A 144,179-nucleotide genomic window follows, 5' to 3' on the forward strand; every position below is an offset into this window, starting at 1 on the left:
CACCAGCTTAGAATTTATTCACATTTACCTTCATGGTAAACAAGAGAGACAAGAAAACAGTGCTGCTTCCCTACCTTCGAAGTGCTCCTAAAGTCCGAATATGTGTCCAATCCTCAGTTAGTTATATTCCCTTAGTCTGTGCGGGTCCACCGATAACAGAATCAAAGATTTATCTTATTAAAAATTAATCCGAGTTGTGAATATTGTCTTAAGAAGTCCATTGCTAACTGTGTATGCTAATCTCCTTTCTTCTTCCGCCATATTGTCTCCGGAGTCTTCCTGCGCCGGTTGTTGGGTACGCTTGTTTTGGTTACCTGGTTGTCTACACGATAAAACAGTACCGCAGCTATTCAGTGTAGACTTTACTCCGGGACAGCCCCTGCAGTACAGCAAGCGCCCATAGTTTACAACTGCAAATACCCCTGTGTTTTGTACCTTACTGGCCACCGTACTGCAGACAGAACATGGACGGGTAACTGTCATGCAATGTGATGTAATTTAGTTTATAGTTGAACTACAATAAAATAAAACAAAATAATATAAAATAAAATAAAAAATGAAGTGAAGTAAATTAAAATAAAATAAAATAAGTAAAATAAAAACTAAAGTAAAATGACATAAAATAATATAAAATAACAATTCAAGTGAAGTAAAATACAATAAAATAAAATAAAAATAAAAAGTAGGTAAAGTAAAATGAAATAAAATTAGATAAAATTAAATAAAGTAAAATAAAATAAAAATAAATAAAATATATGCAGAAGAGGGATTGCAGTTAATAAGGGGCATTCTGGTTATTTTGCTAAAATGTAGAATAACATCCCCCGTTAAATGGCCTACTGCTTCCAGCACCGAGTTCTTCTCTGAATGAACTTGTTCTGAAAGTAAATAAATTACATAGTGCGACTCTAAACGCGCTATAATATTAATCACTGCATAGGCAGCAACTACTAAACTACTCCTTTTTTTAATAAAGATGGGCAGCCTTTTCTATTGTTACAATTTCTTGTTTAAAATTGTCTGAGTAAAGCTCTTTGATATGGCATTTTTCAAAACAAAAGTTAAAGCATGTTTCGCAATGAAAGTATTTCGCTTGAAATAGATAGACACAGGAGCAAAAAAAGAAGACAAAACAGAAGTGAAATAAAACTTAAGAGCAAAAACATCTGTTTAGAAAAGAACGAGCATATGGAAGATATAACAGTGAAAGGTTAACTGTTCCAAAGCTTAGCGGTGAAGACAGTAAATGCACTGTCTCCCTTCATTTGAAATCAAGCTCTGGAAACATCCAGTGACACTGGTTAACCAACGTGGCAAACTTTAAATTCCTATATGGGCAGAACAATTCAGAAATTTGCCTTAGTAATGACTAAAATTTGATTTAATTTAAAATCTAACTTGCAGGCAATGAAAACACAGCTGGAGTAATGTGCTCCCTGCAGTTTGTCGTGTTCGAAGATGGCCTCCTGCATTTGAATCCAAAGATGAACTGCAGCTCCAGAGTATAATGAATTACAGAAATCTTGGGATGCAGGCACAAAACATGGATTCATTTCTCAGCATTTACAAGTGAATAAACATAAATAAAATTTCTTAATTAGACAAAAAGGCCAATCACAGGCTTCCCAAGGTTGTGGAATTCGTGTAAAAGTTAGGACATTAGAAAAACTGGGAATGGGCTGGGAATGGTTTAAAACAGCATATTTTGGAAGTTTTGAATATACCGAATGTACCTATATTTTATTAGGTACACCTTGCTAGTGCCCGGTGGGACCCCTTTGCCTTCAGAACTACCTTAATGCTTGGTGTCATAGATTCAACAAGGTGCTGGAAACATTCCTCAGAGATGTTGGTCCATATTGACATGATAGCATCACACAGTTGCTGCAGATTTGTCAGCTGCACATCCATGATGTGAATCTCCACCACATCCCAAAGGTGCTCTATTGGACTGAGATCTGGTGACTGTGGAGGCCATTGGAGTACAGTGAACTCATTGTCATGTTCAAGAAACCAGTTTGAGATGATCTGAGCTTTGTGACATGGTGCGTTATCCTGCTGGAAGTAGCCATCAGAAGATGGGTACACTGTGGTCATAAAGGGATGGACACGGTCAGCAACAATACTCAGGTAGGCTGTGGTGTTTAAACCATGCTCAGTTGGTACTAAGGGGCCCAAAGTGTGCCAAGAAAATATCCCCCACACCATTACACCACCACCACCAGCCTGAACCATTAATAGTGCAAATTGCTTTGCCTGTTGTTGAAAATATGTTCATTAAAATCCTAAAACATGTCAGACATTACATGAAATATGTTGGATTATTAAATTTAAACTGGTGCTGTGCTGCATGACTGTTGAAACATCACAATTATCACAGGATACACACTGGTGTATAAAGCTAGTTGGCGGGAGTATCTAAAGTGCAAGTGAAGTTAGCAAACGCTAGCAGTTTGCTTACCCACAAACGCCCAAGAAGTGCGTGTTTCATAATGTGTGTCTTTCAAAGGACAAATATAATTCATGGCACAAGAGAGAGGCGGACACTCGCCACGCTGGATGGAGGCTCTGCACCAAAACGCCAGCGGCCAAATTTTATTGCAGAGAAACAAAGTGTGTGTACTGCTCCACATTAGGAAATGCACCCTACCTTAAATCACTGGTTGTCACAGAGGTTACCAGGCAGTCTATTTTAAAATTCCTAGTCATGGGAATGGGGTAAAATACTGTGGTAAAGTTATGGAAAGTTTTGAAAATTCACTGGTAAAAATCTGTGGGAGCCCTGCAATTAAAAATGTTTAAAGACTCAAACAAGCTTTGAAAACTAGAACTGAAAACACTTACAAGTTTTGTTGCATGAACGTTTTTATTTCCATTAGTGCCGAGAACAAGCTCAGAGGCATTCTGCAGCAATAGACAATTCTTCTTGTTCCAAAATCTAAACACTGCTTCGTATTATCATGAAGGCACCTGCAGTTTACAGATTACAGTTTAGTCTCTGACAAAGCACATGATGAGAGTATGACCTGATGTATGGGGGGTGACAGAAATAATAAATAATGAAAAATGAGGAATGGTGATGATGAAACTCTGCGATGACCTCGGGAAGCAGAAAACATAAGAGTGATGGGCACCTGCACAAACACACCCACCCACCCACACACACACACACACACACACACACAGACAGACAGACAGACAGGCAGGCAGACAGATACACACAAACAAAGAGATACACACAGAGACACATTCAGGCATACCTTGAAGATGAGCCTAATTAAATGTAGTTACATGTACATATCGATGCAAAACATGATATATATATACTTCGAGTTGCTAATCAAGCCCAAAAATCATACTCAGAAACCAAATATTTACACATAACACTAGGAAGATATGGATGTGATATCCTGAAGGAAAAACCAGTACTTTTATTTCAGCTATCTGTAAGAGACGTCACTGGAAATACACAGTCTCCTGAAACACATCACTTCCTGAGCTCTGTGCTGTCTGTAAAATCTCTATTTCCTGCTCTCGAAACACTACAAAAATATAAGCTCAATAAACGCTGAATACTGCAAAGAAATTATCGTATATTCAGAATATGACTAACAAAGGATAAGGCGTCATACAGCGTGAGAAAAGAAATGTACAGCAAATAGTTCTCAGAAGAAATAGTTCAGTCTTTCTTTTCTTTAGTGGATCAAAAACAGTTATCTGATTTCCTCGCTGTGCTTCACGTTAAGTACTTCATTTAACATTCAACACACAGATAACCATCACAGGTCAGAGTGACAATAAAGACGTCTAAAGAGGAACAAAAGGAGTCTGATTTACAGTAACGCTCTTCTTAGTTTCAACATACAAAACAAGATTGAAGAGAAAAAACAAAAGTTTCATTATATGACAGTCTGTATATTTAGCTTAGATATGGAATGCTTAAAATCAAAAACTAGCTGTGAAGACGTAAACACAAACTGTCTTCATTTTCTTCATCAATGTACCCTAACCAGTGGAGCGTTTGATTCATTATCCCCGTCCCCAGCACCAACCGGTATTTTATGAATTCTTAATTGCAGACTTGGAAACTGGAAACATCCCAGTTTGAGATGACCTCACCCCTGCATGTCAGCCAGTACGGATGTGTTAAAGACCAGTACTACTGAAATAACCTCCTGCCTGTGGTCTGCTAACTGTGTACTGCGTAGTTCTGCGGTCAGTGCTGTGCCAGTCCAGTGAATATTTACAAGCACTTTGGAAGCATGCAGAAATAATATCATGTGAAAGATGATGACATAACTCCGAGCTAAATTCAATCAAACCTGCGAAAGTTGTCGCACAAACTTTTTAATTCTAAACAGTCGTAAACTGTCTCCTTTTTCCACACAAAAGTAAAACTACTGAAATGCTATCATGTGATGACATTAAAGTAATAGTTAGATATTTTGAGACAAAGGTTATTCACTCTCTTACAGAGAATTAGATGACAAGATAGATACCACTCGCATACTCTCTAAATATGAAGCCACAGCTAGAGGGCTGTTGGCTTAGCTTAGCATAAAGACTGGAGACAGGGGAAACAGCCCATTGTTTCAACAGCACAAATTTCCTAAGCCCCAGTAGTCCAAAAAATGTCCCACTAAGCCCATTTCTCAGATGGCCCGTTATCCCAAAAACAAACACCCACTGCTTCAAAGTCTGGTTTCTCTAAAAACACACACTTCTTGCAGTAGACAACCCGATTGCCAGAGGAAATGTTTGCATTGTGCGTTTCTGTAAACCATTTTAGATTTGTCAACGAAGCTGTGATAAAGGTGTGGTGAGGTTTAGGCACAAAAATACACTTGTTAATGGTTAAGAAAAGACATCCATGTTTGGTGGCACAAAAGCAAAGGGTCAGTAAAAACACCACGAAGGATTGGTAAAAACACCTGGGATAAGTTGCTCAAACGGCACTGAGAAAATGCTGCGAAGGGTTGGTAAAAATATCCGGGATCAGTGGCTCATATGCAGGTAGGAAACACTAAGCAGGGTTGGCAAAAACACCAGGGACTGGTGGCTCAAATGTCACTGGGAAACGCCACAAAGGGTCATAAAAGAAACACAGAGGATCAGTGGCCCGAATGCTGCTGGGTGAGCTGTAAGGGACGGGAAAAAACACCCGGGATCGGTGGCTCAAACACCACTGGGAAACGCCGTGAAGGGTTGGTAAAAACACCAGGGATTGGTGGCTCAAATGTCGCTGAAAAAGCTGTGAAGGATGAGTAAAAACATCTGAGGCAAGTTGCTCAAATGCAGATGAGAAAATGCTTCAAAGGGTCAGTAAAAACACCTGGGATCTGTTGCTCAGAAATACCATGAAGGATTGGTAAAACACCTCGGACCGATGGCTTAAGAGCAGCTAGGAAACGCCACAAAAGGTTGTCAAAAACACCCAGGATCTGTGGCTCAAAAACCACTGGGAAATGTTGCGAAGGGTCGTTAAAAATACCTGGGATTGATGGCTCAGACGCTACTGAGAAACACTTTGAAGGGCTGGTAAAAACACCCATCGTAAGTGGCTCAAATGCAGCTGGGAAACTGAAACTACCTGCAGGGAGCGTACATTTTTGGAGACACGAGACTTGAAAGAAATAGGCCTTTGTTTTTGGGACACCTGTCTGTCCATTGCGATAATTTGGGGACTAATGGGGCTTCATAATGGGGCTAGCTTGTTTCAGCAAACCAGGTTCAAGAACTCGCTGTGTCCAGCCAAGAAATAATCCCCCGCAATGACACACCAACTTCTTGTTTTTACTTTGTCGTTTTTGATATAATGTTGATAAGTGGGCTTCACGGGTGACCTCCCTAGTTGTTTCCCCCTTTTCGTTGGGTTTAGCTAAGTCACATGACGCATCTCCTTGCTGTAGTTTGCTGTATAACAGATTACAGTGGCATCAATCTTCTCATTTAACTCTGAGGAAAACAAGTGAATAAGTATATTTTCCAAAATCTTGTACTACTCCTTTAAACTGAATTTAGCCCTGAGAAACACAATGGTACCTTAAAAACATTAAAAAATAAAAGAGAAAACACAAAGCGGCACTTTTCCATCTTCTTGATAATACAGCATATATTTACCTCATCATCTATGTACAATCCTTATCAACTTTCCTGATGAACCAAAAACTAAAATCAAACCATCACAAAGACTTTAAATCACCTACCCACTCCAACGAATAATATTGGCCTATGATATCATATGGAATACAATGACAGAGCACACCCAAGATAACTTTTTGCAAACACATGGCATGTTTATGTCTTCATTTGTGCCCTTCGACATAGAGGAATGATAAAACTAAAATAAATATACATGACCTGAGCCTCCTTAGATAACAAACTGCCTCTTTCTTTGCCAATAAGTATTCAGTGTTTCGTTGCCTGAGAATTTATCCACAGTTACGTTGAGATAAGTAAATAACCAATGGTGTTAGAAAATAATTTTCTTTTAAACTGGTGCGGCAAGAGGTCTTTAATACTGAGAGGAATGATTTGAGGAGACTTCCAAACACTTGAGGATCCACCTCCCTCTGTGTCTTATCTCAAAGTGTCTCAGACCCAGTACTGGTTCTTTTTCAAGGCCGGGTTCGTTGTCCGACAACTCTGCAACAACTCTGGATCTGCGTCTTTGGAGTCCATGTTGGACATGGGGATGTTATTGGCTGGGTCAGTTTTGCGAAAGGTTTCTGCACTGGCCACCTCTCCGTTTTTGGGCTTGGATGCTGCCGTCTGGACGTCGTGCTTGCCCGTCTTGTTTTTACGGATCAGGTAGTAGGCCAAGATGGCCGCCAGCAGCAAGAGGAGAAGGATCACCAGGATCGGGATGAGAATAGACCAGAAGTTGCTGCGCCGGGTGACATGTGGTTTCCCATGGGCGCTAGAGCCAGAGGATGCTGTGGTGGGGGCATCTCCGTGAGGCCAGTCCATGTTGCCCCTCCAGCGAGGGCTAGCTGGAGTGGGACGAGGGGCCGCAGCTACACCAGGGAGGTCATTACTGTCCTTCGATGGGGCATCTGAGGGAACCCTCAACAGTGTAGCAGGGTAGACCCCGGAGGCATTGTAGGGGCCCGTCTGGAAGGAAAGCACACACTCTGCAGGAGGAACCCCGTGGGCTTTGAGCAGGAAGCGCGCCTCATCCTGACTGACACTACCTTTGGATCCAGAGTTGCCATTTAGGATTTCCATAGCTACCCGTCCCTCATCCAGCTCCTTCTGGCTGAATGTGTCCACTGGCTGACCCGCACCAGGACCTCCAGCCCTCACAAAACGAGCCCCCTGTGGCTGCTGGATGACGGTGAATGTGGGGGAGGTTCTGGTCTTGTTTGCCAGGGGAGTTGCATCCAGAAGCTTCTTGTCCAGTTGAACAAGAGCACCTTGGGGTAAGAGAGGATCCTGAGCGATGTTGGCCAGAGGCTGGACTGTGATGTTGAGGACAGAGGAGACATTAGCAGCCCTGCTACGGGCCACAAATGCAACGCTGTCTCGAGGGGAAGTGGATTTAACAAAGCGGACACTGACTCGACCTTCTTTGATCTGCTTCTGGGTGAATGCTGATGTAGGTTGCCGGTCTACCATGACAGCTGCATACTTGGGAACACTTGTGATCTTGTAAAGGATGTCCTCCTCAACAGGGCCGCCGGTTGTGGCCTTCAGTATCTCCTCGGTCACCAGGGTCTCGTCATCGCCTTGCTTCACCTTGATCTCAGGGGCTTTGTCAAGAATCAGGGTGCGAGCTAGGATGCCGATGTGGAGAGTGTGTGGCTCTGTTTGGTGTTCTCCATCTGACACAATGAACTCCAAAAAGTCATCGGTGAGGCTGCCGTAGCTGACGAAGCCCACCTGCCCACGATTGACCATCTCTTGGGTGAACTCAGAGATGGGGTCCGTGGTGAATGAATCAACCAGGCGACCATTGCTGGGGGCTTTGGTCACTTTGAAGTGCACCTCGTCTGGTGGACTGTCCTCGTCTTGAGTGTTAAGATGCTTCTGGGTCAAAATGGTCATGGAGCCTTGAAGAACCTCCAAGAGCATGTCTGTGGTGACAAGCTCGGGGGCGTCAGAGCCCCGCCGTTTGATTGAGATGTTAAATACTTCCTCCAGGACCACGGATTCTGCAGGTGAGGGCAAACCCTGACCCTCGGACTTGAGTCGGGCTCTGAAAGCGAAGCTGTCAAAGGAAGCCCCTGAGTCATCATGGAGAAACTCCAGCTTTCCTTGAGTTACATCTTCCTGTGTGAAGGTTGGGGCGTTACGGGACAGGTCCTGACCACCCAGGGTGATACGACCGTGGTCAGGGAAACGCTTCATCTCAAAAACCACATCTGCATCGTCTCGCTGAGCCTCAGGTAGGCTAGCCAGCAGGTTGGAGGCGTCAAGAATGGAATCATCAATGACTTTCCTCTGGCCTTGAACAACATCCAAACCTGAGACGAGACAATAAAAACAAATGTCAAAATTAGTTTTCAAAGACACTTTTTATCCAGTCTTGGCTGTATTCTATGGACATTTAATTATGCAGCACAGTACACTGATGCTGATATCTCATTAGTAAACACAGATGGAGCAGGGGGATTGTGTTTTTTGGCAGTAAAAGCAGCAGTAGTGATGCATCCCTTTATGACTTTGGACTATCCAGGCAATAAAGAATTATAGAACATAATATAGAAGTTATTCTAAAACTCTATGAAAACTGAGTTGAAGAACAAGCTGGAATTTCCCTGCATAATGGCAGATTAATCAGAAATGTACATCAATGTAAATTTGACGTTTGATGTTTCACCACAAAATTATTTGCAGATATTTGATATGATTGAATAGTGACTGCACTGTGACTGTTGGGTGAATTCAGGTGTTTGTTTTTGTGAACAAAGTTTATTTTTGTGTGTATTGCTGTTGTGTTTTGTTTTTTTTTTTGGTCCTTTTTTTCTGTGTGCAAATAGTTTGCTAGTTGTGTGCTTTTACTAAAGTGGCTCTCGTAGTCTTAATGTTTTCTTTCTATGTATAATGACCTTGTGAAGCACTTTGTGACCTTAGTCTGGGAAAAGCGCTATAAAAATAAATGTTAGTTTCTTACTTTACTCATTATAAATAGAGTTGTTAATCAATGTTTGAATGCTGAATGATTTTTCTTCTGTGTGAGTAAAAAGTAATCACCGTTAACATGTTTAAACACCCACTTTTTAAGCATTTTGAGACTAAAAAGGAAAGAGGAAACACAAGGTTTAAGCAACTTTACTGTTCCTAGCAAGGTAATTTCTCTCCCCTTACTGTTTGTTACTGTCTGTCCGTATTATTATTTAGTTATTTCAAAAACTGTTACGCATGCAGAGAGGCTAGCAGGCCTTGACTGTCCACCACTGAATGTTTCCCACTTAAACTGAGGTCCCTCAATCTAGAGTTCCACTTACAGCGTTGCAAATGAATGTATCCTCTGAGATACAAAAGAGTTTTGGGATTAAAATACTTCTACATAAAACTATTCAGAATCAAAGTGATACTCCACCCATACTATGTTGTATCTCCTAAGTATGAAACACTTAAAATAAGCTGTGCAGGATGATAACCATTATTCAATGACCTGTAAAGACCACAGAGGGAGTGTTTTTATTACATTACTCAATATTAAAATTCTTTAGCTCCAGCTTTAAGGCAACCTACGAACACTATTGTTTGATTTCTGTTTTATTAATGACTGTCTCATTTATTTGTTTCTGTTGTTTTATTTAACTGTTAACAGGCTGTTGCTGTAAGAGAGCATGTATGCTCACCAGGTCCGCCCTGTATGAGTAAAGCTTGAATAAATACACATCTGACGTGTCTGTTTAAATAAAACAAAGCTGCAGCTGGTGAAAACAATACGTCCACATTGTGACTCTGGTGCCCTTATGTTAGGCGGCGCCCTCTAATGGGGCTTTACCACACATCTCTTCATCTCAACATCTGCAGGAATCTTTACACAAAAACCACAATTCAGTTTTTGGTAGTGACGGATTGGTGATTTATTTAAATTTTGATGTCAAATATTAGATGTACCTTTGTTCTTCCACAGCTGGGAGGAGATGTTGCTGTGAGCAGCGTAGTAAGAGACGGTGATGGGCAGGATGTGACGAACATCAGGGGCTGGTTGGGATGCCAGAGTGAGCTCTACGGAGTCCCTCACCACCCAGAAAGGCTCCTCAGGTATCTGGTGCTCATAGTAGACCCGTCCTGACTCCAGCTGTGTGACAAGGGAAACAAAATCAGAACATGATGAGCTGTTAAACACTTTCAAAATCAATACTGGAGTGGGTAAACAGTTGAAGTATAAAAACAGCCAAGTTAACGTTATTAAATCGTGACACAAGGGTCTACTGGAGAAAAATATAATATCAGTAATTATGTTAAAATACCTCGTAGGACACAGTACTTGAGTACGCTGTTGAAGCATCTACTACTTTATCATCTGTAGGATTTTATCTTTCAATATAACCAAAGACTGAACAAGTGTAGCAGTGCTGTGAGGTGTAAGTGACGGGCAAAGACGATTAATATTTCGTAGATGAAAGTATGCAGACTGAGTAACATTATTGATGTGGACCTTAAAGGACAAGGTACTGTCCAGGATGACATGCAGACTCTTAACCTGAGGGGACAGACTGACTTTGGAGTTGTCAATGGTCAGAGAGAAACTGTGGTTTAGCCACAGTAGATTTATACCTACACGGAGAACCTACTTTTAGTTTGCTAAAATATATTTCACTGCTCTCTTTCCCTCTGACGTTTGTGAGCAAGGCAGTAAAATGGGAGCTCAAAGGGCTGCAGCAGTGGTTTGGCTCAGCTGAACTGGGATCCGGGTTTAAGAACTGGAATGTGACGGCCTGCGTTCGCTCCCTGAGGTCACCGTGACCTCAACTCAACTATTCTGTCTCTGCCTCTCTCCTCCTCACTCTCACACACACACACACACACACACACACACACACACACACACACACACACACACAGAGAGGAGTGTATTCATGCATGTACACACACACACACACACACACACAGCTGAACAACTCAAATAATCAAATCGTGTTTTCAGCTCGACATCGTGTTAGATTTTCTGTCACACTCTAAACACAGCAGTTTGCTGGGAAAGAATTTGTTCTCATGCTCATCCAAGCACGGTCAGATGTCAGGAATGGAAATCAGACAAGAGTGAAAGCACGCTGGCACCCTGGCAGACAAACACTGGGCCTACAGTGCATGTGACGTGCTGCTACATGATCAAGTTGTTTGCCCTATAATCCTAAACTAAATCCAGTAAATGCGACAAATGCTATGAGGATATTTGGTTATGTAATCTGAGTAAACTGAAAATAGAAGTGCCTCTTTGCCTCGCAGACAGTAAGTAAGAAATAAAAAAATCACACTCAGTGAACAAAGAGGCTCTTTGTAATCAGGGGCCACACCCTGATGAAGAGTTTGGTTTAAAACACGTAGGTGTGCGCCCTTAAAAACCTGATTATATTTTATTCAAAACTCTTGAAATTTATGTTTCTTTTTTGTATGTAATCTGAATATTTCTTCTGGCACTGAGGCTACTTTGCCAATTGTACAGTAAAGATAAAACAGCTGTAATAAACTGCTTTAACTCTCCTTATTTATTAGGTATAACTCTTTACCTGTGTCTATGTAAATCCTCTCCAACCCTGTCCACGACACACAGCAGCTGTGACAGAGACTGCAAGACTGCATTCATCTAGTCTTAACATACATATTAAATGATCAGAGGTAAAATCTGATAATGTTAAAAGCTTATTAGCATGGATGCTCATGTTTATGGGGACCCAAAATATCAGAATGGCACAAAGTCATATCAATGACGCCCCCTGCTGGTGAAGAACAGGAACATGTTGATGCCTCATATTGCACACATAGATGGTCTGTTGATATTTAAACTTAAATTAGGAGCACACTGTTTTAGTTTATGTGAAGCAGAAGGTAAAACTGTAGAGAGAGTAGCATTTAATGGTCTCTTAAAAGGGAAAATACTTTGTCTGGTACGGGATTTAAATGAGCTTTAAGGCCTCATGGGATGAATAGATGTTTGTTGCATTGTACATAAGAAATTGATTTTTAGTTTTTGTCTTGAACAGAATATTCCCCTCTGTGTCGGCTACATGTGGCCAGTGTAAATCAGTGTTCTGTAGATATAAATGGTTTATTCTACGGCAACAAAAACACAAGGATTCTAATTTTCAAGTGATTGCAAACTAATGAAAACATCTGGATGTTATATACTACTTCTGCCAATATTTTTCTCTAAATCCTGCATACCAGACTTTTAATTACGTCATCTTCAAAATCAGATTTTTTTCCATGAAATATTTTCTCAGAATTCTGAAATAATGATCTTGATAATTCAGAAAAACAGAGCAGAGCTAAGACGCAGCTTTCACTTCGTCCAGCCCACTTTGCACTGGTGTGCAGGTTTCTCCTCTGCCATCCTTTGTTGCTCGTCTATTGTACCGATGCACCCAAGACAAACTTTTTTACAGCAGCCTTGAGACGTTGCAGCTTTCACTTCACAGCTGGGGTCCCCACCAGAACATTTTGAACATCAGACTGTGCACCAGTTTGTCAGTTTTTGGCAAAATGTCTTTACTTTGACACAGTAAAAGTCTTCTGGCACTTTTTTGTTTTTATTCAGGGAGAGGGGGGACAAATGCTCATGTTCTAAATATTGAGGGGGACATGCCCGCTGTGCCCCCACCCAAAATCAATGTCTATGCGCTTTCGCCACTGCGATGATTTATTTGATGTCTTAAGTCCATACTGGTTGATATAAATAAATCATATGTATATATATATATATATATATATATATATATTTGCCTGTGTCACAAACGTGTCCTCCTCAATCCACCTTAAAGTTAGAACAAGTCCCTGTTCCCACGACATATTCTTCATAACAGTGTCTTTTAATCTGCTACTTACACAGTTAAGGTTTGTTTCAAACAACTTTGACGATGCAGACTGATGAACATCATAAGAGACGAGCTATTAGGATAACATAACATACAGTAGGTAAGTTTCATGTGTTTTAACAAACTTCCAATGCTGCCGTCTTTCTAGTGAGGACATTCTTTACAGTCATTCATTTTCTGTCATGTAAACTAACACTGAGTTACGGCTGTATTAGTCTAGATTGAGTGAGCTTCACAATCGTGGCTATTGCATTGACTTTTCCTATAGAAATAAAAGTCAATGCTGAAAAACATGATTAAAAGCTATCAGACGAGCACAAAGCTGCAACCGCAAGCCTTTAAATTATTCAAATTTCCACCTCTTGCAGAGCTGCAGCACCAGTTTGTCTTGAGAGGAGGATTAGTTGTGTTTTTAAGTATTAAAGCAGCATTATGTCTCCTCATACGTCTGTCTGATGGTCTGTGCAGCCGACAGCTGCAGTGCCTTTAACAGCCATGATTGCTGTTGTAACACAAACCTGCTATTAATAGGAACGTGCGACCTGAAAGTAGAGCGGATTTATTTGAAAAGACGACAAAGAATAAACGTTGAACTCACAGTGCCCCCTTAATGCGACTGATAAAGAAAATGCCATCAAAAGATGCTTTTGATTTTGGCTTTCCTCACACTTTTTTTAATCCACAAGCGTTTTCATTATTTTTCTTCCTTTGATGTATTTTACTGTTTAAGATATTTACTTTTTACTGTTACAAATAATTCATTACTGTCATTTAATGTTAATGCAGGGTATTAATTTTAAGAAGGGAACAAGGGAAATAAGTTAAATGTCCCCCAAAAGAAACACTTTCCAGCAACACACACATTTAGCATCTCACACACACACACACACACACACACACACACAGAAGGTAATTACCTGTGTTTGTGAGAAGCTGGTAATTTCCTCATACTGGTTCCTGTCATTGGCCAGGATGAGTCTTCCCAAACGAGGTGGGCGGACGAGAGAGTAGCTTATCTCATTCCCATCCTCATTGGTTACAGCCCCCAGATTGGCACTCGTGATAGACTGCCTTGTTCCTGTGAGAAAACACACACACACACACACACACACACACACACACACACACACACACACACACACACACACTTGAGTGCTGTGATGACTCTGTGGAAAACTGCCTCTTGTGTGAAGTGTAGTTGAGCTTGTAAAACTAAACAGAGTCTAGAATTGCCTACAACTTCAGTGGTTACAGTAACTCATGCACGTAACTGTGCACAAGAGTTTCCTGATGGAGAGTTTCATTCCAAAAGTTTATCCAAGCTTTAAAAAAATGTGACAACCCATTTCCTGCATCATGAGTGAAAGTAAAGTTCATTATGAGCTGAGGTTTTTGACCGTGCTCACACCTGTGCTCATGATATGGAGAAGTTGTGATGTGTTAAAAACACTAAAAATAAAGTGATATTGTATTTAAACATATTTCAAACAAAACTAACTCAAGGCAGGACTGTCAAAGTAAGAGTAACATGAGTTCATGTAACTTGAAAAGCTGAATTCATGTGATAAAATGCACCCTTGTTAAATTCTTTTCACTACTGGGGTTTTGTAGCCACAAGCGTCCTCGGTTTGGTGTGACCAGTAGCTCGTAGTGGCTAATGTTAGCATAGATACGGTGTAACTAAGGTAGCAGCGGTACACCGTAAAACCATATAACAGATGTAGAATTGCACCTAAGTGCATCTCCTTCCATCCTCAACTGTCTGTCAGACCTTTTACACATACGTCCGTTAAAAAAAATCATCATACTGTGAAAATCATCATACCGTTGCAACCCTTCTTATGATTTTTCTATACTTGTGCTCCTGTTTCACAATATTTTATCGGATAGTTTCAGTTTCAGATCAACAGAATAAATGTCTTAAAAACAACTGACTCAAGAGAACCTTGAGAAAAGAGAGCAAAGTCATTGAACCATTGCCTTGTAATTACAACGTCTGGCCTCAGACGCCGCTGTTCAGCAACATTTATCAGGGTGTCTACAGGTATTAGACAGTTAAAAAATTAATGCATTTAAGACCTATTCAAGACACGTTTTAACCCAAATTTAGGACAGATTTTTGGACAAATCATGTTCTACTTATTTAAATAGTATTTATGTGGTCTTGTGCAAAAGTAGGTGTTACGTAAGAATATGGTTATTAGAGTAATTTAAGTCAATCTTCATTTTGCAGACAGATGCAAGTCTGTAGTAAGAAGACAGTGTTATAGTTTTTTAAAGATGTGTTACATTAAAAATGTGGACTTTTGGGGCATCAGTAGCTTAGTGGCGGTGCCCCATGTATAGAGGTGATGCCTCGCTGCAGTGGTCGCGAGTTCAACTCCGGCTGGCATCCCTTTGCTGCATGTCATCCCCCCACTCTCTCTCTCTGTCTCCCCATTTCACATTGTCCTGTCCGTTAAAGGCAAAAGTACGGAAGCGTATTGCATTCACTTGACAAATAATTTTTCTGAGTAATTTTTCTGTTTTTGGGAGCAATTTATTTATTTTTTATTTATTGTTTTTTGGTGTAATTTTTTCTGTTTTTCTGAGTAATTTTTTCCCTGTTTTTCGTGGTAATATTTTCTGTTTTTCTGGGTAATTTTTTTCAGTTTTTTGGGGTTTTTTTTCTCCTGTTTTTTGTGGTAATTTTTTTTTTCCTGAACGAGGAGACAGGTTGTATCATGCCCATACACGTTTGTCAGCTAACATTGTTACAACCCGTTTCATTGAGTGATAGGCCTACACAAGAAGGATGCAGTCGAAAACATAGCTAGATTATCATATCTTGTGTATAACTAATTACGTGCCTTACCCTTACTGATCCAAAAAAATTTACCACGAAAAACAGAAAAAATTACTCAGAAAAATAGGGCTTTTTTTATTTGTCAAGTGAATGCCATATGCTTCCGTACAAAAGCCCAAAAACATAATCTTAAAAAAAAAAAAAAAAAGTGGACTTTTACATAGAAAGACATCACTTATTTTGACAAAAAGAAAATGAAAAAATTCACAAATGAAATTAGATAAAATGTTTGTAGTCATTCAGACCTTAATGACTTTTAAGGCCTTATTGTTGTAACACTGAATTTAAGACACTGTAAGGCTTTCTAAGGACCTGCAGACACCCTGGTTATATAAATATATACATTTCTACATCTTCAATCTTACAAGTAAGTACACATTTAGTCTGTCACAAAAGTAACACTACATCTGTCTACAGACTTTTCTGATATAACAGTGAAACATGAAAATACGGACCAAAGAAGTATTTTTTTAACAATATGTATTATTTGAACACTGACAATATAAGTGGCTGATGATAATGTAGGCCCATTACTCCATGTACGTTTATAATAAGCTCAAAACAAACATCCCAGACCAGCTCTGCGTTAAATGTAAGAAAGTTAGAGGGACACTATATCACTGCTCAGGTATTTGGGAGACAGTTTTGTGTTTCTTGTGTTGAATATGATCTTCTTGTATGTCCTCAACAGGCTACATTTACTGACTATATTTCCAAAAGTCTGTAACTCAAGGAGTGACAAGTTATCTGCATGCTAGAAATACATTTTATTTTATTTATTTATCACGCAGAAAGGTGTCGGAGAATACTCTTTGTGTCCTCTGGACTTCCTTATGCCTTTTGTTCGAAATGCCTGCATGGAAACTGAGAGGAGGGCTTTTGTGCACTTTTAAATACAGAAATAAAGAATTAGAGACAGATTCCTTATGATGTCAATGTTTAAAATGTAGCTGGTAACAAAACTAACTCTTTCGAATTTATTTTTTGAGTTGTGAGCTCCTTAAGTTTGATTTTTACTCCCTTCATAGACTCTTTCTGTGTTTTCTGTCTGTAACTACTTTATTTGTGCTGCTGCTTGTGTTGGCCAGGTCTCTATTGAAATGAGACTCTGGTTAAAATAAGGTTAAATAAAAATAAATAATAATAAAAAACAGCAGCTATGTTTTGGAAAAAATCCAGTAAACACATTGGACAAACTGTACCTCACTCTCAGTTTCTGTTTTAACGTTATTCTGTGTATTTGACACAGATACAGAACACAGCAGTACAAAGGTTAATAAAAAGACCCGTCGTCATATTGCTGCAGTGACCGGGTCAAGCGAGTGACCACACACCCGTCGCCGTGGTAATCCTTCCATCACTGCCGACTACACGCTTTAAAGTCTGAAGGATTTTGGCATCTTACCTGGAAATACCATGAGCTCCTCCTGCGTTACCATGGTGATGGTGAGAGGCCTCGCTGTGACAACAAATTGGTAGAGGGGAGATGTGTGCTCGCCGTCTGTCACTGTGAAACTGAAACCGCCGGATTCCTCACCTGCAGGAAGAGAAGAGTTCAGATGTGACTCGCTGGTCAAACTGGTCTGTGCTATTATATTTCAACTCATATTATAATAACATTTATTTATATCTGCGACTTATATTACTGATTATACATGAAGGACGTAATTTAGCACTTGTGATTCCTTCCTAGTCTGCACTCAAATAACGTATTTGGTCTATAATTCTAACATAGTACTATTTATGTTATTAAATCAAATAAATATGAGATTAATAGACAGTGAGAATCAATGTAACTATATCTCACAGAATTTGTAATAACTTCCATGTATTTCAAATATGTTAATGAACATTAAATTAGGCTAATTATGTAAATTGTACGAGCTATTGTTACATCAATTTGCATTGTCTATTCATCTCAGATTTATTTTAATAATTACATACAAACGTTCCTTTTTTACACTCCCTATTCCACCCTGTAATGAATAAAATAAGTTACTTTTTAAACTCAATTTTAAAACACTTTAAATAATCTTTCTATCTTTGCACCTCTTGTCTGCACTCTGCTAATTTTAATGGTGATTTTTTTTTAACTGTAAATCGTTTAGTCACTAATTTTACCATTTATATCTTTTTTTTCTCTTTAGTCTTTTATTATAAACCTGTATCCTTTATTATAGTTTTGTATTTTATTGCTTTGTAAAAGAAGAATGCAATATAAATAAAGCTGCCTTGCCTACATTGCACTGTTGTGGTTTATATAAGAATATTTAATTTATACTTATTTAATTTTAATTTCTATTTCAATCTGATTTCAATTTGATTTCTAATTTCTTTTTATGCACCTATTTTAACGTATTTTATTTTATGTCTATTTCAATATCACTGTGTTGTTGTTGATGAGGGGAAATGTGGTTGTTTTTTATAAGCTGCTGGACAGTTGAATTTCCCTTTGGGGGTGAATAAAGTTCTTTCTATTTCTTTTCTATTCTATTCTACTTAACTCACTTGGAAATTTTATATGTAATTAAAATATGTAAAACTTAAAAATAACCCAAAATACTTTCTTTAAGTGTGGATGAAAATCACACTTTTATTTGGCACAACTGATGGGCAAATAAATACTCTCAAATACTATTTTTTCTGTCTCATCACACAAAAGGTCTCTGGGACTTTGACGATCAATACCAGTGACTGATTACATTCCCAGGAAGTCAGCTTTCCCTTTATGCATGAAAATAGATACGTCCGTTTTAAACATTGTAAATGTGACTGCCCTCATACTTCCATGTGTCCTTCATGTTGGCATATTTAACAGTCTGAAGATGGTGCTAGAGGGTGGAGTCAAAAGTTCCACACAACAACAAACATGGCAACAGTGGAGGAGGTCGTAATAATGTACCTTTAAGGGAGGCAGTGTTTCAGATGGCCGTCTGTGAGGCCATTAAATACACTGGTATGTGAGGACGGAGAATTATTTTCACTATATTACCAATTTGTTTCGTTCTACCATCATTTAATTATTTCCTTTTCTTCTAAAATCCTATCTTTCTCGAGCTACGCCACACAGACTGTACAGGACTCTTTAACCACTCACATCACTCCAGTTTCATCCTCTTCACACTGACTCTCAGTATGTTTTAGAATAGATTTTAAGATTTTACTGATGACTTCACTTTCAAGGCTCTTTAAGGTCGTCAGGCAGAGGTCTTTTGTTTGTTCCAGAGGTCTGGCTGAAAGCTAAAGGGGACAGAGCGTTTGCTTTCAGGGCCCCGAGGCTCTGGAACAGTCTGCCCGAGGAAATCAGGTCGGCCGAGTCAGCGATCTCTTTTAAGTCCCTTCTTAAAACGTACTTGTATTAGAGAGTCCTTTCTGATTTTACACCAGTTTTAAGTTCATTGAGACTGTCTTTTATTTCCTCAGTTTTTATACACATTTATGCACTTTACTTTCAGTAAACGCACAAATACGGATGAATTGAACGTAGAGTACAGACAGAAGGCTCCGTATCCAACGCTGAGCAAAAATGAGCGCTTAGACACTTGTGTAGGTCTTGATAAGTTTTAACAGTGCTGTTGTAACACCAGCAGTCTAAGACAGAGGGCGACAGAGGTCATAGATTGATATACTAATGCAAGGAAAATCATTTCAGTGGTCTCACCCTCATGAATGAAGATGACCTCCCCTTTGTTTATGTGAGCCTGTGTGAAATTAAAGATGCCCTCCTCGGGCGCCTCTTTCAACGCCACCATCCCATTGGACGGCACATCAACGTGGTAAACCAGTTCCTCTGCGGGGGTATCGGCGTCCTCTGTGTTCAGCATGCTGGAGGTGATATCGGCTTCCTCTCCAGCAAGAACCTGTGAAATACCAAAGGCAGTGGGAGAGAAGGGGGATGAAAAGACATCACAGATTAGCCAGTCTGTTTGGAGGAAGGGAACTCAAGGTAATTCATGGGGTCAGGAGTTCATTTAGAATAGACAATATGATGCTGTACATTAATAAAGTATAAGGAAACAAACAGAAAGACACTGACCCAAAGGAGGAAAGACGATAAACAAATGAGGAAAATAAAAGAAAATAAGTACAAAAGCCGTCCTACAAACAGCCACCTCCACAGAAACAATTTAAAAGGTTAATTATTTCTCCGTGGCAGTCTAGACGCTCCTGTTATCAGAAGATGGAGCACAGCGGTGTGGGCTGAATGACTCTCCCAGGGTGGAGGGGCTTTAATGGACTTCTAATGGTCGGCTGGCTGAAAGGAGCATTAATTGAAAGAAATGGGCCAGATCCCCAGAAAGACATTCTTAAATGGCTGGAATCAGCTGGGAGAGTGAGCTGAGGGTGCCCTGCAGTAAGAGGCACGTATTGATCTCCAAAGCCATTCGACTTCTGATACCTCTCTCGCTGCCTCTGTCTCCAGACTCGGGATGAGGAGCGAGAAGACCTCTGGCAGGAAGAAGCCTCAGTTGTGGATATTAAAGCTTCAGGTGCCAATCACTGACAGTCGGTTATATTTAGAAGTTAATTTACACTATACGGCACCTATAAGCTCACATCATCCATGTATAACACATATGTTAGGAGCTGCAGGCCTAGAGGTGCGGTGGGAGAATTTACTTTTTTTTGGCGGTCCAGTTCCTCTCAGCCAGCTTTATCTGCCTCCACGCATGTTACTAATTCCCTCAGCTAAATTAAATGACTTTCAGTGACCTCAGAGAGTGGGCATTCACCTGTGGGCTGTATGTGTAAGTAAACAGTGAACAGAGAGAGAAATAACACAGACAGAGAACAAGAGCCAAGAGGTTTTCCCAGCTGTGAAACTGCAATCAAAACTTACAGTTCAACCTGTCCAATAGTTGTGATGCATTCTGGTCTACTGAGGGTATTAAAAAGACATATCTCTACCTCTCCTATGGAGCATTTCTTTACAGATTAATGCCACAGCAAGAGCTGAGCTGCTTTTGAAAATCCCGATGTTGACGGGACAGAATCAAAAGCACATATTTTTCCTCTTAACTGTAGTGCTATAAATCAGTCTAGATCATTTTGATGTGAGTTGCCAGTTCGAGGTATGGGCGATAGAGATGTCTGCCTTCTCTCAGACACAATGGAAATAGATTTGATTTATTTATCTTATTTATTTAATGGGGACAGTGCACGGCTATTTAGCTGCACCAGAGTTAGCTTTAAGCTAATTTTCATCTGTAGTCCCTTTCTCAACAACAACAACATAAAGATATAACAAGGTTAAATGGCACTTGGCTTGTGGTGCTCAAAGGGCAAAAAAAAGGGAAGAAAGAAAAACATTTGAAAAACTCAATAGCAATGTCTCTTTCCAGAAATCATGACCCAGTTACTCAAGATAATCCACAGACCTTGTTGTGAGCAGTTTCATGTAGGAACTATTTTCTCTCTACCAAACAACACCTGCCAACTGTATCACTGTGCAGAAGGAGGCATGGACGAGAGGCTCGTGCTCCTGACAGTATGAGATATAAAAACATTAATGTTGTCCTCCTCGGCTGAGCTGTAACGTTAGTTAGCTGTGCGGTGATAAGGGTGTGTGGTAGAAAGAAAATAGTTTACTATGTGAAACTGCTCACAACAAAGTCTGTGGATTATCTTGAGTAACCGGGTCATGATTTCTGGAAAGAGACATTGCTGTTGAGTTTTTAAAATGTATATTTTGGCACTTTGAAAATAATGGAACTAGAGTGCCATCTAGTTCCATTATATTGGAGAGAAGGCAGACATCTCTACAGCTGATATCTCTAACACTCAGCAACTCACACCAAAACAATCTAGATTAATAAACAGCACTACAGGTAAGACGACAAATATATATTTTTTTGATTTTGGGGTGGACTGTCCCTTTAAATTACAGAAAATGTTACTGCTATATCTGCTGTTATCATAGCTGTGCTACACAAACATATGCATGGTATCACATTGTCTACACAGGCACATTTTCCATGGGAATTTACACCACGGAATAATGAGCCAGAGAGGCACATGGTACATTAACTACAGCTGTTTTCAAAAGTAATTAAGTGCTCCAAGGTTAGCTTTCTTTTTAATTCTCTGCAGCACCTTCCAAAAAACTTTAAGTTCACGTGAAGGCAATGTAATCCAAACACAGATCTAGAAACAATTAAGTGAAAAACAATATAATACCAAGGCAGCACGTGCCTCGTCACTCAGATTTAATCAGAACAAGATGAAGAGCTCACAGCTATGCTAGCAGCTCTGAGAAGCTGGAGGCAACATTTGCACAGCATTGCTTCAAGCTAAATGCTAATGTCAGCATGCTAACATGCGCACAATGACAATGCTAACATGATGATTTTTAGCATGTTTTAGCAGGTATACTGTTTACACCTTAGTTTACTGTGTTAGCATGCTGTGCTAGCAATCATTTTCTGAAACTGCTTATCCTGTTGGGAGTCGCGGGGGGCTGGAGCCTATCCCAGCAGACATCGGGCGAGAGGCAGGGTACATGCTGAACAGGTCACCAGACTATCACAGGGCTGACACATAGAGACAGACAACCATTCACACTCATATTCACACCTAAGGACAATTTAGAGTCACCAATTAACCTGTATGTCTTTGGACTGTGGGAGGAAGCTGGAGCACCTGGAGAAAACCCACGCTGACACGGGGAGGACATGTAAACAGCTCCCCCACCCCAGGGTTCAAGCAGGAAACCCTCTTGCTGTGACGCAACAACTGCTAACCACTGCACCACCATGCTGCCATGTTAGCATTCATCTGACAGGGACATGCATGAGATGTGTGTACCAAATTTATTGGCAACCCAGCAAATATTTGTTGAGTTATCTACTTAAAAAATGTTGATCTCATGTGCTAATGGAAAAGTCAGGGGATAGCTGTTGAGGTACCAACATCCCTACAGCGTCACTTCTAATGTGGCTACATATGCTTCATTTCTTTTTTTTTTTTTCAGACTTTCAAAGTGAGTAAAATTATCTGACAGTTTATTCTGTATGTCAGGGAATTGCTGTAAAAACAAACAAAACAGTTGTCTCTTTCACTCTGCTGTGATTTTTTTTTTTCCTAGAGTAATCTATCCAGATGCATTTCAATATAACAGATGTGTTGTGACGTGTGTAATTTGGTTGCCTTGCAGTCCCCTTCTCACAACATCCCATTCAGTCTGACACCCTATCACAGATCTATCACCATGAGACAGCATCAACGGTTCAAAGCCAAAAAATCCACCATAACACACTTTGTGCTTTTTTTTCCCCTGCGTCTTTGTTCCTCTGAAATGATAACTTTTACAATGGGTGATGACAAGTAGGATTTGAATAGAGGTTGATGTCCATTGCACAATTTCTGCTTCTGCAGATTTTATTCAAACAGTCCTGTAAAGCGACTGCAGAGGTAACTGAAAGTAGACTCTGGTGTCCAGCCTGAAAGTCTTTATTCTGGATTTTATGTGCATGTGCTGTGCTAAGCTAAGGAGCTACAGAAACACATGACATGAACAACATGCAAACCAATTAAAATATTCAGAAAACATTTAGCATGACAAGTAGTATTATATCATTAAAAATAACTGACACGCTTGTTGAAGAAGACTTCATTCTACACTTTGTGGCCTCTGGTTGGATGTGATTTTAAATCTGCTGGTTTGCTTTACACCAAAAACAGGATAAGGATCTTCTAATGGGACTAATGTGCACAAACCTTTTAATGCAGGATGGGCACTGATTCACAGGTCAAAATATGTCTAGACATCCAAGCTAACTCGTCTAAATCTGGTTAAAAAATTAAACAACTTTTGGCGCCTCAGTTACATACAACAGTTGTTTCATCAGCACTGAAATAACTTTGATCAACTGTGTATTTAGCCTGTGTCACACTGAATACAGTGATTTAAATGCTTACTGAGCCGCCTCAGCTGCCAGGGTGGAGAGCAGAGGTGCTGATGTTTGGAAGTAAGCAGGTGGCTAAATTTGGGATAATCCCTGGCCCATCAGTTTGGGAGGGGATTGAAGCCTGCTGCTTGCATGTGCAGACAGCGGGGACCCCAGCGACAACCTCTAAAGTGCATCTAAACAGTTCAGCTGGAATTTGCTCAGAAGTCAGCAGCCCACCCTGTGGTTTCACCAGGAGTGCTGCGCATAAGATACCTCCAGACACTGTTCACCCCTGGGGATAATAACTTTTCATGTGTCAGACACTTCCGTGACAGAATGGGGGTAGCCTGCCTGCATGAGCTCGGTAGGTGGCGTGCCACCTTCAGAGGAAGAAAGTCACATCATCCTACAGGAAATGTTGGTTTTGCATCACTGCAAGCCAGATAGAACCAAGGGCATCTGAATTAAACCTACAGGCTTTCATTCTAATGGCCAGCAGGGGGCGACTCCACTGGCTGCAAAAGGTAGTCGGACTGTATACATCTTTAACAAAATGACCCTACTTCTGACTTGATTTAATACCTCAGTAAATATTTTCCTACTGAATTTATGGTCTCAATTGGTCCTCCCCCCAGAAACTGCATTCTGGTGACTTAATAAAATAATAAGTGCACTGCATCAGCATTTTTATGTTAGGTGCATTAAATTTGAATTAGTTTTTGGTTCATGGCCCGACACTTCAGTAGAGTACCAGGAGGAGGGAAGGAGGCCAGGCTGTAGGCTTGGCCCGTGCCAGGGATCCACAGCCTGCTGTTCTCTTTGGCCCACACGCTCCTGGGTCCTGGATGCTTAAGCAGGCGGAACAGGAGGCTCATGTTCTCTTTAAGACAGCTGGGAGCCTCGCCACAGCAGAGGAGGGCAAGCCAGGTCCCCTCAACCCCCAAGGCACCCCTGCAAACCCCCCAGCTAGAACATCCCGTCGGACCTATGCACATGTAACGCGGTAACCACTGAGGCGTGGTGTCCACCGGCCAGAGAATCGGAGGAGGAGGGTGAGAAGGGGAAGTGTGAAGGAAGCCGCTGTAGGGTGAAAACACCTTGTACAGTGCCAGAAACAGGTTGTGATAATGAAAAGGAAAATAAAGGTGTAAAGAGAATTGTGACCCCAGTGGGAAACCAGCAGAGGGCGATGGAAAACAGGAGAGTTGGAAAGTATGGTTCTAGGTCAGATCCATTCCTTGATTCTCCTCAGCTTCTGTGGCTCCACAAACAAAGATGGCAACAGCCAAAATGCCAAACTTATGGCTTTAAAATGGCAGTCCACAAACCAATGGGTGAAATCACAGTCCGTACACCAACTTCTTTTTCACAGACTGTGGGTAGAGCTGAGAGCAGCATCACACCAGCCTACATCAACAAACAGGGTAGCATTTTATCCACTCTGCTGTTGAAGCCTGCAGAGAACCTGTGATATGAGGCCTTGAAGAGTCTCTGCTTCCTCTGGGCAGTTTACATCTCAAGGCTGCAGAAAGCAGAGCGTGTCCAGGAGCACACTGTTGGAAGAGTAAGGACTGAACCCAAACATTTCTGAGCCAAATCTGGACTCTGTTAGGGAGGGAGGAAGTGGATCTGTTTGCCTTAAGGCAGGACACCCACCACTGCACCATAAACAAGACAGATGCTCTCTGCTATCCCTCTGTTTTATCCCTCTGCTTATCGAGAGAGACATGAGAGGCTGATATGATATGCAGAGATGACTTAGCTGATAATAGCGCCACCCACCTGGCCAATTTCTCAGCATTAAGGAGTATTATTGCAGACAAATACTAGTGTTACGATACCTCACCATCATTCTTCCACCACCACTAACAGAGCTGATGCTGTCGAAGAGTTATTTCAGAGGAGGGTGGGAACGATCTCCTTACGAGAACAAACAAAAAATATGGCCTTAATTTTGAGAAACATTTGCTCTGACAATACTACAGCCTTGAGACAAAAGCATCTCATCATCTCAGTCATGGTTTCATTTGTCAACCCAATTTCCAGAATAAATGTCAGCATTGTATGCTTCTACAAACCACAGGTGTTTAACATTTGTACATTATTATGTGGTAGATATGTTGTAATTTTACACTGTGTTTCAACAATGCCATGGTTAATGTGTAGTTGTGTTTCAGAGATTGTGTTTTGGTTGAAAATAACCGGTTTTGTTGCGATAAACAAATTCAATCGAAATGACACTGATGTCTCACTGAAAAACACCCTGTTTATCTTTGGTCTTGAACAATGGTCCGCAGCTCGGCAGCCATCTCGCCTAAGTGTCGTGCCATCCACCATCCCCTCCACATCCTGATGATAACACCAGCTCAGAACTATGTCACTTTAGAACCGTTGATTTAAAACGTACAAATTTAATGGTCTGTGGTTTGCTAAAATGTGTAATGCCAACATCTTTTTCTGGCCACTGCGCAGATTGTTTACAGTAACTTTATTAAAAGGTATCACCGTTTACTCCCAACTGGAACATTTTTAAATTAGGTTCTCTTTAGGTTCTCTCAGAGCTTTAAAGAATAACTTTAAACAGGGCCGAAAAGCAATCTGTCGCCTGTTTCACCTTTGGCCACATGCTGCATCCCTGATGGGAGTGATTGGGTGTGGTCAAATGTGTGCACCTATAATCACTTCCAAAAGTGACACCATGTGGTCCTGTTGAACACTTGTATGTCACTGGAAGGTGAGGGTGGGAAGTTAAACCACTGGAGGTCAGCAAAAACAAGATTTACTGGGGTCTTGAGGGTATACTGCAATTTGTTCCAGATAAATGGAGCACAAAGTCAAAAAGCAGCATTTTGCAGGTCAGCGCCAATCTGCACCAACAACTTCTGAGCATGTACAAACAGTACATGAACAACTCAAACTCTTTATGTGGTTAGAAATGTGAGATTAAAATAAAAGAAGTTTTGAAGGAGCTCTTAAATTAATACTTCAACTCCCCAAATCACCATTTGTATATCAGTTATTCTTCTTGTGTTAAGATGAATTCATGATGTTTTCTTTCGTGAACAAAGAATCCAATTATCTCTTCAAAGCTAAACTCCACTGACAAAAACTGTAACTTTACTGCTGGTCTACAACTGCCACGATCAAGTAGTTAGTTTGTGTTACTGTGTTGACTGTGGTGTTTTAAAAAGTAAACTCCTATTTCTTCATTTGTGGATTCGCCATTCACAGTGAAAGTTGAAAGTTTTCTTCACAATTCAGTGTAACACAGGGTGAGTAACTGATATAAAAATGGTCATTTGGGTGTGAAGTATTTCCTGCATGAAAAAAAAATATGAATCAGCACTATTTTGCAGGACCTGCAGTCTTTCTTTCTTCAGAAAATCTTTGTCTTAGTCAGCTATGTAATGGGATGAGGTTAAATCACATTGTTCTTGTAGCTCTTGTACTCTTTATGAATCTTGCTTTGTTTTTTGATCGATGTACTTTTGTGTAAATTTGGGTGAATTGTGACTTATCTTTTGAAAAAGTGTTTTTGAAGAATGTGAAAGAAAAACTACTGAAAAAGAAAAGATAATTACCCATGTGACCCATGTATATTTAGCACACCTGTGAGTGCTCATGTGATTCTGTTGAGCGAACCTGAAGAAGCACATTGTTCACTCTCTTAAAAAAATCACAGTAATTCAGTTCAGTGTGTGGTGGTTCTATCTTGATATGAAGGAACACACATTTTAATATAAATTATAGATTTATATAAACGATCAATTAATGATAATCTGCCCATGACTGCATGATATCTTAAATCAGACAGACATAATTTAGAGCCTTCTGTTTGGAGCATGTGGTAAATGACATTGTTTTCCATTTTGAATACAAATAGTTTGTTAAGAATAATTTACATACAAGCTACAGGCAAAGAAGTCTATAAAACAACACTAATTACTGTAACTCCCACTTAGGTCAACAGGAGGTTTGATTCCCTGTGGAATAGACACGATAAAACGCCTGCAGAGTTACAGTAAAATGCCTGTGGCTGGTTTTCTAGCCTGCTGCTGAAATAAATAACTTTGAATTTGTGTATTTTACAGTAGAAAATGTGATGAATATCTCAGAGCAGCTGATGTGAGACCGTGCTGTCTTGTAGTTCAGTTTGACACTATGATTATACTGATTTGTGGTGATGATTGTCATGATAATCACCTGTTTGCAACACTGATTACCTGTTGTGCTGAAATGCAACTTTGATTGGAGTAAAATGTTTCCAAAATTTACATTGCAGAACAGTTGTCTTGATTGTTAAAAATAGGTGTCAATATTTAAAATGAGGTCACATCAGTGGTTTCAGGGTTTTGTCAATACTAGTTATGATTTTTTATAAAATGCAAAACCCAACCCTCACCACTAGATGGCCCCATCAGTCCACCCTCCACCCCAGAGACTGCACCAGGCAATCTAGGGCAGGTAATCTGGAAATGGCCCTGCAAATTGATGGTTTATATAACAATCAATGCATTTAGCACCTAAGAGGATGGGCTGCAAATTCAATTTGATCGGACACAATGGCTTATATTTCATTTGAAGGCAGTAATGAAGGAGCTGCCATAGGCAAATGACTTAGTTTGCTGATGACTCAACAGGATATCACCATCTTCTTAAATGTTTAAGACTCTGAGGGGCGCCAGATGTCTGAGGCTGGATCCCCAGACTGCCCGGGCATCTGAAGTATTGGGATGATTTAAGGGACACCAGTGTGTTTCTAACTCTAAACTGGGGAGTGGAGAAGTAAAGGCAACAACAAGACAGATGATAGTTTATTGTCAGTGCCTAAACTGCGGCCGTGAAGAAAAAGAAGGCAGTTTCCATTTTGATTTCAGCTCCCCATCTGCAGCTGTGTTATTTCTCTTGGAGGCACGGATGAACTACCCAAATACCTGGTGTAACGTCTCCCCTGCTCTGTGTTTTGATGAGGGATAAAACAAAAATACTGCACTTCATCTATCACTCACTGCTCATGTGCACAAATAGCAAGGCGGGGATTAGGCTGGCATGCAAAGCAGAAGTGTTTGGATAGTTACTGTATATAATGCTGCAAAAACAAGAACAACTCAGACGCCTCCGAAGGAAATAGCAGCTAGACAGTCAGACTGATAGATAACTGGACAGATGAATGGATAAACAGAAAAATAATATGCTAGACTGTCAAAAATTGAGACTGACCCAGAGGGAAAACTATTCTGAGTTATAGCAAAGTCAAGTAGAACCAGACAGACGAGTGTAAACCCTAATCGAGACCAGCTGTGTCCTATACACTGGGCCAACTGGGATCAATGGTGAGCCTGAACAGAGCCTGATCACTGCCGTGTTCGTCATCATGTCTGATCATCTGCTGCAGAGGTCACTCCACTCTCACACACATTCACACACACACACACACACACACACACACACACACACACACACTTCCTGCTTTAAATCAATCCAAGTGCCGCTGCCGGGCCAGCCCTGGCTCAGTGCGGGGAGACGTCCACATATCATTATGTTACATTCTGCAGCCGCAGCAGAGGAGGCACAGGGACTGGATGCCGCCCTCACTCTGCCAGAAAGCCGTGGTCTCGTCGACCATCTTGGTTTTCCAAAAATACGGGTTGCCAGGGAGACGCGGAGCCGCAGGCAGAGCAGGGAGGGCTGAATGACACAGTTGGTTTCCAGTTCTGTGAGCTGATTACTGCTGGCTTTTTCCAACTGCCTGCCTGCTCTTACAGTACACTCTACTTCACTGATCCCCCAAAACTTTTCTTTCATGGCTGATGTAAATCAGCGTGTCGCAAACACTCTCTGAACCTACTGCAGATTCAATTAAATAAATATACTGTTGAATAAACACGTCTCTTCTTTACACCAAACAGTAATTACTGTGATGAAGTTATTTGGTGATAGAGTGAGGTTTATCCACAATATAGTAACAGTGCAGTGGGACTCACCAGAAAGACACTACACATTAGGGAGAGTGCAGCTATGTTTACATCACGTCTGTGCAAGTCTGTTGTAAAATGAAGGTTATGACTGTAAACTTCTGTAAATTCTGGGTGTATCTTCTTGTTAATGGCATTTTTGTGTCTACGTGACTAATAGGAACAACCATTTTGGAAACTGGTCCAATATTGAGTGTTCACACTGTCAATTCACATCTAAGTGCATGTTTTTACCACCAACAGGCTCAGGCCCCATAGACATGCCGCAGTTTTTGCACCCTTGAATTCATTGTTTTTAATGTAGATGCAAGGCACACACACTCAAACACCAGAGTGATGTCGCTGCGGATTCCCGAGTGCCTATTTTTCAACGGCTGCGCCCTGTGATAAACTGAGTTCAAGTCTTGAAACACAGCACCGCGCACCGCATATCATGTCACGGCAACCAACCAATCACAGCTGACAGGTATCTTTCCGTTCTTCCGTAAATATCAGTCTGTGATAAATATGGAGAGGAAGTTGATCATGTTAGTGCAGAGCTGCCAGAGCTTTTGAGGTTGCTTAGCGACCTCAGACGCAACCTGCCACGATTTTGAAATCTGGCACAGAAAAGGCACAAGAGTAGCACCCAGTGCACAAACTTGCATTTTGCAGGCAGTTAAAAACACGGCATGTGTACGGCCCCTCAGATTGTTATGTGTCTGGCAAAATTATGGAAAGGAGAACAGAGTAACATCCTTTTTCTTTAACCAGAAACAGCCTTGAAATTGCCATCGCCAAACCCACCACACTCCATTAAAATAAACAGCAATTTTAGCATGTATAGAGGCAGCATATTTTCACACCTAACTGGGTGAATTAAGGGTTTATTTAACCAAACCAGAGTTGGTGATTGTTGGAACACTGGAAAGACAAACAAAGTGAGTTTTATTTTGTTTCTGTTGACTCTGAATGAAGCATGTTTTACTGTGATAAAATTAATGTTTATTTAAATGGAGTCTGGTGAGTTTGGCAAAAGCGATTTCTGGGCTGTTTCTGGTTAAACTAAAAGGATCTTACTCTTTACCAAAAAGGTCTGTTTCTGTAGGGACATAAACTGCACAAACGGGTGTTTACATTGCAGCCTTTATCGCTGCTACTGTCTACAGCGCTTGCGCTCAAAACTAGACCATACTGAAAGATGGTGGTTCCCATTGGTCACCAAGCCACATAACATGGGGAAATAGGGTCCAAGTTGATTTTCCTTGGCACCTGATCACAGCCTAACCTTCATTAGTCTGATGGTACAGAATGTAAACAGTTAAAAGCTGTTTAAATGAATAAATGTGTTTTACATGATTATATAATAGCCAGAGATGGGCAACAGTTGGGGTGACCTCAAGCTCACCAGGTAGAGTGTGCGCCCCATATGGGCTGAGGCCTTTACAGCTGCACAGCATATCTTAAGCTGTACTATCAATAAAAAAAGGGAAAATGGCCAAAAAATAATCTTTAAATCTCTTTTATAATCTTTAATAATCTCAACTTTGAATGATGAATTGTTCTATTGTATATGAATCAGAAAATATGAACTAAAGTCAATTAGAGACCAAATTAAATGTATTTTGTGTTTTAAACCATCATCATTTTATAAAAGTCAACTATTTAATGTGGAATTTTGCATATGCTGCGGTGGATATCTTTAAGAAACAGGGATTATTATAGACACTGAGATAATAATAGCATGTTCCCATGTTCCCATGTTCCCTCTGTGGAAACTGAAATATCAGCAAATTTGCAAGTGCATTAAAATGCATACAGATACTGTACATACAATAACTGGTATTCTGCTTGACACTGCGTTGAGTGCACACAGTAAGTGAATCACCGCCCTCTTATACTCATTCAGCTTACATGATTCATTTGCAACATTTTTGGAGAAGTCAAGCTGAGAATATGCTAATTCACTTCCATTTTATGGCTCTTTATGAAAACAAATATGCTGCGGAGGCCACTGCTGTACTGTTGCAGCGTGCGTCATCGCCTGTAAGGTCAGTATCCTTCAGTGGCTCAGTAAAAATTCACTGCATTTATTGTACTTGCAGCATGAAGTGAATTTAATTCTCACTTCATACAGGATTCATGACGGAGGACCGTATCTGCAGCCAAAGCTATACAGTATAGATGTGAGAAAGTTCATTCAGAGTTCAGAGTTTATTAATTCTTAAAACTGAGATTTTATATCAGCTTGAACCGCTAATGGAAAATCTTTCTTACAACACAAGGCCTTTTGAGTATGTCTCGGGACTGCTAAATTAGCAGTTAAACACTAAATTCACACACTATTCTGTCTGAGAATCAATCAAACCCAAGATGAAGCGTAACGCAGTAAAGCTTAAAGCACTACGAGGTAGTTTTTATGAAAAATGAACCCTTTTCAACATGTCAGAATCTCATTAACCATTATAAAGCCATTTATCTGACGCTCTTTCATATTTGGTGTGGCTCCAGCATCAGACCAATCATGCAAAGTCTGGTGCAGGTGGGAATACCAACAGCCTGTCAATCACACACAAGTTGGACTGGTTGTTATTCCAGCACGCTGCAGGAAAGCAAATATATCCACAAAAGTAACATGAAATCAAATGAACCTTGAAACTGACATAAACCTGGAGGGGAGTGAGTTATTTTCTCCACAGTTGCGTCTTTTTTAGCATAAAATACTCCCTTGTTTTTAAAGGTTGCAATAAAAAATGTGTTCTTTCCTCTTTCACACACAGTGACGCTTGTGGTCAGCCTGAATTCTCATCAGCTGAAATGTGCTAAAGGAAAAAAGTATCCAACAAAACCGAAAGTTTACTTTATATAGATATAAAAAGATTTTCCTACAGCAACAGCAGTTCACCGTCGAGTGTGTCGGAGGGAAAGCTCAAAGTAACAGCAAAAACACTTTCAAAGAGCAAAACATTACCTCCAGTCCTGTGTTACGTGTCAGTTTTGGCGGCTCATCGTTGACTGGTATGACAGTCACTGAGATAGTGACAGGGAGGCTCCGGCGCTCAATCTCATAAGCCGAGGCAGAGAGTGTAAAACTGTCCTCTGTGCTCTCGGTGCTGTCATGCATGTAGTAGATGTGTCCAAGTTTCATCTGGGGAAGACAAAAAGGATCCAGTTGTCACTCAATTCTGAATCAAACGTGAATGGTAGGAAACATCATAAAATAGTCAGAGCCTGGGTGGGTCTGAAAGGTGGAATAAAATTTTACAATGTGACTGTGTCTCTGAACGGCCATATCCAAAGAACACTGCTTTTAACACAACACAAAGACATCATATCCTGGTTAACCTGGACAAACTCCACTGAGAACTGACACTGTTTCCATCTCACATTCTTTAAGTCCCTCTTCAGGCATGTTTTCAATTATATAAAGATACTTGTATTATTACAGATATTGTGTTTAACATGTTTTGTCCACCATTATAGTAAAAAAAACACTCTGAAAATGGGTTGGAAGCAGATCTAATCTTACACCCTCAATGAGAAATTTGCTTGCATAAGTTTCACCTTCTGCCTTCTCCAGCACTTCTTGCACTAGGGTGACCGGTCGAAGAGCAGTGCGTATCAAGATGACTAATGTTAACATTAGAGGAAACATCAGAGAGCATCAGTCATACATGTTTGAGCCTCGGTCAGACCCAGAACCAGTTGAGGAATCTGCTGTGTGTGTGCACCAAATTTAACGAGTAGCAGACGTATCAGAATGCTAAATGTAGTTAGCATCTTCTATTTGTTAATTTGTTAACTTGTTAGCTTGTACGCTAACTTGCATTTGCTGACACAAGTGTTAGTGTTTGTGGAACATGCACTATCTGCTACAGTGGGGTTTTTGGTAGACAGCAGAAGGAAGGTCCAGGGTCCGTTTTACATCCAAAAACTGCACACTTATGTTTACTGCACATATTTATGATAATATTTACATACTGGATCCCAAGATAGCGCCTATTCATTTCAACAGCCTCCTGAGACCTCAACTTTTGTTTGGTTGGCGTAATTATTTTCTCCTTGCTATTTGGGATCAGTAGGACATGATAAGTATAAAAAACTAAACATTGTCAACGATAATTAAGTCCCGATGTCCTCAAGCGAGACGACAATAAAGTCCCAATGTCCTTCAACAAGCTGATGATAAATTCCTTATGTCTTCAAACAAGTAATTCCACATCAAGTGTCGTAGCTTGTTGCTGTTGCTAAAATTGGTCAAATGTGTTGCCATATCAAACTACAAATGTTATTAATCAGAAATAAACAAGTTTCAACCATAAAATGTGATCAGCTTTTGGATCTTGTCCATTTTTGTGTTGGTATCGGCTGCAGACCGACTTGGCAGAGATGGCTGTCATCTTGTTTTTACATGGATTAATGCATTGTGCTCTTACTACCACTAGATGGCACAAAGAAGTGTCCACAAATGAGGACAAGAGGTCTAAGTTAAGCAGAATGAAGTGTAAGGTCCAGTAAACACAAAAATTGGTTCATTCATTGAGGCGGATGCACCGGGTCTCAGAAGGATAGAGTTGCGAGGGCCTCGTCCCGTATAAGTTTGCATATTAAAAGTGCTTCTAACTTCTGGATTTACTTCTGTGGCATGCAGCCTACTGAATATGTGCAGTAGTGTTTCTCCTGCTGGCAATGCCCGCAAGTTTCCACTCAGCTCATAGACTTAACATTGGGATAATGTCACTAATGTTTAAATGGCCTTTCTTGGCTCCAGGAAAGTTTAACAAATTTCAAACCGCCATGGATCACAAATTTAAAATAGATAGAGTCATAATCAACCTTGCAGTTCAAGGTGTCCTGTCAACAGTTTTATAGACGTCTCTTTTATAATGGTGGCCTATTGAAAGAACTTTTTAGCTGCAATACCACGAGTGGCCACTAGGAAAAATTGGCTGCTAGGCTGAGCAGTTGTGGCTGGTTTACTACAAATAGATGCTGCACTGACCTGTCCACTCTGTGCTGGGTGCAGGTTTCTTTGCTGCTGAGTGCTCTTCTCCCATAATATGTGTTTCAGCCGAAGAAGAGTGACATTTTGTTTAAAGAAACACCTCTTTTTCAACCTGGGCCCTATTTCCCCATGTGTATGTGTGCGTATGATTCATAGGTACAAATCGTTCTAAAATTGGTTCATTCATTGAGGGAGGAGGATGCAGCCGGGAGCTATTTACAGAGATAGCACTGCTGATCTGAACGGGTCAGTGGTGAAAAAAAGCACTTTTAATGTGCTTTTTTACTGACCGGTTCAGATCGCCCCGCTATCTCTTTAGATAGCATACTAAGCGTGGCTCCTCTGGCTGCATCATCTGCCTCAATGCTGGACCAATTTAAGAACGAGTTGTACCTATGAATCATACGCACACATACACATGGGGAAATAGGGCCCAGGTTGAAAAATACTGAAGTTATCCTTTAAGTGACGTACCTAATCTATCTTCCCAGCGTACATTTATATCTCAGATTTTACAGGAGTGCACAGACATCACCGCTTTTATAGAAGAATGTGAAAACACCTCTCTAGTGACAACCTTTACACAAACACAAGTCAGTATAGTCAGAACAGAAGAAAAACACATTTCTGAGTGGAGGGGGACTTTACTTTGAATCAAACATTTTGGTACGTATGATCTTTTTAGATGGCTTTGCCTCCCCTGATACTTGGAACACCAATAATTTTACTCATAATAGTCAGTTTGCTAATCATTCGGGGTGTAATATATAATGATTTCTGTGGCTCTGGGGGATCTAATTATCTCAGCTTTGGCCACTTTGCAAAGTGGTGTTCAAACATGTGGGTATTTACTAGATGGGATGTATCGAACAAAAATATGCTGTTGGGAACCCTAGGATCAAGAGTTTGGATCTCAACCCACACTGGGGACTAAAAGTCAGAAGATCTTGGCCTCGGCTACTTCAGCTTCCACCAATGTTTTATAAATCTGTCTCTTGTGAGCCCATCAACTTTATGGAAAGCAGTGAGTCACTCAAGTACCAATTTATATTCCTTTCTACCACCTATCATCTCCTTACACAGCACATAAGTATTTCTCTTTAGAACAAAAGTTGGTTCACTCAAACTGCTAACTTGCTTGATCTTTATAGGAAAGACTTTTAAACAGTGAGACATGCTAGGATGCTGTTTATTGACTATAGTACAGCCTTGAACACAATAGGCCTACTTCCAAATAAGGAGGTTACCAAACTACACCTCCTGGGGCTTTATGTGCACACCTGTAATTGAATTTTAGTGGGCGTGCACCGATCTATCGGCTCAACATGCTTTGTTGACCGCCATCAGCCTATTTGCAAATAACATGATATTCACTGACAGCAGAGGCTGTTTTCCTGTTGTGTAACATCAGGAAACTGTTGTGTAACTACAGGAAATCAAATAATACTGAGCGTGCCCCATGCCTAATAAATGGAGATGCAGCGGAACTGGTCACGTTTTGAGTTTTTGGGAGTGCCCATAACAGAGAGAGGAGCTCAGCTGGACCACTCTCACTTCAGCACCTCTACTATCTGAGGATAATATCGACAACTAGTCCACCCCCAAAACTGCTTGAGAAATTGTAGAACTATTAAGAGCATTCGGAAGCACTGCATAACAGCATGTTATGCCAACTGTCAGGCCGACTAAAAGCTCTCCATCCAACAGTGAACACAGCACAGGACATCAGTGAGGCCCATCTACAGGACTTAGACTCAATCTGCAACTCATGATGCCTGAGGCGGGCTCACAACATCATTACAGATCCATCCCACCCCAGCACTACTTGTTCAACCTCTTGTTGTCTGGAAGGAGATGCAGGAACACTGCAGTTTGGACGATGAAAAACAGTTTCCTCCTCTGGGCTGTGGTGCAATCAAATAATACTGCTTTTATCCCCCTCCCTCAGTGTGCAATAACTAGAGCAGGAGAACAAGCCCAGGACTTTTATATACTTTTTTATTTATTTATTTATTTATTGCACTATACCTTTTTTCTGAGAATACAGTAGTATGGACCGTGTCTCATTAGTTGTTCTAAACATAAATTTGATCTAGAGTAACACAGCATTACAGAATATAATCATGAATAATGCGAGCATGTATCTATAGTGAGTGTAAGTTTGCAGGAGACAGTACAAAGTTTTTTACAATGCACACTCAAAACTTTGGTTTTAAAAGGAGTGTATACATTGGGTTTTATTGTTTGACATTTAAAAAAAAACATGCTTTTTTGTTTTCTTTCCTTAGTTTAAATGAAAGTTAGCTAAGCTTAGCATATTTACCGCTCTTTTGTTACAAAGTTTCTTATATGGATTAAACAAACAAGATATAACGTGTTTAGAGCTGCTGGTACTTTCATTTCAGATGTTTGTGGACAGAGTCAGGTCAATTGTTTCACCCACCTTTTGGTCTTTGTGTTAAGCCCAGCTTAACGGTCTGTAGCCTCATATTTAACAAAAAAATTAAAGCGTGATATTAATCCTCTCATCTTTGGAGATAAAGCGAATAAGTGTATCTCCCAAACTGTCAAACTATTGCTTTAAAGGGATTGTTAGGATGTTTTTAAAGTGGGGTTGTATGAGGTGCTTATCCATAGCATGTGACGTCTGCCTCACTAAACTGCTACAGCCTACACACTTGCCATGTTCACACAGACAGTGTTGCTGCTGTATCTACTGTATTTCCACAGTTAAAAGCCGACACGCCATTCATTAATGGAGCCATGCAAGCCGAAACATAGTCAACAACACGGTCATGTAAATATTTCATGATAAAAAACATTGTATTAACAAATGAAGGGATTCTGTCCTCAGTAACATTGTCAGAGTGCTTTTATTTTGAAACAGAGGCAGAAAAGCTTGAGTAAAACAAGTATTTATATTTCTTATCTCTCTCCTTATATTACAGTTTCTTCAATTTTGAGTGATCTGGACAATGAAACTGTGATGAAAGCTGGTATAATGTCAATATGATTATCAAAAGACCTTGTATTTATATATGTGTATATATACATATATACATATATATATATATATATATGTATATATATATATATATATACAATATTTTCACTGCTTTACTTTGCCGTCAGACAGCAATTCTCATCTGGGAACTGCTGCCTTTATATCGCTCTCTTCAAAGCCAGACTCCATGAGAAAATGCTGATTTAACACAGCTAAACAAAGGAGCTGCTGCTCTCCTGCTGCCTTGATCAGTTATGTTGTGTTTGTTATTGTGTGACTTTGGCATTTAAAAGGGTTCATTCAGATTTACCAAAGTCACACTATAACACAAACAAACAAACTGATTGTGGCGGCTGTAGACCAGCAGCTCCTGTGTTCAATGAGCTAAAATTACTGTTTTTCTTCATGCAGTCTGGTGGCTTTGACGAAAGCATAGATAGGGAACTGAAGCCAATTAAGCCTTTCCCGCTGTCTGTGTCATCATATAGTGGTGGAAATGCTTTAAACATAGCATACACGTAAACCGATATTGATTTTGTCTCGGTGGCTGAAATATGTTTTGTTGCTGCCCACGTCCACAGCTGTACACTGCTGAGCTTCTGTGGCAGTACACCTGTCTGCTTCTCCAAACTGGGGCTTGCCGACCAATGTCTACTGTTTGTAATACATTTACTATGGGTAAATACCTTCTGAGGATCTGAACTATGCCTGTAAACCTCTATTTTGTTTTAGGAGATTTCTGTACCGTATATCTTTTGTTGTTGTAAACAGATAATATAAAGTTTTCAGTGGTTTGAGATAAAGGCTATAATCAGGTTTTAAAGTCTGGCAGCAACACATGAACAAGGAGAATCTCCCCTGTGGGACGAAACCTTGAGGGAAACCAGATGAACAAAGGAATCAGTCATCCAGTGTCAAGTGAAAAAACAGCACCTGCGGCCGAGCCAAGCCAACTCTGTTGACTTTCTGCATTCAGAGGAGGGATCTCAGCACCCAGCGTTTCTCAGTCCTGTAGTCCTATCTGGATCAAAAAATCTGCCTATTACCCAACATTTCACTTTGATACTTAGAATTGACAAAGACTTAGGATCCTTTTCTTCAGAAACAAGTGTTGGAACTTCGTCTTGACGAAAGCCACAAGCAGCTGTGAGGAGTGGACCTGCTTCAGAGAGCAGGAAGTGCCAAATGGATCCCATATGACAGGCATCCTTCTGGAATAACAACCCCCATCATCATTACTGATCAGGGAATGTCAGCGAGACAATCAGTCTGCTCCCTGGGACAATAAACAGCGGGTGGTTGTTGGAAATGTGGCTTTCAGATTTACCTTAAAGACCTAGCGTCAGTGTTTGATACTAATTTATTTTACTTTCAGTTTTGATTGATGTGAAACCTCAGGTTCTGTGCGCCTGCTGTATTTTGGAAAATTAGTAGTATAAACTGTAGAAGCTTGCTCGCTTTGTTCCGAAAACATTTTGTACTGTGTAAAAAAAATAAAGATGCCAGTGTGGACTTTAATAGGTTTCCACAGATGGAGGACCTAATTGGGACCCGATGGAGGAACTGAACCTGATTAAAGCGAAGGTGTATCGGAGCAAAGTATTTCAGATTTCCGTTTACTCAAGCTGGATCCTGCTCAGCATCGCACATGTTACTGAATGTGTTCATGACTATTGTGTTCAAAGCCGGAGTAAATCAGTCAGCGCTGTGGTTAACAAAAAAGCCTTACGTTGTATGACACAGATTCTTCGCTTATATGTGACACATCTGGGCCACATGGCACATAAAGTAACTTTACATTCTTGTGGTTGGTGTTCATGTAGATCTCCTGGTGTTCATGCGCACACTCTCAGTTTTTCTCACTGCACGCCCCCGGTGTCACTGTGCACTTACATAACCCCAAAGAACCACCTCCAGTGATGGCTTTAGCGCCATATTACGACACACCAGGAAGCCCAGTGTCCATTCCCAAGCTTAAAACAGCATTAGGGGAAAAAAAGAGGAGTACACACACAACCCACTTTAATTTTAAAACAATTACAGTCTGGTTTAAATGCTGCGTCAACTGAGGCTTGGACATTCTTCAATGTGGTCCTCATTTGGGACTCTGTTTCATTCTCTTACAGTAAAAGAAAACAGAAAACGTGCACACACACACGGCTCACATAAAAAAGCAGTAAAAAGAAAAGCTTCTCTGTGACATTTCCATGGCGGCACATGATGATATCTATGTTCATTTTTGACTCCTGGCTACCAACGTAATCGTTGCTACGCAGCAGACCCATTGGAGTCTCACATTGGGATCTTTCAGAAACAGTATGAGTGAGTCTGGCAGTAGCAAAGCGCGGGACGCTTGTGTGCACTCACACATTATTATAGGAATATACTGGGCCAGTTTATTTTGGCTCCAGGCGGTCCAAAGGCATCGTCAGTTTTTCCACAATGCTTCAGCAAAGTTGAGAGGAGCAGAGGCAGACTGGGGCTAGATGTAGGAGCTATAAGATATGTGTCTAACTAGCTCCAGTAAACTATGTGGTCCATTCAGAATGCATGAGGTTTGCTTTTTTTTTTCACCGGTAACTACTCATGCATTTTTAATATTTTCCTAAAGCTGAGGCCTCTGAACCGCATGGAGAGAGACCAGATAACTGTGCTGCAGCAGCAGCTCGCAGACTCTCCCTCCCCTCTCTCTGGTACAACACAACAAATCCAAAACAGCGCTGAGAAGTAACCGGGGAAAGTTTCATGGCGATGCCTCACTGTGGTAATCCTCATGAACAGCCACTGTGATCTACTCATGAGAGGAAGATGTTAAACTCCCTGGAGTTATTAAAACTGGATGAAATATGGATTATTGGATTTTTTTGCGGGGTCTTCTGGGAAGTTTTTGGTCTGGGACTGACAAAAATATAAATATAATTTCTGTCCACATGAAATTCAGGTGCTTTGAAGAAATGATTAATCCAATCTACTAAATCTCTCAGATGTTAGTTAGAGGATGCAGGGTTTTGGTGGGTTTGGAAACACACGCGGTACACATATGCTAACAATTTAGTGAAACCAGCCACATGGTGAATAAAAAGTAGGCAAGTTTTATTTTACAATATTCTGCCAATAAAGAAGGCAAAACAAATGTCAGAATTTTGAAAACAGCAAGAGAAACCATATGGTAAAACACAATTATTAAGGTTTTAAAGGTCCAGTGTGCAGGATTTAGAGGCATCTATGGTCAGAAATTGTATATAATATTCATAACTAAACATATAAGTTTTAATATTCTTAATATGTATTTTTTATTACTTTATTAAATATTGATATATTCTTCTCATTTCTCCTTGAATGAGTGTTGTATTATTGTATGGTTGTATTTCTTTGCTGTTTAAGGAACTGTTGCCCAAAAATTGGAGGCACAATAAATATTTGTGCCTTATAGTGACGGCAGCACAGTCAATGTAATCTGAATCAACCTATAAACATCCCTAACAGGTCTAACTGAGCATTCATTAATATGTTTTACAACAAAGCAGCCACTCTGCAGTGGGCTACTAATGATTATTTGGTACTTAAACTTTGCAGCGTTAGTAGTGAACGCAAACAAATATGTCCACTAACTATGAAATTCTCTAATTTCCTCTGAGACATTTTCTTTTTTGGATTTGGAATCAATAGCTGGCCTCATGAGGCAGATTCAAGACTAACCATTGCTGTTGAGATTCGGCAAATTTTAGGAAAAGGCGCCAGGCCGTAGATGTATGACGAACATAGCTGACGAGATCTTAAAACATTTTATTCTATATTTCTGTCATCATATAATTACGTACCTCTTCCCATGTAAAGTAGGTGACCTCATCTCCATCTAGGTAACGGAGGTCCCCATGCTGCGGCGGCTCCTCCACAACAAAGTCAATGTTTGCTGAGCTGTAGAAGGGATGTGTGATGTTAACGATCTCTGCGTTAATCGCCTTGCTGAGGCCTTCCTTCACTGTGAAATTGAAGGTCCGGAGGGGGATGAGGCGGGGCACGATGTTCACAGAGACGTGCAGGTCCTCCACTGTAGTGAAACCATTACTGACATCCACTGTGAAGGCGTCATTGCCCTGAAAGAGATGGATGTTCAAATATGTTATTTAAATAATAACAATAGACCTTGTACCTCGGACTCATCAGAGGCTGAGGTTGTCTTTTGTCTGATTTTACTCTCGGCGTGAATATGAAAGAGCTGCCACATCTGATTTACTACAACAAAATAAATGAATACTGAACCTGGATGGATGCAGACACGTAGAGAATGTGCCCCTGATCAATGTCCTCTTGAGTGAAGGAGTGAATGTAGTCAAGGACAGGAGAGGCCGTGCTGTCCGAGCTGTTTGTCAGCTTGACCACATGACCGAGACGAGGAGGGGCTTTAATGGTGAACACCATTTCTGTAGGCACAATATCAGCTTGGTCCACCTGAAAGGCAAAGATACACACTTTAAATTTATGATTCAACATCTGAATCATAAATAAATGTCTTTATTATGTTGTTTTTGTAGAATGATCATTTTAATGTGTTTTGTGTGTGTAGTGAAACAACCTTATTGCCACAATAAATGTTGGCATTGCACATTCTGCAAACCACAGATATGTAACATTTGTATGGTTGAGATGTAGCAGATATGTTTAAGAAAAAGATTGTATTTTAGCTTACAATACCCTGCCTTGTTGCCACAACCACTGCTGGAAATGCCACAATTGTCTTACCAAAAAAAACAAAACACCCATTGTCTTGCCAAAATAGCAGCTGAACATGCCATGATGTCTAGCTGGAAAACCCCTGGTTTTGGTGCCACAATCATCACTAAAAATTCCGCCAGTATCTTGCTAAAGAACACCCGGTTTTAGCGCAACAGTCACCACTAAAAAAGTCGACAATGTCTTGCTGAAAAACACCTGATTTTAGTGCCACAATCACCACTGAAAATGCCGCTAATGTCTTGGTTTTAGTGCCACAGTTGCAGCTGGAAATGCTACCATTATTTTACCAAAAAACACCCATTGTTTTGCCAAAATAGCAGCTGAGCATGTCATGATGAAAACACCTGGCTTTGGTACGACAATTAAAGCAGGAAATGCAGCCAATGGTTTGCTAAAAAAACACACGTTAGTGCCACAATCACTACTGAAAATGCTACTAATGTCTCGGTTTTAGTGCCACAACTGTAGCTGGAAATGCCGCCAATGTCTTACCAAAAAAACCCCACTAATTTGTCTGGTTTTTTTTCCCAAAATGGCAGCTTAAAATGCCATGAATCACCCAAATTTGGTGCCACAATTATCACTAACAATGCAGCCAATGTCTTACTTAAAAAACCCACGTTGTAGTGCCACAATCACTACTGAAAATGCTGCTAATATCCTGCTAAAAAACCCACCCAGTTTTAGTGTCACAATTGCAGCTGGAAATGCCATAATGTCTAGCTTAAAACAGTTGGTGTTGGTGCCACAATTACCACAAAAAAATGCAGCCAATGTCTCGCTAAAGAACACCTGGTGTTTGAGGTTGGCTCTAAAACAGAAATCCCCAACAATGTCTTACCAAAAACACCCATTTTTTGTTTGTGTTTTTGCTATAATAGCAGCAGAAAATGCCACAATGTGCAGCTGGAAAACATCTGGTTTTGGTGCCACAATCACTAAAAATGCAGCCGATGTCTCGCTAAAAAACACCTGGGTTTGGTGCCATAATAGCAGCTGGAAATGCCAAAATCTCTCACCAAAAACACCTAGTCTAAAACACCTAGTGCAGTTTGTTGGTCAGTGGGCTGCTGCTTGGCAGCCATCTCAGTTTCATGCCATCCACCATCCCCTCCACCCTATGATGACAAAGTCAGCTCATATACATGTAACTGAACTATGTCAGTGCAGAAAAGTTGATATGTTGCGTACGAAACAAAAGTTAAATATTCATACTTTGCACAAGAGTACAATGCCAGCATTTTCTTCTGACGACTGGGCTGTGTTAAATTACTCCACCTTGTTACTTATTGAACCTCAAAAGGCAGCACACACAGAAAAATGGCATGACTTTTAAAATGTGGTGATGATAGATGCTGTTGTCCTCAACCATGGAAATAAAGGAACCACTCACAGCTGACAAAAATAGCAGAAGGTTTTGCAACTGCCCCAGTGACAGTTGGCAAAACAAATCAAATAAACTAATAAAACTTTAAGAAAAAAGCATTCATGTGAAATTGGCAGCAGTGTTTCAGAGTTGGAGTTATATTAGACATCTGGAGCTGGATTCCATTTCTTATTTCATTTTAGCACAGAAACAGTATTGTGAGTTAATGTTAGTACACTACTTTAATTTGTTATGTATTAACTGCTAAAATAGGGCACTTCAACTTTAGTACAGTTTATACCTAATGGTACGAGTAAAGCATATAGTACCTAATTAGAACAGTGTGTCTGTATGGTGGAGAGAAACTTGAAAAAGACATTTGTGACATTTGGCAACATTTAAAATCATGCTGCAGATTTACACACAGGCAGATTTACGGTCATCCCACTGAGAAGATTTAATAAACACTCTGGAGCCTGAAGCCGTGGAGTGTTTAGCAGTCGAGCTTGCATTTGAGAATATTTCAGAAGATCGTACTACTTTTCATTTCATAGTAAGGACACACATTGGAAAAGCTCCCAGAAGCTGAGTCAATATTTTACCTGTTGTAAAGGCCATTCTGCCAAGGCTTTGTTCAATACATATTTCAGTAGTATGTGTACTGGATGTCTAGGTTCTGCTCCAGTCAATACTGCTATACTATGGTGAAATGAAAGTTTAAAAGAAAGAAAATTTCACTTCCAGAATTGTCCCTCATTATTCTACAAGTCAAGATATATATACAGAGAATGTGTTATGAATGGGCCGACAATTTAAACCTCATTAATTGCATTCAAGATGAAATGCAGGCAGGCTCATCTTATAAATTACAGTGGGCTTCAGGAAGCTCCTCGGGGGATACTTAGTGCTCTGTTTTCCACACTTAATAGACTGTAATTTAGTACATAAACTAGATTAAAAGCAGCAACTGCACAGTCATATTTAGCCCTGCTTTCATGTGGTTATAATGTAGATTAAAGACGGGGTTACAAAATGAGGCAGTATGCTCGAATGGGTCATGAGAAAGATCTATTTCACAAAGTGAAAATAAACTTGAAAAAGACAAAGACAATGTTCTGTCACATAATCCCCACCAAGATGCTTAAATTCTAAATACTGTCTTGATGAGTAAAAACAAATGTGTGCTTTATAAATTAAGGGTCTGCAAAGCAGATTTAGATTTGTAGATTTGTGAACTGTAACTCTGAATGAGTGGTTCCCAGACTTTATCCTTAAGGGACCCCTTTTTTTATTATCAAGTAAACTGACGACAGATTTTATGGATATTTCATTTTATATTCAATGTTTAAAAATAACAGTACTGAAACACTGCAACTGACCCCAACAGTGAAAACAATAACTGCAGGAAGTTTGTGTAAAATTAGCAATTTGGACAATTTTGAGTAGATTGTATTGATTAAATTTTGCATCACAGGTACGTTTTTCTGATATTTTTAGTAACTTTCTATACAATTCTGTCTATATTATATGTTGTTTTTTTTTTTTTTAGTAATCATACACACTAAATAGGTTTCATTTTTGTTCTCCTCCCTGACGCTTGGCCATTATTCTATTAGCTCTGTGGTTGTTTTAACTGGGTACTTTTCTAATGCAGAGTGAGGCAGTTTAGTTTTTTGTTCAGGTTCTCAATGTGCCCTTAACCGGTGACATTTTTTTTATTTTAATATCTTGAATAATAATCTAAACGTTGAAAATAAGAATTTAATTTAGTTTTCCTCACATAATAGATACTGAGATATAGGCCTACTGTATACCAATCAATCAATCCAATCAATTTTATTTATAAAGCCCAATATCACAAATCACAATTTGCCTCACAGGGCTTTACAGCATACGACATCCCTCTGTCTTATGGACCCTCACAGCGTATATGAATATATACCTTTTTTTTGCACCCTTAAAACAACCCTGTCTCCTAGAAATTGTATTTGTAAATTACTAAACTGTTTTAATAATTACTTTTGCTGCCTGGATTATGTTTAAAGATATACTAAGCAAGATTTTCCTGAAAACAATGAATAGACTCATACTGAAGTAATCCCTCTCAATCATCGCCTATGACCAACTAGAAGTGTGTGGCACTGTATTTTTCTGCAAAGACTCTGCTCTCTGCCTGTATTTTCTTATTATTTTCTGTGTTCAGGATGTTTATTGACGTCTACGGCTACTGCACTACAGTGAGGCTAGGGCTTCATTAAAAGGTAGCGACCAGATGCCAGACTGTAAGCAGCAGGCATCCAAGAGACAGCGCCAAGGCTGCAGACTGCAGATAATAATGGATGTAGCTACCATGATGTCACCCATTGGTTTGTGGACAGCTGTTTTGGAGCCTTAAGTTAGGCATTTCAACTGTCGCCATCATGTTTTTTTTGGAAACAGAAGTGACCATATTTGAGAGGGTAGAGCAGCCTTTCAATATGCAAAACTTTGGCCCTTAATAAATTGTAAACAGGTGAAAAACTCCCCTCTCTGTACAGCTGTCATGAATATTGTAATTAGTTATAGAGACCAAAATTATGCTTTGTACGAGGCTGTAAACAAGTTTATTTCTGCTGTAAATCTGGGCATTTTATCATGGTGGTCTATAGGGTTTGAAGCTGTTTTGGAGCCAGACTCAAGTGGTCATTCGACGAACTGCAGTTTTTGGCACTTCAACATCATAATTTTTCAGCCTTTGGGCTACACTCCAAACCAGACTGAATCTGGAGTTGACTTTAATTACACTTTTGCTGGCAAGCATGTTCACAAACAGTAACCAACAATTCTGCATAGTACCTTTAAGAGACAACGTTTCTTTGAGTTACTGGAATACTACATTTATGTACCAAGTCGTGAATGGTGGACATACAAAGTACAGGACTGTGACATCAGAACCCTGAGTTTGCATCCAGACATCTGTCTCTGGTTATGTTATTCAACAGAAACACTTTAGTTGAGGTAAGGGAAAGATTGTGATTTTGTTTAATCATTAATTAATGCAGAACAACCACGGCTCCACCCAGCTTGGTCTTAGCAAAGTGCTGAAAATATCAGTAAGTATTATCAATAAGTATGCTCCACCTTCATCAGAGCATACATGCAGTCCACTAGACTGAAAGCTCAACAATAAAGTGAAACACTGCGTCGCTGTAAGTGTGCCAAAATATTTTCTACCAGTCTCGCTAATCATTAATGGTCAATCAATAATGCTGTGGTCACTACGAGTAGAGAGTGTTTTGCAAGATTGCCTATTTTGGCTGAGAACAAATGGAATATTTCGTCAATGAACATTTCATTTAGTATCAACAATTTTGCGGCTTGCCAGGTACGGTAATTCACAACATTTCCTCATTATGTTAAAAGATAATGCAGTTAACTTAGCATTAAGATTTCCCCTGTTTCAAATCAGTTGTGTATCAACATAATTTCTATGAGACAGGGCTGCCTGAGATCAAGAAGGCCTCTGGACCCCCTGTGAGGCTTTGGTGACTCCTAGTGGGGGTCAGGACCCCCATGTTGGGAACCAGTACTCTATATGTCACATACATAACTCATCTAGTTATTAAATAAAATCGATTTTGCTCAACATACTGTAATGACTCAGTAAACCTTACCTTGAGATTATCCTGGTTGATTATGGTGTGCTCTCCCTCATAGGAAATGATGACCTCATTGGTGATCACCTCCGGCTCAGAGTAATAACCTTGCTTGAATATCTTAATCCTGAACGTTCCCTCTTCTGAATGTCCTCTTGCTTGGACAGTGAAGCTGAAGGAGTCCTTGGACCTCAGACTCTCATAATTATGCTCATATGACACAACACCTTTTTTCAGATCCTCCTGGGTGAACTCTAAAGCCTCGATCCCACTGACAATAATCCTGCCATCGCTCGGTGGCGACGTGACCTGGAACTTGATCTCACTATCGCTTCTGATGTCCATGTTCGTGTCAGCGCTCAGCAGGGTGGTGTTAAGGGTCTTGGTGCTTCCATGGTCGATGACAATGATCGTGTTGTTCACGACTCGCAGGTAGGGCTCACTTGCCTGGATGTCAAGCAGCGCGGTGGTCTTGTGGAAGCCATCTGACACCTGCAATGAGAAGCGTTCCCGGTCCGCTCCGTGGTGGATGAAGAGGATTTTCTTATCTCGCAGGTCGGCTTGTGTGAAACGGAAAAGGGCCTGTGAGGGATTAGCTGTTGAGACGATGTTGCCTGAGAGGATTCCCTCACGAGCGTAGACAATTTGGGTGTCATTGAAACCGGAGTCGTCATCCTTAAACTGAATGACATCAGTTGTAAGCAGACGCTGACCATGGCGGACTACATTGAAGACTTTATCCACAACCCTCACAGGAGCATGCTCGTTCTTGGATTGGATTGTTATTTGGAAAACTCCGCTCAGTGCTTCCTCAGTGCCTGAACTTTCTCCTCCTTGATCAAATGCTGAAAAATGGAACTCATCACTGCTCGTCTTGGAGCCATCGTGCTTGTAAATAAGTCTTTCAAACTTAAGGTCTTCATTGCTGAATATTCTTATCGCCCCCTCAAATCTAGGCTGCCCAGGTGGGGAGTCCCTGATCAGTCGCCCGTACTTTGGCCCCTGTGTGACCCTGTACACAAAATCTGTAGAGCTTGGGGAGTGCATCCAAAGATAGTATTTGTTCAGAGCATGCTCACCACCCTGCAAGACAACCAGCTTCTCATTAGTCAGAACAGGAGCATCTGCATTTGCGAGGATGGTAATTGGGAAGGTGTACAGAGGGGAGTACTGATCGTCAGCAAGGACCCTGAACTGGAACTGGTCTATACTATCCACAGCTCTTTGCACACGTACTTTGTAGCTAACAGTGCTGTCCAAAATGTCCTTCTGTGTGAAGGTGTCCCCCTCAGCCAACTCCCTGTCTGACAACTTGAGACTACCGAGTGTTGGAGGCTTGACGATGATGTATCTTACAGTTTGTGGATCTGGGTTTTTCCCTTTTACTTCGGCTTGAAGCTCAGTTACACTGATCGTTTGCTCCTCACCTGCCTCCATCTCAAGTGGGACCAGGTTAGAAATTTTAACTTGCGCAGGGATGATTTTGACCAAGAAGTTTTGGTTGTGGAGGGAGAACTGCCCCAAGTGGACGTCGAACTGAATCCTCTCGCTCACAACATCTTCCTGGTCAGCCGAGTCTGTGCTAACGTACCTCAGGCGGGCTTGATCTAAATCGGATTGATGGAAAGTTGTAACCTGCTTGTACATTCCATTAGGTGTCATTATCTGTAGTTCTCCATACATCAAAGGTTGCGTGACGTTGTATACAACATCTCCATTACGAGGATGAGCGATGACAGCCAGGCTTTGAACACCTATGGATCCGTTGCTTCCTTGAGACAAGAGAAGTCCAGTGTTGGTGACCATAGTCATATGAGGCTGTGTCACAGCTAACGTAAAAGAAGTTGAATGGCTGACTGACTGTCCATCTGACACCTCCAAGGTAATTCCAGAAGCACTACCCGCTCTGTGTATGAAATAGATATTTCCATCTTTCAGTTCCTTGCAAGTGAACTCTGAGATGCTTCTTCCAGGCTGCTGACCGTTTTCGAAGTAACCAACTGCCATGGGAGGTGCTAAGGTTACAGTTACTACTAAATCATCGCAGCGACTGTCAGAATCCATGATTTTAATAAGGCTGGGACTCAGACGAGTTCTGCCGTTTTCTGTGACGGTGAGTTCTCCTCCACCAAGTTGTGGTATGTCATTGATGGGAAGAATTTCTACCGGGACAATATACTCCTGAGGAGTCGTTAAACATTCTGGAAGATTGTCATCACTTTGCACAACCACCTGCAGCTGGATTTGATCTGCATGCCTTTCATTTCCATCATGCATATACTTGATTTTCTTATTGACAACATCAAGAAGAGTGAACTTTCGTGTGCGCCTTGTGCTGGTGTTTATATCTACCAAGCCATACCAGGGATCATTCTGGAGGGTAAAGATGATCTGAGACTGACGTATTCCTGCAGCACTGAGGTCAAATGTAGGGTTCATGTTGTTGATATCAAGAAGAGCTTCCCCAACTTCGGGCACAAGCAACGGAGCAACATCGAGGAGTTTTGTTACATTTTTGAAAATCTCTGGTGTGTCATCTGTTGGGTAGCAATGCTGTTCACTGACGTCTACATCAACATATGGGAATTGAACGGGTGGAGAAGTTGTTGCGTCTGTGTCGTAGTAAGTTGAGTAGTCATAGTCCTCTCCTTCACATTTGACATGGACATCTTTTGTCACCAAAGCATCCTGCAGGCTTCTGTCCTTCTGATTTACTTTGATCTCTCCTAAACAACCAATGAAGGATTCGGCTGTCATTTCCTCCTCTGCACGACTCAAGGACCCGCTGTCACGAAACACGTCCTTCATTTTCCCCTGGATGCCTCCTAAATACAAGTTTCCAACCAAGTCCAATTTTTCAGACGGGTCAAGAGGGAGAGAGGAAGACTGGCTATCTACCATGATGGTAAAAGAATCCTGACTGACTTGAACCTTAACTCTGTGCCACTGATCATCATCCAGCTGCACCTGGGTATTCTCTAGCACCTCCATGCCACTGCCAAGGTCCACCACACCTTTGAGAAAGCCTTTCACGACACCAATAGCGATGAAGTCTGTTTCTTGGCCAGGGTGGAAAGCAAGTAACGCGTCCTCAATGGTGGTTTTCATCAGGACTTCTAAGACCCTTGGAGCACCACTAGGCCCACTCCAGGTGGGGAAGGACACAAACGAATCAGGAGTGCTGAAACTAGTCGCCTCCCCGTCACCAGCCTCAAACTCACTGCTGCAGGTTTCCTTTGTGTCGTGGCATTGTTTAAACGCCGCACTGAGAATATCAAACTGGTGGGACTCAAATTTGACCTGAGTCATGCAGCCGCGGAAAGGGGGAATGGCAGTGCTGAGGTAGGAGGTGTCCAGTTCTCCTGTTCCTCCGAGCCAAATGCCCAGGTCAATATTGAGCTGTTCGCCGTTGACATCCACAGGAACGTACGTCGGGAAGAGCTCATCAATTGTCATGGTGAGTTTGCCATCTTGCAGTGTGAGTGAGACTTTGTGGTCCAGAAGATTGTTCAGCTGAACTCCTTGAGATGAGGTTAGTGTCACCTCGCCAGCCCCCATGTTCATCCGTGCCTAAGGGAAGACAAAGACATTTAATTTAATTATTATTACATATTTGGAGATATTAATTAATATATTGGTAAAACTTTATAATAACCATCATTAATAAGTGCTAATTGGTCATGGTTAGTAATTGGTTTGTAAACCATCTAAAAACATTATCTGAGAGGCTGTATGACGTTTTTGACGATGCTTTTAATAATTTGTTAATGATTAATAAGTACAATATAGTAACACATTTTTTAACATAAAACATTAATTGGTGATCTATAAATCAGTGATTATTTGTGCACCGATAAAAGCACTCTATCAGATCACTGTATTGAACACATTATGAACAGATAGTAAGAGACAAGAAAATGGGAGATTACAAAAAAGTTATCAAAAAAACTCAGCAATGACAACTTTACTTTAAAATAAAGTAATAATACAATATTCAAAATGTGTGGGTAGGGCTACGTTAGACACACAGTTGATCTGTTGCAACTTCGTAATATCCATTCAAAGAATGTTTACTTTAAAAGCCATTTATAAAGTAACAGTAAAGTGTTAAAAACTACAGTTGTGACTCTATAACTTCCTCCCAAACAATGCTTATAGATGAATTTAAAGGCATGTATATACCATTTTGCAATTTTGGAAAAACACAGTGGATTGATGAGTCTCATTACCAGGTTGTCAAATGCTTTAAGTTGGTAAATGAACCAAACTGCCAAACAAAAGTGTCTGTATTTGACGACTTGAGAATGATATGCAACATTCAACTTTGTTTCTTGAGAACTGCAGACTGCACCTTTAATGAGGTATTTTAATCATGCAACAGACTACAGTCTACAAACCAATTATTAATCATTAATGAAGTGTTACAAATATCATATATTTATTTAATGTTTAAAGATGTTTTACGAACAATTTCGAAAAGGTTTACCAATCATTTGAAAATCATTAAGAAAATATGTAATACAGTATATAGAACGTTATAATGTGCACAACAATAAACTGTTATGGTACTGTAAAATTAAAATTATTAGCAAACATTGTCAAGTATCTAATCATTGCTTTTAAAAGTATAAAAACTATGAACTAAAATTTAAGTAACTATCAATTAGGACTGCCCCTTAATGGTTGACCAAATGTTAGTAGACCAGAAAGGTCATTAGTTGGCAAGATTTCATTAGTTGCAGGGAAAAAAAAGTGAAACTCACTATTTTGTCAAAATAAATCAAAACCTATAGTCTGGACCATGTGGGAATTTAATTTGAAAGGACAGGACACAGGAAGTGGCCGAGCTCAGCAGTCAAGTTATAAACCAATCGGATATCTTTCCCTTCTTCTGTAAATATTCAGTCTGATAAATATGGAAAAGTTGATCATGTTAGTGCAGGGCTACCCAGAGCTTTACATCTGTCCCACAGACGACAGGCCTACACACTTATAAACAGCACCTACAAGAAGATCAGCTTTGCACTCAGGATTTCAGGTAAATAGGCTATACGATGCTTGTTAAGGTTGCTAAGCACAGCGCCCACACTTGCTCTTCCAGGTGGTTAAAGACACAGCATGTACGGCCTCTAATTTCCAGGGCTGGTACCTGCGGTTATTCCACAGGCTAGTTAATAACATGTCGGGCAGGAAATCCAAAGTGTGGGATCATTTTGAGAAGGTGAAGGACGAACCCAAGGTGACATGTAAACTCATCTTCATTGGTCGACTACAAACATGACGTATCATCTGAAACATGGAAGTAGCTACATGCCCATTAGCCCACAGCGTCATTAACAGGCGGCTTGCTCAGTGTGTGACGTGCACTTGTAGATAAAATATAGGCCTATATTAATGAAGGTTCATTAGTACGGTTTTGTATTTCTCTGTAATGTAGCACAGTGTTAACAATGTTACTGATACTATTCTTTCTCACACCTTCAACTCAAACCATTGTGTTGCCCCGCCCAAAATATTTCATTTAATAATTAAATTAATATCATAAACACGCGGGCGACTAGTCGACTAATGGCCCTAAATGACGACTATTCTGGGGCAGCCCTACTATCAATTAACCATTTATTAATGTGGGGTATCATAAAGTGTTAACTTAAAATGGTTTCCAGCTTTTGTACATGTAGTTTGTAGCATATGGGGTATTCTGGTGTATCTGATTGGTCGTCATATTAGAAATGTGCAGCACATGGATGTAGGGCAAATGTTTAAAGATAATTCCTTCACTAAAACAAATAAAACACTACAAGTTACAACAACTTTGTCTGGTCCTGTCAGTAGTTATGAACAAGAAACTCTCTTGAATGCACAAATACCAATCCAAATACCCTTATCTGTGTTCATGACCTCTCTGGAATCTATTACTTACCATTTAAAGGGGTCTAATTCGTTGACTCATAAAACACTTGAGTTTAAGCTTCATTTTATTGTAGTATTAACATTTACGATCAAGACAGTGTATCTACAACCCAAGATAATTCCTCAGGTATGCTCACAGTATTGAATGAGCTGTATTTTAAAAATGAACAAGTTCCAAAAAGTTTCACTGATCACATCAGAGATCTGCGTTTTCACGATTCTTACACGTGTACGACAGATAAGGTTATTTAATTCTTATAAGGCCTTGAGTGTATTTGCTCAGAGGATCTCATAACACTTTGAGGAACTGAATGAAGAACACTGAGAAAGGTAGTATCTCCTTTTATTACACACACCCTGAGATTTCACGTCATTGAAAATGCAGAGATATTGCGCTTTCTGGGGAAAATCTATATGAATCTCTGTGACCGCACTCCTGATTCTAATTCTGCTGCTGGCGTCAGACAATTAATAATAGATGTAAAAAGTGACAGTTCTCATTTCAGTGAGACAACTAGAGAAGATAACAGAACAATCAAATCAATTTAGGCTGTTTTCTTACTGCACTTATGATATGTGTCATATGTGTCTCGATGCTCACTGGTTATCAACTTTTTTCACAAGCTTTAAAACAGCTTTGAAACACACTCAAATGTGTGAGATATTCTGCAGCTAACTAACGCGCCCATAAGTCATTTCATATGTGATGTTTTGGGATTATAGTAGCGAATTAATCAATCAATAAATTATTAACCAGCTGAAATAATAACACCGGTGCCATTGTTATGTATGGAGCCTTGGAAACACTGTTTTATATTATGCTTCACCAAAACAATAAAGAAAAACACAGCTACACACCTACTGCATGGGTGAGTGAGTATATAATAATGGAGACGGTGGTTTGATGGTTTGACATTGAATTAAATACATATTCAACACTCTAGTTAAAAATTTAACATGTGGAGCTACATCTGTATGTAAATTAACATTGTATGTTTTATTTAACCCACATTATTATGCTAATCGCTGCATATTTGCTTCTTCTGTGGAGGTGAATAGGAAGCAAAATGACTCACTTTTTATTGAGTAAACACTGAATCTGTTTGTGTATTGTCTTACCTTCTAAAATGAGCAAATTTAGTGATTATTTAGCTTTGATTTTATTTTCACTCGAGTAAATTTTAAGTCCTTCTCTGTCTTTGAGTTAACATGAAAGCTACAGTAGGTAACTTCTATGACAAAAAATGTCACTTTATTCTGAGAGGAGTACAACAGACAGATAGTCTGTGAAAAAACAAAAATCATGTCCCTCCTCTTCTTCCTACTGCTGCTGCTTCACTAACAACCAATCAGAGCCTAGTAGTCTCTAACACTGTTGTTAATCATATCAGTCACTGCTCATGAACTGTGGTCAAACTGTCAAAGTAGGCAGTCCTGATCAAACATGAATTCATTTTCTGTTACTGCATTACATATTTCTCACCTCAGATGTTTTCAGGAACATATTTTAGTATACTGTTTAGCTGTAAAATAAGAACGTTTGTGACCAGGGTGCCACAGTGAGTGCGTTTACATGGATAGTTTAATTCCCTTTTCATTCGGAATGAAAGTTCATTCCTATTAAAAGTGATCTTGTAAACACCTAATTCGGAATGAAAATGGCCAATGAGACTGAAAATTCAATCCAATGTGAGGGGCTGGAATATTCAGTTTCTAATTCTGAATGAAAGAATTTCTCACACTTGTATACACTCACTCCTCTTTAAGTTCATTCCGCTCTTTCGGCGCATGCTCGTTTCCTTGCCCTTCTGGCACGATGACGTATATAGCGCGCATAGCAACGGGCTGAGATAGAGCAGTCGGACTTGTTGCACTCACCGGTTTCCATTCGCCAAAGCACGGTCTTCTATCTCCCTTCTTCGACCTTCTACCTCTCTTCTCCTCCTCAACAGACGAAGCATTAGCAGAACAAGGTTGTTGTCGTACTGCTGCTTCAAGAATATAAGCAAAACACGCCTGAAAAAGGCACTAAGAACGTCGTCGTCAAGCATCTTGTTATCTGGAACGAGGACTACAGTGTTTTCTTCCGGTAAACGTAAACACGTAACATCCGCCCCGTCCCCTAGCCAATCAGAAACTTTCCCTGCCCCAAACCTTGCACAGACCCGAATAAAGGCGATTAAACTTATCTCCCGTGTAAACCCTCATTCAGAATGAATATTTCCCATGTAAACTACCTGGAAAAACTTTAATTCTGAATGATTTCATTCTGAATGAGAAGCCATCATGTAACTGCACCTAGTGTAAATAGTCCACCAAAGTACCGAGCACCATCCACCAGCTGGACCAACTTTCTCATTTCACAGCTAAACAGTACACTATAATACGTTTCTGAAAACATTTGCAGCAAGAAATAGGCAATGCAGTAACAAGATCTTGATATACTGATCAGCGCTGCCTAGTTTGACAGGTTGACAGCAGTTTATGAGCAGTGATTGAAATAATCAGAGACTCATCAGCTCTAAATGGTTGTTTTTGTTCAAATTCCAAAAGGACATTAAAAGCAATACAAGGCAGTAGAGTAGGCAGAGGAATATGTTTTTTGAAGATTATCTGTCTCATTTAGTGCTGTGGTTTTGTGAATATAGAGACAGTTTAAACCAATGTGAAAAACTCACCAACTACAGCTTTAATTTAGGCACCATCACTGGTTTCTTTTAGATATGTGCTCCTGTAACTGCTAACACTGATCATTTTGGTGTAGCAAATCTCTGCTGTACAACATGACAGCAGAGATTTTCAATTTTTGGGACTGGCCAACCTACATCATCTTTCAGTATCAAAACAATATTTCAGCCTCCTCCACAGTTTGTTAACCACTCACCTGTACTTTGCCATTTTGCAGCTCAAGGAACAGGTAGTCCTCCATTCCCGCAGCCAATAACAGCAGCCCACTTCGCCGACTCGTCTTGATCTGTAGGGACAGATGGAAGGTGGAGACATCTTGGAAGGCTTGTAAACTGCAGTAGCTGTCCCCAAAGTAGGATTCTGTGAAGAGTGAAAATAGGACATTGCATATTAATATAAGAAAGAGGCATCATGTCAGCCGAGAAGTCAAAGGCACACCGCGTAACTGCAACAATCAGTGATCTTCATTGTGTGTCACCCTCCACACACACACACACACACACACACACACACACACACACACACACACACACATATATATTTTCTTTAACTGTGCACATTTAAATAAAGACATAAATGTCTCATCCATTTCAGCATATCTCACAATTTGCATTCTCTACACTGTGGGAACATAAAATGCATCATTACATTACGGTAACACAAAGAGACACCTGCACATGAAGCCATAAACTCATCCGACAACTGCTGGATGGCAGCTCTGTGAATTCTAATGTGGAAGTTTGGAGAAACCAATTACTGTATACGAGCATTTCTCACGTTACAGTGCAACTTGCTCAGGACTGATTTCTATATTATCAGGTGTCCTCCAGCTGCACCTGGCTGAAGAGGAGCTCCTCTGGCCTCAAAGGGATTCTCTCACTGAGACATCAGTCATTACCCCTGCGGAGGTTTTCCGGGCATATAGAATCTTGGGGTGCAGGATTTCCCAGGCTTGAGCTGTCTCGTTTCCAATGATATGCAAATTCAGCCACCTGCCTCGGACTGAGCTCTGCGAGGCCCTCGACAAAATGTAAACCACGGAGGAAGTCAATTATTTCCCAGTGCACATGCTCTGAAATTAAACTGGACCACCTCCAAGACCCCGTTTCCTCAGCATGGGTTTTCCATGGCCTGAGCCAAGAGATATAGAAAGGGGGCTTTCCATTAGACACCCACTCACCCTTCAAGGGACAAGACACAGATACTCACTGGAACACAGTGAAGAAGGCAGTCTTCTCATCACACAATGCTAATGCCTTAGAATATTTGGAATAGTGAGGCAGAGAGAGACGTTGCTGTGTCAAAGTTAGAACATTCCATCGAGATCATGAGGGCCAAAATATTCCCTCACATCAACAGCAGCATCCAGTAGCCTGGCGGGGCGGTGGGCTCGATGCCACGAGGCAAAAATCTCACAGAAAGACTTCAGACACGACTGAGTCAGAGAAAATAAGACACCAAACATTCCCGTTCAGAGCTATAAATGGAAAAAGTATGTTCTCAAGACTGTGTTTGAAGGTGTCCGTGCGTATGTGTGCCTTTAAAGGGCAGCTTGTGTCTGTGTTGCATCTACATTAATGCCACGCTGCCAACTTCAAAACACTGAAGGGTACAATTGTCCTTTGGTTTTGCATCCTGTAAATGAACCCCTCCATCCCCAGATCTGCAACAAACACTGGAAATGTGAACAAAGACAATCATTTTGATGTCAGCAAGGACGAAAGCAAAGCTTTTATCATCGTGCCCATGCTTTTGTGATTTCACTAAGAGGCGTTTGCTTTTGGTTCCAAGGCTGCTCTGTCATGAACAAAGTCAGTGATGAACGGTCTCAGCACTGGGGCCGAATACACAGAGACAGTCGATTATACACTGCTGCACAGCACCGGTCTCCTGCAGCCAGACACGCCATGTTGGTGGCTCTCAGAAATAAATATCACAGGAAATTGTTTCTGACAATATCGCATGTTACACTTTGTTATTCATTCTGAGTTAAATCGAACCGATAAGCTGCAAGAAAACTAAATCAACAATTCAAAATGAGACTGGAGCTCAACATGCAAATATCATTTGTATTACTGAATCGAATGAAATTATCACAGTTACACATCATTCATTTTCAAAATGTCACTTTTCGGAGGCTATTGTCGTTAGCTGTTACTGACTGTGCCGAAGGCTATTATGGTACAGTTCAGAGAGTCTCTGCTACGGCTAAGGTATTCCAAATGAAAGACTTGTGCTAATTGCACAGGAGCCTTCAGGCTGAAACTGAAAAATGGGGGAACAGAATCTTTTCTTACAGGCAATTGCATTAACAAAGAAAATCGCAATGAGCTCCATGGTTCTTAAACCCGAGCTTTTGTTGGATTGTTCACTGAGCATGGGGATAAAAAGCTGAAGGAGAGGGCGATGCCAAGACAATTCTGCCTGGGGATTTTCTGGTTCAAATTCAGCTTGCTGCTGTTGCCTTCAGGAAAAGGGAGCACATTTTCTAATGATACACACAATAGCTTCACTCTCTGCAGTGTACCTGGACCTGGGATTCATTAGTTCCCCAGCTAAGCTCTGCAAAGCTCTGTGTAGAATAGGCTTCGTGTAGGAAAAGCACATTTTCAATATGCTATCTGTATAAATGCCCTGCTCTGTGACACTGCTTTTGTCTCCTGCTTGAACTGCTCCTGGGCTCACACCGTCTAACAGGTATGCAAAAAGTCACTCGCTCCTGCAGGATGGGAAAAAGAAACAGAATCATGGAGGTTTTTTGAGGACATGCATCACAAGACTCATGTTTTCCACTGCAACACTCAGCTACACTGTCCATCTTCCAGGGACTCGGGGCTGTGTGTCGATGAGATCTAGCCCGAGGTGATTTCACTGACAAGGCATCATTATCTGTAAAGGATCATCCCCGCTCCTTAACAGTGTAAGCTGGAGCTGTGAAGCTGCTGCCACACTCGGTGTCAGTCTGTGTGTGGAGGTTTAACCACCAAAGAGGACAGTCTCTGATCCCCTTCAGCTACCACACCCCTTCTCACACTACTTTATTGTGTGTCAACCAGAATCCTGGTCTTGGGCCAATGCAGATGGCTATAATTTGATGACTGACTGCGCTTGTATTTATAATGCTCCGAGGAAACTGAGTCTTCCTCTCTTTCACAAGCGTCTGAATGAATTAGCCTGTTGTCTTTCTTTCCCTTTCCTCCTCCTCCTCTTCTCCATCCTCTTTTGGTCTCAATCTACCAACACATGTCCGGAAAAGCTATGGGGAAGAGAGGCACGCTGACCACAAGTGCAGGAAGATTGTAGACATTCAGACGACTTTGTGTCCTGTGACTTGTCTGTGCCAATGAGTCAAAGTCACTTCAGGCATATTTTGAGTTCTCAGATGCGCGAACAAGATATGAGCCTTTGAAATACTTTCTCTGCGATTGTGCTGTCACCAAATCAAATACCTAAATCACAAGCACATATTGTTTTATTTATCAACATGATGGCCCACATTTTATTCAAATAATATGATCTACTCCATGCAGACGTAGAGGATACCCACAGTGTGTTCCTCTACTACAATTTCACCATGGTAACACTCCCTGGAATCCAAACAAACCACCTACTTGCGTAACCCATGGTTAAACCATGGTTAGCTTTACTATAAATAGCAGTTATGTTGGTCATTTGTTTCCTTTGCTGGGCTGTGCCTGCTGCAACAGGGCACACTGGCTTCTGGATATAATTATGTGAAGGATAGGGTGTTGTTAACCATAGATAGAATCTGAGAGCTTTTAAGGGTGTAATGGCATTTACCATATGGCTACACGGTCATTACCATCAAGAGCAATTATGTCACCCACAAGGGTCAATAGCACTTGTGCTTGTGATAAACATTAGTTTTCCAGTTATGTCTGCAGATAGCGACCGAGTGGACCATCGCAGCATGGAGTGCAATTTACAGGAGCATCGATCAACAATTTTAATAATTGATTGTTATTTATCAAGCATAATCTTATGTGTTACAAAAGGCACACAACAGTTGTCAGTGTTGGGACTCTCTGTTGCTATACCAGAGCATGAAAGTCTCCTATAAACATAGGTGTAGGTTTCAGGGGGGACACAGGGGACGTATCAATGTCAATATTTAGACATTTTTCCCCCCACCAATAACCTGTGAAGCAGACGACTTTTATTGTGACAAAATTAAAAACATTTACACCATAAATTAACAAAGGATAGGCAAAAACGCAATGCAGGAAATTAAGCGTTTGATGCTCAGAATATTCTGGTGGAGGACCCACAAACCCCCTGTGTCTTATTTGTCACCTATTGTTGAAATGAGATCGACGCCCTACTACTGATTTAGAACAACAAATAGCCTATGTCTTATGAGAAATTCAATGCCATCTATATTTTTTTTTGTAAACATAATGAAAATGAAAAATGTTGAGAACCACAAATTTCTTTTGTTTCCCCTTTATCCATTCTTGCAAAGCTAAATCTTCGCAAAGCAATGGGAGGGTGAAAGGAACACTTCACCCACATAATGATCATTTGTATATCTATTACACCCCCAGCCTTAGACTGATTTTGTTAAGAAAACTGTTGATGTCAAATATCCCAACAGTGAATGAAGAATATAAAAACAGCAAACATTTCTGATTAGCTGAAGTGAAGAAGGGGCGCGCGTTAAACAACAGCAAAATTCTATCAAAATATTTGTTTGCAAAGTCTCACACAACTTGTGCAATATAATTCAAGTCTCATTTATTCAGTTGGATGCTCAGTACTTCCTTAATACATGCATTTTTGCTAAAACCCTACCATTTAAAACACTTCCACATATGAGCAGTATGATGGGCAACTCAAAAGAAGCAGGAGCAGGGGTTTTAAACCTGCACGTTTGCCTCGGCATACTACTTGTATGTAGAAGTGTTTTAACTGGTAAAGGTTAAGTGAAAATGCATGTGTACTGTGTAAACGACTGGATAAATGAGACATGGATTATACTGTAGGACTTGTATGAGAGTTTGTAAATGGATGTTTTGATATAGTTTTGTGGTTATTGAACATGGTCCCCGTTTTTCACAAATTCAAGGTCACACAAGATGAGTAACTGGCACACAAATGATCATTTTGTTCATGAAGTATTCCTTGAATTTCTTAAATGGTTATCTTTAGATCCTCAAAGCACTTGGTTATCTTAAGTAAAGGTCAAGGTTTTGGTTAAATCCATTTGAATTACAAGACATGATGTGTTAAACTGTATTAAATAGTGGTTATCCTAGACTCTACGGTTATGCTGACAGTTACACTTAAAGTTGTGTGTATGACAGTTACAGGAGGCTAGCTGACTGTCCTAACTAACAGCATCCAGCTGTCATATGGTAGCTTGAAAGGGTCCGACCTTTGAGGCAGCAGCAGTGCACTATATAGTGCCTTTATTGGAGGCTTGAGGGTTTATAGCTGTCCATGCAAAATGTGCCAATATGAGTGGCCATCAAGGCCCGTTTTCAAACATCTGGTGATGGTGCACTCCTGGTATTAACAGTCGACCAAAACCAGGATGTTTCCTCAAATTTAACCAAAGTACTTTTGTAGCCTGAGCCTAACCACACCTCAGGACTCAGATGGTCTGTGCTCTGTACACCAACACTTCGCCCCGACCATTGCCAATGCTGTCACTGAATAATCCATGCAGCAATTACATAGTTAGTAAAAAAACATAAAGTAGTATACAGTATCTAGGTAACAGAGTTGTCAGAGCATTCCTGGGGATGGTGGCTAGGTTAGTGTGTCAAAATGCTTACCTGAGCACAGTGTTAGTTCAGGCAGGACATGCTGCCAAGCTCAGCTCACATCCCAGCTACATCAGCTGATCTCAAACATGGAAGGGAGTCAGCTGATAGATCACATGATTCCCTTCTATGCAACCAGTTGGTGAATCTCATTCAGGGCGCCCTATTTAAGCTGCTGTGGCCTGCCTACTGTTGCTGCTTCCTCTGCAAGCTGCTTTGCAACCTGCCTCCACCCCAGCTCCTCCTTTTCATGCTGAGTCTGACTTATTAATGTAATTTCTGTTTGTCATTGATGCTGCTCTGTTTTGTTGCAAACAGGGTCTTTGCTGCTGCTCTCCCTGCTTTAGGCTTTCCATGTAGGCGCATGAAAGGGCAGGGAGGTGTGCTCTCTCTGCCACAAGCTTTCCTCTTTTGCACGTGGAAAGGCAGAGAGGTGTGCTCTCTCTGCCTTAGGCTTTCAACGTAGGCACATGGAAGAGGCTTTCTGCATAGGGCTAGGAAAGGCAGAAAGGCCCCAGAACAGAGATGTACCCGACTGAAATGATATTGGAAAACCTTTGAGCGATAAATGCTTCAGTTTTTGTTTGGTAATTAGTTGCATGTTATTTCAGATTTAGAATGCAAAAAGACAACGTAACCACGATGGACTAGACAACCAGAGAGCCAACAGGAGATGATGTTCCCACACTAATTACAGCACACGAGCTGCTCTTACAAGGACGTGACCACGTTGGTGCAACATGTTTACCGACCTGACTCTGAATACAGCAGTCTGTATAAAAAATACTGCTAACTCCAGCACTGTTAAACAGCGGAGAGCAGAGCCACAATTTTACATACCTTGACAGCACTGCTTTATAAGGACCCCCCGCCCCCCCTTTCCCACTTTTTAGAAGTCACCGGGGACACACTTTTACAAGGTTTACAGAGCCATTTCTCAGGCCAGACTATGTCAATGTGAAAGCAAACACAACATCATTTTAGTCCTCTTTCAAATCCCCGCCTACCCCTACATCCCTCTGAGACACTCCAACGCTGGCCAGAGTGAAGAGGTACAATACATTAAAAAACAGGCTTGTGGAGCCTCAGCGGGTGGCCTCCTCCCAGGCAATAATTAAAACTTTTCAGACTCCCTCTCTGTAAAACTCGCACTTACACAACAGACAAGGGGTGGCGGCAGCAACGAAAAATTATGACCTTTCCTTGTGAAAGGAGAATGGCAGTGTAATGTAATTTCAGTTTAGGAAAATAGACCTGTGAGAAAAGGGAGGGAAAGCGTGGAAAAGGATGTGAAAGAGTCAGTGTTGTCTGGGTTTGTGCTGTTAATAGGAGAGGGGGTCTGAAAGGCTGGGGTGCTGTACAAAATGAAAAGGAAAAGCCCACCTTCTTTGAGAGGAATACAGAATAAAGGGAAGGCCCTTTTTTCTCTACAGCAAACTTGTTTTGTTGAGGACGAATGACTTTGTATCTGCTGCCATTTTCCGAGATGGGATTGAGAACAGGAAATCAGAGAAGGTTATAGAGGAGTTGCCGAAGACCACACAGCATCCAATCAGATCACTGGAAATCACAGTTTTATACCTCAGAAACTCACCATGAACTCCTCTCTGCGGTCTGTACACTCTCACACAGCTGCCAGTGAAAACATTTCCACCAACTGTTGGCTGCATTTCAGATTCATGTTAACTTTGCTATACTGTATTTCAAGGCAACGGCGAACAAAGAAATATTGTGCTGCTTCAAAAACTAAACAACAGGACATTCTCATGTTTTCAGCTACAAGGTAAACATCTTTCCTCAAATCCAATACTCCAGCCGAATAAGGCGTGTGACGAATTCACAGCTTGTTGGCTCATCACACTCAACTGAAAGAGTCGTTGGTCATAATGACTTTGGACTGATGATCTCACTCACCTAACATTGTAAGACAAACACAGCCGTGAACAGAAGCATTGTGGTGACTCAGGGCTCTGCTGTAGTTTATGACTGGCTAATACAAAGCGTGCCTGTGTCGGCCCAGCCGGGCTACGGAAGCCAACAACCGCCAAGGTCCCAGTGGGTGGGTCCTGTTAAAATAATCCCCCCGTGTCATCAGAGGACTGAGCCCCCCCCCCGCCTTCACACTATTTCAACCTATATCCCTCCTCACACCAACTGACCCCCTGCACACCCATTCACACACACACTTTAATTTGCCAAACAGTCACGCAGGGGGAGAAATGTTCTAACAAGTGATTGCTTATACATTAACTGTGACTTTCTCTGTTTCCCCTCAGCTAGAATAAGGCTGTTTATAGACTGAGCCGAAGAACATTTTCACACACTGGTAATGAATTCCAGTGTGAAATCTCACCGTGTGAACAGTGTGTCAAGGGAGACGACAGGAAGGAAGAAAGTGGTGCCAAGACGGGATGGAAATCACGTATAGACTATCAAACATGAGACTTTTACAATTATACATTTCTCATCTTGCAGAGCACAAAGTGTCCTGTACGTCTGCACCTCTACACCTGACCTATCCTTATAAATCTAATTAAAGGTCAATAAAGGATTTTCATTGTCATACAGTGGTTTATTCTAAAACTCAGAGCGCGCCGCATGTAACGCATGACTGCTCTGGCTTTGTTCCATGGCGCTGACAGTCCACAGTAATTGCAGAAGGAAATTAGACAGCAGTTAAGTACAACCACTTAAGTTTCTAATATTTACAATGTCAACACAAAATGGGAGCGCAAAGAGGTTCTGTGTCCTGTTGTTACATCTACTGATTAGTACGGATAATTAAGCTAAATTATTTTAATGGTGGTTATTTTAGGCCACCAGTTTGAAGCCATCAATTTCGCATACGGTGTAACTGGGTTTAAGGGCTTTTCCCATTTTTCGTGACCTGTACAGTTAAACCTTAAACCTCATACATTGCTTAAGTTTCCAAAATTGGCAGATGAAACTTTTAAAACTGTAGCATGTTCCCTCACTCACAGCAACACTCATCTGTTTCTCCACAACATAGCTAAACAAACCACTTCCTTATCACCACCTCTGAGCTCCAAGCCTCCACCGGAAGCAGCATATTAACCAATTTATTGGCAAAGTTAGGGACATAATAAATGTCAGTGTCAAAGTGGATTATTCTGCTGAGACATTCTGATATGTTTTGACACATTTTTGTTTGTCTTGGGGTTCCAATTGGAATCCGTCGTACCTAACTACAGTTAGTTCGCAATCCAGGCTATAAAATGGCACTGATGAGTCCAATATGTCTCAGACTTTATTGTGTTATGCCTGACACCCTCGCTCTCATTGTGTCAAATAAACAAAACTAAACTAAAAACTACGGCTGCTGTCTGCCACGAGGGAGCAATCTGTAAACTGGGATTGTTTGCTATTTTGGGAAATGCTCTTATTAGCTTTCTTCTGGAGAGTTGTATATAACACTCATGTCTATGCATTACTTGTAGAGCTGATAAGCGTATCTTACCGTAGCATTAAGACTGGAAGCTAGGGGAAAACAGTTTGCTTTGCTCTGTTTAAAATCTAGCGCGGATCTTTTGAAATGGGGTTGTATGAGGCTCTTATCCATAGTTAATGTATTACATTCAGTAAATGTCAGTCGGCATGTCCCTAGTTTGGAGAAGCAGGCAGGAGTACCGACACAGAAGCAAAGCAAAGTAGATGGGGCGGCAACAAAACCTATTTTAGTCACCTACAAAAAATTCAGAACAGTTTAAGTGTACGCTATATTGAGAAACTTTACACAGCTTTACCTTTCCGCAGACAGCTTCAGTTCCCCATCTATGCTCTCCTAAAAGCCACCAGACTCTGTTAACAAAAACACCAATTTTACTTCACTGAACACGGAAGCTGCGGGTCTGCTGCTGCTTCTATCAGTTAGTTTGTTGGTGTTATGGTGTGACTTTGGTGAATAAGAATTAACCTTTTAAACACCAATGTCGCACACTAATACAAACAAACTTACCGATCAAGGCAGCTCCTGTGTTTAGCAAGCTAAAATTACTGTTTTTCTCTATGGAGTCTGGCTTATAATAAATCAACAGAACAGCTTCAGTTCCCAATCTGATGCCAAAGTAAAGCTGTGAAGGTATTCTAAATGTAGTTTAGACTTAAACTTTTTTTTTTAAGGTGGCTTAAATACATTTTGCTGGTGCCCCCGTCCAAAGCAGTACATTGCTTAGCTTCTGTGTCGGTACTCCTGCCTGCTTCTCCAAACTGGAGGCTTACTGACTGACATCTACTGTAGGTAATACACTTGGTACATTTACATGACATTAAAGACAACTTATTCATTGTGTAAGATTGACTAAAACCGGACTTTTAAAACATGTAAATATGTTAGTCTGAATGAAATCGTACTTAATCGAATTTCTCATAGTTGGAGTAACACACCCAGATAATGCGATTTGGAGTCAAATTACTCCTGCATGTATACAGTCAATCAGACCCAAAATGGCCGAGGCGCTCTGCACAGGCTCCACTGGCTACGTCTGATCCAGACGCTCAGGAGTTTTTTACCGTGAGCCAAATTATCCACAGAGGTCTCCTCCTCTCCAAAACAAACTGACCCAATGATTTAATCCACTAAAAACGCTGAATAAAGCAGTTTCACATTACAACCTGTTTTTCTTCTAGGCTGTTTGGCATGTTGGAGATGGGTCACTAGCGCAGCACTTGCTAATGTAACCTCACCTTTTTCGTCTGATAACTAAAGATCAAGATGCTCAGGAGGATTTTACCGGGAGCTGAACTGTCCGCAGAGGTCACTTCCTCTGCAAAACAACTGGACCTGGTGATTTAAACCATTAAAAAGACAATATCAAGCAGTTTCATGATAAACAAAATCAGTGTTTTTCCGACACTCTCATCGTGGAGGGGCTTCTCAGTACGGTGGCTGACGCAAAAACGCAAATGGGCCTATGTAGAGCCAGTGTTTGGTTTGTCCATTCTAGGCTACTGTAGAAACATGGCAGTGCAATCTGGCGGACTGGGTAGACAAGGACCTGCTCATTAGGTAGATAAAGCAGCTCATTCTAAAGTAACGAAAACACGACAATTCTTGTTTTCAGGTAATTATAAACTGATGACAACACACTTATTAGCCTATATTATATTCCATTTTTGTCAATATATCAACTTAAATCCTACACAATGAACCTTTAACATGTTGTAGTTTGTTTAATCTTTACACAACAGAAATATATATTGCTGTAGTTTTACATTAAGGTAGCCTTCATGCTTTAACTTTTCATTAGAAAACAGCAGCTAAGCTAAGCTAATCACCTCCAGGCTCCAGCTCCACACTTCCTGCATGAGCGTGAGAGTCCTACTGATCATCTTATGTAACTCTTGGCAAGAAGGCCAACAAGTGTATTCCCCGAAATACTGTTTACTTCTGTTAAGAGCATTGAAGAGAGCACAGATATTTCATAATAAAAAGAATTTCAGTGGAGTATTCTGTTACTCTTAAATTTGGGGTTTTCCAGCTTTAACATGAGCAGTAACAGATTCTTGATGTAGCTTCTGTCGTGACTCAGCCTCCCTCAACAATTTCTGGTACTTCACTTAATGTCAGCATACTGCGCTTGAGGTATTTGTGTGGGTTTGAATGTTTCCATCATACATACGACCGGCACGCTGTTGCACACTATTGAGAGCGTCTGAGGCATTATTTAAACTGTCACCATTTTAAGTACGAATGAGCAGAGAGCACTTAATGGCACTATGGTTTGGTCTCGTAATTTTCCACCCTCACACTTTTCTGGGGGGTATGAAAAGGTATGTCTGCGTGTTTGCTCTCATCCTGATTCTCTCTACGTCTGTCTCATTCAGCATTAACAGTCATTTTAGACATATCAATAGCTCCATTCAGCTTTCGCTCAGAGTGCCCCTGTGACTGCAGTTATGAGTACGAGTGCAGGCATCAGTCACTCCACCACTAATTATCAGCATGACATTGGCTTTTCAGTGGGCTGGAAAACACTGTGCTGAGTAGCAGCTCGCTGTCATAACTCACTCCACTTGAACGTCACCACAGGGAACGAGATTTAGGGCCCGGACCCCGAGAAACCTCACTCAGCTGGGGTCCGGTGCAGGGGAACACTTCATAGAGATGGAGTTTAAGTTAGGCTTGGCTGCTGCAGGCGCTCCAAATATTTCCCAGACAGATCTCGTAAATAAAGTGGCTCTCTCTTTCTTTTTTCTCTGTCTTCATCCATTTTTGTATTTATTGTTCATTAGGGTCTCGTTTACATGCAATACCTACGTTTCTGGTACGGATACTACAACAACATAACTTTACTGTGAGAAACTTGAACGTGCTTTTCTATAAAACTTCATCAGGCAGCTATGGCTCAGGAGGTAGAGGACTGTTGGTTTGATCCCTAGACTCTTGTATCCACATTTAAAAGCATCCTTGAGCACGACCCTAACCCCAGGTTCCTCCCCATGGCTCCACCGCCATTGATATATGTGAATATGTAAATGAAAGACAATTTGTGAGGTGCTTTGACCACAGGAACACGCTAAAAAAATGCAGTCCCAAATTAGAGTCCCAACATTTAGTTATGATGCAACCAATTGGCAAATCTTATTCAGGGTGCGCTGTTTAAACTGCTCTGTCCTGCCTAATGTTGCTGCTTCCTTGCAGGCCGCTTTGTAACCTGCCTCCACCCCAGCTCCTCCTTCTCATGCTGTGTCTGACTTATCAATGTCAATGAATGTCTGTTTGTCATTGATGCTGCTCTGTTCTGCTCCCAGGGGTCTGCTGCTCTCCCTGCCTTAGGCTTTCCGTGTAGGCGCATGGAAGGGCAGGGACGTTTGCTTTCTCTGTCTCAGACTTTCCTCATTCGAGGGTGGAAGGGCGAAGAGGTGTGCGCTCTCCCTCTTATGATTTCCATGTAGGTGCATGGAAGGACAGAGAGGTGTGCCGTCTCCACCTTAGGCTTTTATGCGTAGGCCCAAGGAAAGGCAAAGAGGCCCCAGAACAGAGCCATGCCACCAAATATAATACTGCAAATGGAAATAAAGTTTTCTCTGACTACAGTGGTCCTGATTGAACTGCTTGTCATGGCACTACACTATCCTGACAGGAAACACAGCAATGTCTTAAAAACAACCACTTCTGGTGGCATGTCTTGGTAAAAAAAAAACAGCTGCTTTTACTGGCACTAACCCATTGGAAACACAGTGAGAGGTTGTTAAAAAACAACCACTTTTCGCATTAAATATCGCATTAAAAAAGAGCTGTTTTTTTGTGTATCCTGAACAGTGGTCTGCAGCTTGGCAGGTGCCCATCTAGATGTCGACTATCATCCCCACGTCCAGGTGAGGAGGTCAGCTCATATACCATTCCACTTAGAAACGTTGATATGATACATATAAAATGTACAGATGTAATGCACCTGTGGTTTGCAAAATCATACAATGTCCACATTTTCTTCAGGCGACTAGGTTGGAATATAATCGAGCATTCAATGCCAAGAAGTGTTCAGCATCAAAAACAGTCAAGTACCAAACTTGACTGTTTTTGATGCTGAACACTTCTGACATATTTTAGGCAGTTTCACAAAAGTACTGAGGGTCTACACTCAACCCTTAATTATCTGTTAAGTTTAGTTTTAAATTCTGCATAAAAAGCTGAATAAAAACAAATAAAATGTCATAAACGTCTCACATTGCTCACCTCATTTAAACCCCACGCTGGTCCAACATCTGGGGACCCTTTGTCACATCGGTTTCTAGCTACTCACTTTTCCATGACCAAATTTGATAGTGAGGCCTTTCTATAAATGAGGCCCTCAGTCTCGCTGTGCTCCAAGGAGGGAAACTGTGATACAGAAGCTGCAGTGAAGGGGCCTCCCAAAACCCATATCCGGCTTTAACCTGGGTCTGCAAAGTCAGTGTGTGTTTGAGATCAGAGCGTCACATTAGCCCCATAATGAGAACCAGCTGAAGGCACACACCGCCAGACTGACCCTCTTCAGCTCAGACTGACCCCCCTCACCACCTCACCGCCTCACCAACTCACCCCTTCCCCCTCAAACCCCGGAGACACCTCTCTCACTTAACTCTGCTGAATTTAGTCCCAGATAAATGCTTTATCCAGATGCTTGCTCTCAAACCCCTCCATCAACCGGCGTTACTCTAAACTATTCCAGTGCATACGCCCAAAGACTGAAGTACATGGTGCAAACATAAACACTCACTCATGCACATACTAGTGGCCATGAACACACACACACTCTGTCTCACTCTCTCCACTATGAGTTAGACATCTCACAACCTGGCACTCACTCCTCCACGACCTACTGGCTGAGTCAGCCCACCGTTTCCCGCCATTCACACAACCGTTTTCCACCAGGCTACTGTTGAGGAGGCCCACCCTGCTCCACCCAGCCACTTTTCTCCTGACAGCAGCTCTCAATCGGGAAGAAGTAAAGAGCATTCTCCTTCCCCCTTCACCTCTTTTCCCCATCCCTCTACCCCTCTTTCAATCTTCCTCCAGCTCCGCTTTCAACCCCCAGATAAACAGACTATAACATGGAAAGCCCGGGAACACTGCGAAAAAAAAACCCTCCTTAAACTGCTCTCTAATGTGCCAGCTGCAACTCGTACATCCATTTAATTTTTCCACAATTTGCACGGTTAGGTTTCATTATTGAAGTACCGACTTGAAGACGGATAGCTCTGGTTTCAGTGGAAAATGGTTGTCGTTGGTAGAGAAGCCCTTTGGGGATTTGAATTTGAAACAGGCTCCTTTCTCTCTCTCCTCTTCACCACCAACAAATGTACTTCAGAGCCGATAAAAGCAGTTTTGATTTGTAAAAATTTAAGACAGAAAGTGCTTTAATAAAAATCTATGGGAGTTTCTGAGCTTCATATTAGTTTATTTTTGTTATTGCAGTGACATGTGAATAACTAATCTCAAGTATGACTCAAACCAAAGCAGTCAAAGCAATAATGATTATTTAAAAGGGCACTAAGTGGCACAAGTGGGGATTTGGTCCAATGTGAAAATCTGTTACCTTGTTTATTTAACCTTTCTTTAAACAGAGTAGAGTCACTGAGTGTGAATGACTTTTTCCAGGAACGCCCTGCTCCACACAGTTACAAACATACACACACCTGGAACAATGCAATGGGATAGATGTTCCTTGCTCAAGAGCTCCTTAGCAGCATTAAGTCATTGTTTTGCAAGTCCAAAGTGAGTCTTTAGTCTTTGCACTTAAGTCCCAAGGCAAGACTGACAAGTCCTGAGTCTTAAACTGAGTTTTGAGTCCTAAACACATCATAATGCCATTTTGACAACAGAGTATTAATATATTAAATGTACAAAAATCATGAATGCTTTTTAAAATTGGTATTTATGTGTTTAAACAAGTTTGTTAAAAGGTTACTTAAGGCCTGTGTCCTCATAGTTGGCAGCATTAGTTCAGTCCATAGGGACTTGGGTTGGAACCAGAGGTTTGTGGGTTCAAGTTCCCATACGGACCAAGTATGGTGCGTGGACTGGTAGCTGGAGAGGTGCCAGGTTGCCTCCTGGGCACTGCTGAGGTCCCCTTGAGCAAGGCACTGAACCCAGCTGCTCCTGGGCACCTGTCCATGGGAAGCCCCTTCACTCTGACATCTCTCCATTCAATGCATGTGTAAGTCCTGTTTGTACATGTGTGTGGATTTCAAGCCTGTGTGAATATGACAACAGAGTGAAAACACCAAATTTTCCCTCAGGGATTAATAAAATGTCTTCTTCTTCTAGTGTTTTTTCAGCCCTCTGTTAACATAGCGTGACATTAGCTACCAAGCTAATGTTCATGTCAAGATATTGTTGTCATAGAAACAATACCCAGGAGCCATGAATCATTACAGAAAAAGCACTGGGACGAAGAGCTCCCCAGCATCCTGCCACCACTTTGCTGCCAAAGGAAAATGCTATGTGAACACATGTTGTTAAGCTAACGTTAGCTAACCATTAGCTCGCTCACCATGTTTATATTAGCCTCACCTCACTGATTTTTGTGGGACTTAAAATGTCAATTTCAATCAATCAATTTTATTTATACAGCCCAATATCACAAATCACAATTTGCCTCACAGGGCTTTACAGCATACGACATCCTTCTGTCCTTGTGACCCTCGCAGCGGATAAGGAAAAACTCCCCCAAAAAACCCCTTTAACGGGGAAAAAAAACGGTAGAAACCTCAGGAAGAGCAACTGAGGAGGGATCCCTCTTCCAGGACGGACAGACGTGCAATAGATGTCGTACAGAACAGATCAGCATAATAAATTAACAGTAATCCGTATGACACAATGAGACAGAGAAAGAGAGGGAGAGAGAGAGAGAGAGAGAGAGAGAGAGAGAGAGAGATGCAGGTAATGACAGTAGTTTACAACAACATTATTGAAAGTAATAATATTATAGTTATAGTTCTGGCTACTGTGGTACAATATGTTGAAAGTATGTATTAATATCTGGCAGTATACATGTGTGACAATAGTCGTGTATAATAACAGTAGAAGTATGACTAATGACTAATGATGGCAGCAGCAGCAGCAGGAGGCATCTGGCAGGACCACGGCAGCAGCACAACCACACCGTCCACGCTGTCCAGGCACCTCTGCGATATGAGTTAATCTGAGAGACAGTGGATCACAAAGGCTCCTGATAATAAGCCGATTTAGTGACATACAGAATGGCCGAGTTATCTAGATGAAGTAATAGTATAATAGAGAGAGAGAGAGAGAGAGAGAGAGAGAGAGAGAGAGAGAGAAGGCGCCCGGTGTTTTATAGGTGGGTCCTCCGGCAGACTAGGCCTAAGTCAGCCTAACTAGGGGCTGGTACAGGGCAAGCCTGAGCCAGCCCTAACTATAAGCTTTATCAAAGAGGAAAGTCTTAAGTCTAGTCTTAAATGTGGAGACGGTGTCTGCCTCCCGGACCATAACAGGAAGATGATTCCACAGGAGAGGAGCCTGATAGCTGAAGGCTCTGGCTCCTGATCTACTTTTGGAGACTTTAGGGACCACGAGTAACCCTGCGTTCTCAGAGCGCAGTGTTCTGGTGGGATAATATGGCACTATGAGCTCTCTAAGATATGACGGAGCTTGACCATTTAGAGCTTTATAAGTTAACAGTAGGATTTTAAATTCAATTCTGGATTTTACAGGGAGCCAGTGCAGAGAAGCCAAAACAGGAGAAATATGATCTTGTTTCTTAGTTCCTGTTAGTACACGTGCTGCTGCATTCTGAATTAGCTGGAGAGTTTTTAAGGACTTACTAGAGCTACCTGATAATAGAGAGTTACAGTAATCCAGCCTAGAGGTAACAAAAGCGTGGACCAATTTTTTTGCATCTTTGCGGGTCAGGATAGGTCTAATTTTCGCAATATTACGCAGATGAAAAAATGCAGTCCGTGAGGTTTGTTTTAAATGAGAATTAAAAGACAAATCTTGATCAAATATTACTCCGAGGTTTCTTACGGTAGTGCTAGAGGCCAGAGCAATGCCATCAAGAGAAACTATGTCATCAGATAAAGAGTCTCTGAGTTGTTTGGGGCCAAGAACAATAACTTCAGTTTTGTCTGAATTTAACATCAGGAAATTGGTGCTCATCCAAGTTTTTATGTCCTTAAGGCAATTATGGAGTTTAGTTAATTGATTACTTTCTTCTGGCTTCATCGATAAATACAACTGAGTATCATCCGCATAACAATGGAAATTTATAGAGTGATTTCTAATGATGTTACCTAAAGGAAGCATATATAGAGTAAATAGGATTGGTCCGAGCACAGAACCTTGCGGAACTCCAAAACAAACTTTGGTACCTAAGGACGATTCATTATGAACGTGAACAAACTGAAAACGATCAGATAAATAAGATTTAAACCAGCTTAGTGCAGAACCTTTTAGGCCAATTAAGTGATCCAGTCTCTGCAGTAGAATTTGATGGTCAATTGTGTCAAACGCCGCACTAAGATCTAATAAAACAAGCACAGAGACAAGTCCTTTGTCCGAAGCAATCAGAAGGTCATTTGTAATTTTAACTAGTGCTGTCTCAGTGCTATGATGCACTCTAAATCCTGACTGAAATTCCTCAAATGAAAATGTCAAACAAAGTCGGAAGTTGTTGCGTCTTCATCTTTAATTTTTGACCCACATATTTTGCATACAGCAATTTTTTGTTTTTGTTTACCACCGCATAGTTTTTGGACTTGAGCTCAGTAACTTAACGTTCTTCACAGTTCCTCCACTCTCTCTCTCTCTCTCTCTCATGACACAATTTGTAAAAAACACTTTCTGAATATTGGATTTGGGGGAAGGTATCAAGCATTTAAAAGTCAAAAGGCTTGAGTCCAAGTAAAGTCACAAGTCATTCCTGTTAAAGTCCAAGTCGACTACCTGCGGCTTCCTCGAAATGTGGCCATCAAACTGTATAACTCCTCTCCCTTCTTTAGGGAGGAGAGCTGAAACAAAGGACACACATTCACCTCATCATGTGCAATATTACTCTTCAATATCATGATCACTTGTCAGTGTAGTGCAATATCTTTTCTCAAACTACTCTATTTTGTGTTGCTGTAATTGAGGAATTCTCTGGCACAAAAATTTCCTTTGGGATAAATAAAGTTCTATTGAATTGAATTAACTCAAAAGTCTCTTTTGATCTTGTTAAGTTGAGTCTCATGTCATTTAATTTGTGATTTGACTCGAGTTTGTGTAGTGAAGTACCGCTCTTTGCTGTTTTTCTCTGAGATTTATTCAGCTGGTCTAGAGATCAAACCGGCAAACCTTTGGTCACAAGTCTGCCTCTTTGTCACATTTCTGTGTCTAAAAACGAACTGTGCCATCTGCCCTGTGAAGTCATTCCTTCCTACGCATGGCATACACTTCAACATACATATATAACATAAACACTGGTCTTGTCGGGCCTAAAAGCTCATGCCACATCTGTGGTAATGGTTTAAACATGTGGTGACAAAGCTGCCCCATGGGGAAACAAACTCTGCGTCCCTGCCAAATCATTCACTGACAGCGGCCACTCTGCACACCGCAGCGGGCCTGAAGGGGCGTCGTGGCAACATGCATCCTCTAACACAAGCCACTGTTTACTGTACATAACTCACGCCCTTTGGCAGCTGTGCTGTGGACAGATGTAGCAACAGCATAAGTCCAACAGTGTAATCTATGGTGGCTGCACCAACCTTCCCCTCACTGGTAAAGAAAAAAAAAACCCAAGAAGCTCTTTTTCTTTACAGCAATCTGTCATAGTTTTCATAACAAAGGCTTTGCAGTTGCTAAGATATGTTTCCTGTCAGAAAACATGGAAATCCAGCATGCCTACTGAATTCTGTAGAGATGGACAAGTTCTGTGTTTACACCAGCTGCTCATGGCCACTTTTACTCAAGGTCTAAATACCTCCAATATGGCTGCCAGCCATCGCTTCACCTGAAAGCACTTTATTCACTTTGCAACACTTGAGACAGAATCATCCATCTTGGCCACTACAGTCCAGGATAAAAGCAGGGCGGGAAAGTTTCACTTTGGCAGCTGCATCCACCCTAAAATCTGAACATGTTATTTGAGACAGGAAGGTGCAGATGCGAGGTTTTATGGTTGTATACAAAGTGACTCTACATCCACCTTTGCAACTGACAGCACAGTCATTATCTGCATGACCTACAAAGGGTCGCTTATCAAGAAAACGTGAATAGAGATCGTCCTGAGTATTTGAACGAACAAGCAATGCTGTCTTTTTACTGGTGAAGACAGTCTGCTTGGTTTTATGTGTGGAAGTCCTCAGAGAAAGGGTAACTTGTGACAAGGGTCATGAGTGATATTTGAAGCCACAGTGCCACGAGTTCATGTGCATCATGGCTTGCCAAACCTCGGGGATGCCTCAAAGACAGAAGGCACAAAAAACTTCAGTAAAAATTAGAAAGACAAAATGTTCAGAGAGAAAGAAATATGATGAAAAGGACCTGGAGAAAGTGGGAAGCATGCTTCTGGGAGGCTGAAAAAAAATTTGAGAAGAGTGAGAGCAGAAAAATTGAGAGCTACATCTGACAGCTTCTTCCTTTTTGTTGTTCCTGTAAGTTGGCACAGAACTTCAGCAGATAGACAGACAAGGTCCTTATTACATCCAATTTGCATTTAGATGATAACAAGAGCAGGGAGTCTGAATGGGCTGTTGTTCCAACAACTTCTGCGTGTTTCCAACAGATGTAATTACGAGTAATGCACCTCATTGCCTCTGACTGATTACAGTGCTATTTCTTCATTTTGTCTGAGAGAAGTTGCTCATAATCTTCTTTTGTCTAACCCCTAAATGTGAATGGCTGATTCAACTAAATGCTCATCACTGTGTTGGAAACGACCATATGTACTGCAGAAGACTGCGGAGAAATAAAACTCCCTCCCATATTGTGCCACCCACCTCGAGGATGACAGCGGATCAACACAGCTTTTGTTGGAGGTTGACTGCTTCTCAACTATGGGACTGATCTATGGAGGTGTGTGTGCTGAAAGTGAATCTATTGTACTGCAGTCACAGAGCTGTCTAAATTGCCAGAACTCCAGATACAAGGATTAATCGTGTGTGACAGCTGAATGTAGTCTTCAGGTATGCTCAAACGCTATGACGTGTATATCTAAGGGAGAACAACAACTGCTGCATTGGTTAGAAGAAGAAGAAGAAGAAGAAGAAGAAGAAGAAGAAGAAAAAGAAGAAGAAGTTATAAGCATATTTCTTGATCAAACAATAGATTACTGAAATGGGAAGAGTTATTTACAGGGTCCAGAATTTTTAGGTGTTGAAGCCCTGTTCACTGAAGGTGTAGATTTCAGGGGGGTTGCAAGGGACTCATCCCCCTTAATATTTAGAACATGTGCATTTGTCCCCTCCAAAAAGAACATTAAAGTACCAGAAGACTTTAGTTTTGACACCATCAATTATGACTTTGAAGCTACAGAACATACTTTGTAGAAAATTCCCTTTGGGATTTTGAGTCTATTTTAGGGCCATGACACACCAAACCAATGATCAGTCATCGTCTCTTACCATAGTTTTTGCAGGGTGTGTCACACTGTTGACGCTTGTTAGCCCTTGTTGGCTGTTTTTCAGCTGATTCAGTGTGTTAAACTGGCAGCAGTGCCCATCAGTGTGAGAAGTCACTCTGATTGGCAATTCAGCTCAGTGCAAGAGAAGAGAATGTTGGTTAAGAAAGCAAACAAATGACTGCAGAGGGTGTGAGATCGAAACAAACTTGATATACTAGGTAAGATCATTTTTTTAGCCATTGAGCTCTTCAGCATAAATGGTTGCTAAGTGTTTGTGTTATTGTCCACAACATTGGAGTGTTGTTAATGTGCTAACTGGCTAACTAGATGCAGAACGTACATGCAAATTAGCCGTTGGCTGCAGTCTTTGTGGTGTATTCTAGTGCACCTTTTTGGCCAAGATACAGGCAACATGAGGCAACTATAGTCTGGAGGCTTGAGTTCTACATTTCTGCCGTTGCTATCTTGGTATTTTGAAGCCAGAAGAGACCATATTTGAGAGAAAGGCTGGCACTATGGAGGAGCAAGGGGTGCATCTGACTGAAGAGAACACTTAGAGCTTAATAATGCATAACATTAAGTCCTAATAGAATGTACATGGGTAACTTACAACTTACTTGAAATTAGCTCTAGAGACCAAAATCATTTTTTGCACCAGGCTGTAGGCAGGTTTATTTCTGCTGTAAATTTGGGCTTTATAACATGGTGGTCAATATAGATTGACTGGCTTCTGGTGCCAGCCTCCAGTGGCCATTTAAAGAACTGCAGTTTTTAGTACCTCCATGTTGACATCATTTTTCAGGCCAGGAAGGGGACGCAACATTCAGTTTGGTGTGTCTGGGCCTTAACATGAACTCAACTGCTATGGTGCAACAACGAGGCTCTTTTTTGACCAAAATAAACAGTAAAATATTTTGTTAGCATTCAACAAAAACATATTTCATGAACCTGTTGAAATTTCATGTAAGGTGTTAAGTCCTAGAAATATTGTTTATCTGTTTTTTTTTTTTTTAAAATACCCAGTACAGAAGTAAATATCTACATCGTATCTATAGGTATGTCTTTCTTTATATTATTTAGCTTACAGTAAAAAACAGCACCATATGAGGTAAAGAAAAAAAGAGGAAAAAAACAAAAAGAACAAAAACAGGAGCATGTTTCAGCACTGTGGAAAGACAGCTGATACAAAGCCTCTACAAGACTGAGATACAAAAGCTGGTTAAACGTATCCTAGCTGTAATCGAAGTTTAGCTCTCTACATCTGCTTTCAGTGGACATGATTTACTATTCTGCCCAAACCATTTCTCAACTGTCTCCAGGCTTTTGTGTCTCAAGGCTGCTTCATCAATAAACCATCAGAGTATCCATTAACATTTACCTGGTTTGTGTTTCAGAGCACATGTTCTTAAAAACTTGTGTACTGTGTGATGGAATGTATCTGTTAATCCAAATGGCGTGCGTCTTGTGAGCCTTTCATCCATCATCTGTTAGACAAATCTTTAATCCTGGCACGGCACAATTACGTGTACTGATGAAAGTGCCACACATGGGTGAGTAATTTGATGGTATAAGACATGCCATAGGCACAGATGGCACGCGCAGATTTCGTGCATAATACCCAAATCGCTACACATAGTTTTACATACAATGCTGACAGGTCCTCAGCTATATTTAGATTTATGAACACATTTGTTCGTCTCATCGAGGCATGAGATGGCTTCTTGCCCACTTTGTGTAGTGAATATTGACAAGGCTGTCAGACTTTGATGAATCCATGGGGTTTGGAGGAGCACCATGTTGAAACACAGTGTCAATGGGATCACGTGAGAGAGAGAGAAAGATCATCAACAGGGGCGAGTGAACTGAGCACTGGCGAAAGGGGAAGTGAGGAATGTGTTTCTTATTCACTGCTAGAGGCGAGAGCTCCATTGAGACAGAGTCACTGTCTTGACTGAAGACGAAAACAAAGCCCATGACTAAAATCAATGCTTGCCTTCACAAGACCCTGTAACCGAAAACACAGTAGAAGCTGACAGAGGCAGCCATTGTAAACTTTGACGTGGTAGAGAAAAAAATAAAAATAAACACAACCCCCTCCCGAGGCTTTAAAAGCCTATCCGTAAATCCAGATATTGATTGTATGAAAGGTTTTACTTGTTAAAGGTCCAGTGTGTAGGACTGATGGGGACGTGTTGACAGAAATGGAATATAATATTCATAACTATGTTTTCATTAGTGTATAATCACCTCAAACGAAGACTTGTTGTGGTTTCGTTAGCTTAGAATTAGTCCTTCATATTTACACTGGGAGCGGTCCTCTTAAAGGATGCATAAAGAGAACTGGATACAGTGTTGGAGGGCGTGGTCCGTTCATTTCTATGAAAATTTCTCAGTGGTGCATGAAGCCAAAAAAGTTCAACTTCCCGGGATTTAAAGTTACCCAGATCTTCTGCATTAGTTTTGAAATGTTATTGGACTGCTTGGATCAAATCCAGATAGTGAAACAAGTCATTTTGCCCTACCCAACCCATCAGTCCACGATCAGTCCCTTTCGCTACTTGGCCTGAAAGTGAAAGCCCTAATGAAATGCTAAGTTAGTATTAGCTAGCTATGAAGTTTTACGTTAAAAGAGAGGTGGTTAAGATTAGGGTAAGGGCTCATTCATGCTCCCTTTACGTACGAAAATGTATACGTCCGTTTCAAACGATGTTACCGTCACTACCCACATACTTCCATGTGCCCTTTACGTTGGCATGGATGTTGACCAATATATCCACCAGGAGGCAGCCCAGAGTCAAATGGTTATGACAACAACAAACTCAAAAACAAACATGGCGACTGTGGAGGAGATATTGATAATGTACCTCTTGTATAAAAGACAAAAACAGAGGCAGCGTTGTAGGAGGTGGTGGTCGGTGAGGCCGTTAAATACATCGCGACTGGAGGACGGAGAATTCTTTTCTCTAGTACTGCCGATGAGAGAAATTGAATTGTTATTTCTTCTTCGTGTCTCACTAGAGCTACGTATCGGGTAGTGACAGCAACACTGCCCCCATGGTACCCGGTAGTACTGCTCCGTTTGGCCCATATCCGTAAGCTTTATGGAAATGTGCAGAAATACGGACGAAATGAACGCAGAGCACGGACAGAAGGCTCCGTCCGTATCCGTATTTAACGTTGAGCATAAATATGCCTTAAGGGTGATGGGAAGGCTACATCTCATTACTTTTAAAGTGAATCATGTCTTCATATATAATGTATTATAAAGTGGATAATTGCTACATTTGGCCTCACATTTGTTCACTACAGTGACAAGGTGTAGCACAGATCAGATAACCATTGCGATGGTGGGTTGGTTTTGTACTAGTGGTGGGCGTGGTTTGTAGGGGCGTGCTGTGTACGCTACAAACAGAATCTGTCTGCAGCTATACATGTCTCTCTGGAACCCTGGACCTCTCCCTTGCTATGTTGCACCACCATGGTTCTACAGTAGCCCAGAAAAGACAGACCACTGGCCTTCACATATCGTAAAAACATAAAAGGAGGACCTTTTATGTTTTTACGATATGTGAAGGCCACTGTAGATTCTATATGCATCAACTGTATGCATCTAACGAGCAGAAACTGTACATCTCCTGTGAAAATGGACGTGTATTTTGAAAAGACACAATGCTATTAATAGGCGTAAACTGACACACCGTCCTAGAACATCAACAAGTGCAGGAAGATACCTAACGTGTAATAGGTGGACGTCAACCACACAAACCAAGTGGCGATATGTGATGAGTTGGGATGAGAATGGGTTATCATCCCCCCTTGAATCGCCTACACAAGTTTGGAAAGGGAGGATTGAGGGGAGGGGTCTTCAGTTGGTTGCAGTCTGCAACCTAGATGCCACCAGATCTTACACACTGCCCCTGAGCCTGAGACTTTAAATCTGTCCACAATGTTGCTTCTTAATATAGATATATCTTGGCTTCTCAATCTCAACCACAATTACAGTCCTACTTCATACACCTACTTTGCATTTAAACAAGATTTGCTGCAAGATTTATCACAGAATTACCCAGGCAAACAAAAACAAACAAAAGCTGCTGGAGTCAACAGCGGTTAATATGCAGTAAATGAAGAGCTACTATCAACTGACCCTTTGCTAAACACTGTCCCCCTTAGTTACTGTTGCTATGGCAAGCTTTCCATCCCAACACTACACATTGACAGTTTATAATTACAACAGTGGCAAATGTATCATGGGTCTGAAATTCTCTGTAAATGTTTGAACAATGTGTCCTTGATTTCAGACAGAAATAGACAAAAGACAGCTTCTCATTTCTGGCTGGTGACCGTATGTTTTGTCAGATGTAATGGCAACTGTTGCTAGCTGATCTGAATCACCGTCTCTGACTGACTTGTCTAAAAAAAAAAAAAGAGAGAGAGAGAGAACTATATATAAAGGGTTTTAGATATTCATTTACTTGGCGGCCTATATGAGTAATGCCTAAAGTTATATGTCCTTGGCAAAAAAAACAGCATCCTTACCAGTTGAATGAAGACATGCAAAAGACAAGGAAATTAAAACTTGCTCTTGTATTGAAGAGTTAGCACTGCAGTATAAGGAAAATGTAAGATAAGACTGGAAATTCTTTGCAACATAATCCTTGTTTGGATGCTAAGCTTCGACAGAAAAACATATTTGAGTGTTACCTGCTCAGTTTGTTAGATTCACATGCAGTCATAATATACAATAAATTAGAACTTATTTAAATTATGTAAATGAATTTCATTAAAGAGTCTACATCTCTGGTCCGATTCACTGTAGATGAGTGAAAGTATGTAATGATGGTGCCATTACACATAATGGTCTCTGATGGACCGAATGTTCTGCCCTTCACCTCCTTTCTTCTCCATTTCCCTCCTAATGTTTTATGAACATGTGCTTAACATGCTGTCGTTTGGCAGACGTTGGCACCCTGACCACATGTCTTGTTAAACAGTATCTCAGGTCAGTTATACAGGATTGAATGTGCTGGGTCACCTTTCAGTGGTGAGAAAGTAGACCTCCACTTTCTGATGTAACATTTCTACTTTATATTTAAAGCTGTAAAGGCTTTGACTGTTGACTGGGAGCTACGAATGGTAGCAAAGGGTGTTATAAACTTCTAACTTTGGTATTCAGAAATCAGGGGGCTTCACCAGCTGCAAAGCTGTGAGCACTTCATGTCAAGGAATGCCAAAAATGATAAGTACAGCCAAGGATCAAACTTCTTCTGGAAAGTCTGCTCACTGCTGTTTAGGAGGCGTGAATGTTGCTCTGACGTTTCAATAAAATGACAACCAACAGAGCTGTATCTTGCTCTGTCTTAGAGGGAAACTTTGGTATTTTTCAACCTGGGCACTATTTTTCCATGTTTTTGTTTCTGGTTGACTAATGGAGACAACTTTTCTTGTAATAGTTTAAGTATTGAGAGAGAGCGCTGCAGCCAACAGTGGCGAAAGAGTCTGCAATATAACCACTCGGGCATTTGGCAATTCATGTCAATTAAAAGTGCCTGTTTTTGCCACTGACAGGTTCTGATTGTTATTTTAAGAGTTCTGACTACATTATGGAAAGGATCCTACAGAGAAATTAAAAATTTTTTCTTACCTTTTGCTGATCAGGTCTGTTTGTTATTGAGTAGGCTATAACCAAGTCTCACTCAGGGAGTAGTCTTTTTCTGAAATCTCACATCTCTCTGACTTGTTGCAGGAGGACAACGTTAGTGAAAGTGGGAAAGAGGAGACTTCTAGCAAAAATCCCCGCAGTATTCAGCCATGACATTGAAAATCTTTTCGCTGAGATAATGCTGAGGGTGCTTTCACACCTGTCCTGTTTGGTTTAGTTCAACCGAACTCACGTTTGTTTGCCCCCTAAGTGCGGTCCGTTCTGGCAGGTGTGAACACAGCAATCACACTCGTGTGTGCACCAAAACAACCAGACTAAACCCTCTTGAAGAGGTGGTCTCGGTCCGGTTACAAACAAACTCTGGTGCGGTTCGTTTGTGGTGAGAACGTGTTCCGACCTGGATCTGAACCAACTGCAGTCACATGACACATTGTTTGGGTTAAACATGAGCATGTTACAGTCCTGGAGGATTATTAATGTGCACCTCCTCCTGTACTGCCTTAATATGCACATTCAGCACATCCAATGCATCAAAACATTGTTTTCTAGTTGGAGCCGCGCCTCGTTTTCAAACTGTATGGTTTGACTAAAATGAACAATGACAGCAATATAGTCCACGATGAGCAGCGCTAAAATCAACCTGCGTAGTTGTCCCTCCATTGTGACATTAGAAAGTGTCACATTTATCTTGCAAGTGTACTCTTCTTCAATGTTTGGTTTACTTCCTGGATTTTTCCCGCATGGAAATTCTGACCAATCAAGAGCAGCTTTCTCACACAAGGCATTTGATCTGGTCCGCTTGTAAATGCTGCCGTGAGAACACGAACCAACTCTAGGCAATTATACAACTTTGTAACAAAATGAGTCCCTGATTCAGACCAACACAAATTAACTCTATGTCCCAAAGCACCCTTAGCTACACTTTCTGTGCTTCAACAAAACAGACTTGTCCCAGCGCACAACAATAAACAGATGGGATCAAGCGAACGGTAAAGAGAACCGTTTCAGTTCGCTGTAGCATCTTTTCCATTTTAACAATCTGAGCCAGTCAGTGGCAAAAACAAGCACTTTTAGTGGACAGAAATTGATTGTGTCAGATGCCCCAAGAGGTTACATTCCAGCCTGTTTTATCTCCACTGGATGCAGCACTCTCTCTCAGTACAGGACCAGTTTCAAAACGTATTGTCTCCATTAGTCACTGAACACAAAAACATGGTCCAGGTTGAGACATACCAGTTTTCCTTTCAGATACAGGAAATTATTGAGAACTCGTCTTTAGTCGAAACATGTACTTTTACATGTCCTCAGTTGCTAATTTCACACTGTCTGGTGTGTATCAACATGTCAGTTTTGACAATTGCTGTTTTATTATGATATCAGGATGTGCAGTGGGTTGTGTTGTCTTGACTGACAGGCCTTCCAGCATTCAACAAAAGAACCACAGTAGTTTTGAGTCGTTATGACAAAAGCTTGAGCTCCACCATGCTTTCTTTGTTGTTTTCCAATTTTTAGTGTTATGACTTGAAGAAATACAAACACTTGAAGTGACAAAAAGTGGGTGGCATCTCAGTACAGACAGAGAAGTCCCATGTACCCAACACCACAATTTTAACTTCTGCAGTTACTGATATTCCTCTCTGTTAGAGTCCTGCACATTAGTTGAACAAGGAATTGATATTTTAATGTACAATAACAACTTGCCTGATGTGGCCTTAACCGATACAGAGATTTCACAGTGATACGCTTTAATCAATTTGTACTGATGTATGACTTTATAACTTCCCCAGCTCATTTATAATCACAGTGTGTGTTAAGGACTATTACAGAATTAATGATTGTTAGAATAAACTTAAATTCCTTCTCCCAGTAGACACAGAGGAGCACTTCAATCTGTGGAAGAAACCTTAATCTCAATCATGGAGCCAAACACCCAGAAGTCAGGAAAATGGTGATAATCCCTTTTTAAGGTTAGTTTTTTGGGCTTACAAGGCTTCAGACAGGCTTTCTCTGTTATACTCGCTCTTCTTTTGACCTCCTGCAGAAATCCCCTTTGCACACCTGTATGTGGGACGTTCATTGTGATTCATTACTTGTTACTTGAATGTTGGCCGTATAAAACTCCTTGAACTTTTTCCAAAAAGGGGAACTTTATGTTCCATCTGGTTCGTTTGGGAAGAAGGGTAAGAGTTGGTGAAGATTGAACTTTTCCGTTCTCTTCCTTGCCTCATTAAAGTAAAAATGATATACTTGCACCTGTAAAACACGAGGGAAAAATGGGACAGGAGGCCTCCTACAGTACAAACGTAAACCATCTGCAGATGTGTTCACTGGTGCTTATCGGCTAAGTAAGCAAACGCCACAGAATGTCAATATGTGTGAGATCTGATGCACCACATGGTCTGAACATGCATATATTGCATCTCATACCTCACAGGGAGATCAAATTCCGTGCCAGCGGATATGATAATCATAAATCTGAGGATTAGCTGTTTGAGTATTTCACAGATCTGGATGATCTGTCAAGCTGGCAGCACGCTTCCTGTGAAAAGTCTCTCACAGCCTGAAACAAATGATAAAAACACAGTTTCTTCATTGTGTAAAATTGAACCATCACAACATTTCCAACCCTTGACGAATTGAGAAATCAGATGTTTCTCAGTAGAGCTTCCTTTTTTAATTCGAGTGAAATTCAAATATTTCACTGTCAAACAAAGGCTTGAAAAACATACAGTGAAGTGTTCAAATCAATCAACCAATCAGTCAATCAGCTGATCATCAGCAGTGGCAGACATTCAACAGACCGTGAGACCACTGAATCATGACATCAGTCTGTGTGAAAATGGAGACTGGATTCAAGCACTTAAAGCCTTTCCACTGGCTTCTATTATAGGTTAAATATGTTAAAGCGTTTTCTTTCTATGATTAAAAGAAGTCGCCAACATCACCTGGGATGTTGTTTGCTTGTTTACTCCGTTTTCAGTTTGCGGTTGAAATGAAAACAGCCTACAAATCCATTAATTAACCATCCAAACAACTCGAGCTAACCCAGTTGAAAGCTATCTGAGCGTAATTAAAATTCCTCTGGATTTAAATACATTCTCGAGTGTGCATGCTAACGGCCCTTGTGGGAGCGTCTTGGACTAATCGGAGAGACTGAGAAGTGTGTTCCTTTTGCTAATGGGTGAACACATGATTTCACAGCTCCCAATGCGATTATACTCTTATTAGGGTCAGACATTCATAAAGACTCATTATCACGCAGTTTTTCCCATCATGTGTGTGGGAGATATCATTTCTATCTCTTTTGGTGTGTGCAGTCTTTTTCGCTTTGATTCCAGTGACTCAGTCCCTTTGAACCAATTTGTAAGCCACTGAGCGCTTGCACCCAAATTGTAACCCAGACTTAATAACAAGCAAAAGTCGAACCAAAAAGACAAAAAAGGCTTCACACATCAAACCAGCCAAGAGAGGCTTCGTTTGACGTCGCAAATGTTCAGATGGTTCAGTTTTAACAGAGTTTGAGGGATCATGAGGTGGTTAGTTTTCTGACAAATTAAAAACCACTTGTAGTATTTTGGACAGACAGCTTGTACACACTTCTATTATAGACAAGGAACATCCAAGGCAACATAAATGGTGATGGACAGAGGCGGAGCGAGTGGGGGGCACCTGGGGTTTTTCACAAAAGCCCCCGAATCTTAAGGTTTTTTAAGATACCTTCAACTTTGTGTCATTCAGATAATAAGATATGCCCACGTTGTTTATCCTAATGTGCTATTCCCTAAAGAGATCTAGTGTGGCTGAGTAAAGCCGAGCTCAGACTGCAGGAGTTTTAAAATCGGGAGAAACTTCACAGATGTTCACACACTACAGGATATTACTGAGATTATCGTGTCAGAGGGAGCATAAATGCACCACCTCATGGTGAAGCAGATGTAAAGAAAACAAAGGTGGTGTGACAAATTGTTGTAATGTTAATAATGCTTTGCAGTGAGAAAAACAAAAGCAGAGGGCGAAACGAGTCTGGATGAGAAAATGATCAACACAGCTGGCTATTCCTCAGCGAAAACTGTAGGTCTAATACCTGTCAACAGTATGCTAACTTAGGTCAGCCTCAAGGGCTAGAATGTTTACCATCACTCGGCAGCATCTTCAGCTGCTGTGTACTGACATAATCATAACTAAATTCATCCAGATTTTGAATCCTAAATATGCAACATATTTGAAATAATCGGGGCCGCACTGATGAGCCTGCCAGCTCAGGAGGTTGAAGACAGGATCTGTAAAACTCCTACATGACCAGGAAATCTGAGTACCGAGCACTGGTACCAACTAAGGTCCCAGACCAGATTTATCCTTTAATTGTCGAGGGGCAGGGGTGACAATGCAGTTGCATTGGGGCATTGTGTTCGGTGGACAGTGCAAGAGCTTTGAAAACGAGGCGCGGCTCCAACTAGAAAACAATGTTCTGATGCATTGGATGTGCTGAATGTGCATATTAAGGCAGTACAGGAGGAGGTGCACATTAATAATCCTCCAGGACTGTAACATGATCATGTTTAACCCAAACAATGTGTCATGTGACTGCAGTTGGTTCAGATCCAGGTCGGAACACGTTTTCTCCACAAACGAACCGCACTAGAGTACAGATTGCTGTGTTCACACCTGCCCAAACGAACAGCACTTAGGGGGCAAACGAACTTGAGTTTGATTCAAACAAACTGAACGGGGCAGGTGTGAAAGCACCCTAGCATTCAGTTCAAAGTATTGAAAACCATATTGACCTGTCATTGTTGGGGATCCTTGATTGCAATTAGAGCAGCCTTGATTATTATGAGATAGATTCACACGTAGACTTGTCAGCTAAACATTCATTCTGTGAACTCTACTCCAGCAGATTAAGACAAAAATAGGTTTCAAGATTGGTAATGCTGTTTATGCCATGTAACATGTAACAACCAGCCATTTTTGCCTCTCTTTAGGTGACATGCATAAGTAAAAATAAGTCATCCTCAATGTTATATTTTAGTTTCAGAACGAGAAAGACAGTTGAAGAACAATTAGATATAAAATAAAATGTGTGCTCCACAGGATGATGTTTTTTCTTTCAACACTAGCATGTGTTTCCCAAAGGATGTACAGATTTTTAAGCACTCTATTATCTCAAATGGCCTGAGAAACAGTGCATATAGCTGCCGTAAATGGAAAAAAATCTCCTTGAGGGATCATGGCCTCAGACCCCCCTCGGTTTAGGCTGAGCCCTGAATGTTTACAACATCTGGCTCCACCCCTGTTGATGACAAGAGGTAGAAAAGATTGGAAAAGACAGGTCACCAGCCTCAGTCTGTAAAACCTGGCGTCACTTATAAATTACAGTTATTTCTGACAACAACACCTACAATTTTCAGAGAAGTTAAAGCCAATTCACTGCTGCTTTGTGCTCCTTTTTAAATGAATCTGCTAAAAATAAAGAGCCACACTTTTCAGAATATTGGCAGCCCACCTGCAGAGACAGTTTACATCGGAGTTAATTGAATAATTTGCAAGTGCTTTGCGATGGCAGCGTAATTAACGGTTAACAAGCCATCATTACAAATAGTTGGCTGCTGTGTATGTGGCTGTCTTTCTCAGATAAATGAGAGCGGGCACTTTGAGGCAGTTTGGTCAGCAGGTTTTTGTAAAAAGCTGCGAGACATTTTGCTTCCTTTCTTTGAGTCATATGAAGGGTGTGGTGCTGGATGGGACACAGATGATTCTCAGTAAGGTCTTTATTCGACTGTATTTATTAATGCGGCAGGAAGTCAGTGTTTTATAACCAGTGTCATCTGCGTGGTAACAGCATCTAAACATTATCTGATATATGATGTGGTGGGTTTTTTTCTGTGGCTGTCACTCATGTACACACACATGATCTGCTTTCACCAAATACATATTCATTGTCGTGAGGAATCTATATTTAATTCTCAGCCATATTTCTGGCAAACAGGTTTGTTAAAAAGTTGTCTCACAGAACAACAAAGGACATAAATATGGATAAAAATAAACCACAGAACTGACTGTATTGGCAGCAGCAAAAGTGAGAAGCTTAAAATGTATGACTCATCCATCTGTCTTCATGCTTCAGATGGCCACACACAAGAAAACTCACACGTATAACCACACAAGGATCCCCATTTCCTGCTCTCACAGAATCCTCCCAATGAGGCACAGACACGCTTGATTCAATCTGCTCAGGCACAAACACACAGCCTCCGATGCAGATAAAGGTCCTCCTGATTGAGCAAAAGCATATGCATGTGCTGGTGGCATGAAGGTTATAGAAGAGGGTTTATGACTGCGGGGATGTCAGTTTGAATCCCCAAATGAGCCGGGGGTTGAGTAATGCCGTTTCCTCCCACTTAAGAGGTCCAATGAGGTGCCTTTGAGCAAGACACGTAAGCCGCAGTTAACACTGGTGGCTCCCCAGTGTGAATTCCTAATGGCATGAATGTGAAGCCTGGTGTTGCTAAGCGTTGAAAAATTCCTTATCTCTGCAGCGCTCATCGCCGTCTACACCTGCCATATAGAGAGTGTAGCAACATTAATGGTTTTGCCACATGGTAAACAAACATACTGTACATATGAGGGGGTGGTGAGCAAACAGAAAATGTGAGAGTTGCAGAGAGCTGACAGAACTTTGGGAAAACCGAATTGCACACATGGATTAAGTTCACAAACACACAGCAGCAGCCTTGCAAGCACAAGCAGCACTGTTTTGCGTAGCTGATGACATGGAATGTGTTTGCTACATTTTACTGCGTTCGTCCTTTGAGTCTGCCAAGCTTTGAGGTGGTTTTGGATCGAGGAGAAGAAGGCTCTTTTTTTAAACATTTATAAGCTGCAGGGCGACTCCGTTTCAAAAGGGAGGGGCCATCAAACCCAGGCTGTGGAGAAAACCACCTCCCCCCCAAAAAGGCAAACTAAACAAATGGCACCGAAAGTTATTTTTCAGATGGCTACTGTAAAAGGAGTCTTTGTGTCCTCAAAAGTCTGCTCCAACCGACACTTGACTAAGTGCAGCAAAGGAAAGTACAAATGGAAAGAAAGACTCAAAGAGAAAGTACGCAGTGTACCCAGTGGGAGGAGGGGATTTTCTGGTGAGCAGCAAAAGATGTATTTTGGGCAAAAGAGCTCCTTCTGGAGGTTTCTGATCCGCTGTTTCACCAGAAGGCCTTGGCGTAGTGTCAGGGCGTTGGTCTTGTTTCCAATAGCGTCACTTTCTGTGCGACAGCAGCTTCATAAGACCTTAATAACGTGTTTTATTTTTAACTGTCTCAGTTATCTGATGTGGCAGTGTTAACTGCAGCAGTCATGTTCAATGAGAAGCTGCAGTTAAACTAAGGCAAGCTCCGAGTGTGGATGTACTTTGACAGACAGCTCAATGGAGAAAAGGGCTGTACTGTTTGTCCATGGGGAACAAACCCAAGTACGCTGCACTCCTCTACTACAACTGCTAATGGACATTTATGCTCTTGGCCGTTGCCATGCAACTATAGAAAACCCATTTGAAGCATTTTAGCCATTTACAATAAAATTATATACGTGTTACCTCAAGCCTTTGATGCTTTGAGCACTTAACAACATGCTGTGCTCTCAGAGCTGTCAGGAACATACAAGAAGCCGTTCTTCCAACTGAAAAAACCAAGAACACCTGGAAAGCAGGCACAGACCGGCTGAATCCTACAATAACAACATCCATTTAAAAAAATGAATATAACTTAGTTCACTCAAAGGTCTCACGTCTTCTTTACATACATGTGAAATCAAAACTAACCCATTAAACGACCTCTGTTTGATATGTAAGCCTTGATATTATAATAGCTTTTCAAACATGTACTGTATGTAACACAGCACATGTGGAAGCTTTTCAAAATTCATAACACTGGTCCTATGAATCTGATGTAAATGAGTTCTGGCCTTTAGTTATGAATATATTCACACTTGTTTATTAGAATTTAAATGAGGTTGAGGAATTGAATTCCACAGGCCAAATGAAGCAGCCCATATATTTCTGACTACTAATGAATGCTGCTCCAAAAAGGCACTGATTCTCGATAATCCTGCCAAAGGCATCTGATGCCATCCAGATGGCATTCAGATGTTCTACAGATGCGTTCGATTCACCGAGAATAAGGCCCATGGAAATAAACGCATCAAGAGTGCTGCACTGCACAGTATGGAATGCGTGGATGATGCATTTTCATAAACATACTTAGCTGTGTGGCTTCCAAGCCAACAGTTTGGATATGAGTAACACTGTGGAGATACAATAGTGCGTTTGTTGTGGGGTGTTGTGTTTCCACAGGAAGCTGTGGCTCGTGCTATGCACCCATAATGTCAAATGAAGTCATCAATGTTCTGACAGCATGTCATCCACATATGTTATTGTTGTCCACTGTGTATATTACAAGCATATACATATCTGACCATATTAGAACACAAATATCCAACATACATATACTACATGCTCTGCTATCATATAATTATATCAGGATGTGCTGCTGAGAAATGAGAAATGTCTTTGAGTGTTTTCATTTGATTGAATGAGAGTTATCGGTGGTTACCAGCTTCATAGATATGAGTAAGAAGGGGCCTGCTACATCTGATAGGTTCAGAAGGCCATTATCAGCCTATTAAATGGCCATGTTTATTGTTACGTGGAGACCTCTAGTGGTCGTAATAATTATGATGGGAGCAAAGGAGGAAGTCAGGTTACGTAATGTCAGTATAAAGAGTGAGAAAGTCCACATCAGGGGCAAGTAGGGGTGTTAGGTGGCTCAAGCAAACAGGACTTTCACCTAAGGGACCATGGTTTGTGTCCCATAGGAAACCAAAGGTCAGTTTTGAATTATTTTAATTGACATATGGAAGTTTGTTATGTTACATTACATTACATTACGTTATGCTATGCTATGTCACGCAATCTCTACAGATTCTGAGTATGTATGCAGAATCTGTCGGCAATAGGGAGAGATTTTGGTATCGGACGTGTTCTGTTTTTTTGTTTGTAGGCCAAGTAGTATTAACCAGTCATGTTTGAATGGCAGGTAACGTTAGTAGAAAGAGCAAGAAAGTCGATGTCAGGGAGAAGTCGTGGTGCTGGGTGGATCAATCAAACACAGGACTTTCATCTTGTAGACCATGGTTTGTGTCCCGTATGAAACCACAGGTCAATATTGTATTATTATACCCGTGGTACAGAAGTTCGTTAGTTTACGTTATGTTACGTTACGCAATCTCTATAAGCAGATGCTGCACATGTGTGCAAAATCTGTAGGTGACGGGAGAAGAGTTTGGTATCAGAAGTGTTCTGGTTTCTGTGTGTAGTCCGACTAGTATTGACTAATCACATTTAACGACGGTTAAACGGTCTGATTGGAGAGGTGGAACAGGTTGGCCAGAATGCAATGTCAGAAGCCATCGGCTATTGTCTGATAACGATTTGCTTTGTATTAGCTTTTTAAACTTGTTTATCTGTGTTCATATGCAGATGTCTGTTTCTAGAGTTCAGCCAAAATGACCAGAGCACAGAAGAGGAAATCTTGGCTTGGATATCAGTCCCCCTGAGGCTTTATCGTCACCAGACCGAGAGCTGATGGGTTTGAGATTGCAAGTTTTGGAATAAACATACTTATTTGAACCCAAATCACATAGTATTAGCAACTAACCCTAACAAAACGGAAATGTAACTAAACTGCTCGCAATAGCAACTGCAAATGGCCATTAAATGGGCTGATAATAGCCTGATAATAACCTACCAGCAGGTGAAGCAGGCCCCTTCTAACCAATATCTTTGAGGCTGATAACCACTGATAACGAACTTTCAATCAAGTGCTAACATTTGAAGTGAGGGAAAATGTATTCATAAGTGTTTTACAAATGTGAGTTATGTGAACACTTCTTGAAAAGAAGTGGAAATAATTTCAGTTAGTTCAGTGGAATATCATTGGATCACGCCACAAAACCTCAGAATCTGAGCTGGAGTGAAGTGTAGTGAAAAAGCCATGAGTGGAAAGAGGACGTAGCTATCATCGTCTGCCTCTTTGAATTGAACAACTTTATCAAAGCCTTTGTTATCTGATTTTAATTTCTTCAAGTATGCCATAGATATGAGAAGACATATATAAAAAATAACTGCATTCATGTTTTTCCTGGCGTGTGAGGAGGTGGCAGCGGAGAGCTGACACACAGGGGCGAGGCAGGGTGGAGCTGGGCGGTGCAGGGCTGCTCCTGTTGGATTTGGCAATGAAACGTCTAGCTCTGCACCGCCATAGCATCCTCCTCGCTGTGTCCTCAATCCACAGTGATTCACCAAAAACATACCATGTGCTCATAGGAGACTCTGAGTATGCCTGAGCTTCAGTGATTTAACATTATTTCTCAATATCTCACTCAGCAATGCAGCAGGTCCCTTTTTTTCTAATCAATATATTTCCATAGCTCAGGACTCACAGGAAGGAAATATATTATGTCTGTATCAAAACACACCTGCTCACAGTTAGAGCCTCATTCATAAATCCAGTACAACAGCCGGTTACAGTGCATATCATCCAACTCCCCTATTCCTTGACACAGACAGTCTGTTTCGGGGCCACTAAGTTTGTTTCCAAATGACCTCATTCTGGAGCGATCTGGGAGCCAGCAGCGAGTTCACACGGAGACCACCATTGATAGTTTATGAGTTGTATTTAAAAGTGGTCTGAGGAGGTTTCTTCTGGTCAAGGTAAAAGCATTATTGTCTGATAGTAAGACGAAATGTAACTCTCACGCAGGACTGAAACCACATGCTTTGGAAAAAAGCGGTCTGATAATCACAGTGTCGCAGTGCAGATCAGTGTGTGAGGGGCTCAAATGGAATATTTGACAAGATGCTACAGGAATGCTCCTACGTGACTTTGGCTACAATAGTAACTTGTTTTCCATATGGCGCCATCATCAGGTCAAAATTTTATTCAATCCAGTACTGTGGTTTATGACCAAATAATCTAAAAAATAATGACATATGACCCAGAGGTGACACTAAACAAACAAAAAAATCCACAGAAACTGCAACATTGAAAATCAAAGTTTCATGTTGATCTAACAGGTGGTCATAACTCATCTTAAGTATTGAACAGGCTAAACTCACCATCTGGTTACAGTTTGGCCCCTCTTGTGGGGCAGAAACATAAATAATTTGATATTATTTACAGCCTATTAGCTTATTCTGAAACTCCAGAATATATTTAAGCGCAGAACAAGCTGTGGAAATCATCTCACATCTCAAGACGGTTATGTTTTATTGTACATATATATCATAGTATTTTTACTGTGTCTTTTTCATATTTTCTGTAATCTTTCTATTCTTAATTTATATTCTTGACTTTTGCAGTGACATTGCCTTTTTAAAATTCCTCTTACAGCAGCTGTTGGTAACTTTTATAACTCTGACAGTACTAAACACGTGGTTAAATGAAAACAACCAATCAGCGCTGAGGAGTCTCTCATGTAATAATGTCGATTATGGCTGGAGCTACATCAGTCAATGCCATTTGAAGCAGTTTTAGGAAGCAGAGGAGCATGTTTTTTTCCACAGCTTGTCTGTCTCATGTACTACTGTCTGGATATAATGATAGTTTCAAGATACATGACAAAAAGTTGCTTTTTTTTATAAAAGCCAGCAACTGTAGCATTCATATGTTTATTGAAGCACTAAACATTTAAGCTAACTTCTTGTATGTGATGTGAAATATGTATAGTGATTTGTATTTTTGCTACTGATGCTTCCTGTTTGCACTATCCCTCTGCTGCTGTAATGTTGTAAATTTCCCCGATGTGGGAGAAATAAAGGATTATCTCACCTGGTCTTATCTGATTCTGCCTCAGATCTCTTGTTATCACATCATCTCTACCAGTATGGACTAGCCTGTCAATGCACATGTCAATATTGTTTTACAGTAAGACAAACTTGAAAAAATGTGAGCTTTTCCTTTAAAAGTTCTGTTATTTGTCTTTGAGGTATCAGAAAAAAATTAAGTGGCATCTAGTGATAAGGTTGCAGATTGTGACCCACTAACACATTCTCACTCCACCCTTGTCATGTATCCACATTTGGTCATGGACTTTCCACGTCCAGACACGACATCCTAGGTACCCTGAGTGCATTGGTTCTTGATGCTCTGGGACGCCGATTTCTAGTTCGCCCTGTTACATGCATCATCCTCTTTCAAGATACACTTCCATTTTCACAGGAAATTTACAGTTTGCATACAGTCTCTTTCAAAATAAGTGCACTACATCAGTACAACACTGCAAGCTGACTTTTTAAAGGAAAAAAGAACAGGAACTCTGCGGCGTTAAAGTCGGTGTTTGTTGGACCCATCCACCTCCCCCACTCACACACCCTACTGGGACTTTTGTTGCCTTAACTTTAGTTCTTGTTCCGCCACATTACCCCGACGCTGCCAGGCACTGTTGAACTATAATGATGATCTGCTGCGTATCATGCTGATGTTAAAGCCCAAGCGCCAGATTTCGACGACTTCGGAGTCTCAATCTCGCCTGGTTGAACCAACTGAAACTTCTTCCATGTGCCAAGCATGAAGGAGAACTATGGTGGCTGACGCAAAAATGCAAAGTGGTTTGTCTGTTCTGGCGTACTCTAGAAACAACATGGCGGACTCTGTGGATAAGGACCTGTTCCACATGTAGATAGAAAGAGCTCATTCTAAGGTAACAAAAACATGGCGATTCTTATTTTCAAGTGATTACACACGAATAAAACTTTCTTAAATCCGACATACTGGACCTTTAGGTGTTCTGTGCAACATAAAACTCTTCAGCCAGACCAGAATCCTAACTTCACTGACACTTTTATGCAGCTGTTTCACATTTAATTTCCACTTGAAAGTAGTGCAGAGCTAATTCCCTGAATCAGCTCCCCAACTGTATTCACACAGTCCAACAACGGGCTCAGGAATGCTGGCTTGTATGCACCAAGACAGATGTCAGGTAATGTCTGAACATTCCCTGGCAGTGATGTTGCACTATTTCAAATTTCCAGAAACATGTTTTATTAGAACGTGCACTGAATTTTACCTTTCAGCGCAGCACTATAGGTGTCATGTTGAAAACAGCATCTCCTGCAGTGCTATCTGGAGGCAAGTTTTCCTGGTAAAACATTATGAAGACATTGTTGGCGAGGACGAGCTGGCTGCTCAGCACTTCAAAAAATCAGTCAGTTATAAGAGACACTGAAGGATTCCCATTAGAGGAGGAGAGGAGGTTACAGCGACGACAATGAGCACACACTGTAAGCAGAAGTGGTAGCATGTAGTGGGTCTGTGTTTAGATTATATAAGGATCTCCATGATTAAACCTAATCAATGATCTATTATTCAGGCCTACTCTTGATTGTGCGCAATTTCAGTCATTGTCATCAAGCCGATTATTACTTTAGATCTTTATCAGGATAATTACAATCTCTGCTATTTGCTTAAAAGTATCAGGAAAGCAGAAGCACGACAACCCTTTAAGATAACATAACAGTCTTCTCTACCTTTGACAACTATGTTCAATCATGTCTGGAAATGAAATCAGCAATTTGGCAATGCAGTGCACCCAGTTTATTCCACTTTCAATTGCCAGGAAAATATTTGTGCTCACAAGTAGCTGCATGTTGGATGACACCAGGATTTCTCTGCTACAACAGCTGCTGCGCCAGTTAGTGTTAAGACTTCCACCAAGATACACAATATGACAAATTACCAAAGGCATGTCTTTACTTGTGCAGATAGGAAGACATTTCGCTGTTTTTTTCCTCCTTCTTTACTTTTCATATTTCTCTTACTATGATTGACTGTATCAAACCTTACTGCTGTCCTATCACTTCTCTGAACCCACCACCTCTTGACAAACCGGCTTGCTATCTGGTTCGATAATGTCTGGTTGCAAAGTGGAAAACATACATTTTGTTTAGAGAAAGTTTTGTTGAGGCTGTAAAACTGTTTTTAGACGAGAATGAAATCTAACCGAGGAAAGATATTCCTATTTTAGAGTTTGGACCACACTTTCCAGGGATCAGATATTTTTAAACGGCTGACTTCTCTCTCACTGTCTGCTAAAGTAGAGTAGAAGTCTGTGTGTGAAAAGCTTTAGACCCACCCTCCTTAAACTCTTGCTTCTCCATCCATCATGTCTTAACTGAGTCATAACTTAAACCTTATTAAAGTGTCTCCTCCTCTTCACTTACAGCTCCCATTTGAGACTGAACTCAGGCTAATTAGTCAACTTGATTAAGGATCAGAGCTTTCACCTGGACTCAACCAGCCGATGTGGAAAGAGCACATGTTCTTAAAGATATAATATCAGTAATCGCTCCTAATCATCTCTTATGACCCACTGGAAATTTGTGGCGGTGTATTCACCTGCAGAGACTCTGTCCTCTGCCCAAATTTTCTTCTTTTCTTCTTATTTTGCTGTGTTTAGGGCGTAGCCAGCTGCCAAAAACAACGTGCCATTGAGGTTGGGCCATCAGGTGCCAGATCGTAAGCAGCACACATCCAGGGGAGGATATAAAAATAGTGGTTACAGCGCAGATAAAATGGCTGCCACTTTTACTTTCACAGTCTCTTTCAAAATAAACGCACTGCTTCAGCACAAGACTGCGAATTGACGGGGGTTTTTTTGGCCTTCAGCAACTAACTCGTGGTTGGGTTTCGGCAATAAAAGCACATGGTTAGGTTAAGGAAAAAATCAGAGTTTGGCTTTATAAACTTACGGGACGCGAACACCGCTCTCCTGGTTGAAAGTCGGTGTTTGTTGGACCCATTCACCACCCCTCCCACCCTTCCTACCTGGACTTTCATTGCCTTAACTTTAGTTTGTGTCCCGCTACATTTCACCTTGACGAGTATCATTAAACTAAAACAGTGACCAGTTGTGTATCATGCCAACATTCAAGGATGGCTTTTTCATCATTGTCTGACGCAGCAAGTCACTGCCCAAGCACCAGATTTCGACGACTTCGGAGTGAGACCAGGTTGAAGAGGATGAAAAGAGGTGGAGTTCACCTGTTTTCTGTTAGACAGGCAGGTTGGTGCCATGCCACTGGTCCACTGGCCCAAAATTCCAAAACCACATTCGTTCAAAGAATGTCCAATTGGATCGAAAGCTGATTTCTCTAACAACAACTTTCCTGGAGGCATTTCGCAGCAGCATTTGAGCCAAAACATGATCTTTTCCTAACCATAACAAAGTTTTTTTTGTGCCTAAACTATATCACACATTCACCACACGGCTGTTGACAAATGTAACATATCTGTGTTTTACAGAAATGTACATTTTGTCTAGCCATTGGGTTCTCTTACTGCAGGGAGTGTGTATTTTCTGAGAAATGGGACTTGGGTGCAATGGAACATTTTTCAGGCCAACGGGGCTTCAAAATTTTTGGCTGTCAGAACAAAGGGAACTCCCCAGCAGGTGCTCGTGGTTAGCTTAGTTAGCATTAATTAAGCTTAAGTGCTATATCGTAGGCAACTGGACTTACTTGGGTTTTTTGAAGATGTTTCACCTCTCATCCAAGAGGCTTCTTCAGTTGCGAACTAAAGAACCCTAGCCTAGCCTTGTTAGCTTGCTAACTAAACTAGCAGTTATTTAGCAGTTATTTAACTGTGATTACAATGAATGTACTTTCCCACAATAGTAGCTTCAAGTATACGTACAAGGACTGTAGGGAGGAGGGGCTAAGTTTCATGTAATATTTACAAACAGTAAATTACAATTCCTGCAGAGTAAGCCTTATTATTACATTTATAATATTCTGAATATGTGGACTTTCACAGATGAAAACCAGTGAGTTAAAGTGTTAGCTCAACCCCTGAGGGAGCTACACCATTTAAAGTTTTTAAGACTTACAGTTCATGCCACTCACTACACATTCCCCTTAATAAACTTTGACTAAATGGCCTTCCCGTAACACAACACATTTTGTTTTTAACGTAACCATTTTTCCTCTCCACATATCTATAAAATTAGTTTATGCATTTAAGAGAAAGAGGGCAAAGCAGCACCGGGAGCTTGCTCATTTTTCTAATAAATTAATGTGCATTAGAGACTCATGCAGCCAGAAAGAGCAAGTTCAATTTTTTCCCCCTTAGGCTGGCCTTAAGCTAATTGCCATCCAATGGTGATTGGTACCCTTATGTGTAGCAAAATGCTCCCTCACAGTGCAAATTAGCTTTACAGCCTCCGGAGGTAAGGTGGACCACATTTCTGTTAGTTTGGAATATCTGAACAGGCCGTGTATATCACTGGTTTGCTTTAAAAGACTAAATGGAGGTTTTCTTGTTGTAGTGTTTAAATCTACTGTATCTGACCCTTCAGAGAACCATGAAAAATATTCTGAGAGCATTGCAATTAAGATCACTAAATCTCAACTCAACAATAGTTAAGTGTCTCCTCTGTGGTCACTTATACAATAGAGATTTGTCAAAAGAGAAGCTTGGGAATGCATTTTTGGCTGTAAAGGGACAGGATGCTCCAGGGTCACGTGTGGTCAGCGTCCTTACTCCGTATCTCTATATTCCCCAGGGCCTTTTCCCATGGCCCAGTCTGGCACTATATGTTACATCAGATTACATAGTTGGCCACAAAAATACTGGTTGTTCTCGGTGCGCGCTCGGCTCTCCTGTCATCTGCATTTCTTCTGGTTTGGCCGATCGTTTGTTGACTTCAGCTGCTGTTGTCAGTCGCTCAAAGACTCCGATTCCTTTTCTCATTTCTCACAATCTTCATACTCTTCCACAAGATATTTGCGTCCTCTGTTTGTTTAATCAACCATGTAATCATTTTTGAGCTTGGTCTCCCCAAATTTAATAAAATGTGAATAATGTCTGGAGATGCAAATATGTGCGCGGAGGCAAGGCACGAAAAATGAGACTGATGTGGGGTTTTTTTTTCCAGCAAGGAAGAGTGTATGAGGGAGACTCAACCTGTCTCCCTCATACATTCAGGTAGAGGTTTGATGATGAAGCAACAGGTTTGTTATTAAGATGAAAGGGGCGATCGGGTGTTTTACTTTATATATTTATGGAAGGAACGGAGAGCAGCACCTCAATAACTTTGATACAGGCTTTTAATTTCAATTTCTGTGGCTCAGTGTTTCAGATCATCTTGTCTCCTCCAGGATAAAAGCCAGTAATTGTCTGTATGTACTGTCTAGAGTTTTAAATCACTGCAGTGCAATTGACATGAACAGTCTTTTAAAGTCATTTAAAGCCAATAAAACATTGATATGCCCGCCTTTTATGAAGACATATGTACACTTACTTTCAAATAAAGCAACTAAGTCTACAAAAGAATGGCCATTAAAATGATTTCTTAAATATCCTGTGTACTATACCGTATGTCAGAAGAACGATTACTGCCTTCTGTCCTAAAGAATGCAGTCGGAGTTACAACGTTGATCCACAGAATCAAAGATGAATTGATTGCATCAGAGCTACAGTATGAGTTTGCTGCTTTTCCTTCTTTCTTTCAAGCAACAGTTTGACATTTTGGGAAATACACTGGTTTCTCTTCTTGTCAAGAATTAGATGAGACGATTGCAATGTGATCTCACAGAAATATGTGAAATGACCACGACCTCTTGGGGACTGCCCATTGTTCTGATGGCTCATAATTCCAAAGCCCCAGTTGTCTGATAAATGTCCCTTAAAGCCAAAAAGCCATTTGTCTGACAGCCTGTTATCCCAAAATCAAATGTGCAGAGCTCTGAAGGGCCGTTACTCCAAAATGGCTACACACTCTCCCAAAGAGAAGCCCACTGATAATTATTATGCAGAATGACATACTATGGCAAAGGCATGACCAACCCTACTCTGCCTCTGATTGACTTGTACTTGTTGCCTTTGTTGGTTGGATTGGTTAGGTTAAGGAATAAGGAGTGAGATTGGTTAGGTTAAGGGTAATGATATCAGGGTAACCCTACCAGAGGCAGAGTAGGGTGGGTCATGCCTTCACCATAGTTCAAAGATCCAATGACTAATAAGTGACATGCTTCTGTTGGCATTCTACATTTCTGCAAACCATGGATGTGTAGCATTTGTACCTCATTTTGTAGTGGATACATCGAAACTTTATGTTTCTTTACATTTTAACAGTGCTGTGGTTAATGTGGTTATGCATGGTTAGGTTTAGGCACAAAAACCAGTTGGTTATGGAAAGGAAAAGATGTTGTTTGGGTTTAAAATATGTGCTTTAGGGGCACAATCCTGGCTAGAAATGCTGCAATCCATCCATCCATTTTCATCTGCTTATCAGGGGCTGGGTCGCAGGGGCAGCAGGCCAAGCAAAGCACCCAGACGTTCCTCTCCCCAGCAACACTTTCCAGCTCCTCCTGAGGGGACCCCAAGGCGTTCCCAGGCCAGATGAGATATGTTAACCTTCCAGTGTGTCCTGAATCTGTCCAGATTCCTCCTACCAGTGAGACATGCCTGGTACACCTCTAATGGGAGGCACCCAGGAGGCATTCTGATCAGATGCCCGAACCACCTCAACTGATCTCTTTCAACACCAAGGAGCAGTGGCTCTACTCCGAGCTCCTTACCCAGCTGTCTGGTGGCCGGGCCGGTTGGGCTCAGCCTGAATATATAACATGGAGCTGTCACCCTGTGGGCCCACAACCCGCAGGGACAGTAATCAATGTCCAGAGCATTGTGTGCTGGGTGGCAGGCAGGGGCGGGGCCCTAAGTGTGCTGATTCCTTGTGTTGCAAACACAGCAATGTCTTTCTAAAAAAACAACTGCTTTTTGTGGCACTACCCACGGTGGAAACACAGCAACAGGTCTCTAACACCCATATTTGGTGGCTAAAAGGTGCTAAAACCCAGCAGCAATTACACGCTAAAAACCAACCAGTTTTGTTGTTTGTTAGTCTTGAACTGTGGTCAGCTCGGCAGGCATCTCACTCAGGTAACACACCATCCAGCATCTGATGAGAGTCAGCTCATATACTACACCACTTAAGGAATGCTTATATGACACAAAGGAAAATGAAAATGTAACATGTCCATGGTTTACTGAAATCATCAATGCCAACATTTTCTTCTGGCGACTGGGCTGAACCAAGTGTTCCCACTACTTGTGAACAAGCAACATACACAAATATGTGTGTTTTCCTACAGCACTTTGCTGATGACTTTCCCAACCACAGCTATTCTACATGCCTGAACATCATGAATTACATTTTATATGTGACACACAGCAGATAATAGAATCTAATTAAATCTCGAAGAATTTAATTATCATACAATTGACGCCCACAACACATAATCTGTGCTCACTCCACAATATGCCATGAAGCTACGCAGAAGTTTTTAGCATCTGTTTTGCCACAACTGTGTGAAAGATTCAACACATGATTGCACAAGGAGCTTGGTTGTCTGGCTTGGCAGGCCGGTGACGTGTGCTTCAGCTCCACTGTGCAGCTGTTCTCAGCTTCATGCTACTGCAGGCGGTCGCACAGTCAGTCAAACCAAACTTCATGGGACACATCATTTCCTCCGGTTATTTTAAGCCTTCATAACCAGCGGGATGACGACATTTGCTTGGGCTCCCTAACACTGGGATCTGTGTGAACCACAGCACGTACAGAACACACTCTCTCTCACACTCACACACACACATAAACACACACAAAAGCCCCACCCTGGATCCCCTTTCCTCCCCCTCTCCTCTTTCGTCAGCCCCATGTGAAGCAACATGCTCTTTTGTTAGTCCTCCCGTCTAGCTATATTTATCTGGTGCAAGCTATTCCAGACCATCATCTGTCCGATCCCAGGCCTGGTGCTTCCCCCCCAGCCCCCTTGATTCTGTCTGAACCGTGCCTGTAATGAGGCCGTCTGGCGTCAAATTACTCAGAGCAATTCATCGTCCCTCTGCGGTGCTGATGAAGATTTTCAACAGGATGGAAGTTGGCGCTAATCTGACTTCATGTCAGCATGCTGTGAAAAGTGGCGCGCCTAACTGTAACCTCCTGCTGACATGCTGTGGGAATGATAAAGACGAGCTGTTTGGATTAAAAAAGGGGAGGATCGTCATGTTAATTTTTACGTAACTTAAAATCAGAGACGGGCTCAATTACATCAAAAAGTATCTTGTTACAAATTACAAATATGACGTAATGTATCTCACATCTGAAACTAAGGGTTGGGGGGTCCCCTTCCAGGAAACTGTAAGCATCAAACACTTAGATTTCTGCATTCTGGTGAAGTATTATATACTCAAATCAAATGTATAGATCTTTTAATCAGTGCTTACGACCAAGCGACAACCTCCAAGGCTGAAAAATGAAACCAATGCAGAAATGCCAAAAACTTCAGTTCATTAAATGGCCAATGAGTCAATCCCCATTGACCCCCATGTTAAAATGCCCAACTTTACAGCAGAAATAAACATGTTTACAGCCCGGTACAAAAGATGGTTTTGGTTATTTAATACTAATTTCACCATCCATGACAACTGTACAGGGGAAGGATTTCTTCTCACCCTTTGCATTTTATGTAGGCTTGAAGTTACGTATATTTAAAGACAATGTTGCTTGAATGACAGGCTGTCTGCGAGGCATTGCTTGCTTGCTCCTCCATAGCTCCACCCTCTCATACAAATATGGTCACCTCTGGATCCAAAAAACCAGGATGGTGATGGTCGCAATATGGAATCGGAGCCTTCAAAACGGGAGTCCACAAACCAATGGGTAATATCATGGTAGCTACGTCCATTATTATCTACAGCCTGTACTTCCAAACCACTCTCACTGAGCGGCAATGTATATTTCTGCAGAGTCGCTGACTATTCTGTGTCTGGGGCATTTACGGGCGTGGTGCCCAACAGCACTCAGGTGAGGTTGGGACTTTACAAAAAGGTAGCAACCAGGTGCCAGACCATAAGCAGCAGGCATCCAAGAGACAGTGCCAGGACTGTAGACTGTACATAATAATGGATGTAGCTACCATGACGTCACTCATTGGTTTGAAGCCTCAAGTTTGACATTTTGACCGTCGCCATCTTGATGCTTTTGGAGACAGAAATTGTCCAGCAAATGACAAAATAGTCAAAACTAATTGTATTTTAAATATTTTATTATTTTAAATGCGGCCAATCTCTCCCTAAAATCATCCTCATATGAAATAAATCCTGAAGTTGTCTGTCAGGTGTCAGGCGTTTCCAGAAAACTTTGTCAGAAACTTTATGTGTGACTAAATTCACTGTGTTAAAAATGTTTTATTTCTCTCAGAAGATTAACATATTGCAGCCCCTCGAGGCTAAAGCTCAATCCCCCCGTCTCGGAGCAAAGGCTAAGAACATCTCGGAGTGGATAACTAATTAGAAGCACAAAAAACTATTAGTTTGGAGTCAGATGTCTCATGATTAACCACAGCAGCCTTGTGCCTATGAGTCATGCCCCCTGAGGGCTGGAGGGAGTCCCCGCGTTCACAGTGGATTCCTCTATATTTAAAATAGTGAGTCACATTCATGTGCGAGCTACTGTCCCTGCTGGACTTGTAAAAATAGCGGATTTGGGTTTCTGAGGGAAGGTGCTATATAGAACGAGACATGTGAAATGCAATATACAACACATTTAATAATAAAAATGTTTCACAATGTCGCTCTTTTTTTCAGTGTGACATATATGAGTCATTATTGTGTGGCTTACTGTATGTATATATATATATATATAAATATATATATGAGTTGCTAAAAAGGAGAAGTTCCCAGGAGTTTACGGGTTGCTGGGAGAGCAAACATAAAACACATCTGATAACAAACCGGTCTCTCAGTGCCTGTCTCGAGACTCACTTCAGATCTAACACTGAGCATTCTTCAGAACTCGCCTAATTGCGGCACACTCACATTCTTTCACCGCGGTTGTTTTGTCTATATTAGGTAAGAGAAGCAGAGGGACAATTTGATTAAAGCCTCCAGCTCTGGCTTGCTGCTAACTGACCAAGGCCGACTCCAGATGTTGGAGTGGAAACCTCAGGCTTTTCCTAACACGTCTCAGATGAGTCAGCCCAACACTGGAAACATTTCCCATGATTCACGCTGCTTTTCCAGTGCCTTAGCAGCCTTTTGTTACCGCACTGGCCACATCGGGCTGATTCCACTGATCAGGGCATGTGAGTTACATGCGATGCGGAGTGTTCGACAAAGCGAGCATTGTTCCTAAATCTGATTTAGGCATTAATTTACATCATATGATGTAAGATAACAATATCCGATGATATTACCAGTAGATAACATTCACAATCAACAGGAAGGGAAGATCTTGAGAGCTGATCTTGAGGGATAAACTGAGTAATTACGTAACAGCCCTTTGGGGTAACACGACATTTTGTTTTTCCTTTTAATTTATATTCAATGGATAAGAGAAACAATAGCAGCCAGAATAAAACTGATTCCCCTCTATTTAACCAAAAATGATAAAACAGACTATTCTCTAAAAAAAGAGAGGGAGAGAGAAAACCCATAGAGGCCACTCGTATCGAGACATCTGGTCATGCATAATTCCTGCTTATTGAAAACTTGGCAGTTCTGTGATGATGAGAATTTTCTCTGGAGTTTTCATTTTGGGCACTAAACTCCCCAACAGCTCTTATCAAAAATAAACACGCAGAATTCAGTTGCTGCAGTGGGGGATGAATATAAGCCCGTCTTTCTCAGGGTCATAACACACACTTTTGATTTAAAATGTTGCACTGCAGGTCCAGGCCCCATTGTGGCCCTACAGGTATCCTAATGTGCATGATGATGCATCTAGGTAGGTGGTGTTTGTCTTCTTGATCTTTTTTCGCAGCACTATTGGTTTGCTTTATTGTTACTTTGTAGTGTTCACTCTTTGTTATGTTCAGTAATTGACATTAATCTTATTTTTATCCATATCCTGTTGCCTGCTGCTGCAAAAACCCAATATCCTCAAAAACATCATAAACCAAACTTAATCTACTTTCCAGATTTCTGAGGATGTCAAGCCTTTGGCCAAGGACACAAATGTAATAGGACTCTGTCTTGAGCACTTTTGCTGTGACCACTGTTGGATTTGTCTACAACTGGCAATGTCGGCCTGACCACCACTTTGGTCCTGACTGAAATATCAACAACTATGCATGGATTACCGAGAGGATGAATCCTATTGACTCTGGTGATCCTCCGACTTTTCCTCTGGCGCCATCACTGCAGGTCAAAAATATTGGTCTTTTACTTATGGCGACATTTATGAGCAAATACCTGCAAAACTAAGGAGATTGGTGTTTATTGCTAATTGACAAATACTAAGATAGAACTAAGATGGTGATGATGGTGAAGTTGGTAGTATTGTCACTGTAAGCATGTTAAGCGGGATTTATACTTGTGCCTCAGCTCTATACAATCTACACTGTAGCCTACGCTGTTGTGAGCATTTATACTTCTGCAGTGGTGTGTCTGTGTCACTCTGCAGTTACACCTCCAAAACACTAGTCTGCTGTAAAGATTAGCTGACTCAAAACAAACCCAAAACTCACATTAAACATGGCTTAATAGCAAGAATTTCAAACACAAGTACACAAATCAGCTTAACTATAACTCGCAGCATTCTCAGACAAACGCTTGTCTTTATCTGGACACATTTTCCCCATAAATACAACATGCTAATGTATTAGCACAAGCCTATGGCATTTTACATTGTATAAATTAGCCTAGCTGCTAGCAGACTTTTCCTCTACTCATATGAAACCAGGGACAACAGCAACATTTAACAAAGGTAATGTTACAAAATTCGGCCCCATTACAACTCACAGATTCACCGACAAAACAACTATCTTATACTCGTTTTCCGAACAAATACGACATGCTAACGTTATTAGCACAAGCCTATGGAATTTTACATTGTATAGCAACTGGTGGAGATCTCCTCTGCTCATATGAAGCCAGGATAAATCACACACAAGACTTAAAATGCTATTTTTGTGGAGGCTTTATTGTCTTCACAATTTATTGTTTCTTATCTGTGAAATTAAAGTAAATAAAAGCTTTGTTTCCACTGAGGGAAATGGTTTCAGCTTATAAAAATAGACAGGAGGTCTGCGTCACTGCGACGTGTAGTAACATTTCTGAGGAGATGCACGCAAGCAAATATAAATCCCACTTTAGAATGACTAAGTTAGCCTTTAGCTAAGTATTGCTGTGCTTAAGTCAGCCCGTTACCAGATGGATAGCATGTCTCGAGATACCTGCTTAATGGCAGAGTACTGCAAACCACTGTTAAAGACATACAAGCAACAAAACCGGTTCTTCTTCAGCAACCTGTGTTTCTAGCCAGGGTTGTGCCATGAAAAGCGGTTGCTTTTTACTGAGATGTTGCTGAATTTTCAGTGGCAAAAGGTGATGTATCCCTTACCATAATCAAATTGTTTTTGCGCCTAAACCTAACCACACAAAACGACAGTATTGTTGAAATTCAAATTTTCAACATATCTGCTCCATAGTATTGCACAAATGTAACACATCTGTAGTTTGCAGCAACAAACAATGCCAACATTATTCTGGAAACTGGGTTGCTTAAGTACAGCCTCACATAGCTGCAAGCGTGGCTTGAGACTCTTATTGTTATTATCATTATTGAAAAGTTAATAAAGTGTCTTAATAAGAAGCAATATCAGCATAGATATTTCTGTAACATGTCCACACTGTAAAATATGGTAAATGAAAAATACAGCTGTTGAACTTTAATAACCTGTTCAGTGTGCCAACACACAAACAAAAAAAATGAAGAAGAAGAAAAAGAAAGAAAACCCTGGCAGGTTGCAAGGCTTTGACTTTTTTTTTCACAGTGCAGTCCTCTGGAATAAATGTTGACTATTTTCCTCCTTCACCCATGCAGCTCTAACCCCGCACTGCTGCTGCTGTAGGTAAGACTGTGTCCTTAGAACTACCTAAAATTGCATGGCGACAAGGCAATCACAGTTTATCAACAATTTCAAATCCCAAAATGCCACTTACAGACCTGAAATCTGGGTGTAGACCATTCATCACCAAATTGCAGCAAAACCCCCTGCTTCTCCCGAGTTATCTGATTGATGTGGAAGGGGTTAAAACAACACGGTAGCACACCATGAAATGGCCTCTGACCTTCCACCTATGGGAGAGAATCTGGGCCTGTGTTTATGTACAGAAACTCTTTTGTGTACACACCCAGGGCTAAATGAGGTCTGTGTGTGGGCTGTCTGCCCGCTCTAAGCAGATCATGGCCCTAAAATATAATCCGAGCAGCCTGCCGTTGACAGCCAGCAACCTCAAAGAGAGCAATGTGGGAAAGATCATCTTCCAGGGGACTATAGAGTCCTCAAGGCGAGGGACATGTCCTTTTTTTCACTGTTCTTGCATCACAATGAGAATAAACTGAGTGATGATATGCGCTTTTGAAGTCGCTGAGTCCCCCGCTTTAAGTGTGACAACAATGCCAGTGATTCGTTCGGAGGGAAGGCAGTATTTCTCTCTTATTTTGGGAGGGCTGTGCATCTGGCACATCTGTCGCCCTGTGAAGCACCACTTGATAGCTTCATCACATGATTCTGCCGCTTTAAAGGATTCCTCTGATTTACTACAACTTGGGTCTTATTTTTGTAGTTTTGGCCATTATTCCTGCCAGTAATTATACGATAGGACTCTTCAAGTTAATTGCTGATGAGATCTGACGGCTTAAAAAGGGGGAAAAACATGAGTCGTCAGATGATCAGAATGGCTTTAAAGAAAACCATAGGCAGGGCCGGATCAACTAACATCTGGGGCCTTGGGGTAAAGAAATGTAGTAATGGGCACCTACTGACCCCCCATTTTGCCACATGTCTCTTTTTTAACTGTGTATATATCAATTAATAGTATGATATAGCTGCAATAAGTACTGCCAAGCTGCGGACCACTTTTTGAGACCAAAGTACAAAAAAAAATGTTTTTATTTTGGAGAGTCATTAATGTTTTTCCTCTGGCTTTTTAGACCAATGAACATGTTAAGTGCTGAGATCTGGTGGTCTTAAAAAAGGGAAAAACACGAGTGATCAGATGATAAGTCTGGCTTCAGAGAGACCCATAAGCAGGGCCAGATCAACTAACATCTGGGGCCTTGGGGGAAAGAAGTGTAGTATTGGGCCTCTATTGATCCCCCTTTTTACCACATCTCTCATTTTAAACTTTGTATGTATTAATTTGTTTTAGCAATTAGTTTGTGTGGATTTAATTCAGCACAAAATAACTTACTAATATGATATAACTAAAATACGTACTGCCAAGCTGCGGACTGCATTTTGAGACCAAGAAACAACAAAACTGTTTTTATTTGAGCGAGTCATTACTGTTTTTCCTCTGGCTTTTTAGCCAACAAACATGTTTTAGTGCCAAGATCTGGTGGTCTTAAAAAGGGGAAAAAACACGAGGAGTCAGATGATCACACCGGCTAGGTCCAGATTATTAAATTTTAGGGCCTTGGGGTAAAAATGTTCCAGTCGGCCCCTATTGATTTCTAATTTTTCCACATCTCTCTTTTTTACTGTGTGCCTATTAATTAGAAATTATTTAGCAATTACTTTCTGGGAATTTAATTAAGCACAAAATTACATAATAATATGTGCTTATATAACTACAATACAAACTAGAATAACAAAGGTGGAAACTCAATTTGGACACTCTCTACAAGTCAGAGAGCTTTAAGAATGGCTATAAAGCTGTGACATTGTTTGTTGTTTTAGAGGTGCATTCATTATTACCAAACTATCAAATTACCACAAAGTAAAAACCACACAGAAAACTTGGAGACTTTGAGACTCCTGAAATCTCGGCTGGATGATATGGCCTATCTCAATATTTTAAGGCTATATCACAATACACAATATATATCTCGATATTCTGAAATCCTCTCTAAATTACTGTAGACTACTACTCACTACAACACTAAAGCACTAAATAAACTACTGTTACAATAAAATTCAATAAAGTAGCTACTCTTATATAATAAAGTTAAATAAAGTACTGTTACAGTAAAGTTAAACAATCTACTCTAACAATTAAGTTAACTAAACTACAGCAACACTAAAGTTAAATAAGGTACAGTTATAATTAAGTTAAATAAAGCACTGTTACAATAATGTTAACTAATCTACTGTTAAAATAAAGTTTAATAAAGTACTGCTATAATAAAGTTAAATAAAGTACTGTTATAGTAAAGTTAAATAATCTACTGTTAAAATAAAGTTTAATAAATTACTGCGATAATAAAGTTAGATAAAGCACAGTTACAATAAACTTAAATAATCTACCGTTAAAATAAAGTTTGATAAAGTACTATCATAACAATAAAGTTAAATAAAGCATTGCTATAATGAAATAAATCAAAGCAGAACCACTGGTGCTTTTATTCTGAAATGTTGATGTTCCTGCTGTGAATTTGAAGCTTCTGGTTTGATGTTAGCAGTTAGCAGAAAGTTTAAATGTTACCGCAGCGTCGTTAAACCGCCGTTTAATAAAATATTTATTTACTGTGAGCTGGACTCAAACTAACAGCTCTCCAGTTCATATATTAACAATAAATGCAAGTTGCACTGGTGCTCCATGGTTGCAAAATGTGACTTAATAGTTGCGGTCTGGAGCCCCTGCACATACAAAAATGGGGAGTGTGTGTGTTTGTGCCAGTGGCTTAAAAAAGACTTTTTAATTTACTCTGTGTTATTTTAAAGATCCCAAGCTGCAATACATCGAGCGTAATCAATATATTGAACACCCCTTCCCGAGAGTGCTGGGCCCCTGCCAGTTGTCTAGTTGGCAAGCCAGCCTTGACACAAGGTTAGCCAGATTTATTTGGAAAAGAAACCTCAAAAAAGGAGGGTTAAGTTACTTCTCAAACTGTCTGTCGTGAACATCCAATACAGTTTTCAGACTTTGACCAACTATACTAGTCATAATCTTGTGCATTTTGGATTTGTTACTTTTCAGTTTTACCTACAAATAAAGTTGTACAGATAACTGTTTTTTGTAGGGCAGTCCCTGTGTTTCTGGAACAGCAGTTACTTTGATGAGTAGGTTATTATACCGAAAAAGAACTCAGGTTGTAATAAACTGGAATCATCCTTAAACTAGCCGTAGTTCGGTGAAATAAATGGTCATCGGTTTTGGCTTTTCTTAGGCACTCTTGCATTTATCATTTCTGGCTTTTAGCTGACATGCTTATCTGACTACAGCAGCTTTAAAAGAGCAGCAATGGCCTAGTGTCTTCCTCAAGGACACCCTGACAGGAGTTACTGCTGTTACAGGAGTCAAACCTCTCTCATTTCCATTATAGGACCGAGCAGTGTAATCACTGGGCAGACATGCTGCCCACTCTGTTGCTGCAGGTCAGATATAAGATTCTACCTGTAGTAACAAGATGAAGTTATAAAGAGGAAAGAAGCGGGGTGAGGCAGGCTGCCCATACAGATAACTTTAGATTCTTGAAATGATGTTTGCCTCGGGCCAGACTCCCCCCCAAAAACAGTTAATAAACCATGACTCACTGAAACTTTCTCTCTGAAAGTGCCAGGATGAAACATCAGGCAGGCAGAAGTTAGGGAGGTTATATCACATTAGAAGTGTTATCAATATTGATTGTCTTCCGTGCTCTGAGAAGTTGCGAGCATCTCATTTTCATGCAGCCGAAAGGACGAGCTTGTCAATGAGCAGGATGTCTTCCAGGCTACAAGAATGACTCATGTGCTGCACTTAAGTCTGAAAAGAAATGCTGTGTTCTGCAGCAGAGCAACCAGAGTTTATTCCCTTCTTCAAAAACAACATACAACCCAACACCTTGAGGGAAATTCTTCACATTTGGTACAAACATCCACTTGGACTCAAAGATGATGTAATTTAAGTTTGGTGGTCAAAGGTCAAAGGTTAAGGCCACTGTGACCTTGCGTCCATCACATTCTTGTGATGAATGTGCAGGATTCAGGAGGATATATTGGCAGAAATGGAATTTAATATAATTAGTGTGTTTTCTTTAGTTTATAATCACCTTAAAATAAGTATCATGTTTAATTACCTTAGGATGAGCCGTTTATATCTACAAAGGGAGCGGGTCCTTGTGAAGATCGTCATGTTGCACTGCCACATTTCTACAGTAGCCCAGAACAGATAAACGAAACACTTGCAGTGGTTAGCATTGTCACCTCCCAGCAAAATGGTTCCTGGTTCGAACCCTGGGGTGGGGGGTTCTTCTGTGCGGAGCTTGTATGTTCTCCCTGTGTCAGCGTGGGTTTTGCTCTGGCTTCCTCCCACAGTCTAAAGCCATGCAGGTTAAGTGGTGACTCTAAATTGGCTGTAGGTGTGAATGTAGGCTAACGCTTGGCACATGGGAGAAGTCTCATTTGGTTCTGCAATCTGCAATCCTCACTGCTAAATGTGGCTAAGTCCTACACACTGCTCCTTTAATACCACATTACATTGGTGGCAGGTATTGTGTTGAAATTACGTGCTGGCGACAGAGAAACGGTGCCAAATAAGGTCAATTAGAATTCTTTTTCATTGTAGACTCATGAATTCCCTGGTTCAACGACGTCATGCAATGGGCGGCGGTCAATGTTATAACCTCATAGGTCGTATAAAGACTGAGAAAGTCTTTGTTGGAAGGAGGTCAGGGTGGTGGATGAGTCAAAGAAATACTAGACCTTTATCCAGGAGATCACCGACCATGTCAACAGTGAAATTAAAGGTCAACTTGAACTTCTTCTAACTTCAGATATTTACGCCCTTTTCATTCTTACCACATGTTTCTTGACATACTTACGTCACTTTACAACATACTTGTGTCCCGTACATAACAATCATAGTTATTTTAATCAAAAACAAAATATTTTCCTAAACCTAACTGTGCTGCCACCACATAATTTCAGAACAATACATGCCACCACCACCACCACCACCACGTAATGTGGTGTTAAGAGGTTGTGGTCATTTCACATATTTCTGTGTGATCATGTTGGTATGTTACATTTGTGCATATTTTATACAAGTTTACTGAAGCTATCATGACAAGATCTCTCTTCTTCCTGCTCTTTTTAATCACAAAATATGTCAGACTGTATTTTGTTACAGATTATAGTTTATATTTTGATTAAAAGTTTGTGCTGGAAGTGTACACTAAAGTGATTTAAAGTACCCTGTAAAACTCCCTCCTCAGACATTTCTCACCAAGTTAAAGTGAGCACTTATTTTTTAGGACCTTCAGTCACACGTGGAGAGACAGAAAGCAGGCACACGACTGTGCATTCTGCTCTGCATTTATAAACACTCTGATTTTCTTGTTTGGATTTCCTCCAAATGCCCCATTTTTATTCTGTCCTAACACTGCGTTGTGTTTAAACAAAGAGGTGAGGGGAGGGTCACACAGTGTGTCTGTGGGACCAGCACCACCAGCAGAACACTAATCTCATCAATTTCCCAATGCAAATATTGGACTTATTAATCTTCTGTGCAGACACTTGTAGTCACACCATTCTCCCTGCCAACTCTCAAGGAACACACGGAGGCCTTGTATACAGACACTTCACAAAGCCCAGGCAAATTTCATATTTATTTTCTCCTGTTACCATAGTGACATTATACTCTAGGGGAGATAGCAGGCTCATATGCAGTCTTGGGATGCAAATCCCCTCGTTAAGCTTTGCAATTGAAAATGCAAACACATTCAGGAGCAAGACATCTCTAGAACACTCACAAATGTGCATAAACCATTAGACAATGTTTTCAGTAGATGTTGTTGTCTTATTATCAGAGGAGCCCCCAGAAATATTTCATAGGGGTGGCCAGATTGAGCCACTAAAGATCTTGAGGTGCCAAAACCAAAAGCCATAACTGAATTTTAGGAATTTGCTCATGTTGCTGAAGCCTATAGGTGGGCTGAAAACTATGTCAATATGAGAGTTAAGGATCACATAGTGATATACATTGGTTTCTTATTTTGCAGTAAATGTTACTATCTGATGTGCTTAGACTGATACTGGTTAACATTTTGAGTTCCACTGTCCTGTTTTAATGTAGTTTATATCTATAAATGTTAAGCAATTGATTGTTCTTAAAAAAGGTTGGTTGTCCTTTTCCTTAACAACACAACTTAAAATCATCAAAACATCAGCATCATCTGTAGTCAGCATTCTACATCAAATTGACATCAGCATGAGACACTGTCCTGACATTATATTTTGCTCACCCCAAGTCAAAAACAAAATTCAACCAAATATGAACATCTAACAATATTGGTGGCCAGCTGGGTTCAAATTAAAGCTGTATATTTGTCTTTTTAAGCAACCAAAATCAAAATGTCTTCCAAACATCTCTTGTCAATGTTGTCTTGACACAGAATACTGACATTTAGTCATAAGGTATGGAGAGCAAAACCCAACACCTACAAAACAACATCATGCTAATGTCCACAAAATGTAAAATACAAACATTGTTTGACATTTAAAATACTGTCAACCCCATTTTCGTCCAATCAAAATTTAACGTCTGTTCGACCTAAGAGTTCAATGTCTTTCTGACATAATGTTGACATCTGGTGCTAGCTAGGAAGCCATTGAGATTTGGTTGAATTAAGGTTGTGATGTAGGGCGACCAAAATGGACAACATCTAATGCCAATGACAATTTGATGTAAAATACTGTTAACAAATAAAGTTGATATTTTGATGGTTGTAAGTTGTGTTGTTAAGTAACTATAATCAAATGTCGCCCAGGCGTCTCATGCTAATGTCATCTTGATGTGGAATAATGACATTTAGTCATAAGGTATAGAGAGCAAAACCCAACATCAGCAAAACATCATGATGTTAATGTCCACAAAATGTGAAATTCTAACATCATTTGACATTTAAAATATCTTAAACCCAATTTTGTCCAACCAAAATTTAACATCTGTCCAACCTAAGAGTCCAAAGTCTTTCTGGCGTAATATTGTTATCCAGTGCTAGCTGGGAAGGAGCACACTGTTTGTAAGGAATCACACATTTTTTGGATATAAGCCCAATCGAGTTTAGGGGAGACTTGTGGGTTCCCATAGAACCCATTTGATTCAGCTATCTTGAGTTGAAAGTTCAAGTGACCCCCACCAATGGATGCCTTACCTTGTCTGGTTTCACAAGCTACCTCTGCCTTCACGCTAACTTAAAAAATGAGCATGCCACAGCCTCTTAAAGACATTAACGTCAGCCTATTTACGCTAGGGGAGCCAGTAGGAGGGGCAGCAATTGTATCAGGGTGGCCTATGCCCCCCTGGATTCCCCCTTGGGTGCGCCACTGCTTAATAAATGTTATTTGAGCAGTTTAAGGCAAGCGTTCACAATCCAATATGTGGTAATCCAATCGATGCTCTTACAGTGTTATCGAGTATCTTTTTCACATCATACATCATCAGTTCTGCCAACAGAGTTGGACAGGAGTTTTGTTTTCTTCCCATTTTGTCTGTCTCTTCATCTGTCAGGTCATATTTGTATTTTAGCAGACGTCAATATTTTATAAATGGATTTCCAGAAAACAACACTAGACAAAACAAAAGAACACACAGGAGACTTTGTAGAGTGGTTGGTAATGGGGCAAGAAAGAAGTCATTAACTTTTCACACTGTTTGGCCAACAGAGGGGAGTGGCAGTGGACGTGGCTTCCTCAGGAGCACACAACTTTCAGACAGATTAACATAACAACCTCAAACTTTGTCTGCCTATCAACAGAGAGCAAAACAGGAATAAAATAACCTCTATCACCAGGCCAACCAAACAACATGCGAGCACTAGAGAGCAATTTATGGCTTGGAAATAACTACCCTGCCAATTTTTTTCCAAACCTTAGTAAAGTGGCGGTTAAAGGGTAGCGTAATGGCTGCTGACGAGATACAGAGCTGCAGGCAGAGAACAGGAACATGTCATGTTCCATTTCAGATGGAGACATGATAAAGTGAGCATTGCTTGATTTGAGAGAAAAAGTGCTCTCACATGGCTGCTGAATACAGAACCCTGCTGCTTATCTACTTTCGATGCCAAAAAAATGTGTCCCTTTTAAATTCTATGGTGAAATGATATTCAATGATATACAGGGGATCTGAATGGGGTTGGCAGGTATTCAGAAGCTTAGGTAAGTGAAAGATGGTGTTATTGAATCGAGGGCCGTGACCATCACCAGAAGGCTAGTCTCACAAAGCCAGACCTATCTCCACAGTGCTTTGTCAGCACCAGAAGCACACATTATCATTCTGCTGTGATGAAAACGCTCTAGCTTGTTTTTATTTCTTTAAACCGATCACAATCGTCTTGGACAGCACTCAGCCTAGCATGCAGCAATCGGCCCTTGCAAAACAGTGTCAGGCAAAACTTGTTTTGGTGGAACATTTGCATGTGGGGAGGTGACACAGTTTTAAAATGGTTAATTCTCCACAAAAGAAAACCACACAGTCGCTGTGCTAGCTGTATGTGGCTCTTGCAGAATATTATCCCAACGATATTACAGAAGCTTGTGTGAATTGGAACGGATCGGTACACTGGTGAAGTCTGTGTCACTGGCACATGCCACTGCCATGGTAGAAAAATGTGGCAAATCACCTGCGACTGGCCGTGTCGGAAAACAGACCTGCAGTATACTGGCCATTCAAGTCCTGTGAGGCGGGGTCTGGGCTTGGGCCATTGGTCCCTCTGCCCCCCTTACTGGAGTCTAGAGAAAATAACAGGAGGCCAGTATTACCAACTTTAATAGGCTGTGGCAGGCTCGTTTTAAGCTTGCACAAAGGTAGTGATATCAATAATATCCACACAGCTTGTCAGGAAGGGGGCTAAATAATGCTCCAAAGTAAGGCCAAATTTTGGAGCAGGAAACCCTGGCATGGTCATTTTCAAAGGGGTCCGTTTCACTCCACTAAACTTGAGAAGCGTTGTTCCAAGTAAATGTTTTGCTCCTCAGAATCGATGTAGTTCTTCAAATTAGAGCTGTATATTTGTCTTTCTAAGGAAAAAAAAATGAGTTAAGGCTTTTGGTTTCGGTATGCCACCCCAAGATTTTCAGTGGCCCCATCTGGCCACACCTATTAAAAATTCTTGGGGGTGACACTGTTCACAAGTAAATAGTAAATGGACTGCACTTGTATAGTGGGTTTCTAGTCTTCTCACCACTCAAGGCACTTCTACACCGCTGAGTCACACTGACCCATTCACACAAATATTCACACACTGGTGACCAAGGCTACCATACAAGGTGCCACCTGCTACTCAGAAACCATTGACACGCTCCCACACACCGATGGAACAGCCATTGGGAGCAATTTGGGGTTCAATATCTTGCCCAAGGATACTTTGACATGCAGGGATCGAACTCTCTTCAGATTGGTGGACGATCTGCTTTACCTCTGAGCCACAGCCACCCCAAGATCGTTACAATTCCCTGAAATAACAAGGCAAGCCTTATTACGCAGTCTAAATCTTTGTCAAAATTTGCCACTTTCAGCGTGTAGCTTGTTAGCCCAGAGGTTGTTGCTGTTTCCCGTAGCGAAGGGGATTTGAAAACAGTAACACACAGATAGTAGAAGAGGGTTATAATGCCAGCCTAAGTAGTTGACCAATGGCAGGCTTATAGCCAGAGTCTATATCCGGTGAGTCAGACCAGCAGAGGGCTAAAGTCTAGTCTTGTGCATGTGAAACACTTAATCTCACATCTCACCATTCTCACATTTTCTTCATATATTCTTTATGTGGAGAAAATTATAGAATTGATTTGGGGAGCTCCTGCATTTGCTCACACTGCAGCATAATTGTTCTCGAGGCTGTTCTGTGGGTGGAGGAAGCACAACAGTGTAAGACTATGGGAAAGTGGTAGGTTGCATCATTGAAGAAAACTCATGGAAAATGTTATTACAGGGGGAGGCTTACTGTGTTCATGATATGACTCAAACCACATCTGAGCAAGACTTTCCTGATGACAGAGAAATATAATAAGAGTGGGTGCAGGTAGACCACTTTAACACTTGGAGAAAGACTGCACAGTGCCTTGGTAAAGAAAGGTGCCAATGGCTTGAAGAACGTCATGTGGGCTTGTGGCCTGTGACATTTGAAGATGTAAACACAGGGAAGAAATGAAACCCTCTGTGAGCCCACTACATGGTTGGTGGAAGAGTCCCCCGACAGCTTGTGGCAGGGATTTTGTGAGAGCAAAGGGGGGCCAAAATCTAATCAGTGACTCGGTACATCTGGTCAACATTAGCAATTAGTTCTCGAGGGTCAGTGGGTGAGTACTGTTCACACTGAGGCAGCGAAGATTGTGCCAACAGATAATTAGATGAGGAGAAATTATTCCCTCATACAGTTTTCCTGTTTTGTTCTGCCATCGTTTTGATTAGAGGAGAATTTGGTTATGTGGAAAATTACATCTACTGCACCATTTAGCCAGTCAGAAGTAACTATAATGCTAACTACTTTATGGATAACTGCATTAAAGGGGTACTTTGTCAATTTTCAAACAGCTTTGTATCATAACAACGTGGATAGTGTGTGGACATGAACTGTGATAAACTTCCCTCTGTCACGCCAACGCCCACATCATCCTGCTCATCTCCCAGCTCAAATCTGGCATCATCCGGTTGGATTTTTAGTTGGCTCTAGGGCTTTTGCACAAACTACAAATTGTACTTTCGCATTTTCAAAAGAGCACTGAAGTAGATCGAAAGAAAGACGCCCCTCTCTTTCTCTCAAACTCAGTCCAAACATAGATCAAACTGCAAAACTAGTCAGTGCAGATCAAATTAAAACCAAGATTCAATTACTGCATTGTTTGTTTCTCGCCTAAAATATCTTCAGAACCATATTTTAGTGCATTGTTAAGCTTCAATACGAGAATTAGTGAACAGGAAGTGGGCATGCTATTTCCTGTATCATGGACACAGAGGCTGCATTGCTCGCTTAAAATGTTTTCAGAAAGATATTTTAGTGTACTGTTTGGCTGTAATTTGGGATTGCTCGTCACGGGCTGGCTGCCATATTGTTTTCTGTATCAAAACCAAATAAGTATAGCTGTGGCTGGAGAAGCTACAAGACCCACCCACTATACCTACATGATCAGCCTCCTTTGCTACTAAGTCTGGAAGCTGAAGCCCCAAAGGAAATGCTAAGTTGGCGTTTAGCTAGCTATGAAGTGTACGCTTAAAGGAGACGTGGATACGGTTAAGGAAGGGTTACATCTTAATACTAAATAACATGGCTTTTTGCTGTTTGGCCTCATATGTGTTCACTTTAATGTCGTGTTGTAGCAGGGTTTGCGATTATGGTTTGTAGGGATGTGTTGTGTGGTGTGGCTGCAGCTATACACATCTCGTCAAAACCAATAAGGTCACCCACCAGCGGGAGCTTTTATTGGTTCGGTGCGACGCAGTGCATTCTGGTAGTTGAAGGTTAACTAAATCTTGAACAGAAGCCAGTGGGACAGGCCTTTACTGCTGTTTTGTCTGGTCTTCTAGCACCAATTTCAGAAGTATTTGCGTCTCATGAGCAAATGCAATGTGACCACACTCTGACAGCAATGACTGATTGCTCAGCGCACAGCTAATTCTTTCGTGGAGGTGTCGCTGTCGTGCCAGTCAGTGGGGTTTATCTATAAATGAGCAAACAGAAGGGCAGATGACTCTTTTCATGTTCACGGTGAACAGATCACAGTGCAGACGATCTGAATCCAGCTCTCCAGCTGAGCTTTGATTCTCTGCCACTGAAACAAAGCGATCCTCCCCCGTTCAGATCAAGAGACACTTTTTCACTCTAGCTGCCAATGAGACACTCATGGAGAGGTTTGCCCGGACTTAATTGGAGTGGAATTTGCAGTGAGAGTTTGAAGATCTGACAGCCGGCAGAAGACAATGGGCTCAACAGCTGCTCTAAGTCCAAGGCTGATCCTGCCAACTCGCCATATGTACAATTTTGCGCTGAGGTGAGCTGGTTAAGCTGTTTGGAGACAGTGTTTCAACTTCTCATCAACATACCGGATTTGCCTCACCCACAAACACTGTACATCCCACACTAACTGTACTCACGCTCAGGAGGAAGGAGAAGAGGAGCTGCTGCATCATGTCACACTGAGAAAGGTACATCTGTAGACTTTACTCATGCACTATGGGGCCATTGTGAGGGCCTTGGCCTTCCAGCATCCCCTTCCCCAACACACACACTGCCTCTCACACTCCCCTACCAGCTCCCTCTCTCTGCCACACTTTCATCTCTCCTCACTGGGTGGATAAGGAGCAGCTCTGCCTGCCACTGTGCACTTCCCTCTCAAAGAGCCATTCATTGCTGCCGGCAGAGGGACCTCAGCTCACCTCCTATCCACAGAGGGCTCCAACTTCACTACCTCCTGCCTTTTGGCAACAAGCTTTCAATGCAAACATTCTCAAGGTAAATGCTCTCATACACTCAGCCTGGCACAGGCTGAAAGGCAAAGGAAAAAAAAGCTTCAGATGAGAAACCGACAGATGTTGTCTCAGACCTTGGGCCAGGGTCAGACCCTTGGCACATCTTTTCCCCTCATGTATTGAGTTTCATCAAGAAAAGGAGGGTTTCACTGCTGAGCATTGAATGACATGAAAACTGTGAGAGTGGACAACAAAAAAGTAAAGAGAATAAAATAAAGGAGACCTGTGGAGTTTACTCAAACTTTTTGCTCAGTGCAATATTGGTACAGGTTAAAGTTTCATCAAGTTAAAGTTTGAGGCATTAACTCATCAGCTTGTCAGGCTCTGATTTATGCACGAGGAAAACCTGAGACAGGGACAGTGATCTGATCTCTTCCCGTGCATCTCTGACAGAGGGGAGAAAGGAAGAAGAGGTGGGGGACAGGACATTAACAGAGTGATTTGCAGTGGCACTTACCTCCATGGCTGGGGCTGGGGAGGCAGAGCAGCAGGGTCAGGAAAGCACCGACCAGGACCGAATGCATGGCTGTGATATATTCGTGCTGAAAGTTAAGTCCTCCACTCTCACGTTAAAGGCACTCCATTCAGAAGGGACTGAATGAGTTTCCAGTTTTGGGACCTGCTACAGGATACTCCTCCATGTGAAGGGGCAGGGCTGGGGAGGGACCATGAGAGGGACGCCCTCTTCCACAGCCCCCACCTCTTCACACACACTTAAACACACACATGCATCTTCAAAGATTGAAAAAACATATCTTGCCTCTCCCTCCTGCCCCTGCACTTACACAGTCACAAGTGCAAGACACACACACACACACACACACACACACACACACACGCATGCACACACATCTATATTAATGAAAAATAAATTAATGACTCTTTTTGAATGACTTTTTTTGGTGTCTGGTATGTACCGGGTCAGCTGTCAAACGTCTGAGTGCTCATGAATCCATAATGTGTCATGACGTAGCGCAACAACAGCACTGAAGGAACGTGCAAGAACCGATTAAACTAGACTCGAGTTGAGACCTTCTCAAGCAAAAGTCCAAAGGTGCATTCACATGCTCCTTGGATGGTTGTTCTTTCAACTCTGATGTGTTCGTTAACTTTACGTTGTAATGTGGAAACAACATGGACACTACAGAGATGTCTTGTGTTTTACTGCTCCGAGCATTTGAACAACATGTTGATAATAAACAGCAAACAAAATGGATCAGGTGAGCCATGAAATATGATTGGGAACTAATTTTTTTTACATTACTTTTACACCACATGAATGCAGCATGAGGCTGTGGAGGTAACTGGGATGTCTACTTGCCCCTCGAAGAACGTCAGTAATGTCAGTGACTTTTCTGTTACATCGTCCTGAGCTTAAATAGCCACCCCCCACATACAAGTGGGATGCTGAATGAATGTATTAACATGAATGTTTTATCGTTATTAATGTAAACTTATACATGACAACTGGTAATGAATTGACGTTTTGTGGGGCGGGCAACACATTTTGTCAGTGTCATGGAGAAGCGGACACCATACTTTGGAAAAAAAGGTTTGGAAGGTTTGATACATTTACATTGGGGATGTCTACAGTTAACCGAATATTTTTTTAACCGGACTGACATGCTTAATATTACTACACTGTCCGCCACCCGGATCTCATGGGAAACACACTAGCTGCGTTAACATAAGGAAACATAGTGCCCACTACTCCTGCTCTGGTCCACTTATAAGCTAGCCTTGGCTGCTCTGCACTGCGCATTGTGCCCACCCTCCAGTTTCTCCCCAGGTTGCCCCATTAGCTAAGAGGCTCAATTTTGACCTGCAAACCCTCCTTTAGCATCACTGTTTGCACCGCTTGTCAGAACGGCTAGTAGTGCTAACATAGTTTTGAATGCTGATGGGTGTTTGTGTTAATAAATGAAGCTGATGAGACATCTATGAATGAGCTGAGTTGCTAACTAGCTTCCACCCAGCCTAGCTGGTGTGGATGCAGAGCAGCCTAGGCAAATGTTAGCTAACCAGTTAGCACTGTGGTAAAATAGTAAAAAATGCTGAAGGCGTGTGTGTTTATAAATGAAGCTGATGAGACTGGAGGGTGGCACCATGGTTCTGCAGCAACGCTGTCCCGCCATTGGGATGGTGTTACCAGCAGTAATCTGTGACTGAGCTGTCCCGCTAGCAAATATGCTTTTCGTAGGCGGAATCTGGGAAAAATTCGCAAAAGTCCCGCCCTCAAGTGCTAGGACTGCACAGGCAGCCTGTCAGTCAAACTCGCACCCCAGCCAGAGCTATGTCATCATTCCTTCATTCATATCTTCTCTACAGCCAGTCTGCTGCTGTTACTTAGAAATGAAAATGTATGTCAACTTCGCCTTCACGCACCAAACAGCTGTAACGAAATTGTGAGGCTAGAGAGAAATGTTGATTCGTTTGCCTTTGTAATCTTGGATATTTCTATAACAGAGAAATGTTGATTCATTTGTTTGCTCTTTTGTTTGATCATTAGGCTGTGTTAATAGGCCTACATTGTAAATAGTTCATCGTTCTTCTTAATTACGCCATTACTATAATTCCATTATGTAGAAATTATTTATATATTGAATACTTGCATTACTATATTTTGATTATGTAGAACTTATTTATATATTGAATAATTACTTGCATTGCTATAATTCCATTATGTAGAAATTATTTATATATTGAATAATTATTCTAATGTGCTTGGCTTAGACCTAGGCTATTTGAATTGTGGTAGATGATCAGATCAGCCCGCACAGCATTGCAAAACTGGATAATATCATGTCAGATCAGACTCTGAAGTCAAACTAGTAGCCTACATCATGGATATATATAGAACACGGCCTACACAGTCCAACTTCTGCATCACAATCATGGGCAGAAGGGTAGAAAAAATTAGCACTCTCAAATTTTTATTAATATTACATCAATGTGTTCCACCTATGGACATATTGGCTTCCACACAGTGAGCCAAGCTGTGAGGAACGGCTGGCTTCCTCCCTGTCCTCTTATAGGGGTGGTCACACATGCGAATCAGAGAAATTCGTTTGACTAACATTAGTTTAATAATAAATATTCATTACAATCTCCTTACAATCACAGTCTCCTTCCCTGCGATGAAGCGCGAGCGAGCGATACAGTCACGTGACGGATTTTGGCCTTTTTGGATTGGATCAGGGACTTAACCAACGTGACTGGATAATCTCCGGCTATCCCCTCATTAATATTCACGATTTTCCCGGATTCCACCTACGAAAAGCATATTCGTGTCCCGCTAACTAGCTCCCACCTAATCTAGCTGGTGTGGACGCAGAGTGTCCTAGGCTAACGTTAGCTAACCACTAGAGACCGGTGGGTGGGTAGAGGGCACTGTGTTATGCATGTTTAAGCATGCTAACGTGCCAAGCTGGCTGTCAGTCAGCAAAGCTAACAAAAAATAAAATAAAAGGCAAGACATTTACATCAGAAAACACAAGAAATACACCACCTCTTAATGAATAAGGCTTTGAAATGCCGTGCTGAAGCTCACTGAGTTAATGGAGCGCCAGACAAAAAGGAAAGGCCCCTCGTACTTGACCTCATTTTGCATTTCTTTTTTTTTTTAATTGACTGGTTAGTTTCTGCTTCAAGACTGTCGGGCCATCGCAAGCAACATTAACCGATATTTACATTTATATTTATATCAACTCAAAGGAACTGACACTGTGAAAACAATGGGACCACCCATCACTAATATACATTCACACATATCATCCCTCCTGTACCACCCCTCAAATCAAACCCCCCCATAGCAACGCTACCTCTCTGCCTCTCTCAATCTGACTACTCCTGGATTCGTAGAACTCCCTCCTTTTGTCTCACTCAGTAATTGGAGTGGCCTTTGGAGACTAGCCGCTGCCTTCTGCAAGGATAAACCTTTTACTTTTAATTAAAGACAAATCAGGTTGCCCAGCTCTCTTGGTGCTTTATCTTCCTAGCCTTTCCCTTGATCAATGTCTCGTTCTTTATGTTTTTGTTCAACAAACCTGCTCCCGAAGCTAATTAAGCTCACACTTTAGCGTGGAGTAGAGGTGGGTTGTGTTGGATTTGCATTCACTATCTCTCCTCTATTGATAGGACAGGGACAATGGAAAAGTTTTACTGCTCAAGTTATCTAAGGCACTCACAGGGAGACTTTAATCGTGGTGAGTGCTGTCGCTGATTGTTCTCCACTTGGCTTTTACTTTCTTTCTTTTTTTTTAAGGTAATGAACATACACAGACTCCTCACACGGATTAGTATTTTCTGGTTGGATGCTAAGATTAAACCTCAAGTTCTCTCTCAAAGCCTGAACGTTCAATTTCACCTGTCTCACAGTCAGCTGGTTGGCAAATTATTTCTCGTTCTCTCTGACAGCCGAAATGGGAATACAATTAGAATTTTCTAAACACTTCCTCTCAGGTGTGGAATGACTTTACAACAGTAATTCACTGTTGAGCGCGGCCCATGCAGTTTAATTAAAGATTTCTTTTCAACTGAACAAACAATTCCTCAGAAATGATCTTCAAATTAGCTGCCATATAAAAGTATGATGAACCATCCCAAGCCATGAGAAAGAGGGGGGCGTTTTATACAAAAATGTGAAGAGTTTTATCTCATAAAGTTGCACATTGTAGCAAAAACACACCCAAAATATCAAGTTCTAATACTTTTTCTCATTCGTGACTGAGACTGATATCCACACAGACACACTGCTTTCATCTTCCTCCTCTGATCTGTGCAGAAAAGTACAAATTCTCCTTCAAACAAAATCTCTTTTCTTTGAATCAACAGCACCTCCAGTGGCAAATAACATAACAGCTCCTCACTGAGGTGGCACTAATTTGTTGGGAAAACAACAAACACGGTGAAGATGACGTGGACAACTCCTCTCTTTACTCTGTGAAAGGGGGTGTGTGTGTGTGTGTGTGTGTGTGTGTGTGTGTGTGTGTGTGTTCGTATCTGTAAGAAAACCTGTAAAATAACACATGGCGTCGGAAACACGACACTATTTATTGCAGGCAACCTTTCCTGACACCACAGCCTCCCTGATTATTTCAGCATGACACGAGCTACAATTAAAATGCTCCCTCTGAGCCTAAGCCAATCGTTTGCACCGATGACATACTCTCGCCTCCCTGGGGATGCATAAATTGCCCTGGAGGGATGTCACCCACTGATATGAGTGGGCTCCTGCAGTATGTGAGAGCGCAGGCAGCCTTATGTAATCCACAACACCAGTGGTCCCCTTAGCATAAGCACTTCAGATGATGCAAGTAGATGTGTGCAAACTTGTCTTTATCAAAGGTAGATGATGCAATTCAAGTTTTTTGGGGGGGCGGTTGATAATGCATGGACATGCTTTGATTAAAAGTGTCCTGTGGAGTGTTTATTGTAAACAAACAGGGATTTGTTTACATTCAGCTATTCTCACCAAATTATGTTATATGTGTCCTTAAGGCTTAAAAACACATTGAATGCATTCCCTGCCTCATAAAACATCTGCATGAATCTTTAGAAACTTCTATTGTTTACATCTTTTTTATAGCAGTCCTGCTGTGAACTTTGCACCAAGTTAACGTCCTGCTTATGTTGTGCATGTGCATCGTTGTTGTGGTGGAAAACAACATAAAAACAATATGAGGACCCAGTAATAAAAACATTACACTACAAAAACACTAGTGGTCAATAACTCCATTAAGTTCCTTTAAAGCAGGATTTGTTGTTTTTTTGGCCACTTGGAGGCAGCAGAACGTACGTACTTGACATATCAAGCACGTATGCTCACTCGCTATCTCTAGGTGACATTGTCTGGGTCGGTCTGTTGAGTCATCAGCTGATTCACAATCAACCAACAGCACAGCGACACACCTTCTCTGTCAGCCTATTATCTCACCACTCCTCATTTTAAATATGGTTCTTTCTCTGCTATAGTTCTTTCTTGCTGCCGCCGCGTGTGCCCTTCACCACCCAGTCTTTACGGATTCATCAGCCCCATATGCCTCAGCAGTCAGCAGCCTCAGAGTTAGCAGCCACCTCCACCAGTGTCTGGACTCCATGGGGGGGATTTATCCTGCTGCTGCTCAGATGTCCCTCAATCACAAAACATCTCCCTCTGGGGTCCAAGCGCTAAAGACTTCTGTTACATCTTAATCAGCACAAATAATCTGTTAATGTGTACACTCATATACTGTATTAAATATTATCTTTACTTCATTCTTCTGTCTTTCCTGATTGAAATGAAGTTGCTGCAAACCAATAAGTCACCTGTTAGCACAACCAGTAGCAACATTAACATGAATTTGTCACGTTTCTGTCCACCTGAACAATCTGAGTCTGGTATTCCCTCAACTTTTTGCTCTGTTTTTGGTCTCAACCAGCTACTGAGGGAAATATCTGTCTCTCAAGCTGCTAAATGCTCCACTATTTTCAGGTTACAAAAAACACTCACCAACTGCCAAATGCAGATACATTTTCTGTTTGGTGAGTAATGGATTTTGGGCTGTCCCAGACGAAAGATGACCATCGTGGGAGAAACGTGGCAATATCTTTGGTCGTGGCTCTAAAATGGTGGTCTTACGTCGCACTGTGAGACAGGTTCAAGGACAGCCGTTGTCAATGTTTTGCGACCAAAGATAACCTGAGATAAAATTCTGATGGTGTCAGAAATTTAGGATGACTATCTCACAGCATGACAGCTGCTACGACCTACGTCTACTAATCAACCAATAGAAATGCAGCACGAAATGACACAATGGAGACCGCAACACTGGTGCTAAACCCAAACAAATGATCGCTTGCCATGGAGGTAAAACGAACAAAAAGAAGTCTGTGGAACTCCCAGAAAGAGGAAAGTTTGGTGGAGCTGTGGCAGCAGAAGCCTTGTTTATTTGATGTTTCCTCCAGCTGCTATCATGACCGCAAGAAAAAAGATGCTGCATTGAAGGAATTTGCGGAGGAACTGCAACTTCCAGGTGAGCAAGCTACCTATGGTGGCGCAGATGGATGACGTACGCTGATGTGGTGCACGCTGAGGAAGTTGCATATTGACGTACGTCTGCACACATCAAACTTGACGTCATACCAAAGTTTATTAGATCCATGTCTCACAGTGTGTCATGCAATGGTCTTAAAAGATTGCTAAAATCACACAGTGTATAGAGGGCATAAATCTGTGAGGGCTATTTGCCACACTGGCAGATGATGTTTGCGCCAAAATAGTCATGTAATAAAAAATCTATGCTGAGAGTCTCTGCTGAATTTTGGTATCATTTAAGGGTGCACTGCTGTGCTGCTACTCTGCTCTAACTGTCCAAGTTAAGAAACACACACACACTACAGATGTGATTTTATGCGCCTTAACAGCATCAAATAACTGACCGTCTCGAGCACTCCTAGTTTTTACACTGTTTACAGTATGAGACTAGCTACAGTTGCACCCTTACCTGTGGAGGTAATAATATAATAACATGGAGGCTCTGCAGTCTGAACCAAAATGGCAAACTCTTTATTGCTTCCCACATTGTCGAAGGCAGTGCATTAGAGCTTCACTCTTTCTGTTGTTACTTTCTGAAATAAAAGCCCTAGGTATATACATTCATCACTGTTAACCAGGGGGAAGTTATTCACATGCTGAGGCTGCGATGTTGAGTTGGTAAATACTGTACATCAAAATAATGAATGTGTGTATATATATGAATAGAAATAATTTACATAACTAAACCAAACTCATCCTGCAAAACATGACCGAAATGTATTCAAACCCAAACAGACCATGCCCTATAGTCACCTAACAACCGCCACCCACATCCACCTGTTTCATTGCTGTTTCGTTTCTCTTTCCCCCTTTTTTCCTGTTCCTCCCACACTGTCCTCTGTTGCTAATCTAAGCCCTTTTATGTTTTGTTAACCAGTACCGTCTGTAAATCTATTGTTGTCCATGTTGTCAACATGTGTTTGCACTAGTTGGTGAATAAAGGCATTAAAAAAGAAAATACATTAAAATAATTTTGCTTCAAATTTTGCTCTGGCCTCTTTAACTTTGTACTCAACATAATATGTTATCATTTATTCATTAAAGAATACATATGTGACCAAAAAAAAAAGAAGGCAAATTTATTGTTTTGGTTAGTAAAAATATGCTTGGCCAGTGAGTCAGAAAGTTAATAATTTTTACTATGTTCAACAGCTAGTTGCCAACTTTGTCATAGTGTCCAGTGAGTTTATCAGAACTTTGAAATGCTGAGCTGAAAGAGTTAGAATAGTTAGTCTTACAACTATAGTATGAGGGACATCTGGTCTGTTCATTCTTTGTTAATATAAAAAATATTTATTGCAGCTTTACTCACAGTGCTGTTGCAAAAATGGCTTCCAAAATTAAGGTGAAGCTGACAGCAGTCTGACTGAGACAAATCAAGGTGGTATCTTCAAACATAACATTTTTTTTCTCCTTTGTGTTACTGTCCCTCCCTTGCATTTCAGTAAGGAAACACTGTCTGAGGATTCACAGGCTGAATCCAAATGTTTGGACTTCACCGCACTTGCAGACTTGTGGACTTTGCGGGTGCGTACTGGGAGTGTGGGAATGCTTAGGGCTGTCCTAATTCACAATTCATCCAGTCCACAAGGGGCCTCAGGTGGACTTTTTGCAAACTTCCAGAGAGTCTGTGTGGGGTGCAGACTTCAGCAGACTTCACTGATTTAATGGCCCACAATTCATCGTAGTTCAGACGTGGCGTTGTAATTTTCTATTTTCAATAACCAACTAAAAAAAACAAAATGTATGTATATGTAAAACAGTTACTGTAGCCTACTAAAACTCTACCTGAATCATGTAGGCCTAGAAATAATATTCAACGTCATGATACAGAAATAGAAGAGATATAGGAATATAGGTTATAGAGGGGTATTAAAATGCATTGTGTTTATGCAGCCTAAACTATAGGTTGCACAGTGTAATGCCAAATCCATGGTATACACAAGTGGCCTATAACAACAAAAGATCTTCTGGTGTAAGTAATAGGCCTACACAATTTAGCCATAGTTCAGTCCTTATTTGGAAACATCTCTGTATTTGAATGTCTGCAGTCTATATGTTATACAGAAATACATTTTGTTTGTTCACTCACAAATTAACCCTATACACGAGATTTATATTTTGTCATCTGTAGGGACAGATGAGCAGGAGGAATATGCCAGCAGTTACAATGATTGTAATTGTCACTTGAACATTTCTATGGCAACAAGTACAACAGTCTCAAGAGCAGCTGTTTGTCAGCGGCTTGCGATCTCTGCCCTCACAGACTTTACATGATGATGGTGAACTCGTCACAGTACATACAATTGACATCTGTAAGAGCTCAGTCCGCAAGTCCAGAGGGTGGACATTTGGATTCAGCCTTAAATTCTGGAGCCAACTCACTGGACCAAACCATGTGCTGTCTTGGCATGGGGGGGATTTGAATTTAGTTAGTTTTGCGTTGTATTGAGTTGTAGTTGCTGTCTATTTTGGTTAGCCCTTGTGTACTGTTTGGTTTGGCCAAGCCACTATATATGCTCCCTCATGTGTCATGTTGACAGCTCAGGTTGTTCAGTTGACACCTTGTTTAGTTATTATGTTGAGTATTGTTATGTTGACCTCTTTTATAGGCCCAGTTCTTCAGTTATTGGTTTGTAATCTTTCATGCATTTTTTTGGGTAAATAAAAACCCACAGTTTGTCAACAACTCCTGCGTCCTTGTTGCCTCACCGCTTGGTCCCTAACACTGGTCACTGGCCCTTGGCTTCTGTTGCTGACGCACAAGGCACCATGCAGCATCTGTATGACACACACTGGGCTGTCAGCTAAGTCCAATGTAATCCTGTCTGCTGCAAAAGCATACTAGAAAGAAAGAGAAAGTGCAACTCTAGTGGAGGTGGAGGTGAATGGGTCAAACAAACACTGGACCTTCACCCAGAAGACTGAGCAGAAAGTGCCATGGAAACTGACAAGTCCAAAATTGATGCTAGAGGGGCACCTGTTGGATCAAAGTTTGAAGAACAGGGTCATTGACCAAGCTGGCGTATTTGAGGAGTCTGAAGTGAGAACGTTTTGAAAATTTAAAGGACTGTAAATGAAGATCCCAAACTTGTTTGATTGATCAGACCGCCCAATCTCTTCTTCTGATACATTTCTTCACAATAGAAAATCTACACCTCTCCTTTAAGTTGAAATATTTGTGCACTTCGGCAACAATAGACACTATTTGATTCTACCATCTCACCATATTACCTGACATTTATATCTCAGTAGCTTTCCTCAGCTTGGAGGAATCCTTATCAGATCTCATTTCCCTTCCCATTGATGTAATCTTCACACAGAACGGTAACTTGGGATATTTTGCCGAAATATCACCTCTCAAGTCATCCTGGGCAGAAGAGAGAAGAAGCTCAGCTTTCACCACACCGTCTCAAATATCACCTTCCTGTGTTGCTGCAGCCGTCTGGCCAGACCACCGCTATGCTCACAAAGCTCCAGACTTGATTAAACCGCAGCAAGTATGTCAATGTTATTCTAAACCTTTTCTTTTTTTTTTCCACTGTAAGGATAAGAACTTGAGCCAAATGCCAGATAATCACAGCGGTCTGTTTTGATCACCATGATTTACTGCTTTTAAAATACACTGTAATAATCAAGTGGTCTCTGAACAAAGAGCTTTAGTGGCATTGGCAGTAGCAGCCGATCCTGCTGTGGGAAAATGGAAGTTTCATTATATGAGAATCTTAATTTTGTCCAGGAGATATCACTTCTCTTTGCTTTTTGAGCTAATGTGAGCCCACTCACTTTCTGTCTCTTTAGTGCAGTATAATGGCTCACTTTCATGAGCTCTATTGTTTGACTAAATTCATAATATTAATCTATGACTCCTTAGTATTTTGCCTTTCCTTTCTATGACAACCTTAATTAAGAATAAACTGAAACCACCAGCATCAATGCTCCATGTGTGGTACATGCCTCAAGCGTGGTTGCTGGACAGGATTTTATGAGTGGAAAAGGTTTTTTGAGGAGGTTGAAGGTTGCAGCCTCTGTCATTTAACAGCAAAGGTAAACACTTTGATGAGTAACTGTGAGAGAAGGCAGCACACCGAGAGGCAAAGTTCATGATGACATTATTTCTTTACAGGGCAAAGAAGGTTACTTTCAAAATGTAATCTGGTATAGATCAACGATTTCTGTAGGATAGCCTTAACAGATGAAACTGTGAATGGGAAAACACAGTGTATCATTACAAATTTAGGTTTTGAAAGTTGGTAATCACAAACAATTTTTGATAACTGCTTAAGCATTTAAGTAATTTTCTGAAGAAAACTGCCAATATTTTGATGGTTCCAGCTTCCCTTTGTGAGAATTTGCCCAGTTTCTGTGACTTCTGTAACTGTAAACTGAACTTTTTGAATTCAGACTGTTGGAGCTTCTTCGCACCAAGCACTGACTTTTCCAAAAAATTTGCATGGATATAAAACTGACTTTGTCGCTTGCATATCCCTTGGATCATTTGTGAAGAGAAAAAAATTTGAGACTTGCCTTGATTCCAGCAGATTACCGCCTGTGGACATGTGTGTTTGACTTACAACATCCTTCCTTTGCTCCAGCTGATGTCATACCTCCAGGTCAGCTTGCTGCCAAAATGAAGAAACATCTTATCAATTTGGTTACTTAACACCCAATACTGTACGACAAACACCACAACGACTACATAAAGAACAATCCATGTCTTGAGATCATTCAGCAGCTGCAAGCGTTATGTTGGTCACAGAACCGCCAGCAGAAACCCAAGCCCCCAGGAAGTGCATCAGACTTCATATCGAGGCCAAACTCTGTAACTACAATTTTCGGGTCCGCCCAACACATCACTCCGACCTCGTCACATATCGACATTTCGTCATGGACCTTCCATGTCCAGATACAACGTAGGTACCTTGGGTGCGTTGGATATTGACGTTCTGGGATGCTGTGTCAAGTTCTGCCTGTTACATGCATTGTCTTTTTTTAGAATTATGAAGGTATGAAGATATGAACTGCTGTATGAGGATACTTGGCTCTGGGACATTATTGTGGACATATTTTTTCACGTTTGATCTTTCATACACCACAGGATTATTGATTCATTGCAAATTTAATCAGCAGATTAACCGATAATGAAAACAACCATTACTTGCACCTCTTTTATTTGACAAAAATAAAACTTTCAGTAATCTTAGACGTTCTCCTCTTACCACTTGTGGCCTGATGCATGGCAGCAATTATATGAATTTTAAGTGTTTCTGTCCAGGAACGCGCTCTGCAGTCCAGAGAGGAATTTGTCACATACAGTATTAAGATAAGATTAGCATTCCAGCGTCTGTATATAATTCTGTACGTGGGCTCATTGCCAAACAGCTAAATGTGTCCTGCACTGGAGATGTTAACAGGCTTATATGGATACATTTCGGTGGAATATTACTTCAAATAAATCTATTTTAAGCTGTGAGAATCTATGTCAGCCCGACCCTCAGAGGTAGAGGTGTTACAGTGTGATTAACGTGCCTCACACTGTCACAAAGGTGTTGATTGAACTCAGATTTCGAGGTTATAGCGTGGCATTTATGTCAAGCACACAAAATGAAGCTCGAAGAATTATTGAGATTTCTTAATAAAGGGATTTTAATCAATAAATGATCCGGGCTGCATGCTCTGTACCCACAGTGATTTTCCACCCTGACTGACAGTCACTGATAAAGTCAGTTCACTCGCGGGACACATTTCCAACTTTCAAAGCACTCTCAATGACCAACAGCCAACGGTTGCAGATAATAAAAAAGCATGGCGAATATCATTTTTCAGGCTTCTATTTTGTGCTGCAACATTAGCAGACGCTAGTTGTCAGAGTTACTTTCTTCCCGCTGTAAGCCTATTACAGTCCTTCTTTGACAATCCGTCGGCAGTGTCAACTTCAATTTGCTTTTCTCACCTCAGCTAATGCATGACACCACTGGAAGAAAAAAAAAGGTTGACTCATTTGCGGTGTATACACATGTAATGCTGTGTTCCCCATATTTATTAATGATGCTAATTCCTGTGACAATATTTGTGTCACCTTCAGTTTTTTTCACAAGTTCAATAATCACTTATTTAGATATGTTTGCTCAAGGAGAGGAGAGGATTAAACTTGCCAATCAAATGATTCCAGAGCAATTTAAAGCAATGCAACTTGATATTAAGTGGTTGCAGCCTCAACTGTGTTGTGGCATTTGCTGTAAACATCATTTCAGGGTCTTAATCTCGATTAGCATGTAGTTTTCAAAGGCGCAGGGCTCCCTGGCTAAATCCTCACCACATCCAGTTTGTTTATCTTTTCCCTGACAGCTTTGTGACTTTGAATCTCCGTCCCTAATGCAATGCTCTGGGGCGCATTGTCTGCAGATAGATGGGGATCCTCAGGTATTAAATGATGCTTCAGTGGAAGAAAAAACAACAACACAGAAATAAATTAACACAAATATGCATGTAAAATGGAGGATAAATGACGAAGCAGAAGTGTTAATGAAAACAGACTTAGTGCTGTCAAAGATAGCACATACTGACAGAAAGCATTTCATTTTCCATCTCGTTTTTGTACAGTAATACCTGCCTAGCATGGACGGATCATGAGACAATGGGCCCCTGGGCTCAGGCGTGCAGAAGGCCCCACCACCTCCCCACTGCACAAAAACCCCCGCTAACATTTGGCTTTATAATGTGATGGAAACAGTTTTAACTGGCATTCACACCCTGGCCAAATGACTCTACACTAGGCATGGGTAATTATCACCTCTGGCCCCGATCAGCATTGATGGGAACACAACACCTTGGTAAATGCGCTAATTTAGGCTGCTTTGCGTCTCTGTATGGTCATTTTGAGTCTCAGTGTAGTTGCTTTTTGTCTCTGTAGTCATGTTGTACTTCTTAGTATTCATTTTGTGTCTCTACATGGTCATTTTGTGTTTCTTTTAAGTTTTATTGTGTCTCTCTGTAGTTATTTTGAGTCTCTTTGAAGGTGCTTTTTGTTTTGTAGCCATGTGTCTCTTTGTGGTTGTTTTGAGTCATCTTGTTGTGATTTTGTGACTCTTTGTGGTTGATTTGAGTCTCTGCAGTCATTTTTTATCTCTTACTGAACATCTTGTGTCTCTTTGATGGTGCCTTTTGTTTTTTGTAGTCATGTCTCTTTGTGGTTGTTTTGCCCCTTTGTATTGTTGTCTTGATCTTCTTTGTGGCTTTTTGTAGCTGCATCTCTTTGTGGTCATTTTCAGTTTGTTTCCGGTCGGTATGTGTCTCTTTGAGTGAGATTTTGCAGGTGAGGACCTGGGGGCCCCTGACACTTGACACCCCTGGGCCTGTGCCTGGTAGGCCCGTTTAGTAATCCATCCATGCTAACTAGCCTTACTTATCAGCAATCTATTTATGAACCAGGTTTGTACCCAATTTGTTAAAACTGCAAGGTTAAATTCAAACATATGCTTGCTTTGTCACAGAAAAAAAGTTTTACAAATTCATTTCTTGACACACGCATAATACTGTGAGGCATAACATCACAGTTGATCTTCTAAAACTGGATTTTTCACTCCATCAAAGCCAACAGATCATCAGTGTGACAGAGTGGGACAGAAATCTTTCTAACAATCAATTGTGTGCCAGTCAGCATGCACACAAAACTAAATTCAGAATTTCACGCGCCGTTTCACTTGATAAAGAGGGGAATGTCAGCCGTTCAAGCTGCTCGCATATGAACTTGCTAAATGGAAGGACGGATGGGAGGGCGGCAAACATTGTTACTGTAACACTGAGTCCCCCTGCTGTGCTCTGAGCACCACAGTGCTTTAAAGCTGCAAACATGCAGCATGAAGTAGACAGAGTACATGAAGCAGCTAGTTGTCTTTGGAGAGAGTCAGGCAGTGATTGAAACACTCAGAAAAAATCAGTCGAGGCACATGAGACTGTAAGGCCTTTTTTTCTTATTTGAAGTAAAAGAAAACATCCTTTGATTTCTCACCTGAAATCAATAAGTAATGTATTGCAGCGTAGTCCTGAAACATCACAAACAGGAGAGGACTGCATGCTGTGCATGAAACCCTTTTTTCTGCTGCATAAAACTGAATCTACACAGTTCCTAAGAAACTACTAATTTATTTCATGTGTTTTTTGTCTTACAAAGTTTTTGTCTTACTCTTGTGTCTGTGGGGTAAATATAAGGCTACAGTCAGCAGCCGATTAGCTTAGCTTAGCACAAAGACTGAAAACAAAGGGAAACAGTTAGTCTGCTGTTCAGAGGTAACAAAGTGTCTACCAGCTCCTCAAACTGTCCAGAAAATGTTGGCATTGTATATTTCTGCAAACTACTGATGCAGATTTTATGTTTCATACCTACCATATCAACATCCCTAAAGTGACACAGTATATGAGCTGACTTTGTTATCTGGATGTGGGGGGGATGGTGGATGATGTGATGCCAAGCTGAGACAGCTGCAAAGCTACAGACCACAGTTCGAGACCAACAAACAACACCACTGGTTGTTTTTTAGCAACTGGTTGCCGCATTTCCAGCAGCTATTGTGCCTCCGAATGTAGGCTAGGTGTATTTCAGTGACCTGTCACTGTGTTTGATGTGAGTGTTTTGTTAGTGACTGGTGGACCAGTGGTTCCAGCTGAAGCTCCAGTTTTCAACCGCGTTTGTGCCACCAAATGGCGGTCTTTTTAAGTGACCTGTCACTGCATTTCAGGTGGTTTTTGTACCTCCAAATGTAGGTGTTTTGTAGAAATCCATCACTGTGTTTCATCACTGTATTTAATGTGGGTGGATTTAGCTACTGGTGGCAGCATTTCTTGCTGCATTTTGCCCCTAAATATGGGTGTTTTTCTAGTGAGCGGTGGCCACAATTCAAGTGGCATTTGTGCCACCAAACATGGGAGTTTTTTAGTGACGCATCAAGGTGTTCCTAGTGGCTATTGTGCCACTGAATGTGGGTGTTTTTGCAACCTGTGGTCGCATTTCCAACAACGTTTGTGCCACCAAACATGGGTGTTTTTTGACGACTAGTGGCTCAAGCTCATATTCCAGTTTTCAGCAGCATTTCCAGTTTCATATGTACCACCAAACATGGGTGTTTTTTGGTGACTGGTGGCTGCGTTTCCAGCGGCCTTTGAGCCACCAAATGTGGGTGTTTTTTGCACGAGTGGCTATGTTTCCGCAGTGATTGTGCCACCAAACATGGGTGTTTTCTAGCCACCCATCTGAATGTACGTGTTTTTTAGCGATCTGTCACTGCGTTTAACGTGGGTGTTTTTTAGTGACTGGTGGACCAATGACTCCAGCTCAAGCTCCAGTTTTCATTTGTGTTTTCAGCAGCGATTTCAGTGGTGTTTGTGCCACCAAATGTAGCTGTTTTTTAGCAACCTGCCACACATTTAACATGGGTGTTTTTTAGGGACTGGTGGCAGCATTTCTAGTGGCGTTTGTCTCACTGAATATGGATGTTTTTAGTGACGGTGGCCAGGTTTCACGAGGCTTTTTTGACACAAAACTCGGTAATGTTTTAGCAAACCATCATGGTTATTCTAGTCGCATTTGTACCACCAAACATGGGTGTTTTTTAACGACCAATGGTTCTAGCTCAATTTCCGGTTTTCAGCTGCATTTTCAGTGGCATTTGTACCACTGAACACAGGTGTTTTTTAGTGACTGGTGGCCATGTTTCCAACCCCATTTCATGGGTGTTCTTTTGTGAGCCACTGCCACTTTTCCACTTTAGTACCACCAAACATGGGTGCTTTTTAACAACCAGTGGCTCCAATCAAACTCCAGTTTTCAGCGGTGTTTGTGTCACCAAATGTGGGTGTTTTTAACGACTCAAGTGAGTTTTGTGCTGCCAAACGTAAGTATTTTAGGCCCAAACATTTTTCTCTTCCCTTACCAAATGTTTTTTGTGCCTCAACATAACCACACATTAATCACAGTGTTGTTTGAAACATATTTTTCAACATATCCGCTGCATAATAAAATAGAAATATAACATATCCCTGGTTCACAGAATGTATAATGCCCACATTTTGTTTTGGCCATTGGTTTGCTTCAAAAGCTTTGTATTTACCCGACAGACATGAGAGTAGTATTAATCTCATCTATATCTCTGCTGTTCATTTACGCACAGTAATAATGTTGGTCATGAATACGATCATTCAGATATGTAATGATAGTTCCCTTAAAAATGAAATATGAATGAATCACGATGCTCTCTTTTCATTATATCAAAGATAACTGAACTGCAGTATATTGAAGCCTTGGAGCACTGCAGCTGCAATAAATATGGTAAACAAAGAAGAAAAGCCATAAAGATATGGACAAAATATGATAGAGGATGTTAAAATAAATGTAATCAAAGACATCTGAGATCTTTCATACTGGTGATAGAACTCATGTTGGCTAGAAAAACCAAATCCCACCTTGATACAGACTGGCAGTTCTACAGATGTTTCCTCTTTTCAGATTTATGTATTTACCATCCAGTGGATTCCACAGCCATGATCCCTGTTGATTAACTAGACATATCTGTCCTCCAATAAATCCTCCATGTTATCTTTTCATCCTTACTAAACATGTCTCTTATTTTGCATATACACAGTAATTGAACAAGACGTCACATTGCAGAATTGCATTTTATTACTTCCTGAATTGGAGACTCATTTTGTATCATATTATTAGTTTGAATGCCAAGATGTGGGTGGAAAGACAGTCGAGGTCATTGCACAACCTAAGCCATGCTGGTGAACACACAGGCAGAAAAAAATACTTGGCTTGCAGTTATAATATTCAAAAGAAACTATTGACAACTGTTGTTTTAAAATAATATAAATCACTTAAGTACAACAAACAATGTGTTAATGGAAGAGGCTGAAGGCCAGAGGGGATGTGTTTTCATTTTCTCTTTTTTCTTATACTCTTATAGTCACTCTAATACTTTATAAAAGCAGCCTTGTAATTTATTCAGCTTGTCACTGGTCCAGGCTCTCCTGTCAAAAGCAGAAATTAGCTTCATGGTGCTCATAGGAGACTTAAACGACTTAATTACCTTCTATTCTGCAACCTTGATTGAGGATACCATGTGGAGACCCGGTATCACTCATTTTTTAAACATTTAAAGAAACCTGCTGGGAACCTAAAAAATGTTTGACTGCCTTTTGTGTTTGCGCCCGGCTTGTTCAGACACAAAAGACACGCTCAGATACAAAGCTCAGCACAGTGCGACGAGGCGATTATTAAAAATGCTCAGTTTCAACGCTCTCAATGATTCCGTGCACCCTCTGTTCTTGTATTCTTTCTTGAGAGGTGCTGGCACTCATCCAAAGCACCTCCCGATCTGTGCGTGGTGAGAAAGGAAAGAGGGTTTTTAGCGTGTAGAGTCAAGGAAAGAAAAAACTTTCATCCCACAGTGTCTGGAAGTTAAAGCTGCACAGTGCCTATTGGATAATGCTGCAGGAATACAGAAAATATCTTCAGTCTATTGGAGGGTATCAACATCCGCAGCAATTAGAGGCTGTTTGTTTTTCTTGATACTATCATACAGAATGTTCAGAGTGCGCTGAGTACAAATAAGCACAGCTCTGAGGTACAGTAGTAGGTGGGATGAGATGCAGTTGCTGCACCACTGGGGAGTCAAGCAGAGCTCCAAGGTCAAGAGAGCACTTAGCACTGCCCTCTGGTGGAGGATCAAATGAGCTTTGATGACCACCCAACAGGCCTCTTTGCCTGCATACTCTCAAATGTGTAATTACAATTATTGTAATGAATAGATTGTTGCGGGAGGTTTTTCCAGAACAAGAGTCTAATGGATGACTCACCAGAATCTGCTCCACAGGGGAAAAAACATATTAAATGCTTCCGGTTCACAGAGTAAGATAGTGTTGTGGCATCAAACCATTCATGGAATGAATCAACCACGTCAACAAACATTGTGATGAATAAACAGTCATTTCCGGTGTTTCACATGCAGGTCAGATCGAGACGGTCAGAAATGTAAGGTCAGTCTGCGCCTCCATGGGAACAGGACACTGAGGGATGCTTGTAAAATGAATCCATGCATGTGAATGTAATTTTATTAGTTAGCTGTGGTCAAAGGTTGTCATCACTAAATGGCAACTGAGTGAATCAGAGAACATGATCTTGTTTCACATGAGCAGTGCGACTGCTGCGTATGAAAATGTGCTCAATTAAATATGTTTTAGCTGATTTCTCACTGTTTGCAGAGGACAGCTGGTTCCGTCCTTAAAATCCTGTTCTTTTATTAATATCTCATCACAGCTCATCATTTCAGTGACATTTAACAGAGGATTGTGTTTTCATGACAGCAATCAATCTGCGAAAGGTTTCCCATTTTTCAAAAGCCAGTCTTTCTTATTTTATGAACAGTGGAAAGCCATGCGGCAGTCCATCTACATTTCAACACAACATCCCCGAGTGATAGAGGAGGTACGATGGCAGGATTATGCACAGTGCAGCATGAATGGTCTCTAAATCACTGTTTTAAAATGAACAAGATGGCCTCCTGTGGGCTTCTGTGCCTTGAATGAAATTGACAATGAAGTTTAAAAGGTGGTTTTGTTCACAAAAATGGTTCCCAGTGCAGAGACTTCCATCCACAAATGCATCAGTGTGACACAGACACACTTACAAATGTTGACTGGACATAATAATATTGTTCCTTAATGTCTCTCTCTGTTGGGATACTGATGTGGAAGATGTGGCCTCTCCTCACTTGAACCCATCAAAAGCAGGGAACATGTTGGACGGCAGTGTTGTCATGGATGAACTGAAGAGCCCACCTCAGGCTGCCTCATGTCCAGTCCAATTTATGAACTGCACCTGCAGTAGCTAAGTGCATCAAAAAATATTTAACTATACTCAACAGGTAATGCTGAATCTTCAGAGGTGAGCTGGCTCCCAAAATTCAAATGCTAAAAAACCAGCTTCCAAGTTGAGAGCTGGCCTTCCCTGACAAATGTATGAAATTATTTTTTAGGATGAAAATTGAACGCTACACTGAATGTTTTGTTTGTATATGTTAAGAACAAACAATGTAGGTCTTATTATTGTTATGTCATTACCTCCACCAAGGAGGGTATGTTTTGTTTGTCAGCAGGATTACGGAAAAACTATCAGCCCAATTTTCATGAGACTTGGCAGACAGGTAAAGCATGGAAAGAGGAACCTCCAGGGCTGGAAAACAAACAGGGAATTGCCAAAATCTGAAGTTCCTCGAATGGCCACTTGAGGCTGACTCCCAAAGTGAGTCGATCCTCATAGACCCCCGTATTAAAATAAACAACTTTAATGCAGACATAAACATCTTTACAGCCTGGTCCAAAAAACGCTTTGGGTCTCTATGGCTAGTATCCGCATTCATGACGACTGTACTGAGGTTACATCTTTAAATATGTCACCTGTTGAAGCATTACTGAGGCTTAAAGTTTTGCATCACTAAGGGCATGGCTGTGTGACAAGTTCATCAACATGTTGCTACCACAGCAACAATATTGGTCTAGAAACGGAACCATGGCGTTACCCCAGATTCACAGAGTTCAGGCACAGACGTACACGTCGCTATTTCAGTGTGTTTTCAGTTCATTAAAGTTAACTGTAACATTTTGGTTGCCTGAACAAGTTTTTTTCAGTGTTTGATGTTTCTTAACTAAACTCTAAGGAGTCAGATGTTCAGTTTTTCCAATAAGTAGGCCTAAACGTTGTTTTATGGTTTTAAGCCTGTGTTTTGCTAGCAAAAGCTTTAGCATTAGCTTTAGCAATATCAAAGTTAACCATAGACTCTAGTGCACTGTGCTAACCAAGTCAGCAGCTAGCATTAGGGTTAGCTTCACCCTATTGTCCAAATATGGTCACTTCTAGTTCAAAAATTTCAAGTTAGCAGCTAGCGTTAGGGTTAGCTTCACCCTATTGTCCAAATATGGTCATTTCTAGTTCAAAAATTTCAAGTTAGCAGCTAGCGTTAGGGTTAGCTTTACCCTATCGTCCAAACATGGTCACTTCTAGTTCAAAAATTTCAAGTTAGCAGCTAGTGTTAGGGTTAGCTTCACCCTGTCATCCAAATATGGTCACTTCTAGTTCAAAAAATTCAAGTTAGCAGCAAGCGTTAGGGTTAGCTTCACTCTGTCATCCAAATATGGTCACTTCTAGTTAAAAAAATTCAAGGTGAAACTCAGGGCTTCAAACGGGAGTCCACAAACCATTAGGTGATGACACAGTGGCTACGTCCATGATTTTTTAACAGTCTGTGGGAAGAACCTATTCAATTTTGGAGCTGGGGCTGAGCAGACTGTGGAAATCAGAACGGAAGTACAGAAAGTTGTTGCTCAGAGATGATATACCGTCTCCTCTAGTTTCACTGATGTGAACCAGCAGGTTTTTAGAACGTTGCAGAACAGCGCATTGCAAGTGGTTGCCTGTTTCACTTTATCTCGTCGCAAATCTTTGGTCTGAACTGGGCTTTACATTTCCTCTATGAATCCGTCCTGCCGCAATGGGTTGGGACAGCTTTATCAGTCGTAACTGCCTTATGAGTGTAGTGCAGGACAGCGGTGATAAGCTAGCCAGTGACATATTAAGACTTACAGGACTTCAGTGCAGTAACATGCACATGCTGCTGGACCCCGGATACCACAACAAAGCACCGAGAAGCTTGGATTACAACACACAAACACAGGAGTGTGACTTTGGTTTCTGCTCTGATGCTATGACTCCACTGAATCTTTACATAGCAAATAGCTGTTAGGCGCTGTGTTAATGTTTAAAATCTCATATACAGAACCTTCAAGTAGAAATAATTTGGCATTTAGTGTAATGAACTTACACTAAAATCAATTTCCCTCAAACAGATTAGAGTCTCCATTATCCATCACTTATATTTTTTTAAGGCAGTTCTTGCCTTAACTTCTCAGAGTAAAGTCAACTTGTCTGGGTGTATGTGGAGATGTGTATATGTGTATGTAGGCGTTGTGCGAAATCAACACCCACTCCTGTGTCCCACCAGCCTTGTAACTGAGCTCTATGAATACACCAATGTTGAGCCAATTTTTTATGTGTTTGTGAGTTATGGTGTTTTGTTCCGAGCAGACCTTGGCTGTCTTTCTCCCTCTATTGCTACATCTCTGTCTCTTTTCTTCCTCTCCCTCTGTATCTGTCTCTTCCCTTCACTCCCTCTCCTTGTCTCTTCCTCCCTTTCTTTCTCCTCAGTGCACTGGGGCCATTGTAAAACACTGGCCTGAGTCCCAAGCCCTCAGGAGGCTCAGGGGCTCAGGGTTGACTGATCGCTGGATTTCACCACAGGCTCCAAGAACGGGGATTGTTCAAGAAGCTTTTCCTTCCCACTGAGACCCCCTGTGGATTAAGGATTCCTGGCTTCTGTTGCAATAATAAGGCCTCACACACTGCCAAAAGAAAATACTGCAGTAAAGCTCTGCACTGCTTCATTTGGAGATGCTGTGCATTGCCACATTTTGCCCCTTACACTTAATTTCTTTTTTTAAAATCACCTTCAGCGGTGTTCTGGTACCTCAGACTGAAAGACAGAATTTAATGACAGTGTAACAAACATGTTGTGTGTTTATTGTTTTCATTAAAAGGATATCTGTGCCATGAAATGTTTTTATTAACAGCAATAATTTGCATTTAATAACCATTAAATGCTTATATTTTGGCCTAACTGCGTTGACATTGCAGAATAATTTCTTTAATTTCTAGCTTGCGTATTATTTCTAATTAAAAGTGAAGCACTGTCAGTAAGTAGATGCAGACTGTAAAGGTTGTAGCTATAAGTCTCCCACCCACATGTATATATTAACACATCGATGGCCGTAATACATCACATACGGAGGCGCCAACAGCAGCTTTGCAGCAGCTAAACTGCTCCAGAAAAGATCCATATGTTCCTCGCGTCCGTCTTCGCAAGCACTTTATCACTCACTCAGCACTCTCAGCTCAGTGCCAATAGGTTGAATCAGAAAGCACGAGTGAGCCAAATGCAATAAAAACACAGATCCTGAAGCAAATAAAGGTAAGAAGGAGGAGACAAAGCTGGGTCTAAAAAAAAAAGAAGGAAACATGTCCCAGAATTAAAATGATGATTTTTCTACAGTATAGAGATGCAGTATGTGGGTGTGAAGGATGGAAAGCATCTGCCCTGCTGGAGTTTCACTCCGACAGCAAGACAGGAAGACTCTTTGCCTGCTCCCAGGGTGCACTAAGGTTTAATCAATATCACACTATCAACAAGAACATTTTTCAGATAACAAAACCCCACAAGTATAAAATAATTACAAAAAAAATAAAAACTTCACTGAATGATTTCTAATTAAAATCTATTTGGATTATTGGACAAGAGATTTCTGTAAAAAGATAACATGATGTGGAAATCCATAAATAATAATACTGAATTATCCCACAGCTCGACCAAATAGATCAAAATTTGTTAAAGTAATTTTCAGTAAAGTGTTTGACTAAATATTTAGTTCATATTTTTAGGACTAATCGGAAGAAAAAAAAATCTTTGGACACCTTCATACTCCACTCCTCAGGCCGCTGAGTGGGTACTTATTTTACACACAGCTGAATTAGCAATCCATAAATACACACTGCAAACAAAGCTCTGCTGGTAGCTAGCTAGCTAACAAGCGAAAGACAGTGGGGGCTGTCAATACACAATGTGAGTCGTGCATCGATGTGAGTCGACAAACACCTACGGCTACACCACTTGCACAAACCACATGTCACGATCTGAGTGTCGTGTCACAATCTGAGTTTTAATGTGAGTTGCACATTTTTTACAGCATGAGTTGTTACAGAAAATGTTTGGTTCATGTCCAAGATGTTATTCTTTGGCCCTGAAAGTTATTGTGGTGTTAAAAAGATAAAAGCATACAAGCTGTCAGTACCTGCTTGAGCATTTGTCTGAAAGTTTGGTTGATTTAAAACTCACCCAAAACACACATTAAACACACAGTAAATATGGCTTAATAGAGACTGTTTCAAACACAAGT

General features: G+C 41.0%; 1 protein-coding gene across 1 annotated transcript; it reads right to left on the minus strand.

Annotated features, from left to right (window-relative positions):
• Positions 1–2,860: 2,860 nt before the first annotated feature.
• On the minus strand, positions 2,861–120,644 carry cspg4 (chondroitin sulfate proteoglycan 4). The gene is made up of 11 exons (XM_049573549.1): positions 120,504–120,644; positions 56,228–56,391; positions 47,449–51,000; positions 41,956–42,144; positions 41,514–41,789; positions 32,655–32,831; positions 19,502–19,700; positions 17,246–17,377; positions 13,913–14,073; positions 10,075–10,258; positions 2,861–8,465 (listed from the first exon to the last, which is right to left on the minus strand). The coding sequence occupies exons 1-11, from the start codon at positions 120,568–120,570 to the stop codon at positions 6,595–6,597; spliced, it is 6,972 nt and encodes a 2,323-aa protein (XP_049429506.1). The 5' UTR covers positions 120,571–120,644; the 3' UTR covers positions 2,861–6,594.
• Between the last annotated feature and the right edge of the window lie 23,535 nt (positions 120,645–144,179).

This window comes from Epinephelus fuscoguttatus, linkage group LG4 (assembly GCF_011397635.1).
Source record: "Epinephelus fuscoguttatus linkage group LG4, E.fuscoguttatus.final_Chr_v1".
NCBI lineage: Eukaryota > Metazoa > Chordata > Actinopteri > Perciformes > Serranidae > Epinephelus > Epinephelus fuscoguttatus.

Bases quoted from the DNA above. Each gene is read 5' to 3' on its own strand.
- cspg4 (XM_049573549.1), bottom strand. From the start codon at position 120,570: ATGCATTCGGTCCTGGTCGGTGCTTTCCTGACCCTGCTGCTCTGCCTC. The intron at 32,832-41,513 runs GTACGTAATTAT...TGTCTTCCCCAG, and splicing joins CCTACTTTACATGGGAAGAG to ATGAAACTTGGACACATCTA. The intron at 8,466-10,074 runs GTACATCTAATA...GTCTCGTCTCAG, and splicing joins CCAGCTGTGGAAGAACAAAG to GTTTGGATGTTGTTCAAGGC.